Below are 144,179 nucleotides of genomic sequence, written 5' to 3' on the forward strand. Positions count from 1 at the left end.
TTTTTCGGATGCTGCTTTCTCTCTGCGTCCGCCAAAATAGTGGATTAAACTGGCCATGTATAATTTTCTAAATGCCGGTGTTACCAGAACCGGATACTGCACACCCATGCTAGGAGTTTGAAGCTGGAAAAATGAAGGAAATAGTGTATTCATCTGATATTATTGGTAATAAATTAAATTCGCTTACCTGGTTTTGTCACCAGAACATGATTCCGATCCCTTCGGTCGGCCATTTAGAAAAAATCACTTCTACTGTGCGCTTTTGAATTCTATGTGCCATTGATGATAATTATTAACTATGCATCGATGCACATAAAATTTATTGTTCGATTGAATAACTTCTAAATGAGTTTTCTTTATTTTATAAATGCTCAGCCATTAAATATCCATGTTAGCAAATAGTATTTAAAAGCTGCACATAAAATCAAGCTAAGGCCAGTTGAATCTTTTTTATATGATTCACGCACATAAAACATATTGGTAGTTTGACTTCGGTGTACCTGCAGTCGGATCCGAATCCAGAATGTAGTAAACAAAATGGTGACGCAGCGACGACGTCAATGACTGGTGATAAATATGCAAATTTGTCGAAGTTCCAAAAGAAATGCTCTCACGTCCAATTGTCTAGAAATTAGCGAAATCACAATCCAAAACATCATTCTTGCACCTTTGCTCACACCCCAAATAGCTCTTTCTTGCAGTGTAGACCAAGATGAATACACCACTGTGTATTCATCTTGGTGTAGACGTCATCCATATATGGAGAAACTGGTGCACACTTACTTTCGATTACCGAAGTCGGTAAAATTTTACTGAGTTTTTGAACAGCTGACTAAAGTCGGTAAAAATTTCAACTGCTGAAACTCGGTAAACCAAAATATTAATGAGTTGTCAAAAAGTACCGATCAAGTCAGTACTTATTATTACTGACTTGTTCGGTAAACTTTTTGTTTACTGAGTTTTTCAATGCAAAATACTTTCAGAATTTCGATCCAAAATTGGAAGACTAAGAATCAATTGAAAGGTGAAAAGTTCTAAATTGAGTTGATATTTGTACGGTTAAGAATATGGGTTCTTATGTAACAACATAATGTTTGCTTTTCTCGATTTTTCTTCCAAAACATGATATCAAACAACGTAATATTTATTTCCATATTCATTTATCCACACATTTAGAATATACATCTTTGCTATTCTTTTGTATTTTAAGAATGACTGATTTTTTATTTTGCAAAATTGTCCTCAGCACCTGGGTGGTGCGGATAGAATCGATTTGGTTGTCAAAGTGAAGCCAAACTTTTCTATTGTGCCGGAGCCAAACATTGAAGATTGTGATTATGTTCGTTTTAGATCTTATATTGATAAGTATTGTTATTATTTGGGGAAAAAATAAAAATAAACTTTGTTTGAGTTTTGCATTCTTTTTAACAAATATATTCACATTATATCTCGAGTGGAAAATGAGTAGGAATGTAACTAAAATGCACTCGTTACGAGATTTCACGAGATTCAGCAGCTGATTTGAGCAGGAATGTATGTAAACCATCGTAAAGTCATGTAGAGTCTCGCGCATTTGTGAGCCTTCATGCAGCATGGAAAGAGAAATTCGAAGAGCGGGAAATGTTTGACAGCAAAGTAACTGCAAAATAATTTTGCTTATGGAATTGATTTCAAAATATCCCGCTGCTCGCTTGAGAGCACAAAAGCGGCTCTATCCGCAGCACCCAGCTCAGCACTTGTAATTTTCATCGCTGAATCGTTGATTCTTTGGTGACAAATCTTGGCCCCAAACAGAAGACCTAATACAGCTCCTCCTAATATACATCTTTAGGAAGCAATTTGTTTGCACACAATTATCACAAGGTTCACCAGTCCATTTTTTATCAGGTTTTGTTGAAGAGGCATTAAGTCCAGACCGACCAAATTTGTTAGTTTCGGCAGTGGCAACGTTAAAAAAAAATGTGCAGCATGATGCCATTACGATGAACAAAAACACGCGCTGAGAAAAATGTTTCAGCTGTCATCTGTTATTGAAGAAAACTCAGTAAACAAGATTGACTACTGAGAGCCTATCAGAACTCGGTAATCGCTTTTACTGACTTCTTCTGCATTTCCCAGTAAACATCACATATTACTGAAAACTCGGTACTAGTCATTACCGTATACAGTAAAATGTGGCAAAATTATAAAAAAGATTACAGAAAATCGGTAATTTCTAATGGAATAGCTGATTTTCTCAGCAGTTTTCATAGTTTACCGACCGAAACCGTAGAAAAAATTGCCGAACAAGAGAATCGAGAATAAGTGTGTGGGAACATATTTTGGAGGGACAATATTTTTTTGCATGAGAGTCGAACACGGCGCAAAATTTGCAATATAGAAGAGCGCGACGATTAAAATAAATCCGCCAGACTATTACACCAAAGTGATTATAGTGTATACCGAGCTGAACACTTCCGTCATCATCAACATCGGAAAATAAACAAAACAGAAAGCAAAACATTGGTAATGGATCCCTCAGGTGATGGAATGCTCTACGCGATTGTTTATTCAAAAAATTGTTGTAAAATCCCTACAAGTTAAGTGAAATATATTTGTACCAGAGCAGTTCGAGCATTGCGTCATTATACAGTAGCCAGGTGAGTTGAAAATATGCCAATTTAATGTGTAAAAGATTATGAAAAGTTGATGCATTTTTGCTAGCCTTATTCAAAACGTATCAATATAAGCATTAGGGTGGGTCAGAAACATTCTAATCAACACTAATCAAATCAAAGATCAAAAGTTTAAATAATTCTACAGTTTAACCCTTTGTATAATGCGGGTTTTTAACATTGTACACTCTCTGTATAGCAGACCGATGTAACATTGACAAATAGTTTACTAACAGCTTTCGCCAAGCGATGGAACGGCAATAGGTCTTTTCGCGAGACGTGAAAAGATTGTTCGATTTATAATAACAAAATCATGCTGAAGGTTACTGGGTTCGATTCCCGGTCCAGTCTTTAAAAATTCCAGAGTTTATTATTTCCTCGATTTTCCTAAACGATAAGAGCTGTGATAAAATTCGAGAATCATCATGTTGATCACATGACTGAACATTTTAATTGGCACTTGGTCTGCTTTCCAGATTTGTGGATACGAATCTCGTCGAAGGATAGTGGTCACCTCAAAAACATTTTTTAAATTAAATATCTCTTTAGTGAAAAAAAAAAATCGGTATGTTTGAGTATTATGAACGAGAAAGGCCTCACTTTCATTATTTATAGCAGTTGAAATTACCCATTCCAGATTTCTTATGCATTGTTAAAACTGAACTGTTTATCTAAATTTCAGAGATGGATATTTGTCGCTTGTGTATGGAATGTAAAGAAAACAGTTTAGTTTCCATATTTTCAATCATTAATGATGTTAACATCGCAACAACAGTAATATTCAGCTGCTCCATACAGGTATGTATCTATTACTTTGAAGTGCAAAACAAAATGCAATTTGTGAAAAACTTTATGAACAATTAGTACAAAATATAGAAGTTTCAATAAATTCGAAGAGGATATCCAACAACGGGTTCAAAACGTCTGTATCTAAATGGTTGTCCATATATCACGTGGACAGGTTTCGATCAAGTTTTTTGACCAAACATTTAAATTTTTGCAAGTTTTCTGTAATGCCAAACATGTTCATAAGCATCAACCCAACTCATTGTCGTGGAAGAGTAATCTCTTTGCTGGTTTGAAACTTTCCCTTAAAATACACCCATCTTACATATTTAAATTCCAGATAGTTGAAGGTGATGGACTTCCAAGTAAAATATGCGAAACCTGCATAAAAGATGTTCAAATTGTACAAGCTTTCGTCGAAAAGGTGCGCAATGCTGATACAATACTTCGAAATGGCAAACACCAGAAGAAAGATAAGGTGGAGTTCGAAGTAATTGTTGTAAAAACCGAATTATCTGACGATGAAAATGGCGTCATTGTTGGTGGAGACAATGATTTAAACTACGTAGAACTAAAGTCTGAGTCAGATTCTGAAGATGAAAAGCTTAGTACGATTAAAGCGCGCATGAAAACGAGTAAAAGAAAAAACGTTGACACTCTTAAGAAGAAAGGCAAAAGATCTTCGAAACGCAAAACAGATAGTGACATTGATTCTGAAGCACCAGACGATCATGATTCTCTCGATGAAAAAGAACTGGAAGTGTTCGAGACTATCATCTTACCGAAAATTAACTTCGTATGCTGTGGGTGTTATCAATATTTCGGAACGCAAGAAGAGTTTGAAACGCATATTGAAGTGCATACAAAATCCGTGGTTAAAAAAACTGATACTATATATTGCGAAATATGTAAACGTAAGTTCAATAAGATGAAGGCTTTAGAAAAGCATAATAAACGGTTGAAAACATTAACAAAACTATTCGAGTGCCGTAAGTGTAGAATTCGGCTAATCAGCGCCGTTAGTAGGCGAAGACACGCTTACAGACATCCCAAAACTATCGAAGATAAGATGAAGCAGGAGTTTGGCGAAATACTTTGTTGTGTGACGAATTGTTCAAAATCATATCCATCCGAAGCTCAACTGATAAAACACAGTCAAGAAGATCATAAAGTCCACAAACGCGCTTATGTAGGGGATGATGATGCACAAAAGCCATCTGAATGCCCAGTTTGCTATAAAAGATTTGCCTCTGTACTGTTGCTTCGTCGGCATAGAAAACGAAACTCGCGACCGATGAGCCATCAGTGCGCAACGTGTGGGCTAAAGTTTCGGTCCAGGGACGTTTTGTTGCTTCATGAAACAAATCACGCGGGAAAAAAGCCATTCGAGTGCAGTATCTGCAAGAAAAGGTTTGGCAGTAGCAACGCTTTGAAAGCTCACCAGAGGTACCACTCTGACGAGAAACCGTTTGTATGTGCAACATGTGGGGCCGGATTTTACCAGAAGGCACAGCTCGTGATGCACGAGTATGATCACAGCAGCACGCCGTTTCCCTTTAAATGCGAGGTTTGCAGTAAGCCATTCAAGGTCAAAGCAGGACTTATCAACCATATGCGACTGCACACTGGTGAACGTCCTTTTCCGTGCCGACATTGTTCAATGTCCTTTTCAAACAATACAACACGATACAGACACGAAATGAATCACACAGGTGAGTGTTATTATGGTTATATGTTGTATTTCAGCTTCATGGGTTTCTTTTCATCTTTTTACAGGAGACAAACCTTTCAAATGTACTTTTTGTGATAAAAAATTTACGATAAAGCGTCTCCAAGTGGAACACGAGTGTAAACATACAGGTATGTAATTTATTTAAAACAGTGTAAACGTACGGTTTTGATATACTCCAGAGCATCACCGTATAGTAGCTCTCACTTCTGATGTTTTATGAATTCAATGTTGCTTTTCAACCTATTATTTTATTATTTTATCAGACTAAGGCCGAAGTGGCCTGTGCGGTATATAAGAGTCTTCTCCATTCGGCTCGGTCCATGGCTACACGTCGCCAACCACGCAGTCTACGGAGGGTCCGCAAGTCATCTTCCACCTGATCGATCCACCTTGCCCGCTGCGCACCTCGCCTTCTTGTGCCCGTCGGATCGTTGTCGAGAACCATTTTCACCGGGTTACTGTCCGACATTCTGGCTACGTGCCCGGCCCATCGCAGTCGTCCGATTTTCGCGGTGTGAACGATGGATGGTTCTCCCAACAGCTGATGCAATTCGTGGTTCATTCGCCTCCTCCACGTACCGCCCGCCATCTGCACCCCACCATAGATGGTACGCAGCACTTTCCTTTCGAAAACTCCAAGTGCGCGTTGGTCCTCCACGAGCATCGTCCAGGTCTCGTGTCCGTAGAGGACTACCGGTCTAATTAGCGTTTTGTAGATTGTCAGTTTGGTACGTCGGCGAACTCTATTCGATCGGAGCGTCTTGCGGAGTCAAAGTACGTACGATTTCCAGCCACTATGCGTCTCCGAATTTCTCTGCTGGTGTCATTTTCGGCAGTCACCAGTGAGCCCAAGTACACAAATTCTTCTACCACCTCGATTTCGTCACCACCGATGCAAACTCGCGGTGGGTGGCTCACATTGTCTTCTCTTGAACCTCTTCCTATCATGTACTTCGTCTTCGACGTGCTGATGACTAGTCCGATCCGCTTAGCTTCCCTCTTCAGTCTGATGTAGGCTTCCTCCATCTTCTCAAAGTTACGTGCCATAATATCTATGTCGTCGGCGAAACCAAATAGCTGGACGGACTTATTGAAAATTGTACCACTCGTGTTAATCCCTGCTCTTCGTATTACCCCTTCCAAAGCGATGTTGAATAGCAGACACGAAAGACCATCACCTTGCCGTAACCCTCTGCGGGTTTCGAAGGGACTCGAGAATGCCCCTGAAACTCGAACTACGCACATCACCCGATCGTCGCTTTGATCAACCGTGTCAGTTTATCCGGAAAACCGTGTTCGTGCATTAGCTGCCATAGCTGGTCCCGATCGATTGTATCATATGCGGCTTTGAAGTCGATGAATAGATGATGTGTGGGCACGTTGTATTCGCGGCATTTCTGCAGTACTTGGCGAATGGCGAACACCTGGTCCGTGGTGGAGCGTTCGCCCATAAAACCCGCCTGGTACTGCCCCACGAACTCCCTTGCAGTTGGTGCTAGTCGACGGCATAAAATTTGGGAGAGTACCTTGTAGGCGGCGTTCAGCAATGTGATTGCGCGGTAGTTGCTACAATCCAGCTTATCGCCCTTTTTGTAGATGGGACACACGACACCTTCCATCCACTCCTGCGGCAAAACTTCCTCCTCCCAAATCTTGGTAATGACCCAGTGCAGCGCTCTAGCCAGTGCCTCACCACCGTGTTTAAATAGCTCTCCTGGTAGTTGGTCAACCCTTTGTTGTTCTTCAGCCGGCCAATCTCCTCCTGGATTTCCTGGAGATCCGGAGCCGGTAGAATTATGTCCTGCGCGCGTTCTCCCAGGTCCATCACCATACCGCCATCTTCGTCTGCCACATCGCCATTCAGGTGTTCTTCGTAGTGCTGCCGCCACCTTTGGATCACCTCACGCTCGTTCGTAAGAAGGTTCCCGTTTATGTCCTTACACATATCAGGCTGTGGCACGTGGCCCTTACGTGAACGGTTTAACTTCTCATAGAACTTTCGTGTGTTATTAGCGCGGTACAGTTGCTCCGTTTCTTCACGGTCTCGATCTTCCTGCTGGCGCTTTTCCTCCGGAAAATCGAGTTTTGTCTGTTCCGCGCCTGTTTATATCGTGCCTCGTTCGCCCTCGTGCGGTGTTGCAGCAATCTCGCCCATGCTGCATTCTTCTCTTCCACTAACTGCTCACATTCGCCGTCATACCAGTCGTTTCTCTGATCCGGGGGCACCGTGCCAAGTGCAGCGGTTGCGGTGCTACCAATGGCGGATCGAATATCTCTCCAGCCATCTTCAAGAGACGCTGCGCCTAGCTGCTCTTCCGTTGGAAGTGCCACTTCCAGCTGCTGCGCGTATTCTTGGGCTAGTCTACCATCTTGTAGCCGCCCAATGTTAAGCCGCGGCGTCCGACTTCGACGCGTGTTGTACACCGTCGAGAGTTTTGAGCGCAGGCATACTGCAACGAGGTAGTGGTCGGATTCAATATTCGCACTGCGGTAAGTGCGGACATGCGTGATGTCGGAGAAGAATTTACCGTCGATTAGAACGTGGTCGATTTGGTTTTCCGTTTCTTGGTTAGGTGATCTCCATGTGGCCTTGTGGATATTTTTGCGGGGAAAGAAGGTGCTTCGGACTACCATTCCGCGGGAGGCTGCGAAGTTTATGCATCGTTGGCAGTTGTCATTCGATACGGTGTGCAGACTATCCGGTCCGATGACCGGTCTATACATTTCCTCCCTTCCTACCTGTGCGTTCATGTCACCGATGACGATTTTAACGTCCCGCAGTGGGCATCCATCGTATGTCTGCTCCAGCTGTGCGTAGAACGCTTCTTTCTCGTCGTCAGGGTCTCCCTTCGTGTGGGCAGTGCACGTTGATGATGCTATAGTTGAAGAAACGGCCTTTAATCCTCAGCTTGCACATCCTTGCGTTGATTGGCTGCCACCCAATCACGCGTTGGCGCATCTTACCCAGTACTATGAAGCCGGTTCCCAGCTCGTTGGTGGTGCCACAGCTTTGGTAGAAGGTAGCCGCTCGATGCCCGCTTTTCCACACTTTCTGTCCTGTCCAGCAAATCTCCTGCAGCGCCACGACGTCGAAGTTGCGGGGATGTAATTCATCGTAGATCATCCTGTCGCAACCTGCGAAACCTAGCGACTTGCAATTCCATGTTCCAAGCTTCCAATCGTGATCCTTTATTCGTCGCCCAGGTCTTTGCCGATTATGTTGAGTCGTATTATCTCTTATATTCCTCGTAATTATAGGTTTTCCATACGGCTTATTGGGCCTGCGCAAACCTCCTGTCTCGTCGGAGGGCCGTCGTGTCAGGGCTGTTAAGCGTCCCACCTAACACCAGGACTTGGGCTTGTGCGCTTTGAGCGGCACACGGTCGCTTTGGTGGGGCCTACTTGCGGATACATGCAGCTTTTTATAGAGGTTTAACAGGGCCCACTGTCAAACCCCACCACATCCTAGGCAAGCCCCACAACTCGCAGATGGCCTGGGGAGGGATCGTCAAGCCCTTGGACATAGTCCCTGCTGCCTGCTGCTTTTCAACCTGTCTAGTCCAATTTTGGAATTTTGGGCTCATTTCGTAGCTTAGTTGGTTAAAGCACCAGTCTAGCGTATTGAGGGTCGTGGATTCGAGATTACCTTCAATACATTTTTTAAGTCAAAATCTTCCACGTCATGTGAAAATTGGTGTTCTTTAGAGTCTACGGGCACTCTAGACAATTCTCTAACTGTTGTGAAAGAACTATGAAAAATGAAATATGTGCTACTTGTCTTAAATTTTACATATCCCCTTCTAATGTCGTTGCAGGTATCAAGCCGTACAAGTGTAGTTATTGTGATAAAACCTTCATTCGCAAACGGTTCCAGATAGATCACGAAAGTAGTCATACTGGTGAGTGTGGAAAAAATCACATTTATTGGAAAATAGCTATGCTCATTCATATTCTTCCGAACAATAACAGGTGTGAAACCATATGGGTGCGATTTATGTAATCGTAGCTTTAGCCATAAAACCGGCTTGCGTCGACATCGGTTGGAAGTTCATCATCTTGAAGGAAGGGAAAATAGGACAACCGTGGAAAGCCCTCATGTAGTAACAGTTTCCGTTTCCAATTCAACGTACGAGTCCACAGGACGAACAAACACTAGCCTCAACGAATATTCGAGACCAAACAGCAGTAGCGAGTGGTAAAGTTTAAAGTACAACAATAGTGTGATTGTAAGTAGTTTATTTTAATATGTGTTTATTGTCTAAGTCAACAATCATGAATGCACATATTTTTACCCAATTTATTCGCGAAGTCGAAGCAAATTCTGCTCTTCCCTCCTATGGGAAACCCCATTTCTATCTGTCAGAGTTTGAGTGAAACATGGCCGCCATCTCCTCCTCTCTGTTGCTCTACTGTAAAAATCCATAAAGAACTGTCATTGTTTGTGTGAGGAATTTTGCTTCGACTTCGCGAATAGAAACCTAGAGCTAGACTCACCAAGCATAGACAAAAAGCGTGTAATGTTACAATTTGTTCCTCGGAACAATCATTCTGACATACACATTCAGTCTCTCCAATTTTTGAGATTAGCGAAACTGGCGCAACGCTGTATAATTATGTCTATGGGATCGATACACAATTTTCTCTTTATAAAGATTGATTGTTTAATCTCATCTCAGGCAAGAAGTTTTTAGCCTTGCAACTCGGTCAATTTCGCTTCTCGACCGCGGACAGAATTCCTGAGGAGTGAGACTACTTTTACCATGGCCGCATTATCGTGTACAATACATTTTCCCTCTAGGTGTTGCTCTAGGTCTCGGTCTAGGTCTTGACATTATTTAGACAGACAAACAGACATAACACTTTTAACATTAAGCGGCAAGCCAGAGTGAACGCGACGTGCGATGCGACAGTGCAGTTTGACAGCCTGTTGATAATGATTGTTATACTTTTACGCGCGTCGCATCGCTCATCGCGTCTACTCTGGCTTGCCCCTAAGGGCCGATGTCCACGTAGCGGTTTTTCAAGCTGCGTTGACGCAGCGTTACTCGGCGTTGAATCAGGCTATGAATGCACACGACAAGCGGTAATTTGCCGCAAAACTTCTAACGTCAAACCAATCTGTCACGCCAAATGTCATCCGCCTGCCAGCTGTTGTCAGTTTGTCATTTTCCATTCTGTTCCAATATGAATCGAGTTATCGATTCACATAAAGACATCAAACGTGAAATATGTAAAGAATTACAAATTTAAAAGTTTGATTTTGATTTGTATGAAGCTCATTGCCCCCGAACAAGAATCAATGGGTAATGCTATTAAAAACATGTCATTAGCTTTTACCTACATATATGATGGCAGACTAGAGCAAGTATCTCAGTATTTTCCCAAAATAAAAAGTTCCATTGATACTATCTAGTAGAGAGTAGAAAAATCAATTCACTGTCGATTCAAAAGTCACCCAAAGTCACTTCTAAAATGAAAAGTTCGAACTTCCGAAATTAATTGTAGAGCTGTGAAATTGAAATCATGCCACACAATCCGAAAACACGTTTTCAATACAGAGAGGCAAAAATTTGGCATTGCTTTGCTTTATCCCAATGTATTTTCTACAATTATAATAAATAATTATTGTTATAATTTCATGTTCTTTATTCTTTATTTCCAACTTAAATTTATTACTTCATTGGGTTAGATTAATCTCGAATAATTGTGGATCCAGACATTTAATTGTTCTTATCTTGAATCCATCATATGTTGTCTATGGGGTACGATTCTTTAATCATTTAATATATCGGCTAGATAGGGACGAATCATTATTTTGTTCCGGAATAAAAATTCAATAAACATTTTGGTCAGTTACTGCAGCCGATTTTCACTCCACTGTAATACGGACCGACCGCAATAGCGTTGCCCCACAACACTAGAAGAGTCGCACAGATCCCGGAGTCTTACTGTGGCTCGCCACCATCTCATCATGTGGTCCCGTTTCTTTTTGCAATCGCAATCCACATTGTTTGACGACATCCTTCCGTCAACATTCCTAAAAACATGTTTATCTATCAGCAATAGAAAAGCTAACATATAGGAATCTCGGTATCGAACTTACATTTATTATTCTTCCCATGGAACTGGTATCGCCTGCCTTGGTGTAGGGTCCCGCGGAATACACTTTGTTGGTTGAATTTCGTCTGCTCCGTCATTCAGTCCAAAACTGTCACATCGCTGTCTGTTCGGAAATCAATTTATTCTGATAAAGTTGGTACAATCAACGTCACTATCGCACACATATTTCGGTTGACTTTAACACTATTCGCCAGCCTGGGATGTTTGCTTGTCACTTCTTTCCAAAGGTGTGTTGATCACGGCTGGTATTAACATAGGAGCGAAAGAAACATTTGCTGCTCCGAACTATTACTCGCACTATTCTTTAAAAAGTTAGATTTGAAACGTTTTGTTATTTGCAAACTAATTTGCGAAACCAAAATGAACTGATTTGCGAAGTATTTTTGTTTGTTTTGATTTCGCTCTGACAGATTCTTTCTGCAGATTTTCCCATTAGAAATCTTGTTGGAAAGAAAAAGAATAGAGAAATGTCAAAAACTACTCGCGTGCACGCTGCGTTCCTGTGGGGAAAAGCGGTGACTTTGCGGTAACTTTCGCCGCAAATGAGACGCGAGTCGACGCCGCGTTAACGCAAGTGCGTGTGCATGATTCTATGTGATGTTGGGTACTTCCTGCCGCAAATGCGTGGACGCCGCGTGCACGCAAGTTCAAAACCGCTACGTGGACATCGGCCCTAACTCATCAGATTCATCGTCGTACAAACACTAACGACATCTGTGGTTTTCACTATGTTAGGCAAATCACGAACCAGATGGCGGTTGTGAGCAAACGTGCGCCACGGGTGAATTGATGGGCCTACTAATGTTTATTCAAATGGACCAGTAAATCAGTGAATGATAAGAATTTCACGAGTGTTATGTTTGTTTGTCTGTGTTATTTACCTGATCACGAAAAAAAAATTCTTCACATCTTGATGTTTTTTAAGTTAAATAGAACAGAAAAGAATTCATAAAATTTGATTGTTGAGTTGAGATTTCGAAAAAATTTAAGGCTCGAACAATGATTTTTAGTCCGGTGTTGAACTTAATCTAAAATTAAAAACCCAAATTTATCCCCAAGTGGTGATTATGCCTTTCTCGATTCGATATGTTGGATTCGAATTAATGTTGTAAATGCTGTGCTAATTGCCTACATCTTGGCGGTTAAAATATTTGATGCAACTCTATCACGCTGCTTATAAATTACTCAATAATTGAGTAATTTTTAAGCAATTATTATGAGAGTAATGGATTGCGTCATGGCTAAATTGATTAATGACTTAAAGTGTGCATGTAAACAGCGTATTTGTTAAAAGAAAAATAGAAATATTATTCAAATCGAATGAGTTATTAGCAAACAAAAACAATAGTGTCCAACTAGGAAAGTTTCTCCGTCGAATGAAACTAGTTGCACTCGAATCGGTTAAGTCCTTCTATATAAAACGTGTTTAACAATAAAAAATTCCCGGGGCTACACACACACACAGTCAGACATGTGCTCAATTTTTCGAGCTGAGTCGATTGGTATATAACACTATGGGTCTCCGAGCCTTCTATCAAAATTTGGCTTTTGGAGTGAAATTATAGCCTTCTGGTACAACTTTGTTGTACGAGAAAGGCAAAAACACCTTAATAAAGAAAAAAAAGTGATTTTTAGTCTGTTATCTTAAATTGTGTAGAGTTTTTCAGCATATTCATTATCTCAATTTTTCTTGCTTTTTCAGCACCAGCAAGATTACTTGACTTGCATGACTTGCATTAGATATTGCTTTCACATAGCGTCATCTATAGATGACGTATGTGTATACGCATTTTGGTAGTGCTGTACGTTAGATTGCAACTCGTAAAATCTAAGGACATTAAAATAGTAGTTTGTGCAACTAGTTGCAAAAAGATGATTTTTTCAGCACTAGTTGTACGTTTATCCAACGAGGCTTGCCGAGTTGGATAAATACTACGAGTGCTGAAAAAATCGAGTTTTGCAACGAGTTGCACACGCTATTTTTTGCAATGACTAAATAGGCTTTGATATGATAAATCTGTACCAAAATGGTACAATTTTATTTACTTCACATGATCAATCTTGCCAAAAGATCATGCTGCTGCAGGAAACAAACATATTCCATGTTATTATGCCTCATTGTATGCTCGACAGACCATAAAACGATAGATAAACCCGCCTTTGGAAACCATGTCATCAAATTATTTCATTTATTGTGTGACACGGAGTATACACTATTTGAACACTCACCCAAGCTAATTGAGCTAAATATGGTCATGTAACTGCTGTTCTAATGCTGGTTTTTCATTTTAGCACCCAAATGAGTGCTTTAATGGATTTTATGCAACCCATTTGAGTTGCATAATGTTCATTAAAGCACCCATTTCATTTGTATGGAAAAGTAGGCCGTTTCAGGCCTGCAAGGAATTGCAAAAAATAACTTTAACTATTCAGAATTCTAGACCATTTCTCTAGTAATTTCACCTTTTCTAATGCTATATTTAAAAACGGACTTTTTATGTGAGGCCTAAACAGCTTGATTTGAACGCGAAATAAACGTTGAAACACATTTCTTTCAACTGATTTGAACGTGTTGGCCATAGGAAGGGAACCCCCTCACAAAGAACAAACAAAACTAGAGTTCCCTCTCTACACCACGGCAGGCTACTGACTGATACTTCTGCCAGCAGCTGCAGTTCTCTTTATTCAACAATAGGTATATACAATACATCCATAACAATATTTCTTAATCTATACCAAAGAGCAACTACAACTAACCGGCGCCCGCTTCTTATCCATCTTCGATCTACAGCAAAGCGTCGCACACTACCTGATATTCCAACATTCCTCCTTAGTGTGCACGCCTCGCAACTCTCCTAGCTCCTCGTAACACCGAGCCTCCCGTCCAGAGCTCCTCTTCGCTGAACAATTCCTCCTGGCCCAATCCGTTGCCCGTACAAATGGCCTCTATCCGACGTTTGCACAGCACCCTGTTGACCAGCTCCTGAATGTTCCGACGCTCCTCTCGGACTCCTGCTGACCAGCCAGCATCCTACCGAACGTTCCAACCTCCTGATGAATTCCGTCCGGCGCTACCCAAGACTTACGTGGCTGATCCATGATCCCACTGCGCCACGCGACTTATGCGGCCGATCCATGATCCCACTGCGATAACGTCGACGGCAATAACATCCCACTAAGATGGAGAACGGGAATCGTTCCTGGGCCCATAACCTGTTGGCCAGATAAGGGATGTTATTGCCGTCGACGTTATCGCAGTGCAGTGGGATCATGAACGATCAACAGAACGAACCCCAGCGACATTCTTTCTCTGTATGTTATAACCTCTTTTTGATTATTTTACTTTTCACACCCTATCGAAATATGATCAAGGCAGATTGAACAAGGTGAATGTTCGAAATGAATGTAAAGCGTATATAAATAACCGCTTTAAATAGTGTATAGGGGCGTTATGATACAATCAGAAACTGACTCTGATTTCTTTATTTCAGACCTTTCTCAGAAAGATGTATATTTCCCTTTTCTCTTTGAATATTTTTGAGTTGCAGACGGAAATAACAACAGAGAAAAGATATTTTAGTTACCAGATAAAGATTGTCGCTGGCGAGGATAGGGGAGCTAAATGTCAAAGAAGGAAAATCCATACGATTTGACAGCTTGGTTCCGGACAGCAGAACAAAGGGAACCGAAGCGACAATCTTTATCTAGTAACTAAAATATCTTTTCAACAGAGCAACAGCTGTTGTTATTCCCGCTCACAACAGTGCTGTTCGATGAGCAGCTCGAAGTTGTTCTCCTCCTGCTCGTTCTCGTTTGTCAACAAATGGACATGAGAGGGATGGGAACAACTTCAAGCTACTTTAAGCTGCTCTTTGGACAGCATTAACGTTTACTATTCGGGCGCATTGCCACCGAATTACTTGGTTTTGATTTTTTGACGTAAACTACGTCTAAGGGGAAGACTCGGATACAGGGTGTAAAATGGAAATTTCAAAATTGGGGACCGTCACGAAATCATGTAAGATTTGTAGCATTAATAGGTCCTTTATCTTCCAATGGATTTTAAAGATTTATATATCAATCGATTCGAAAACTCTCCACCAATTTGCCAGTAGTATTGGAACTTTTGATTATCAACGATAACTATTGATAATTTTAGTTTTTTCATGCATCATACAGAGCGTTCCAATCCTTGGTAATTGCCTACTTTTAGGGTATTATCAATTATTGAACTGGGGTGTATACATGGGGTCACTCGCTAGACAGTGAGGTCCCTAATCCCTCACAAAGTGGGAGATGCTGCTAAAGCTGGGTACCCGAGCAGCACAAGTCAGAAAAAAATGGTTCCACTAATTCAGTAACCAAAGACGATAAGTGCATAAACTGTGGTGGAAAACACCAAGCCGGAAACAAAATGTGCAAGGAGCGCAAACGGAGAGAGAACATCCTTAACACAATGAGGACAGAAAAGCTCACCTACGCCGAAGCGGAAGAACAGTTCCCGAAGTTGAGCAACCGATTCAACATCCTCGAAGTCGATTCAAATGAGGAGTTCCCGGAGCTGAACGATGTTGGAGGACAGGGCTCGAGAAGAGAAGCGAGAAGATCTGAAGGTACGACTAGCAGACAAGTGAAGAGAAAGACGCAGGGTAGCAGTAGAAACGACTGGGTAGGTTTACCTCCTGGTAACGTAGACCAGGGATTCGACGTAATTTTAGTGGAAACGGTTCTGGCAAGATTGCGAGAGGACCTGATCAAACAGCTGAGGTGGAAGGCTTGGCTGAAACCACTAGTGGAGCTGAGGAACCACATCGCCCAGCGGATGCAGCAAGAACATAACGAACTGGACACTGACCAGCCAATCGTTTACATCTTCAGTAAAATCAACGAGATAATCGACAACAACGCAGGAGCTCAACAAGAGGAAAGAATAGTACAAGAAAATAGAAATGGCGAATAAAGCAGTAATCCTTCAACATAGCGTACAAAGTCTAAGACCACCCGAAACCAAAGAAGAATTGTACACGTACCTAATGTCCAACAACTTCACCATCGCCTTACTCCAGGAAATCTAGCTCAAAGAGAGCATTTCAGGATGAAAAACTTTGAACTTGCATCGAAACGAAGACCAGAAGGATACGGAGGAGTGGGGATACTGATCCAACAAGGAATGGAGTTTAAAAACATCAGAATGCCAGATTTCATCATCCTTGAAGCCGTTGGAGTAAAAATCAGCAATGGAGGCGACCCTGTCAACCTAATCTCAGCGTACCTACCTGCAGGTCCAATCAACCAAGTTACAGATGATCACAGCATCTATTTCGGTGGCTGGAACAACTGGAAGGTGAAGTAGTATTAGGTGCAGACCTCAACGCCCACCATAACACCTGAAGCCCGTATTACCCGGAGTGCTCAAGAGGGAAACTAGTTAACCAGCTGATAGCAGATTCCAAATTGATCCTTTTAAACGATGGTAGCTCAACAATGTGCCTGGCCCCCGGCAATCGTGACTCGGCAATAGACTTGACTCTGGTTACAGAGGGAATGGCGAGAAAAGCAAGGTGGAAGGTGCTTGATGAAGAGTTCGGCAGCGCACATCTGTCGATCCGGATTGGAATTGGAGATGATATCCCAGTCATTCGGCAGATTTGCAAGAGAGTTAACCAAGACAAGGCAATCGACCTCCTGGACAAAATGAGACCCCAGTACTTTTACGACCCGGAAGAAATGCAGAATATCTTCGAAGAGGTGATAGAAGAAGCTTCGTACGTGGTGAAAAACAAGAAGGGAAATTACCTCAAAAAATGGTGGAATGAAAGCATCTCCGAACTCTACAAGGCTAAAAGGGAGGCTCTGAGAAACTACAATCACAACAAATCGGAGCGAAACTACCTAGAGCTGCAGAGGAGAAGAGCAGGGAGTTCCGCAAGGCTAGAAGGGTCTATATTAGAGAGCTCCCGGAGAAAATTGACGAAAACACACCCCCCAAACAAGTTTGGAACATTGTAAAAGAGATAGACACCTCACTTACTGGAGATCGACGAAAATCTGTAACACTTAACGACGAAGATGGAACCAAGTTTTATTTGCACGGCTTCTGTGGCATAGCCAGCCATGCTTGGTATCCGGAAGTTGCTAAGCATAATAAATAACCAACCGGAAATCATCAAGGCAATCCATTTGTTATAATAATATGTTAGATTCATTCCATTATCAACTCTCGAATAAAGTAGTTGCATGTTTGACGCCTTCCTTCATTCCTTCGATACTTTACATTTGGCGACGAGAGAAACCGAATCCAGAATGAATTTTGTCAAGCCTCCGGAATTTAATGTTGGAGATTCCTGGCCGTTGTATGAAGAGCGTTTGAAGAGATTTTTCGTTGCCTATCAAATCGATGATAAGGACGACAAAAGGAAATCTGCGTTTTTATTGACGGCTGTGTCTATGGAAGTCTACCAAATTGTTAAGAATTTAACGTTCCCGGCGCTACCTGAAAATAAGAAGTTTTCGGAGCTATGCGATTTATTGAAGCAGCGGTTTACCCCGACGCTGGTTGTTTTCCGGGAGAGAGCGAAGTTTTTTGAGGCAAGACAAGGTGAAGGCGAATCGATTGTGGAGTGGAGTACTCGCTTGAAGAAGTTAGCAGCCAACTGTGAGTTCGGCGACCAATTAAATCCGTTTTTGTTGAACATTTTTGTGACCGGCATGCGAAGAGGACCAATTTTCGAACGCTTATGCGAGGAGGAAGCAACTTCGACGTTGGAGAACCTTTTAAAGATTGCTATGAAGAGAGAATCTACTATGCAGCAACGAGAAGTTTTGGAAGTCCATAAAATTCAAGTACATGAGCAAAAGAAAAAGTACAAGAATGAAGCCAAGTGCTACGCGTGTGGTCAAGGAGATCATGATTTCAAGAAATGCCAATACAAAAGTTATATCTGCCGCAATTGTGACAACAAGGGCCATTTGGCGAAGGTTTGTCCATCAAGAGATAAGAAGCAATCAAGAGAGAAGCATAGTTTGAAAGTGAATCATTTGCGAATCAACAAACTCGATGTTCCTCCGCCGGTGGAAATTCAAGTTGTCGTGAATAAACATCCTGTCAATTTTGAAGTCGATACCGGAAGTCCTGTGAACGCTATTTCAAAGAGCATGTATGATCGATTGTTTCAAGACATCCCTTTGAAGACAAACTCTACTGAAGAATTTTTGTGCTACAATGGTTCTGGTTTCCGTGCTGTTGGGACGTTCAAAGCTATTATGAGGTACAAGGAGCATGAATCATTGGAAGAAGTATTTGTTTTGAAGGAACCCGTCAACCCTTATTCGGACGTCAAACAATGAGGAATTGGAGCTTGAAAATCGATTTTCACTTCTTATCAATAGACGAAAAGGATTGTAAGAAGTTATTGGATCAATTTTGAAAAAACATACTTCGGTATTTGAAGGTGAGTTGGGGTGATTCAAGCACAACAAGATCCATTTGGCTTTGAAGGATGACGCTGTTCCAAAATTTTGTAAACCGAGAAAAATTCCGTTGGCATTTAAAGAAAAGTTGAAGTAGAACTGAACAGACTGGAGAGCTCCGGTATTATTTCAAAAGCCCCTTCATCGGAAGCTGAATGGGGTACACCATTAGTACCAGTTTTAAAGAAAGATTCTTCATTACGTTTGTGCGCCGATTACCGTGTCACCGTGAATCCGTTTTGTTGGACGACCACCACCCGTTTCCTGTTATAGAAGATATTTTGCTGCTCTCCAAGGAGGAAGATATTTTGCCAAATTGGATTTGAAGAACGCTTATTATCAGCTCGAAGTGGATGATGAAACGAAGAGGATTTTGGCGTGGAGTACACATCGTGGAGTTTATTGGATGAATCGTCTACCATTTGGCACGAAGCCAGCATGTTCAATTTTTCAAGGTACGTTAGAACGAGTTCTTCAAGGATGTCGTGGTACCGTTATTTACCTAGATGACGTCCTGATTGCTGGAGCGACAGTGCAAGAGTTTTGGAGAACCTGGATAAAGTTTTAAACCGTTTGAAGGAAGCAGGGTTCCTGTTGAACAAAGACAAATGCGAATTTTTCAAGCGAATGGTAGCATACCTAGGACATGTTATTGATGAAGATGGACTACACAAAGATCCAGAGAAAGTGAGAGCCATATTAGACGTGAAACCGCCAGCTGATGTCAAGGATGTTCGAGCGTTTGTTGGACTAGCAAATTACTACGCAAAATTTTGTCCAAGTTTGGCGCAGTGTTTGAAGCCCCTGTATGAACTGTTGAAGGACGGTGTGAAATTCTCCTGGGCCAACAATCAACAAAAGGCGTTTGAGAAAGCGAAGAAGCTACTTTCCGAAGATACCGTTTTGGCTCACTATAATCCTAATCTTCTTGTTCGCCTGTCATAAGACGAGTTTAAACAATCCCATTGAATTCCACCACTTAATTGTATCCTGACAGATACGTATTTCGACCTCAACAGTAAGGCCGTCTTCAGTGTCTTGTACTTGACTCGACTACAACTCGACTACTTGACTCGGAGTACAAGACACTGAAGACGGCCTTACTGTTGAGGTCGAAATACGTATCTGTCAGGATACAATTAAGTGGTGGAATTCAATGGGATTGTTCAAACTCGTCTTATGACAGGTGAAAACATTCCACTAAAAAGCTCAAAATAATTTTCTTATCTTCTTGTTCGGTTATACTGTGACGCATCTAACGAAGGTATTGGGGCCGTGATTACTCATGTTTTCCCGGATAAATCTGAACGCCCGATTTCATTTGCATCTCGGATTTTCAAGAAACATGAGGCTGGATATTCCGTTATTGATCGAGAAGCATTAGCGATCTACTATGGTATCAACAAGTTCAGCAACTATCTGTTTGGCCGTCACTTTGAGCTGATGACCGACCATAAGCCGTTGACTGGGTTGTTCAATCCGGGTTCAAAGGGTATCCCAAGCATAGCTGCTGGACGGTTACAACGATGGGCGGCATTCCTGGCGAACTACGATTATGAGATCCGTCATGTGAAGGGTGTGCACAATGTCCCAGCTGATTTTCTCTCAAGATTTCCGTTACGCTGTGAAGATGACGAGAATGATGAAGATGCCGTAAGCTTCCTGAATTTCATTGAAGTTGAAACACGGTCTTTGGTGGAACGGAAACAGATTGTTGTTGAAAGCCGAAGGGACAAGCTTATCAGCCGAGTTGTCAATTACGTTCAGTCCGGATGGCCTAATATGATTCAGGAAGATGAATTGAAAACATTCTATCAAAAACGTGACGAATTGAGTGTAGAAGAAGGTGTTTTACTCTGGGGCTATCGTATAGTTGTTCCCACCAAGCTGAGAAAGATGTTGCTAGATGAACTTCACAAGGTACATTTGGGAATCGTGAAAATGAAAAGTATGGCCCGATCGTACTTCTGGTGACCTAATTTGGATAACGACATCGAGACCCTAGGAAAAAAATGTGAACTGTGTATTCAGCAACGACCAGAAAGAAGTGATCCTGTTTCGCCTTGGCGACTGACGTCTGCACCAGGAGACAGAGTTCACATGGATCATTTTTCGTTTCGTGGATCGGATTTCTTTGTTATGGTTGACAGCTACAGTAAATAGATTGAAGTTTTTCCAGTTCGCACATTGACGTCCAAAGAAACAATTGAGAAAACTTGTGAATATATTTCAAGATTTGGTGCAATTACCACTTTGGTGTCTGACAACGGAACAGCATTCACGTCGGAAGAATTTCAAGAATTTTGCAAATCAAGAGGAATTAATCATTTACGAACCGCGCCATACAGCCCGTGTTCAAATGGTGCCGCAGAAAATGCTGTGAAAACAGTGAAAACTGCTTTGAAGAAACTTAGCAGCGATGCAGTTTTCCAGAAGAAATCGATGTCCATGATGATCAACTCTTTTCTGGAAATGTATAGAGCTTCAAAACATGCGACGACCGCGGAAAGCCCATTTAAATTGATGTTCGGCAGAGAAATGAGATTAAGATTTGATTCATTGAAGTTTGATGCTGCAAAACGCCAGTGCGACACAATTGAAAAGGTAAATACTAAAAAGAAGCCACTAACATTCGTTGTTGGGGAAACTGTATACGTTCGAGACTACAGAAATCCAAAGAAAGCAACGTGGATGCGTGGAAAATTTTTGAAGAAGCTTGGAGCTGTACTCTTCGAATGCTCGTCGGACGAACTTGGTACAATCAAACGGAGAAGTAATCAAATACTAAAGTATCCATATGATGATTATGAAGAAGGAAAGCGAAACACCAATCACTGTGATTTCAACAACGACGACGCAGATTCGGATGCAAGCTACGTTTCGCTTGAAGATGATACGGAGGAGATTCGAACAAACCATCAATTGAGCGGAACATATGTTACGAGGTATAACCGAGTTGTTCGACCACCAAGACGCTAGGAGGAGTAGTTGTGGCATAGCCAGCCATGCTTGGTATCCGGAAGTTGCTAAGCATAATAAATAACCAACCGAAAATCATCAAGGCAATCCATTTGTTATAATAATATGTTAGATTCATTCCATTATCAACTCTCGAATAAAGTAGTTGCATGTTTGACGCCTTCCTTCATTCCTTCGATACTTTACAGCTTCTTATGGGAGCTCGTTCGAATGTAGTAGTGAAAGCTTTTTCGCCATACACGAAAGGCACGCACACAATATATGGATTTCCATACCTTAGGCTCTGTCTCAATTGGATAATTAAACTAAAATTAAACTCAAAAGTGACAGTTCAATAATTATCGAATAACCCTGCTGGATGAGCAGGATTACTTTTGACAGATATCGAATCATTCTTGATCGATGTCTTATTGGAATTGCTGGGTAGCACGCAGCCATTCTTATGGCCGGGTGATTTTTAAATTTTCGAACTGTCAGTTTTAAGTAAAATTAAATTTAATTCGGGAAATGAGACAGAGCCTTAGTATTTATTTCAGGGGTCTGCGAAGCGACCATGTTTCTGATGCCAACATCAAAATCATCGATTGATTTAATATGAAGGCGTAATCATAAACGTTGAAACCTGCCATTGAAAATGTATTTTGAACATCATGATATTTTGGCGAAGTAGAGCGCTTGGTGCCGATTCAAATATAAAAATTCATTAAAGACATCAATATTCTTGTTGAAATACACCTCGCATTCATACTTTCGCACAAGTTCTTGAAAAATGATGAAAAATAATTACGTCTATTTGGAAAAAATCACTTCAAAATAGTGGTTTGTTTACAAAATAGAATTGTCAGTGGGAAACCCAATTTCAATAGAACAATGGGAAACTCAAAGATGTTGGCTATTGTCAAACGTAGTGGGTAGGATTGGGGTTGCCAGATACCTGATTTATTTTCATTGCTGGCGACCCTTTCCAGTAAGTGCTCCAGCGACGCAGGCAAATTCAATGCGTCGCTACAGCACCAAACTGAAAAGCGCTCGCTGGTTGAGCGACGCGACGGTCCAGCGACGTTCCAGCGATGACCCGCATAGACAATAAATACCCAGCGTTAGAGTACTACGAACCACTAGAGAAAATCTTCAAGGAAGAAAGAGAATCAAGCATGAGCCAAATACTACACTCAGCGAACTAGACTATCGAAATTCATAACTGGCGCCTTATGAATCTTCGACTGATTATTCCACCAACAGTGCTTCTTATACGCAGTTACCTTCCCGAGTAATCAAGCGTCGATGGGCGTGTGGTCTACATACCGGCCTCCCGACCCCGACGTCCATGGTTCAAACCCAGTCTGCCGCACTTCACTTTTTTTCAAATGAAAATCATCATTCATAAGGCAACATATTGAAATTCATACCGATTCCTTGTGGCAAATTTTCATAATGCGTTTGATTGCAAATCATACGTCCATTTTCCTCAGTGTACAATTCCTAGCAGAAACAAAAATTCAACTTTGAAGCACATATTGCCTGATTTTCTCAAAATTGCACGCGGCGAACCTTTCATGAAAGGTACCGCCGCGCTTTCTGCACCCCGTTTACTTGATTCTTATGGATGAATAGCATTGCGGTGTATCGTTTGTCGCGGCCGTACCTTTCGACAGTCATTCGCCGCGTGAAGTTTTGTGCAAGTACCCATTTGGGAACATTACAAACGCCGCGCAGTGTATCATATCCAGAAAATCTGACAATAATCAAACATAGCATACATTATGCTACTGAAAACCGTTATAAACAAAACATTGAAAACAATTACAGTTAGGCGAGATGAGCCAGTCCTGGCTTTAGCCTGTCACAACTCAAGACAAAATTTTCAAAACGACTTATCTGCTTTTGTAAACAAAGATTCTAACGACGATTTGACGAATCTGATAGCTCTCCCATGCAAACCAATACCAATAGGTGAAAGTTTCCGCTACCTGTTGATGGTGTTGGGTTGCGTGGGAGAGCTATCAGATTCGTAAATTCGTCGTTAGAATCTTTGTTTACAAAAGCAGATAAGTCGTTTTGAAAATTTTGTCTTGAACTGTGACAAACGCAAAGGAAAAAAAACACGAGAAAAACAGCTTTTTCTATCTGTCTCATAAAATGCCTTGAATTGAATTCAAAAGTAGACCATCTTCTTTCTCTGTATCTTCGTACATCGACTTGTTTGGTGATCAACCGTGAGCTTATACTCTGACGTTTTAAACAACAAAAACAACAAAACTTTGTATTTCCATCACCCAGAAAAAGTTTTCTACGTAATTTTATAATTTTCGTTTGAAAACAGTGAAATATTGGTAAAAAATAAGTGCAAAATATTCGCACAACATGAATATATGTCGCGTGTGCATGGAGAATGAGGAGACATCCGGTGGTCACGATCTGATTCCGATTTTTTCAAAACTGGAGGATGCATTCATCGCCAACATCATCGTCGAGTGCACCTCTATACAGATTCTGGAGGACGACGGTCTTCCAACGACGATATGCCAGGTATGCGTCGACGTTCTGAAAAGTTTCATCGGATTTATCCGGAAGGCACGGGAATCCGACCGCAAGCTACGGAAGATGTTCAAGTCGGAGTCCAGTGGACGACCAAGGGTCGATGAAGTTGAAGCTGACGGAAGGGAGCAGGAGGAGGATAAGAATTGGAACCCGCCCTTAGAGCTGTCGGTTTTTACGGAAATGATGGAAGTGAAGGAAGAATTGGACTCGGAAGACGAGAAAGTTATTGAGGATGAGAGTCACAGAAACGATGTGGATGAAGCAACATATGATGCGGAATATTTGGACGATGCTAATGATAGCGATTGGAAAAATCCGAACTCAGATACAGAGGATAAGAAACCGGTCAGGAGGAGAGGACGTAGAAAAAAGTACAAAAATTCAGATGATAGCGATTCCGAAGGACTTACGACCCTTGCAGGTAAATAAATTGATGACTACACGTTCCTCGATATTTTGTATTAAATAATCTTTGTCAGAAATAGAAACAAAATGTATTAAATGTATTCGTATTAATTTGCGTTCAATAGAAGATTAATACTTTCCGACAATTGGTTGGATCGATCAGCTAAATTTAAAGAATGCTATGTATCGAAGAACGATTTAACCATGGAAAAAGCCAATCTGGAACTCGAAAATAACGATACATCAATCTATTAACAGAAATTCAGAAGCCCAGACGTGGCAGGAAACCGGGAAGAAAAGCTTCCACCAGGGTGGACGATGATTATGAAGACTACACCAGCGACAATGTGTTGGACGAGACAGAGCTAGCCACATACAATGTGATTACTATTGAGCAAAGTCAACTGGTGTGTTGCTCTTGTCTCCTAATTTTTGACTCTTCTGAAGCACTCGACTTGCACAGTGAGAAACATGCCAAAAAACGTCGAGTAAACATGACGAAGACGAATATTTGCCAGGTTTGTCATCGGAGATACTCAACGCCATATGCGCTGAAGCAGCACTACCGACGAAGAAAAGAAGCATCGAAAATTTACGAGTGCATAAAATGTCCAGCCAGATTCATCGACCAAAAACGTCGCTGGCAACATGCTCACAATCATCCTCGAGAAAAGGAAATAGTGCCATCGAAGGTGATCGTTGCGTCAATTCCAGCCGTTATTCAGGAAGAGTATGGAAAAATATGTTGTGCTCAAGCTTGCTATCAATCATTTGAAACGGAGGAATTGTTGCTCGCTCACGCTCACACAGCGCATAAAGTGAACAAGGTTGAACAATCATTGGACGAGAACAAAGACAAACCTATCGAATGTCTTGTTTGTTACAAGCGGTTCTACGACGAGTTATCACTTCAGCGCCATCAACAGCGCAACTACAAACCACTCAGCCATCAGTGTTCCGTGTGCGGTCTGAAGGTACGAGGCGGAGAAGCTCTGGCCACACACGAACGGTCCCACCGCAATGAAAAGCCATTCGAATGTGAATTGTGCCATAAGTACTTTTCCAGTAAAGGTAGCTTGAAGGCGCATATGATGGTCCACAGTGGCGAGAAACCGTTTGTATGTACTACGTGTGGGTGGAGTTTCCGTCGCAAACGAAATCTCCAGGTGCACATTTTGTCGCATTCGGATAATCAACCATTTCAGTGTGAAATCTGCCAGAAAACGTTCAAGTCCAAGGTACACCTGCAGTATCACATGCGAACGCATACGGGGGAGAAACCTTATCCCTGTCGGTAAGATGGAATAAAATTAACAATTTATAACGTACCTTTAGTAACGATGGTCCTAAAATGTATTTTTAGTTACTGTGACAAAGCTTTTGCCGATCATACGAATAGGCAACGACATGAAATGTCGCATACAGGTAAGTTTTTGCTGAAACTTTTAGAGCCTTCAAAGAAAATCAAAAACTATTAGGGTGTTGAAAATTTATTTTTTTCTTTGTAGGCATCAAACCTTACAAATGCACCTATTGCGATAAAACATTTATACGCAAACGATTTCAAGTCGACCATGAAAGTAGTCATACGGGTTAGTACTATACGGGGTTACGAGCAGCATTTCGAGTCACTATGGCGGTCAACGATTTTAACAATTATTAATATTCGTTATTTCCTGCAAATACTTCTAGGCATCAAACCATATCGCTGTGACATGTGCAATCGAAGCTTTAGCCACAAAACCGGCTTGCGACGTCACTTGGAAGCTCACCCTTTGGCTCCGGGGAATGCAGTAGCCTTAGCTGCCCCTTCGCCAATGCCAGCTCCGGCGTCTGCGTCATCGCACATGCTGAGTGCTGCTGATTCGTCGATGTCGCCACCTTCATCATCAATGGCCCCGAACGGTTCCATGAGCGATCATGGTGGTGGATATTTCCAGCACCCGTAAATGACGAGGATATTTATTTAGCCAGTATAGAGTGTTAAATAATAAAAATATAGATTGATCGTGGACAGTAGCATTGTTTAAGACATTCGAAATCATTTGCATAGACCAACGCAAAATGAACTCCCCTAAGAAATAGACTTATGCAGGGGTTCATCGAATTCACTCACCCGATGGATTTTGACATTTGAGCGGGTCGTTTTCTCGAACAAAAGTTCATTTTGCGTTCATTATGCGACCCGCTCAAACGTCATAATTTCTTGGGGGAGTTCATTTTGCGTTAGTCTATTGTGACCATGGTCCAATGCACCGAATGAACACATTGACGTTTGAGACCAAGATGAATACACAGCTAGGTGTTTCAATCTTCCCAATTTATGGACGAGAAGAAGGCGGGGGTGAAAAATTCATTTTCGGTGCAAAACATAAACAAACCGGCTGGCTCTCCCATACTAAAATCCAAGATGGCTGACTCGTGAATTTGGCAGATTGGAACACCTAGTGGTGTATTCATCTTGTTTGAGACGGGCGCTGTTTACTAAAAATGAACACTTGCATGAACTCGATGAATGAAAAAGTATTCATTCTAAGGCTGTGAACCATTCCACCAATTCGTTTAACTTTTAGTTAAAATTTGACAGTTCGATGGTTATTTCGCCGTGGTTAAAAATAACCCTGCTCCGGAGCATGGTTAGATTTGACAGTTCAATAGTTAAACTTTGTTCGCAAGAAAATTGGCGCCAAATCCATTTCGTTCCGAATAACTACTAATCTGTCAAAACTCAAATGGGTCGGCTTCGGAGTAAAATTTTAACCACGATGGGAAAATAACCATCGAAGTGTCAAATTTTAACTAAAAGTTAAACGAATCGGTGGAATGGTTCACAGCCTAAGTAAACAGCGCACCGCTCAAACGTCAATGATGAACTCGGTGCATTGGACCATTTGAGTGGGTCGTAAATGAACGCAAAATGAACTTTTGTTCGAATGAATCGCTTAAGTTTCAAAATCCACTGGGCTTTCTGCGATCGTGTATGTACACGCACATTTCATTCACGAGACGAGTTAGTGATTTTGATTAACTGAGCAGTCCATAGGTTGATTACTTGACGTTTGAGCGGTGCGGAAATTCGTTTAGAATGAACTCTCTGTTGTCGGATTTTCTCTCTATTTTTGGAGAGAGCTTAGCAGGCACTAGAAGGTCAATCTTGCATCAAAATCAGGAAATTCTCTACATAATTTTGCTCATTTCGTTCCCTACATGTTTTAACTCTGTACACAAGCAACAGCTGATCTTAGTTCGAGTGGTTCGAGTCTTAGTCATGCAGTCATGGAGACAGAGCTTACCAGGCTCTAGAAAGTCACCCTTGCATTGAAATCAGAAAAATGTATACATAACCTTATTTGAACATTTGTTCGCAAACATTAGCTATCGATTTTTTTTTTGTTTCGGCGTAGAACCACTGCGTCCATTGAGTTGAACTTTTGTGGTATACCCCTGATTACTCTTAACTATGTATTCGCATCTTGTAGGTTGATCACCATTTGTCAAGTAAACAACCTAAGACGCGTCTTTTCCCAGACCGGCCAATATTTTTCAAGTGATACCTGCTCGAGCAGTGTCCGGTAATTAGGCCAGTGAAGGTGCAAAGAGCTCTCTTGCTGAGCTCCAAGAGCTTTTCGGTTACTTTAACATTGGGAATTATAAATCTCTTTGATTGAGCACACTTTTTGGCAACCAACCAGTTGGTCATCAACCTTTGTGCTTCCCAGGATTTCAATTCCATTTTTATAGTACAGTATGATATACCGCTGAAAGGTTCTGGGCCAATAAACTGTGTGTTTGAACCTCGTTTTGCAAGCTCGTCTGCCTTTTCATTACCTTCAATGCCACAGTGTCCTGGAACCCAGTACAGATTTACGGAGTTCTCTTGGCACACTTTTCGCAATGAAAGAATGCAGTCCCAGACAAGTTTTGATGTACATTTAAAGCTACTCAATGCTTTGAGTGCTGCTTGACTATCTGTGAAGATACAAATATTTGCATATCTATATTTCTTCTCTACACAGATATTAGCACATTTCATTATAGCAAAAATCTCCGCTTGGAACACCGTTGGATAGTTTACCATTGCCACTGAGATCGATACCCCAGGGCCGAAGATTCCTGCTCCCTGTCGTGAATTCAGCTCGGACGATGTCCCAACCGAATTCATTTGGATCAAGCACATCAAAATTACCTACTGCTTCTCTACGAATCGATTATAAGACTGACTCAACGAAAACAAACATTTTGACATTTTAGAATCTATAATCAAATTCAAGTATTATGTACACTAAACAAGAGAGTTATATTTTTTTACCCGTTATTCTTATTCTCTAGGTACATTCACCTTCTCCTCTACTCTTCTAAACAATATCGCAGTTTGGTTTACATATTTTAAACCGCGGTCCGTATCACCACAGATAACAGATATTGAAGCTAGAACAAATTTTATTGAAAATCCTGTGTAAACTTTTGAATTGATATACGTTGGCCCACTACTGCCATCTACTCAACTGATTGCGGCAGTACCTAAGGATGCAGCTGAATTACAACCGTCGAACGCAGCCAATGCATTTGACAGCTGCAATCGGGCTGCGTTTTCAATAACAATGATCCTTGCGCCATCTCCAATCGGTTGCCAAACGCGGTTCCAATTTAAAATACATTTGAATTAACGGTTGCGGATGTTTACACACGTATGGGATGCCAGCCTCAATATCTGTTATCTGTGGTATCACTAACTGATTTTCTTATGCGCTCATGGGTTGAGCTTACCAGGCTTGAGAAATCATTCGAGCAGCAAAATCAGAAAATCTTCAAAAATACTCTTTCCACAGCTCATTTTACACATTCTAACCCTCAGTCCATATCACTAACTGATTTCTTTATGGTTTCATGGGTTGAGCTTACCAGGCTCAAGAAGTCATTCGAGCAATAAAATCAGAAAATCTTCAAAAATACTCTTTCCGCAGTTCAGTTCACACATTCTAATCCTCAGTCCATATCACTAATTGATTCCTTTTTGCTTTCATGGGTTGAGCTTACCAGGCTCAAGAAATCATTCGAGCAACAAAATCAGAAAATCTTCAAAAATACTCTTTCCGCAGTTCAGTTTACACATTCTAATCTTCAGTCCATATCACTAACTGATTTCTTTATGCTTTCATGGGTTGAGCTTATCAGGCTCAAGAAATCATTCGAGCAATAAAATCAGAAAATCTTCAAAAATACTCTTATCGCAGTTCAGTTCACACATTCTAATCCTCAGTCCATATCACTAACTGATTTCTTAATGCTTTCATGGGTTGAGCTTACCAGGCTCAAGAAATCATTCGAGCAACAAAACCAGAACATCTTCAAAAATACTCTTTCCGCAGTTCAGTTTACACATTCTAATCTTCAGTCCAATCACTAACTGATTTCTTTATGCTTTTATAGTTTGAGCTTACCAGGCTCGAAAAATCATTCGAGCAACAAAATCAGAAACTCTTCAAAAATACTCATTCCGCAGTTCGTTTTACACATTCTAACCCTCAATCCATATCACCTGATTCGCTAATGCTTTCATGGGTTGAGCTTGCCAGGCTCTAGAAATCAATCGAGCAACAAAATCAGAAAACCTTCAAAAATATTCTTTCCGCAGCTCATTTTACACATTCTAACCCTCAGTCCATATCACTAACTGATTCCTTAATGCTTTCATGGGTTGAGCTTACCAGGCTCAAGAAATCATTCGAGCAACAAAATCAGAAAATCTTCAAAAATACTCTTTCCGCATCTCATTTTACATATTCTAGCCCTCAGTCCATATCACTAACTGATTTCTTAATGCTTTCATGGGTTTTCATTATAATTTTTCTGAATTTTCACATTTGCTATGAATAACGTACAAGCCATACTGTTACGTTGCCGCATGGATCTAAAACCCAAGCGTTTTCTTACTTTCGCCTCTCTGCGTTTAATCCCTTGATTGAAGTATAGAAATACAATTTCAAGTTAGTAAAACCTATCTCTAACTCCAAACTTTAAGAAAAATTTAATAATCCACTAATCGAATCTTTGGCCGAAAGCTGTTTTTTAAGGTCAACACGTGTTGGTGTGAAGTGGTGATTGATCAGTGTTTTAACATATTCTGAACCTGTATGGAAAACTGGTTCAAACCCTAATTTTTCCGAAATTTTTGAGCACGGCAACTATTTTAATATGTATTTTAATATTATATGGAACTATGGATTTGCTCTTATGCTGTATGACAGTTAGCCATCATTGTATGAATGTTAGAATCAATCTATCGATTGAAATGGTTATTTGTTTAAAATTTAAAAATGTAAATAAAGGGTTTACGAATAAAATAAAAATATGTTGGAGATAAGAAGAACATGTTCTACATGTCAAACAAAAAAAAAAAACTCAATATTTTTCTTTGCTAAACAACCAAAATATGTTGATGGTAAGTTGGTTTTGCGTTTCAATTGTTACACAACAAATAAGCAAATAATATAAAAAAGTTGAAATAGAATTAACTCTTATGGCGGTAAGCACCAACGAGGATAATACTCGATTTAATACGGGTTTTCAATAGTCCGGTATTAAAGTTAATACCTCGAACGGTAAGCACCAAGTTCGTATTAAGTACGCAGCCATATTTTACTATGAAGGCTTTTGAGGTGGTGTGCGTATGAGAATGATGGAATCATAAAAAATGCGTGATGACTTCTGTTGTTTGTTTTTATTCATATTTCGCTTCAAAATTTATCAGAATTCCTAAATCATGGGGTAAAATCGATTAATTTTTCCGGAAAACTTTAAGTTATGGTAGTTCCCATTAGTTTTGGCATGGATTCCGCAAGTTTATCAAAACATCTTTCAGTAATTTACCTTGAAATTTCTTCAGGTAATTCCACCGGTAATTAATTTAGCAATTCCACCGATAATTATGTAACTCCAGCGCAAATTCTAACAGTGAATCTATCAGGCATTCCTCCAAGAATTCCAGCAATAATTATATATATCTCCACCAGTGATTTTCCTTTAAAAAAATACCACGAATTCCTCCCGGAACTTTATGAGACCTCCACAAGGAATACCTCCCGGATCTTCAAAAGCAGTTCCTCCAAGAACTTTTTTTTCAGGAACTCCACCAGGAATTCCTTCAACAATTTCTCAAGGAACTTCAACAAAAATTCTTCCAAAAACTCCACAAACAATTGATCCAGGATCTTCACAAGGCTTTATTTCAGCATTCCCAAGGATTCATCAAGGAACTTAACCAGGAATTCCCTCATGATTCATAATAAATTTCTCCTGGAACACCAGGCATTTCTCCAGCAACTCAACAAGCAGTTCTAGCAGCTGCACCAGCAATTTCCTCTGGAACTCTACCAGGACTTTATCCAGCAGCTTAAACACCAGGAACTTCTCTTGCAACTTTGCTACGAAATCCACCAGTAACTCTACCGGAAATTTCTCCGACAAATCAATTAAGGGTTCCTCCATTAGACAAGAACATCCTCCAGGATCACCATAAGCAACTCCTGCAGGAATAGCTTAATCAGCAATTTCTCTCGGAGCATCAGCAGGAATTCCTCCATAAACTCCTTCCCCGCCAGGAATTCCTTTTCCCAACAGGAACTTCGTCAGGAATTCCTCCAGTAGCTCTGGAAGCAATTTCTCCAGGAACTCCACCTGATAATCTCTCAGAAATTCCACCAGGAAATCTTCCAGGAACACCACCAGAAATTTATCCATGAACTCCACTAGAATTTCCTCCAGCCGCTCAAACAGCTATTCTTCCATGAACTCCACAAGGAATTCTTTCAGTATTCAATCAAGAAATTCTTCACTCACTCCATTAAGAATTATTTCATTAACTTCACCATCAACTCCTTCAAGAACTCCACAAGGACTTCCTCCACGGACTCCATCAGAAATTCCTACAAGAACACCACCAAGAATTCATGCAGGCACACTAACAGCCCCACGAGCAGATCCTTCAGCAGCTGGAGGATCTCCTGGAGGAACTTCCGAAGGAATTCCTGAAGGAACCTCCGAAAGAATTTTATGAGGAACTTCTGAAGAAATTCCTGGAGGAACTTCCGAATGAATTCCTGGAGGAGTTTCCGAAGGATTTCCCTCCAGGAATTCCTTCAGAAGTTCCTCCAGGAATTCCTTCAGAAGTTCCTCCAGGAATTCCTCCGGGAGTTCCTCCAGGAATTTCCCCGGAAGTTCCTCCAGGAGTTTCTCCAGGAATTCCTTTAGAAGTTCCTCTATTCTAATTCTACAGAAGTTCCTCCAGAAATTTCTACAGAAGTTCCTCCAGGAATTCCTCCGGGAGTTCCTCCAAGAATTCCTTCGGAAGTTCCTCCAGGTTTTACTCCTGAAGTCCCTCCAGGTTTTACTCCTGAAGTCCCTCCAGGAATCCCTCTGGAAGTTGCTCCAGGAATTCCTCCGGAAGTTCCTCCAGGATTTCCTCCGGAAGTTCCTCCAGGAATTCCTCCGGAAGTTCCTCCAGGAATTCCTCCGGAAGTTCCTCCAGGAATTCCTCCGGAAGTTCCTCCAGGAATTCCTCCGGAAGTTCCTCCAGGAATTCCTCCGTAAGTTCCTCCAGGAATTCCTCCGGAAGTTCTTCCAGGAATTTCTCCGGAAGTTCCTCCAGGAATTCCTCCGGAAGTTCCTCCAGGAATTCCTCTGGAAGTTCCTCCAGGAATTCCTCGGAAGTTCCTCCAGGAATTCCTCCGGAAGTTTCTCCAGGAATTCCTCCGGAAGTTCCTCCAAGAATTCCTCCGGAAGTTCCTCCAGGAATTCCTCCGGAAGTTCCTCCAGGAATTCCTCCGGAAGTTCCTCCAGGAATTCCTCCGGAAGTTCCTCCAGGAATTCCTCCGGAAGTTCCTCCAGGAATTCCTCCGGAAGTTCCTCCAGGAATTCCTCCGGAAGTTCCTCCAGGAATTCCTCCGGGAATTCCTCCAGGAATTCCTCCGGAAGTTCCTCCAGGAATTCCTCCGGAAGTTCCTCCAGGAATTCCTCCGGAAGTTCCTCCAGGAATTCCTCCGGAAGTTCCTCCGGAAGTTCCTCCAGGAATTCCTCCGGAAGTTCCTCCAGGAATTCCTCCGGAAGTTCCTCCAGGAATTCCTCCGGAAGTTCCTCCAGGAATTCCTCCGGAAGTTCCTCCAGGAATTCCTCCGGAAGTTCCTCCAGGAATTCCTCCGGAAGTTCCTCCAGGAATTCCTCCGGAAGTTCCTCCAGGAATTCCTCCGGAAGTTCCTCCAGGAATTCCTCCGGAAGTTCCTCCAGGAATTCCTCCGGAAGTTCCTCCAGGAATTCCTCCGGAAGTTCCTCCAGGAATTCCTCCGGAAGTTCCTCCAGGAATTCCTCCGGAAGTTCCTCCAGAAATTCCTCCGGAAGTTCCTCCAGAAATTCCTCCGGAAGTTCCTCCAGGAATTCCTCCGGAAGTTCCTCCAGGAATTCTTCCGGAAGTTCCTCAAGGAATTCCTCCGGAAGTTCCTCAAGGAAGTTCCTCCGGAAGTTCCTCAAGGAAGTTCCTCCGGAAGTTCCTCAAGGAAGTTCCTCCGGAAGTTCCTCAAGGAAGTTCCTCCGGAAGTTCCTCAAGGAAGTTCCTCCGGAAGTTCCTCAAGGAAGTTACACCGGGAGTTCCTCAAGGAAGTTCCTCCGAAGTTCCTCAAGGAAGTTCCTCCGAAGTTCCTCAAGGAAGTTCCTCCGGAAGTTCCTCAAGGAAGTTCCTCCGGAAGTTCCTCAAGGAAGTTCCTCCGGAAGTTCCTCAAGGAAGTTCCTCCGGAAGTTCCTCAAGGAAGTTCCTCCGGAAGTTCCTCAAGGAAGTTCCTCCGGAAGTTCCTCAAGGAAGTTCCTCCGGAAGTTCCTCAAGGAAGTTCCTCCGGAAGTTCCTCAAGGAAGTTCCTCCGGAAGTTCCTCAAGGAAGTTCCTCCGGAAGTTCCTCAAGGAAGTTCCTCCGGAAGTTCCTCAAGGAAGTTCCTCCGGAAGTTCCTCAAGGAAGTTCCTCCGGAAGTTCCTCAAGGAAGTTCCTCCGGAAGTTCCTCAACGAAGTTCCTCCGGAAGTTCCTCAAGGAAGTTCCCCAAGGAAGTTCCCCAAGGAAGTTCCTCCGGAAGTTCCCCAAGGAAGTTCCTCAAGTTCCTCAAGGAAGTTCCTCCAGAAATTCTTCCAGAAGTTCCTCCGAAAGTTCCTCCAGGAATTCCTCCGGAAGGAGGAATTCCTGGAGGAACTTCCGGAGCAATTCCTGGAGGAACTCCCGGAGGAACTTCCGTAGAAATTTCTGGAGGAACTTCCGTAGAAATTTCTGGAGGAACTTTCGAAGGAATTCATGGAGGAACTTCTGAAGGAATTCCTGAAGGGACTTCCGGAAGTATTCATGGAGGAACTTCCGAAGGAATTCCTGGAGGAACTTCCGAAGGAATTCCTGGAGAAACTTACGAAGGAATTCCTGGAGAAACTTCCGAAGGATTTCCTGGAGAAACTTTCCAAGGAATTCCTGGAGAAACTTCCCAAGGAATTCCTGGAGGAACTTCCGAAGGAATTCCCGGAGGAACTTCCGAAGGAATTCTCATAGGAACATCCAAAGAAATTCCCATACGAACTTCCGAAGGAATTCCCACAGGAACTTCCGAAGGAATTCCCATAGGAACTTCCGAAGGAATTCCCACAGGAACTTCCGAAGGAATTCCCATAGGCACTTCCGAAGGAATTCCCATAGGAACTTCCGAAGGAATTCCCATAGGAACTTCCGAAGGAATTCCCATAGGAACTTCCGAAGGAATTCCCATAGGAACTTCCGAAGGAACTCCCAGAGAATCTTCTGAAGGAATTCCCGAAGAATCTTCCAAAGGGATTCCCGGAGGAACTTCAGAAGGAATTCCCGGAGGAACTTCCGAAGGAATTCCCGGAGGAACTTTTCGGAGGAACTTCCGAAAGAATTGCCGGAGGAACTTCCGAAGGAATTCCCGGAGGAACTTTCGAAGGAATTACCGGAGGAACTTCCGAAGAAATACTGGAGGAACTTCTTGGAGAGAATCCTGGGTGAGCTTCTGGAAAAATTCCTGGAATAACGTCTGGAGGAATTTCTGGAGGAATCCCTAGAGGAACTCTAGAAGGAATTTCTGGAGGAACACCTGGTGGAATTCCTGAAGAAACTCTTGGACGACTTCCATTGGGAATGGAGAAATTTCTTTGAGGAACGCCAGAATGTGTTGGAGGAACTAATGGAAAAATTCTTGGATTTCCTGGTAGAACGCCAGGAAGAATGTCTGGAGAAACTATTGGAGGAGTTCCAGTAGGAACTTCTGAAGGAATTCTTAGAGGAACTCCTAAAGGAATTCCCGGAGAAATGTCAGATAAAATTCCAGAAGGAATGCACGATCTCTTAGTGAAATTCTTGGAGGAACTCCTCGGAAATTGCTGGAGGAATTCCATGAGGATCACCAAGAGAAAATCCTAAAGGAATAAATATAATATATAAATTATAATAGAACTCTTGGTGGACTTTTTGGAGGAACTCCTGAAGATTTTTTACAATATTTTTTAAGAATTATCTTAAGAATTCTTTTAAAAATTTGCTCATGAGTCCGGAATACTTCCATGGACATCCCAGAATTCTAAAACTTTCTTACGGGTTTACCTGGTTTACCAAAATTTGATTTTTTCATAATTCGCGCTCACTTTTGTCAGTTGCTTCATAGAAATCCCAAATGACTTCTACAAAATTATCAAATGAGTGTTCAGAGCTCCCTAGAATTCTTGAATTAATTTCCTTTTATGTGAAATTTCTCCCCGATGGAATTCCAGAATAAGTGCTCTAGAATTATACAGATCTACTGAAAGAATTTTCCAAAATTCCCACAGTAATTTTCCATAAATAATATGAGAATTTCAACAGGAATTCTCACTTGAGTTACCCAGAATTCCTTCACGGGCTCCGGCAATTCAACAGAACCTGGATTTTTTATAATTCCCAAAGGGTTTTCCCAGATCTCTATAACTCCCAAAAAGACTCCCATGAATTGGTGGAGGAATTTTCAATATATCTTGCTCTTTGAAAATCAGTAACTCCCAGTAAAAGTTTAGTTCGGATGTGTGATTATAATCCATTTCTATATTATAAATACTTTCTTCAAGATTTTTATTTTTTTATTTGAAAACTGTTTCATAAACACATCCCGGATCACTCTGTTTCTTTTCCCCCAAAGTAACATTAAATAATCCCATAAATAATGTACACGCCTTCAGTTGTGCTGTTTTCACGTCGTTCCGTTTTACCCGGGTTTGATCAAAGGGTAAAATGTTCTTGTAGCAATTCTTACCCTGGTTTTTGAGCGGCTGATCCTACCGCCACGAGATGTGTCGCCATTCCTGCCGCTGTGCCGATATGAACTCCTCCAAGAAATTGCTCTTGCCTACGGGTGCCATTTTCACGCTGCAGTTGCACGATCCGAGCGTTGAACGTTTGCCGCAAGTGCACCACGGTACCGCACGTCTCCACCATCGGGTTCTGCTTGTAGTACTCGATCAGGTTGCACAGGGTGTTGAATTTAAGACCGTCTCAAGCCACCAAATGATGACGCCGATCACTTTGTTCTCTGTTCGCACCGAAAGTATAAAGTCACCAGTTTTGCTCTTAGATACGTGGACCCACCTTTCAGCCGATGTTTGTGCTCGATTATTTGTCCGTTCATTTCCTTCCACTGGCCCCCGTTTTACATATGATAGTGGACCAACTCCGACAGAGTGGTGAACCCATCCGTATAGGTCGAAAAGGTTGCAATTGGACTGGATCTTGATGTAAGTCACCACTTTGCCTCCGCAGACGGACGCTATGAAGGCACTCGGACTCGATGACGGTAACGATAACGAAATTGATCCATCGAATCCACACTCCAGTTACGGCGTTTCCGCCTCGGCACTTGGTACTAATGGGTGAAACAACCTTCGGGAATTCATCTCCTCGGTCCAGGAAAGCAACAACGTCGGCGAATAGTTGTAAAAATTCCGGCAATAAATCACAAGAAACTTTTTAAAAATTGCGTTTAGTTGAGCGCGACGAAAACTCGTAAAACTCAAATTGAAAACAAAAGCAAAAACTGACATTTGCTCCACATACACATGTGTTAGTGAAAGCAAGTTAAGATTTGGCTGCGTACATACAGAAAATCTCGGATTATCTTAATACTCCAAAATCGGGGTATTAAGTGAAAATCCGAGATTAAATATGAGGATAATATGGCTTGAAGCTTACCGAAATCGAGGATAATACAAGATTTGCGTATTATCCTCGTTGGAGCTTACCACCATTAGAGTAAAATCAGCAGTGATTCAAATCGTTCGGGGCTGTCAGTTTGAATATGAATCTGAAACATTGAATTTCCCAGCAGCTGTTCTAGATTCAGTTTTTATACCAGTCAACTGTCAAAAAAATAAAACTGGTATAACGCTCCGTTCTATTTTCTGCACACGGATAAAAAATAAAAAGCTAAATTGATTAAATTTTAATCTAAAACCCTATTCGATCTATCCACTCATTGTAATGCTTAATATGATAATAAGCTGCGAATGATTAATTTAAGTTTAATCATTTGAAATGATTAATCAAAGTTTATCCAGTGAGGATTAAATTAAGTTTATTCAACCAATCGACTTTTCATAGCTATCAAAATAAACAAATTGAAACATCAGAAATGGGAAAATGTTGCACGAAACTAAGAATCTCGTTTTTATTTAATTAGCGGTCTGTATTTATTAAATTTTTATTGTTTGCATTACATATTAAGAGTATTCCGAGGAGCATTCTGCGGTAAAAGCATTCCGTAATGTCAATCGGTCACAGAATCTGTAATCTGCTTTACTTCTCCGATGTTCCAGTCAAGACTTCCAGTACCGGATGAACTTAGTGTTCGCCATGCTGTCACTTCTGGTGGCATGGAGGTGGCATGGCAGGAGAAAGATGTTCGTCGCTGTTCGTTGCGACTCATGTTGCTTAGGTAGAGCCGGAAGTTTTGCTTGCCAGCTCCGTCACTCCACCAAAATCTGGATGAGCTATAATCAACCTGTGAAAGGAATGAATTGAAATAAAAATGTAGCTTTACTTGGAAAGGGTCTGTTAAAAAAAATAGATTTACCTGTGCACACAGCGAAACATGTTCCTGCAGAAAAAATCGGCAATTCCTCATTGCTAGTCTGTCAATCGTTGACTTTATCGAAGAATGAGCAATTATCAGGGCAATTAAATATCTTTTATATTTCTAAACTAACGAAATCGAATGTGTAGCGTCACCTCGCAAAAATTAAGTGAAAATATTTTACCAAGTCTTCAGATTAGAAATTACTATTTCAAAATCAATTCAATGAATATATGATTGAAAAGCAATTCAGTGCTTATAAAAGGGCTTAATTTTTAATCTTTGATGGGAATAAAAATTGACAAATATTAATAATGAATAAATAATAAGCTAACTCGCTTATTCATTTTTATCCGTGCAGATTTGAACCACGATTGAATCACGAGATTCAAATATTTTTCAATTGTTTTGGTGTATGGATGCGTCATTTTATCTACGGATCAATCCACTTTGCAATTCCGACGCCTTTCTTGGCAGTAACATAATGATTTCAATTAATTTGAAAATTTGAAAAACATGAATAGAACACTGCTGGGGAAACCAGCGAGTTTGTTCTATTTTGCTCCAGATGCAAACTAGAATAGTGGTCGAAAATTTAGAATCAAACTGAATCACTCCTGATTTCACCTGATTTCAAATCAGCAGTGATTCAAATCGTTCGGGGCTGTCAGTTTGAATATGAATCTGAAACATTAATTTTCCCAGCAGCTGTTCTAGATTCAGTTTTTATACCAGTCAAATGTCAAAAAAATAAAACTGGTATAACGCTCCGTTCTATTTTCTGCAGATTTGAACCACGATTGAATCACGAGATTCAAATATTTTTCAATTGTTTTGGTGTATGGATGCGTCATTTTATCTACGGATCAATCCACTTTGCAATTCCGGCGGCTTTCTTGGCAGTAACATAATGATTTCAATTAATTGAAAATTTGAAAAACATGAATAGAACACTGCTGGGGAAACCAGCGAGTTTGTTCTATTTTGCTCCAGATTCAAACTAGAATAGTGGTCGAAAATTTAGAATGAAACTGAATCACTCCTGATTTAACCCTAACGTATACGAAAACACAACATTGACATGAATTGTGACCAGTGGCGTAGCCAGGGGGGTGGTTTTGGGTATAACCCCCCCCCCCCAGAGACATAATTTTTAGAAGAAATTTTTTTTTCGAAAAAATAAATGTTCAGAAAACCCCCCCCAGACCAATTTTCTGGCTACGCCACTGATTGTGACAATAAGGCATTTTATGAGACAGATCGAAACAGCTGTTTTTCTCGTGTTTATCTACTTTGACAATTAGTGGGAGCCCGTTTGTTTGGTAATTTCGCACCGAACATTCCGATGGATCCCATCATCAATTCTGCCTGTTTTACTTTTCGTCTACCAGGGTTTTAGAACATAGTTATTCATATGATTCTTAAAATGTATCATTAGATAATTCATACCATTGCATTCTAAGCATGAAATGTTGAAGAAAACACGAATGAAAAGTAAAACCACAGATAACAGATATTGAAGCTAGAACAAATTTTATTGAAAATCCTGTGTAAACTTTTGAATTGATATACGTTGGCCCACTACTGCCATCTATTCAACTGATTGCGGCAGTACCTAAGGATGCAGCTGAATTACAACCGTCGAACGCAGCCAATGCATTTGACAGCTGCAATCGGGCTGCGTTTTCAATAACAATGATCCTTGCGCCATCTCCAATCGGTTGCCAAACGCGGTTCCAATTTAAAATACATTTGAATTAACGGTTGCGGATGTTTACACACGTATGGGATGCCAGCCTCAATATCTGTTATCTGTGGTAAAACGTTACAAACATTATTTTGTGTTCGGACCAAACGAAATGTTCACGCAGAATCATACCAAAACAAAACATTAGAAGTAAATAAACGGACCACCGCGAAACGTCTCATAAAATGGCTTATATACTACTTTGCATTGTACACAGAAAAAATAAAGAACCTAAAAAAAAGTTTAAAGAACTCAACTTTGAGTACGAAGTTCAAATTTTTAACTCAATATTAGGTAGTTTTCTCACTCCCTCTCATGAATTAGGCTTTCTGCGAGCGTGTACGCACACGCACATTTCACTCACACTTTTACTCAGTTTGTTTGCAACCACGAGCAGCTGTCACGGCAAAATCAAATGGGATTGTTTGCAACCACGAACCGTGCGTTCGTGTTAGTGAGAAATGTCGGCGAGACCCTAATGTTATTATAAACAAAGAGAGCTGCATCGACCCAACGTGTGCTGTTCCGTGGAAGAAGCCAAATTTGAGTTGTTCTCACCATAGTCTCGAGTGAGTGAAAGTAACATAAATTTGAGTTGGTGAAACTTCATAGTGGGTGAAAATTCAACACGGGAGTAAAGGCAAAGTACTCATCGGATTTTTTCGCATTTTACTTATTTTTGGCTTCTTCCACGCAAGGTTGGATTTGAGTGAAAGGAACCGTCAAGTGAATTGTTTCGCGGTTCCGTGTACATATTATTTTTATTCTGACATCCAGAGATGCATCCTGAACTAGATCCTGAACAGAACATGAGCCAAGAGCGTGCTATGGTGTTCTTAGTTTTGAACTCTGAACACAGTTCAGTGTGCACTGGGTTGGTACGCAATCAAAACGATCGTGGTAACTAAGATTCCTTAGATTTGGAACTATGCAAAAACATACGAGCGTGCTTGATTTCTATCCGTTAGATGCCCACGTGTTTCGTTACTAGCCGAAAAATGTATATATGTATATGCTATAGCATGCCGTTGCTTGAATTTGTCTACCTAGGATACAAGTTGCAAGTTAGGTCAGTGCTCTTGAACAGTGTGCAGTGTTCAAAACGTTTTGAACACGAACACGCGTTCTCGTGTTCAGATGCATCTCTGCTGACAGCATAGTATTGCCGTATTGCGTTTGAAATATGTGTTATTTATAAAGAAAGTTAAAGCTAATTTTGTATGATTCAGATAGTTGAAGTACCACTGATGTTATACTAACTTTATTGATAAATTTACAGCAAGAAAATACCAGCAATATTTATCGCACTCTGAAAAATAATCCATACGAACCGCATTTCTCCTGATTGACTAGTTTTGTTCATGTGTAGGCTACGCTAGCTTTGTATTCCGTGTATAGTAGAAAATCGAAAATTTGTTTTCAATAAAATGAAATATCTGCAGTTATCAGACGTCGCAACTCATTTCTGATTAGTGCGCATGATAGTACATCCATTCGTTCATGATGCGCGCTACTAGTGAAATATTTCAAATTGTCGCGACTCGCGTCGCAGCGCGAGTGCTCAATCGCGCGGTCCGGTTTGGTGGCGGCCCGACAATATAACCTCTATATCTTCTGTGTAGGTCATTATAATCTTAAATAGATTACTTCGAAAGCGTGATAAGTATAAACTTCGTAAATATAAATAATGATTTGTTCTTATAGAAATATGGCTGAAATCGCCATAAGACATGCTTGGGTCTAGTAAATCCAACTCTGGAGTGGGTTGGTCGGTGGCTGGATAGGCCATCGGACCTAGTTGGGTCAAGAAAATCCAACTCTGGAGTGGGTTGGTCGGTGGCTGGATATGCCATCAAAAGATATTTTAGTTACTAGATAAAGATTGTCGCTTCGGTTCCCTTTGTTCTGCTGTCCGAAACATGTGTGGTACAGACCTGTCAAATCGTATGGATTTTCCTTCTTTGACATTTAGCTCCCCTATCCTCGCCAGCAAAAGATGTTCCGGACAGCGACGACAGCGACAATCTTTATCTAGTAACTAAAATATCTTTTATGCCATCGGACCTAGTTGGGTCAAGAAATTCCAACTCTGGAGTGGGTTGGTCGGTGGCTGGATATGCCATCGGACCTACACAGAAAGAAAAAATATTGTGATACTGAATATATCGTACTTTACATCTGAAAAGCGCCAAATTTTTGTTAAAATAAAAGTAATATTGATTATCGTGACTGTGGTAACTTTAATTTGAAAGTGCCTTTCGTTTTCCTTGAGTGTAGATTTAAAAGTTCTCCCTTTTACGATAAAAATTGTTGAACAGTCAAACCACCCACTGATGTCAAGTCTATCGAGTGGACTCAGTGACAGCAAAAGTGATCGAATTTTTATTGTATTTGTTACTTCAGTCGGTCGGGCACTCAGGATGGCTCCGAGCTTGAACAGGGACACTAACCTGCCGGGGGAGAAGGGCCAATGTTACTTCAGTCGGTCGGGCACTCAGGATGGCTCCGAGCTTGAACAGGGACACTAACCTGCCGGGGGAGAAGGGCCAATGTTACTTCAGTCGGTCGGGCACTCAGGATGGCTCCGAGCTTGAACAGGGACACTAACCTGCCGGGGGAGAAGGGCCAATGTTACTTCAGTCGGTCGGGCACTCAGGATGGCTCCGAGCTTGAACAGGGACACTGCCGGGGGAGAAGGTCCAATGCTACTTCAGTCGGTCGAGCACTCAGGATGGCTCCGACCTTGAACAGGGACACTAACCTGAAAATTCTTCTTTTCTTTTTTTTTTAAACTGAAACCCGACTTTTATACGGTGTGAAAATTTAACTAATTATTTATTGATCTGCTCTACACAATGGTTGTTAAGGTAATGAAAATTTTCGTCCAGACGCCCTCATAGCTTACTGATCTCCAACATTCTCCAGGGCACCAACGGAACTAGCCTGTAACAGTATTATTTTCGAAGTTGGTCTGACAAGGATGGCTCGGGATGTTCGTATTGTCGCTGTTCGTACTTTTCCATCTGGTCCATAATTTACCTTCTCTATAACACCTTTAGGCCAACATCCACGATGAAGATTTTCGTCCACAATCAAAACTAGATCACCTACTGCAAACTCGTAATATTTTCGGTTATCTTGCCATTTTGTCGCTTCATTAAATTTGGCCGGTAAGCCGACACCCATTTACGCCAGAAACGATCAGCAAATATTTGCGCATGCTTGTAAGCTGCTCTACAATCCAAATTGCTTTCATCGAAATCGTGATCATACTGCATGTGGTTATTTCTTCCAAGTAACAGCATGTTTGGAGATATTGGTTCAGGATCTTGAGGGTCATTTGAAATTTCTGTTAATGGTCGATTGTTGATGATATTCATAACTTCACATAAGGTAGTACGAAGAACTAAATCCGTAGGATGCCTTTCCTTCAACATAGCGCTTAGACCTGTTTTGACTGAACGTACTAATCGTTCCCAACATCCTCCGAAATGTGGCGATCCTGGTGGTATGAAACTCCACTCTACACCTCTCACGCTTAGAGTTTCTTCAATTTGCTGCTGGTCGAGTTCTTTAGTCAATTTCTTCAACTCTTGATTTGCACCCGTAAAGTTTGTACCGTTATCAGTAAGAAGTTTTTGAGGAACGCCGCGAACCGCCATGAAACACCTTATGGCCATTATACAACTGCTTGTATCCAAAGATGGAACCACTTCCAAATGTACTGCTCGGCTGGTCATACAAGTGAATAACACGACCCAACGTTTCTCAATACGCCGTCCAATCTTTACCAACAGTGGACCGAAATAATCAATCCCAGTGTGTGTGAAAGGAAAAACAAAAGGAATTGTTCGTTCTGATGGCAAATTACCCATTTGTGCTACATTCGGTTTTCCGCGTAGCTCCTTGCATTTAATACAGGAATTTCCGAATTTTTTGACTTGAGAACGAATCTTTAAGATACGATGACGGTGCATCAAATTATTTATAATTGTTTCCAATCCTTGATGAGCATTTGCATTATGAAACGTTTCAATCAACAAATTAGTAAAATTATGATTATCGGGTAATATGACGGGATTGTTAACAGCGAAAGGTTTGTTCTTATCTTGAATACGTCCTCTCATCCTGATGATTCCATCAATCATAAAAGGAGAATATGCATATAAACGGCTTGATTTTTCACAAATCCAGTTGTTCTCAGGCTGCTAACTTCATCGGAAAAGGATTCAATTTGAACTTGTTTATACCACATGTTTCTTGCTTCGTTCATATCGTGCACATTGATTGTAAACTTCTTTGGTTTTTCGTGTTTTGAAAGTGATAGGATTTTCTCATTTTCAAATAATAAGCGGTTGATCATATTAAACGGTTGTAGTCAGAGAATCGCCGAATATCGGGTAAATTTATAGTATTTTCGTACTCATGTACTTGATGGAAAACCAATTCTTCATCAGCTATGCTATCTCCACATGAAAATTTACAGTTTCATCAGACGACAAAGTAACACATTCCTGTTTTGGCCATTCACTCGAATGTTGGCTCAAAATCCCGGACCATGCAACCACACTGACATGTTCGCAAATTTAGACGATTTTGTCGCGAGATCTGCAACGTTCAAATTTGTTGGAACCCAGTTCCACATTCTAGTGTTATGTCCATTTTCTTTAATTTTGGAAACTCGTGATCCTACATAGGCTGCAAGTTTCTCTTTCGTACAAAGCCAAGCTAAACATATTTTAGAATCCGTCCAAAAGTAAGTTGAAGACACTTCGATTTCTAACTCAGTCTGTATTACTTTCATCATTTGACTGGACAGCACACATCCTTGCAATTCAAGTCTTGGAACAGTTTGTGACTTCAAAGGAGCTACACGTGACTTTGCCAGAACCAATGCAACGTGCGATTTATCCGAACATCGGTGTACCATGTAAATTACGCTGGCAAAGGCTTTATCGCTTGCATCCGAAAAAGCATGAAGCTCTATACTTTTAAACGACGAAATATTTGGAAAATAATATCTTGGTATTCTAACTTCCTTAAGCGTTGCTGTTTGTTGAAGCCATTCATTCCATTTCGCAATCAACCCATCGGGTAGTCTATCGTCCCAATCGATTTGTAGACGCCATAAATCTTGAAACAATATTTTCAAATGGATTGTGATAGGACATAGTATGTTTAGGGGATCGAAAATACCCATCATAAACTGCAATAACTGCCGCTTAGTGGGAAATGTCTGTTCCAGATCGGATACCGTTGTCAAGCTTTGGGAAATTCAAAGGAAAAACCAATTCATCGGTAGTAAGGTTCCACTGTAGACCGAGAACACGGACATCTTTACACGAGTCAGCTCTCAAAGAAACATCGTTAGAATTCAATACAGCTTTTGAATTGGATACAAATTTGACGAGCTTGAATCCGCCGTGTTCATGTGCCGCAATAACATTCTTCACTAAAGCAATTGCTTGTTCTTCTGTGTCAGTTGAATCAAAATAATCATCAACGTAATGTTGTTTGACAATTGGACGTAGTACTCCAGGAGACGATCTTCAAGTTCACTTGCGTTGAAATTCTTTATGAATTGTGCAATAGAAGGGATGATACTGCACCGAAAATCATAGCCATCATTACGTAGACTTCGGGGATTTGTACGATTCATGCCACGCCAGAAAAACCTTTGAGAATTTTGATCTTGATCTCTGATACGAACCTGGTGAAACATTTCCTTGATATCTGCCATGAAAGCTATTTTCTTTTGTCTTCCTCTCATCAGTACTGCTATCAACGGTGGAACGAAATCGGGTCCTTTCAGCAACAGATCATTTAACGAGAAACCGTGAGACTTTGCTTTAGCATCCATCACTAGACGGAATTTGTTTGCAGTTGTTACACTGAAATGCGGCAAATACCAGGTGTTAGATGTTTCATTCAATTCCTCGGGATTCAGTTTCCTAGCATAGCCTTTTTGAATATAACCCTCAATTTTCTCACAATATTGCTCAGCGAACTTTGGATCTGCATCCATCTTCTTCTCCATAATAGTTAGGCGTCGCAGTGCTTGCGGCTTGCTATCAGGAAATGCGAAATTGTTATACCGGTATATTTGTCCAACCTCAAAGCGATCCTTACATCGTTTCAGTGTACGATTCATAATGTCTAGAGCTCTTTCATCTTCTTCTGACATTTTGGGCCTTGATGACGGATGCCGAAATCTTCAATTTTGTACAATTCCTTTATCATTTCAGTTAGTTCTAAATCTCGATCACTTGAGCAAAGGAAAACGTGAAATTGATCAGATATTTCTACTCTATCAGGTTCTATTTCTCCGTGGATTGTCCAACCAAGATGGCACCGCGTTAGCTGTAGACCTCTTATTGAATATTGCACCGTTTTTAATGGAACGATAAGGCCAGCGTTATTCGATCCAATCAAAATTTTTGGAGTTACATTTTGAATTATCTCCAGTTTCTCCTCGTCAAGAAGTGGGTACAATCTTTTAATTTTGTCGATGTCAAGACTCACACGAGGAAGATTCATATTATTGATGGTACGCACATTTTTCAGTTCGTGCCACTTAGCTTGTTCGGAAGGCCCAGAAATTTGAAAAGACAGCATCATTGATTCAGAATCCTTGTGTGAAATCCCATTTGTCCAGCGGTAGGTTACCGGAGACACTGGGCCGTTCAGCTCCATTTGTTCTGCAAGCTCCGAATCAATCATCGATAAAGAAGATCCTTCGTCAAACAGGGCGAACACATTCTCCACTGCTCCTTGGTTACGAATTCTTACTTTACCAACACGGAGGATAGTGGTTACATTTTTACTGTTGACATGACATACATCCTCAGCACGTTTCTTCTCGAACTTGCGAAAAGGTTCCTTCCTTATTGCATCCGAGTGTACTAATTCATGGTGATTCTGATTACATACTGAACATGTTCTATCAGATCGACAATTACGACGGGAATGATCTTGCTTCAAACAAATATAACACACGTTACAGGATCTTGCAGCGGAACGACGTTGATCGATGGATAGTTTGGTAAATTGCTCACATTTGACTAAGCTCAGATGATCATTCGAATTGCAAAAAGGATATTTTCCTCGTTGGTCAGCTGTACGAGTGTTGACATTCAGAACTAGTGCCTTTGATCTGGAGAACAACGCATCCCTGCGATCTTTCTTGTTGAGGAAAACTGAATTCATGCTTGCCAGTTGATTCTCCATTTCATGCGCCAACCACCGCGTAAACTATTGGAAATCAAAGATCGTATTCTGTTCTATTAGTAACGCCTTGTGTCACACCCACATTCGCTTGTTGAACGCATGTAGCTTCTCGGCCAGGTGGGAAATCAGCTCAGGGTTCATTAGATACGCTTCAGCATTCACATTTTTTAGCGCCACCGCAGTTCCGATGACCGCATTGAAGAAATAACGGAAAGATTCAATATTGCCTTCCTTCACAGAATCCAGGTTTCGTAGAAGTTCAAGTCTGTTAGCTACTACCCACTCAGTACGTCCGAAATTAGATCTTAGCATCCGCATGATTAAGCTGACATTTTCAGCAGCAGAAAGTAGACACTCCACAGCTTTGCGTGCCTTACCTTGCAAGGCTTTGTTCAATCGCCTGATGTTCTCTCTATCGGATAACTTGCACTCCTCGGTGGATGTCTTGAATTCGTTCTCGAATATCGGCCAATCAGTGATGTTTCCTGAAAACTGCGGTAAATCTTTCGCATGATGACCTTGAAGCGCCTTGAAAGCATGACACAACACTTCGTTCACATCATTTTTGGCACCTACATCACGATGAACAGCATTCGTATGGACATTATTTTCTGCGTTTGTCATATTTGCATTCTTATCTACCCAGTCCTGTACACGTCGCATTGAATGGCAGCTCGATACACCAGAACAAGACCGCAGCTCGCTCATTTCAACTGCTCGTTCACGTTTCCTTTTGATGAAATCCGCTTTTTTCTGTTGCATCTTGAGTTCCAAATCTTTCTGAATCCTGAGAGTTTCCATTTGCTGCTCAGCTAAAATTCTATCCTGTTCTAAAGATACTCGTAGTTCCTCTTCTTCAAGTTCATTGACGAGCTCCAATGCTCTGATTTGACTTTGTGATTTGCTTACTACTGATATTCTTGCACTATGAGCACCCTGACTAGCAGCACGAACGGACGCGGAATTTCTTACCGATTTAGACGACGATTCATTGTTAATAGACTCTACTTGACCAACAGCCACGCTAACACCGGATTCTTTGGGTAAATTTGTTGCGACAGGAGTTCTTTGCATGATTGTTCGATCGAGTTTCGGAATTTGACAGAAATAATCAATTAGATTCTTTGGGACTATACCTGCGTTGCACCGTCTAGGTCGTTGCAGGTGATCTTCCATATAAACTGGAAGCTTGGCTTCGAAGGACCAATGTTACTTCAGTCGGTCGGGCACTCAGGATGGCTCCGAGCTTGAACAGGGACACTAACCTGCCGGGGGAGAAGGGCCAATGTTACTTCAGTCGGTCGGGCACTCAGGATGGCTCCGAGCTTGAACAGGGACACTAACCTGCCGGGGGAGAAGGGCCAATGTTACTTCAGTCGGTCGGGCACTCAGGATGGCTCCGACCTTGAACAGGGACACTAACCTGCCGGGGGAGAAGGGCCAATGTTACTTCAGTCGGTCGGGCACTCAGGATGGCTCCGAGCTTGAACAGGGACACTGCCGGGGGAGAAGGTCCAATGCTACTTCAGTCGGTCGAGCACTCAGGATGGCTCCGATCTTGAACAGGGACACTAACCTGAAAATTCTTCTTTTCTTTTTTTTTTAAACTGAAACCCGACTTTTATACGGTGTGAAAATTTAACTAATTATTTATTGATCTGCTCTACACAATGGTTGTTAAGGTAATGAAAATTTTCGTCCAGACGCCCTCATAGCTTACTGATCTCCAACAGTATTGTTTTTAAATTATCATCCGATCCCGCGTACGAATTCGATCCGAAACATTTTTTTAAAAAGTTCGGATTGCGACGTCTGCAGCGGCAAGGGTTGATATTCTGTAAGCCTCCTCGAGATAAAGGTAAGTACTCTATATTAACGACCAGCCTGCTGCTGATTACCGCACCGTCGACCTTCGGCTAACTAATAATTGATTTGCTTATTTCCCTTATTTCAGAATCAAGCCATGACCGTTTCCGCAAATTGTTTGGTACTGGAGCACTTTCATGCTGCCCGCTCCCCTTTTTTGTTATAACAAGTTTAAACTTTAGAACTGTCAAATCCAAATAATCACACTGTGGAAAATGAGAGTGGTTTATTTTTATTCCAAAATTAAATATTTGACCAAAAAAGAACCTCCCCATTCTTCAATTTTCCCTTTCCTTTCAAATTCATTTTAATGTAATGATTAGCTATGTTTGCGTTTTTATTACACAATTTTATTCAATTATTTTAAATAGTATTTTTGTTGTGGCAGAACGTTGCTTAGAAGACTTCTTCCTCGAATTTTTCAACGCTGCTGCTGTTACTCCATGAACGATTTAGGCCATGGGAAATCCCAGGTTCCGTCGCATCTTGTGATCGTATGGATATTCAACCAGGCGTTCCGACGATGTCCTGATTTGTTTGTCAAGGTCGAATCATTATATGCCCGCGGCTATCGAAATGGATGGTAAACAAAACATTAATATTCAATTAATCAGATCTTCTTTATGAAGGTAACTTACCATATGCATGTAAAAACACGAACCGGAAGCCATTTCTGGCTTTTAAATAGATACTATTTCTTATGTCGTCCGAATATGGCGTAAAATACGTAAAACTAAAATGAAAGCAAGTGTTCCTTTCCGGAAATTTGAAATGTAAACTTGCGGTAGCTATCGTAGCTTCATTTGACAGCCAGGTGATTTTTTGAAGCTCGCGTCATGTTGTCAAATTATATGAAAATAGATAACTGATTCAAATTGAAAAAAAAACTTTTAAAATTACACTCAGAAAAGATGGAAAATACTTTTAAATAAAACGCATAACTTTCGTTCAAAGTTATTTAACTTTTAGTTCAACAAAAATTTGATACTTTTCCGAATGAAAGTGCATAATTTTTGATAGCACAATTTTATTTTTTTCTGTGTAGTTGGGTCAAGAAAATCCAACTCTTGAGTGGGTTGGTCGGTGGCTGGATAAGCCACCGGATCTGGTTGGGTGATGCTGGAAGGATATTTTGAGCTTGGAACACTCAACCCAAGAAGGCAAGACCAAAATCGGCAACTGTTAGTCATCGAGAGTGAGAATGTGTAAATAAGAATGTAAAAAAAAAGTTCAATATTTTCTGATTTTGATGCTGGAAGGATATTTTGAGCTTGGAACACTCAACCCAAGAAGGCATGACTGAAATCGGCAACTGTTAGTCATCGAGAGTCAGAATGTTCAAATATAAAAGTTCAATAAAAGTTCAATATTTTCTGATTTTGATGCTGGAAGGATATGTTGACCTTGGAACACCCAACCCAACGCAACCGTTTCAAAACTGACTTCATTGCATACACGCTCAAGTACGAATACTTAGTTCAATCATTCAGACCTATCCAGATCAACTTTCGAAATGAGCTGCATAAATTTTTTACTCTACATCATACAATCTCTACATCGCGCTCTTCTCAAACGCTCAGATCTTCGCGGTGGTAACGCGCAAGCAAAGATTGCGCAGCAGCGCGCTCATAAGCTTTTTCACAGGGTGCAAGTCTGCTCATGAGCTGTTAGATTTGATATAAGCCGCCGAATGGGGCTGCCATAGCTAAACGCCGCCGTGTATAAAGTAAATGGGCGCGCTCCGGCGCGATTCAAGGGAGGCTGATTGAGAATGAGATGATCACGATTCGAGCTCGGATTCGAGTGTTTATCATGGGATGCGATATATAAATCACGCACATATAAATGATATATCTAAACCAACATTTGAAAAGGGCGTAACAGCCAAAATTTATTCCTTCTAATTCTTCCACATATATAGCTACATATCTAGACCAACATTTGAAAAGGGCGTAACAGCCAAAATTTATTCCTTCTGATTCCTCGCCTACATATGTAGCTATACATGTCGACAAAGAATCAGAAGGAATAATTTTTGGCTGGTACGCCCTTTTCAAATGTTGGTCTAGATATGTAGACGAAGAATCAGAAGGAATACATTTTGGCTGTTACGCCTTTTTCAAATGTTGGTCTAGAATGATCATATTATGCGTGATTTAAAACGTATAGCATTGACTTGTGGATTATTTTGAGTGTAATTCAGAAAATTGTGTAACCTGGACTGAACCAGAACAGGCAACAACAACAAAATACAAACAATCGTCAAAATAAACAAGTTTCTGATATTTGTATCATCTAAATCAAATAAATTCAAAATATACTTGCAAAATCTAGCAAAAATTCAGTAAGTTATCTACATATAGTTCCATTTTCAATACAGTACTAAATTTGGTAAGTTTATTATATCATTATTATTTATTAATATCAGAATATTTGTCGAGTCGAGTCAAGTACCAGACACTGAAGACGGCCTCACAGTTGAGGTCGAAATACGTATCTAAAAAGATAACAAAACGTCGTGGAATTGAATGGAAAGTACTAAACTCGTCTTCGAAAGTTATATGTTATAGAAAGTATATATGTTTTACTTGTAACTATTCCTAATAAAAATGGGCTTGTCGGTGTCAAAGCCTGCTAAGGGCCGCGAAGGATAGAAAACCGGACTTAATCGATTATGTGCATATTGTAATTGTAATTTTTTTGGTCAATGGTAGATCAACAGTTGTAAAACTTCAGAGATCAGATCATGGAAGAATTTATTTCTGTTCCAGAACTGATTTAAACACAAGCCGTATCGTAGTGAGGTTCTTTGGAACCTGTCTGATATTCTTTAAAGCATAATTCAATATTTTGGCCTGATAAGGGTGTCAATGTAAATTAAAAAAAACAAAGTTGTACAAGACTCAAAGGGATGCGGATGAAACGATGTGCTTGCATTGAATATCTTTCATTCAAGCGAGAATTTGTTTTGTACTATTTAGGTAATATTGGCAAGCAACTCTCCGTTCACAGATTTTCACCAATCTACTAAAAAATCAGTAGAAGAATACCTACTCTACTACGATTTGGAAGAGTTGTAGGATTCAGGAGAGCACATTTGGCGGCAGTAAACGCTTCGAGTGGAAGCTAACAGAACAAGCCGAAAGAACAAGCAAAAGAGCATGCAAAATTTGGCTTCTTTCGAAGGAATACTTGGTGACCAGTGCTGATGGAACTATCGCGGACGACTTTCACCAGTTCGCACTTTTCCAATACGGTCGTCGAAATTACACTTTGTATAAATTGAACGAAGAAAAGAGCAACATACTACAGAGTTGGAGAGGCAGGGATATTTTTCTGTTTCTTCAGACTTATTCACTTTCTTTTAGCAGTCGTTCAGCGTGGAACTTTGTCAATGACGTCTTGATTGATCCAGCAGAAAAGGACCTATTTGGTGCTGCAATGACTCATGCAGTATTTGAACTAGCAGACGAATTGGGAGCTTCTAACTGCAACAATATGGATGGACACGGAATGGCATGGTCATTTTGGGTCAATACTGCTATTCAAAACATGCCTATTTGAGGGAGACCATGAACGATCATCCTCCGTAGCACTTGGCTCATTTGTTTCGTGTCAAAGAAAAAACGCGTGTGGGAGCAAATCGTTGAGAATTACTCTCTGGTATGTATACGACAAGTGTATAATGTCCTCGAAGTCGGATGTCAAAGCATTCGCGCAACTAAGTAGATGTTAAAGCAGCGTATAGAGACATTAGAAATCCGCGATAAGCTGAGTGAATCTCCTATCAGTGCCATGAAAACTTCTGTGAATGTTCAAGAAGATGTCCAAGTCAGGTGGTTTAATACCCGCATCCGAAATTTGATTATTGAACATCACAAAACTGGCAAAAGCTACCGAGATATTGCCGGAATTGTTCAGCTTCACAAAGATACGGTCGCTAGGATTGTGCAGATGTACAAAAATCGTGGTTCTATCACGCCGGGTAAGCGATTGGGGCGTCCTTTGAAGACACTGGCCGAATTGACAGAACTATCGTGAAGAAGGAGGAGTTGGATAGGGGACTATTGGCATCAAGACAAGATGTAGAGTCTTGGTGTGGGCATCTATGGCTACATCCGTCGTTGAAGGACTTGGGCTCATCGATGGAAGCATGAGCAAGGAGGTTTATTTGAATATTTTGAAGCGCAACCTACCAGCGTCTGTCTGAAAGCTAAAGTTTAGGCGAAAGTGTACGTTCTAAAAATACGGAGATCCGAAGCACACCTCAAAGCTGGTTTCGCAGTGGTTCAAGAAAAAGTGTATCAAGATTATGGAGTGGCAATCGGTGTTGAACTTAATTAATTTAATAATTAAATAATTTCCATAATCCATCACATAAAATATCGAGAGAAGATATAAACGCCGTATTTTCAATAGCAATGTGTTAAATAAGCATAAATTGATAAATCATGGAGGAACACTTATCAAATTAAACTCAATTTCACCAGAAAAGCACTAACATTGTGATGTATACTGTAAATTTGATAACAAACATCTTTCCGTGTATTCAGCAGTTCAGCAAGCGCAGCGCGCAACACTGCTGTTATTTACTTAATAAATAAATCAGAGCCAGGAGCTCTCTTCTGTTTTACACCTCAAACGAACAACACGTATTTTTATACTCCCCTAGAAACAAACCCCCCAGTTGTAGTTTTCCCCAGCAGACTTATTAGTGGCGACGAGGAAAAAAACGAACCGACGGATTACCGCAGGTCGAGAAGCCGGAACGCATCAACCTTTGCCGACGGAAAAAAATCAACCGAGACAGCGGCTGTTGATTCAATTACCGGTAGGTAAAGTGATACCGTGATAGTGATAATTAATCACAATTGCATTCATTTGGTGGCATATATTTCGGAGGTGGCAAAGTGCACTTGCCCACCGAAACGCCATTTGCTTATACGGCGTCGGTTTCAAGCAAAACAAAAAGTGTTTTTAAAGAATACCTAGTATTTCAATACAATTGTTTTGAGTGACAAATCTATTATACATTATAATGAAAGTGATTTTTCTTTTATTTGAGACATAGGGGCATCTGCATAGTGGACCGTTTGTGCGGCGGTAGTGGTTTAATTTTGAACATTTCCCTTTCGCTCCGTTGGAAGGTTTTCTGGTTCCTTCACCTGGGAATCGTGGTGAAAGCGAAGGATTCATCGGGTGAGTAACGAAATCGGGTTTGATTGGCGTTTTTACGTTTAATTTTTTCGCATTTACCAGGAGTGTTCGCGCAATTTACATAAGTAATAAAAAGTGATAATTGGTTTTGCGCAGTGTGATATATTGGTTAAACTGAAACCAGAATTAATTTTGATTATTGGTGATTTTACTTTTCTCTATAGTGTGTCAGGAAAAGCCGCGCATTTTTTTTAAATACTATACAAAAGTGATTTTGCGCAAGTAACGTGATTTATTGCATGTTTTGTATTTCTATTGAACAAAAGCTGATATTTTTGGTAGCTTTTGGAATTGTTATTGACACAAAACAATGAAACAATAGATTTTTCCATTTGTTAATTATTGTTAGAGAATATTTACTAATTTCAATAGCTTTTTACAATTGTTGTTGTGAATCTGTTTCGAAATCAATTGTAAGAGTAATTTATTTTTGTTTAAATTTGATTTTGACAAATATGTCCTACATTATAGCTCCCAATATTGAACCATACAGTAAGCGACAATCATTTACTTCTTGGATTAAGCGATTGTCTTGCCATTTCCGAGTGAACAAAGTCAACGATAATGAGAGAAAATACCAGATGTTTTGTTTGGGAGGTGATTTTTTATTCGATATTGCAAGTGAGATTTTCCCTGCAGATAAATTGTTGGATGTGTCTTATGAAATATTAGTTCAAAAACTCAAGGAAAGGCTTGATAAAAACAATGTTGACTTTGTGGCTTCAATAAAAACCAAATATCCTTTTTTTGATTCGGCAAATAATGATTATCCACATAATACGCAAAGTTGTTTTCTTTCTCAACAATTTAGGTACCAAGACGCATCTGATTGTTCATCGCATCGACAATTGGGAATGGACAGCAACCAAAGGACGGTAGACCAGCGTACCTGTGACTACTGCGGACAACAAGGACACGTGCGAAAAAGGTGCCGTGAACAAAATCCTAAAAGGAGCGATGAAGTTGAACATGTCGACATGCAAGAATCTTCTGTGGCTCCGGATAACTTGGCCAAGCGTCTGGATAATTTAAAAGAAATTAGTTGTGAATTGGATAACAATGAGCCAAGTGATTCCGTATTGGAGTGTATGGATGTTTCTTCCATCGATAATTTCAGTAGTTTTTATTTGTTGAATGTCTCTATTGAGAATAATTTGACAAAATTGGGGATTGACAGTGGATTTAGGACAGCTGCTCCAAATTTCAACCAAACATTAAGTAAGAGGTTTAATAAATTATTTGAGATAAATAGTTCCAGGGTGACAATTTCTGGTCAACATGATGTTACGGTTGAATTGAATAGGACAAAAGCAATATTTAATCTGCTAGTGCTTGATTGCTATTATCACTTTATTCCATTACTAGGAAGAACGTGGTTGGATGAATTCTTTCCCAACTGGAGAATTTTTTTTGGCGTTTCTTTGCCAGGAAATAATATTCGCCAAAAACAACATAAAGCACTTACTGCAAATATTAAGATTAAATGTGCTGATGTATTTGTCAGAAATTCAAGTAATTCTATTACTAATTGTGAAGCAGATATGATTTTAAAAAGTAATTTACCAATTTCAAAACAAGATAATGACTCTCCTTATGATATGAGGCAGAATAATTTTAAAATTTTTGTATTCAATTTCAAAATTCCTAATATATTTTCGTCAAAATCTTTATTTGCGAGTTTTATTTCGCAGTTGGTTTTGAATGTGTCAGTTCCAATACAATGTGATAAATTTGTGAAAAGTAATATTATAACTGATGATTCTTTGGTAATTTCCATAGAGACTATAAATGATATATTTCAGAAAAACAGAATTTATTTTACACGCTATTTGTGGCCTAAGAAAACTGACAAACATGGTTTTAAAATGCTTAGAACTAAACCAGATTTCTATGATCTTGACGTGTGTTTATTATTCCAGGACAAAGTGAACATTACGCAGAAATTTCAAGGAGAAATGATTAAACTTGAACGTGTCATTCATGATGGCATCATTGATATGATAAAATCTGTAGAACAAGCGGTTCACTTGTTTGGTTTTGACACGAATTTTGTTGCTGTTTGTGGCGTCTGTTCCAATTTGGCAATCATTCCAAAACATAATATTAATTCAAAATTCTCAAGAAATTTTCCTCCTGAAAAATACTATACTCATACATCTAAGATGTTAATCTGTTTGATTAAAACGAAAAAGCATAACAAACCGCATATACGTGGAAAATGGATCAAAGCATCTTTTCTGAAACGTTTTTCTCAAAATGTATTACAGATCATGGTTGGAAACGAGGCGACAACAACGTCCCATCCCAATCAGATCAGAGTCCTTGAGGATGGACATGGAGTTACGGGTCTGTCGAAGCGGGTAATGCGAGTGGTCGAGACTGGTCGTCCGCTATCGACTGTCGAGATTCCCGAGAATGGTCGACCGTTGTGGACTGCAGCAGAACGCATGATGAAACCCGTACTGAACGAGAGCGATATCTGGCAATTACCAGGTCATAGCAGTGGAAGCGCCTCGAACCAACGCAAGTTATTGAAGAATAAGAATAGGAAAAGAAAATTTCCGTCAGAGCCGGTAGAGCTTTCTGGCCTACCTAGGCGTTCAATAAGAATTAGAAAGGTTAGATTTAAAAGTGAATATCGTTGTCATTGGATTCTTGAATTTTTGTTCAGTCTGAGTCTCTTTTCCTTCTGAAGGGGGAAGAGCTGATGTATACTGTAAATTTGATAACAAACATCTTTCCGTGTATTCAGCAGTTCAGCAAGCGCAGCGCGCAACACTGCTGTTATTTACTTAATAAATAAATCAGAGCCAGGAGCTCTCTTCTGTTTTACACCTCAAACGAACAACACGTATTTTTATACTCCCCTAGAAACAAACCCCCCAGTTGTAGTTTTCCCCAGCAGACTTATTACATTGTAAATTGGTAGGGGCACATAAGCTTTTTTTACATACTGTAAGTAGACTGTTGATGTAGACCTTAAATAAATAAACGATAAAGAATATCTTGATGTAAAAATTCACTCATCTTATTTTCATTTCACTTCTTATTTTCAATTATCACGTCAAATACATCGTAAATGCTCTGAATAGACTATAACTATGCTAGGAAGGGTATAATTTTAGGCTCTTGATTATTGGTTTCCTGATCATGTGCTTATATTTAATTTTTTTGTTTGCTAACTAGAAAATGCATTTGTTTCATCATAGGTTCGATATGAATATTTGTCGCATCTGCTTGAAAACGGGTGATGAACACTCAGTGCCCATATTTTCAAAAACTATCGAAATAAACATTCCAACCTTAATTGCAACGAGTTGCTCTGTACAAGTAAGTTTGTATATTTAATCTATTTACATTGAGCTGAGTATTACATAACACACTTCAATAAAGCTTTCAGAAAATGATGGACTGCCCAGTACAATTTGTAAAACATGTTTTGCCGATATTCAGTTTTTATACAATTTCATTAGAAACGTGCAAAGATCCGATACAAAGCTTCGAGATAATCGTATTTTAACAGACGAAAATCTATCGTTCGAGGTAGTGATTGTCAAAACACAAACTATTGATGAAGAAAAATACGTTCCAGATGAAGAGGCGGCCGATTTTTTCTCTAACCAACCTATCGCAGATACAAATACTGATGGCGATAAACTTAGCGTGATCAAAGAAAGAATAAAGAAAGAAAGTAAGGAAGATGATGAGGAGAACGGTAATAAATCCCTGGAAACGCAGCAAATTTTGCAAACAATAAAACTCGAGAGTGACTATGAATCAGAAGTCGATAATAATGATAACCTCGATAAGAAAGAGTTGGAAATGTTCAGAATTATTAATCTGCCTGAGGCCAATTTTGTATGCTGCCGATGCTACCAACATTTCACAACGCCAACAGATTATGAAGCGCATATTCAAGAGCATACGAAGTTTGCCGCCAAAAGAACGGACACGATTTATTGTGTAATATGTAAGCGAAAGTTTAGAAATCTCAAGGCATTGGATAACCATAAGACAACATTTAAACAATTATCGAAACTCTATGAATGCCTTCAATGTAAGTCGCGGTTTATCAGTGATGTAAGCAGGCGAAAACATGCTTACAAGCATCCGAAAACTATCGAAGACAAGATGAAAGAAGAATATGGCGAAATACTCTGCTGTGTACAAGGTTGTTCTGAACCCTTTCCGTCAGAAGAACTTCTCATAAAACACAGTCAGCAAAATCATAAATTGCATAAAAGGACACACCGTTTGGAAGATACTTCGCATAAATTAGTCGAATGTCCGGTCTGTTATAATAGATATGCGACAGAAGCTCTTCTTCGTAGGCATAGGAAACGTAATTCGAAACCATTGGCCCACCAATGTGCCACTTGTGGACTTAAATTCCGCACAAGGGACGTTTTGCTATTCCACGAAATGAACCACGAAGAACAAAAATCGTTCCAATGTGATGTCTGTAAAAAATATTTCTCAGGGAGGAATGCTTTGAAGGTTCATTTAAGGAGCCACTCCAACAAAAAACATTTTGTGTGCCCGACTTGCGGTATCGGATTCAACCAGAAAAGTCAACTTATTACGCATGGATATGATCATGGTGATGCACCACTTCCGTTCGAATGTGAAGTTTGCAAAAAGTCGTTCAAGCGAAAAACCAGCTTGATCAATCATACTCGGTCGCACACCGGGGAACGGCCGTTCGCGTGTCGACATTGCTCAGTTGCGTTCTCCAGTTACACTTCTCGACAATTACATGAAATGATCCATACTGGTAAACGATCCGTATTAAATCACGAAATTTCAAGAGTTAATACATACATTTTTAGGCAGTAAACCTTTTAAATGTACTTATTGTGATGAAACATTCACAATCAAAAGGCTTAGAATGGAGCACGAAAGTAAGCACACCGGTAAGTATAATAAAAATATAAACCTAAAGCAATTTTTTTTCCAATTTTGTTGCATCTATTATAGGAATAAAGCCATACAAATGTAGCTTTTGTGATAAGGGCTTCATGCGTAAACAATTCCTAAAGGACCATGAAACTATTCATAGTGGTTAGTATTTGAGAAAGTTTCACATTTTGTTAACTTGCAGTAATAAACTCTGTCGAAACATTTCCAGGTGTAAAACCATATCAATGCTCATTGTGCGACAGTAGCTTCAGACATCAGTCTAATCTGCGACGTCACTTGACAACTCACAAACGGACTCAGGAAATTGATGCCACACCCACAGTAACACCAGATGTACTGAGGATTCCACCTACCGGTACAATAGCTGTGAAGAATTCCAAGGAATGTTAGTAGTGAGTATTTTTTTTTCTAAAATTGTTTTATATTCAAATATGACAAGACAATAGATGATTATGCTGTATAACTACATCTATTAGTGTTTGACTTTTTTTATGAAGTAGGCTCTCGGCTTCTCTCTAACATAAACATCAATCGAATGACAGGGAATGGAGAACAAACTCACAAAATAATGCATAATAATTGATAACCTAGGATCAATTATATGTTTTGTAGTTACTTGGGTATCGGACGTGATTTAGGAGTTCCGCAAATGGCTTGGAGTTTTAGATGAAGTAGCAACATAAGCAGCATATCATTATATTTATTAATAGTTATTGTGCCTAATAGAATGGCAACTGTTGTAATCATTTTCCAAGCTACTCATAGATGAGCAAAATTTTTTCACAATACAAATAGCACGTGCTACACGCAGAGAAATGTTTTTTAAACTCAATGATATTATGTATAAAAACAACAAAAATAATTATTGTTCCCCGGCTAATAATTTTATTTGTTGAATTCAACAAAAAAACAGATTTGATTAGACAAAAAATATTTTTGTTTCTACAATGTTCCAAAACAGCACTCAAAATAAAAATTGTTGAATTTACAATATATTTTTTTGTTTGTACAAAAAATATTTTTAAACCAAAAAGAAAATTTTTTGCTTTTAACAATATTTTTCTTAAATTCAAAAAAACTAAAATATTGTAATCAAAAATTTATTTTGAATGCTATATTAAATTTCTTGTGATTATCAATTATTTTAATTTTTGATTAGGCGTCGTGTGGAAAATAAAACTACAATAATTATATTTGTAATTTTTTCGTATATTTACTTTACAAACTTGATTATAATATACTCTATTATTTATACTGGATTGTAGTAGAAACAACAATTAAAATTTTTGAATTAAAAATTTTTCAGTTTTGATTTTAAAGATAAAATATTTGAGTTTAAAAAATATTTCAATAATTTTATTTTTTAGTTTAAAAAGGTAGATTTTCTCTGCGTGTATCTGTAAGGATATATATGAAGCAGCATCTGTGGACCCCTTGCACTTTGTTTACTTGAGACTGTCAGTGTAGAGAAACAAGAAAGAACAGTTCTGTTGGGCAAATTATAAGAAAAGGAATACGAAATAAAACTATTATGTTATGTTTAACTAACAGCGTTTAACATTCATTACATTGGCGACGAGGATTTAAAAGGGTCATCATCATCTGGTCATGGCGCAAGGAACGCAGTTCCGATGTTTCGATGGAGAAACGGAAGAGTGGGAGCTGTACAAGGAACAGCTCGAACAGTATTTCGCAGTTAGTAAGGTGGAAGAAGACATGAAGAAGTCGGTGCTCATCAATCACTGTGATTCAAAGACCTACAAGCTGCTGCGGGATCTATGCACGCCAAAGACGCCAGCGGAAAAGACGTATAAGGAATTGTGCGATTTTTTGTCAAAACATTTCACACCGCCGGTGGTGGTGCATAAAGAGAGGCGCAACTTCATGAGAGCTACAAGACGGGAAGAGCCCCCGAGTGTGCGAAGAAGATGAAAGCCTTACATTCGAGAAGGCGTACGAAATTGCGGTCAAATATGAGACAGATGAAGTCAAACCATCGGCAGTTTTTCACATGGGAAGAGGAAGAAACGAGCGTGGACGAGCAAAGTTAGTGGCAAGAAACTCGTCGCGAGGAAATGAGCTGCGATGTTTAGCGTGTAATCAGCAAGGACATTTCAAGCGCGACTGTCGATTCAAGGAGTATGTTTGCCGGAAGTGTAACAAGCGAGGACATCTACAAGTCGCGTGCACCGCTAGGGGAAATTTCTTTGTAGAGGAGCAAGAAGAAGAGCGCCAAGATTCATCGAGCGATGCGAACTTGGAGCAACATTTCATTAGTAAGTTAGAATCATCCATTTTAACTATCGGGAAGCAAGGTTTTACGGATCCAATGGAAATTGAAGTGAAAATTGGAAATCGGATGCACAAGATGCAATTAGATACAGGGGCAGCAATATCAGTGATTTCTTTCGGATATTACAAAAGCAGTATGAGTTCATATGGGTTACAACTTACCAACTTGCGTTTGACGGGATATAGTGGAGAGCAATTAACGGTGAGAGGAGTTGTTGAGCCAAGAATTGTTTATGGTGGTGTATCGAAGTTGGTGACATTCGCAGTAGTTCAAAACGGAGGGCCTCCGTTATTGGGAAGAAACTTTGTTCGAGCTTTCAACTTAAAGTTCGCGAGTGTTAATATGGTACAGGACAAAGTGAATCATTCGTTGCAACAGTTGCTAGACAGACATAAACAATTGTTCAGTGAAGGTGTCGGCTTGTATACGCATAGTACGATTAAGATTGAGTTGGAGGATAACGCTCAACCAATTTTCCGGAAGGCGAGACCGGTGGCGTACAAGTTCGTTGACAAAGTGGAGTCCGAATTGGATGCATTGGAACGCGAGGGGGTGATTACAAAATGCGACAACTCGAAGTGGGGAACCCCGTTGGTACCTGTATTAAAAGGAGATGGTAATGTTCGTCTATGTGGTGACTACAAAAGCACAGTTAATCGCCAAGTAAAAGACGTTATTCACCCGCTGCCAACGGTGGATGAAGTGTTTAGCAAATTGAATGGCGGAAAAAAGTTCAGCAAATTAGACCTATCGAAGTGCTACAACCAGTTTGAGCTTGACGAGGAGTCACGTGAGATCTGCGCTATTTCAACGAATAAGGGAGTATACAAGATGAATCGCCTACCATTTGGAATACGTCCGGCATCGGGAATTGTTCAGCGTGAACTTGAAAAGCTGCTTTGCGGAATTCCGGGTGTGCAGAACTTTTTAGACGACGTTTTGGTTACGGGGGCTACGGATGAAGAGCATTTGAGAAATCTGGCCAAAGTGTTTGAAGTATTGGAGAAGGCAGGTCTGAAACTAAACCGATCAAAATGCCAGTTCTTCAAAGACAGAGTGACATACGTGGGACATGTTATCAGCGCAGAAGGGCTGAGGAAAACGAATGATACTATCAAATCTATTCAGCAAGCACCGCAGCCGAAGAACATTCAGGAAGTGAGAGCCTTCGCTGGTTTAGTAAACCATTACGCAAGGTTTGTTAAGAATATGGCAGATATAATGAGTCCGATATACATGTTGCTAAAAAAAGGAGCCAAATTCATCTGGTCTTCGGAGTGTCAGATGGCCTTCAATAGGGTTAAATCGAAGATATGTAGAGATGTGGTACTTACCCATTCCAACCCGAAAGCAAAGTTAATAATGGTTTGTGATGCATCGATGGAAGGAGTTTCGGCTGTCTTGGTGCAAGCAGAGGAAAATGGACACGAAAGGCCGGTGGCATACGCTTCTAGAGTGTTGCATGCTGCTGAGAGGAATTATAGTGTGATCGATCGAGAGGGACTAGCGATTGTGTACGGGCTGAACAAGTTTTTCCATTATCTCATCGGCAACAAATTTGTTATCCGTACCGATCATAAACCATTGTTGGCAATTTTCAATCCACATAAGGGCATACCGGTTATAGCAGCCAGCCGAATGCAAAGATGGGCTAATTTCCTGGCGGGGTTCAATTATCGTATTGAACACGTCAGTTCCAGAGAGAATATAGCGGATTATCCATCAAGGGTGCCACACGAATCATGGCAGCTTTGGAAGGAGGATGATAGTTACATAAATTTCCTTAACATGGACAGTACCGTCAAAGTTGATTGCGAAGTGCTACGGAGAGAGACCGATAAGGATCCAGAACTAAGTACAGTTAGGAATTGGTTAAAAACTGGAAGTAGTAAGGATGGTTCTATTCGCGAAGCGTTCAAAAGAATTTCATCGGAGCTATCGGTAGAAGGCGATTTTGTGATGCGTGGATTACGAGTGGTGATACCAAAAAGTCTACGGCGGATTGTTTTGGATCAAGTGCATCGTTCGCACCTAGGAATTGTCAAGAGCAAATCATTATTAAGGAGTTATGTGTGGTGGCCAAATATCGATGCTGAACTGGAACAGTTCATCAAAGACTGTTATCAATGTTTGACGAGCCACCCATCTCCGGAAAAAGCGAAGTTAATTCCTTGGGAACCTCCACAGAAGATATGGGAGAGAGTGCACCTTGATTTTGCTGGTCCGGTTCAGGGTACAAGTTATTTAATTGTTATCGATGCATTGTCGAAATGGGTAGAGGTGTTCTCAACACAAAAATGTGATACCGAGTTTGTGCTAAACAAAATGATAGAGTGCATTTCACGTTTTGGATTGATGAAGGAAGTCGTTTGTGACAATGGGTCGCAGTTCACAGCGGCAAAGTTCAGAAGTTTCTTGGCAGCAAATGGAGTACAATTAACGTTGACAAGTCCGGGACATCCTGCTACAAATGGCCAAGCAGAGAATGCGGTTAAAACTTTCAAGGCATCGCTGTTAAAATGTCTTGCAGGAAATAAACCTAATGTTCAACAGATAATTGTTAATTTTCTGCTCGGTTATCGCAATGCTGAACACTGTGTTACAAGAATGTCACCAGCCAGAATGATGATGGGTAGAGAACTGCGTACTTCGCTGGATTTAATGTTTCCTCGTTCGTGGAGAAAAACATTAGTGGAACAAGAAGCAAGGCAGGCTATATTGAATCAACAACAATCCCAGGTCAAAAACTATAAGGGCAATAGAGATATCGAGTTCGAAGTGGATGACAAAGTAATTGTACGTGACTACACCAACCCGAATAAAGCAAGCTGGACACCTGGGACAGTGATTAGCAAACAGGGAAGGCGTAATTGGGAGGTGAAGCTGTCCAAGAATGGTCGAGTAATCAAGCGCCATTTGAATCAAATGCTTCGAGATGAACGACAAGTCAATGCTGAAGGTGTTATTTTGGATGATAAGCAGCGTGATGAGTTTAAGAACATGAAGGATACACGGGTGGCGGAGAACATCTGGGATTTGGTACCGGTTAAACGATCATCAATAAAAGAGCAGGAAACACGTGCACAAGTGACATTACCGGTTGAACAAATTCAGTCAGAAGACGAGAATTCGCAGAGTGAAGACGACGAAGTGTTAGTAAATGATGAGGAGGAAAGATACTTTTCGGGTAGAGATTCAATAGGAGATGGCGATAGTGAGGAAGCACTAAGTGATGATAGTAATGAAGGTTTAGAATTAGCAGGTTTTGATAGGGGTAGATGGAAATATCGAGACGATAGAGGTAGAATGCTTAATAAGTGATAACTGGCTATGATTGTTTTCTTTCCAGCATCCACCAGCATCAAAACATGGATTATATGTATAAATATCTAAGTGTGGGGGTGTAAGGATATATATGAAGCAGCATCTGTGGACCCCTTGCACTTTGTTTACTTGAGACTGTCAGTGTAGAGAAACAAGAAAGAACAGTTCTGTCGGGCAAATTATAAGAAAAGGAATACGAAATAAAACTATTATGTTATGTTTAACTAACAGCGTTTAACATTCATTACACTATCAAAGCATTCATCGCCTCGCTCCACCACGTGGCGGCCACATTTTCTAGAATTATCAAAGTAGCTTTTCTATTCAGATTTGCTTAGGCTTATTTTGGGCTGCGATTGAAGTCACGGCTGTGTGAAGTGTGTGAACCCTGAGACGAGACCTGCAAAGACGGCTTTCTTTTTCCTTGTTTTGACACATGTTCTTCTTTTCATCACAGTTGATCATCAATTCTCAACTGTTTCCTTGAGTGTTTCACCTAAATCCCGGGTAGAATCTTCTGAGCACAATAAACGTGTTTGCAATTTACGAATTTGTAAACTTATTTTTATAAAGATTTTCCTATCGGAAATAAAACATGTATTTATAACTTTTCAATAATAATCTGTCCGGCTATTGTAGAATACTTTTCAAAGTAAAAAGTACTCGTAAAATAAAATCATTCGGCATACTTTTCGAGGGATACCAATACTTTCACACAAAAAGGTGCTGGTTGCATCTGACAATTAGTGACAGCGCTTGCTGGTTGCAGATGAAGTTACATTTTTTCCTCTTTGCAAGTCCCGTCCCAGGTCTCAGGGTATAATGTATCCATTGTACTTGCCATGCCACACAAGATACATACTCATGCAATGGTGGGCATAGAAAAAGCTTTCAATTATTAACTGAGGAAATGCCAATAGAATACTAAGTTGAAAAGATGGCCAAGTTCCAGTTGGAATGTAGAGTCATTGAAGGAGAAGAAGAAGAAGAAGAATGGCGCCTGTCACGTCCTTTAGGGGTCGTACACTCAATGTTTCTCCTTCAACTCGAACACCATGCACTAGGAACACTTATTTACAAATTTCTAGATTGCTTTGAGAATAGGTCGTATGTGCAAAAGAGAGTCTCTCTTTGCTTGCACTCTCTTTCGCTAATAGATAAGCTAATTTTGCATATTTTGCTACATTTTCACTCCAGCGCGATAGACAAAGCTATTGTCTTTGAATATCTGCCAAGAAATCCGAAGTAAACTTTAGTATAGTTCTATAATAATCGAAAGAGAATGAAAGTCAAGAGAGCCTCTCTTTTGCACATACGACCTATTCTCAAAGCAATCTAGATTTGTTATTTTTATATTATTGATTATTTCACCAAAAACACTAGATAATTACGCGCACTTTAATTTTTCTTCATTCACGTTTTAATTTATGGAACTGATATGTAATCATTAGCAGTGTAGAAACACCTCTAAGAAATTGAAAAAAACACCTTTGAAATTAATCCCTCTTTCTTATAAAGTGTTTTAATGAATTTAAACTATGTTCCCTTATTTCATTGCAGAGTAACAATCATGGATAAATGTCGCTTATGTATGGTGCAAGAAGAAGAGAACTTTATCAGCATATTTTCGATCATCAACAACATAAATATTGCCACAACTGTAGCCTCGGCATGCTCTGTAATGGTAAGTTGTTTTACGTTTTTAATAGTTTCACATATGTATATTGTTCGAGAGTGGACTGTATTTAAAAAACTCGACATAGGCGCACCGACGACTAAAACGTTAAAATCAAGTCCCTTTGCAGTATGATAACCGTATCGAAATTTAATGCTGAATTGAATATTCAATTATGTAGGGGAACGGTTCGCCACTTCATCTCATAGTTCCTATTTCCATCCCATCAAAAACAAAGCAATGGAAAGGAATTTGGTTTGTTTATTATTTTTGTGATTTTTTTCAGCAGTGAGCACGCGTATTGACAAAAAGAAGCGACGAATTTGGTGCCGTATTTCTTTGTTTTGCGATGAGATGGATATATGTACAGTGAGATGGAGATAGGAACAGTTCCCCTACAATGTTAGAAACCAGATCTAGCACTCACAATCTATTTTCCAAATCAACTTTTCTCCACGTATCGACTATATATTCTTAATTCAAGAAGTGCAACTAATATAATAGGGAACAGTATCTAAAATAACGTTGTCATTTTGTTTTTTACAGCTTTCTCAAAACGATGGTCTTCCCAATAAAGTTTGTAACATATGCGTACAAGATGTCCAGCGAGTAAGTAATTTCATCGAGAAGGTACGAAAAGCAGATGATGTTTTTCGAAATCAATTGGCAATAAAAGATGAAAATGTAAAAATTTTACAACTCGAAACGATCGTTATCAAACCAGAACAGCTAGATGAGGAAAATTGCGAATCAGTTAACACAAACTTTGTTCAGAGCTCCGATAAACTCGAAAATAGGTCCGACTCGGACGATGATACGCTGAGTACCATTAAATCAAGACATAAATTTAATTCGTGCAAAATACGGCTTACAGACGCATCAACAAATGATAATAAAATAAGTAAACTAAAAAAGATTACAAAATATAAACAACATTTTGAATTTAGAAGTTTAGTCGATGATGAACATGATGGCACTATGGATGAAAAAGAAGTTGAAATGTTCGACATTCTTACTCTACCAGTTGGTAGTTTTGTATGCTGTAACTGTCGTAAATATTTTGATGCTTCAATAAAACTTGATGAGCACATCGAGATCCATAAAAAAAAATTCATCAAGTATACTGACTCTGCACACTGCGAAGTATGCAAACGCAAATTCAACAATCCTAAGGCTTTGAACAAGCACAGACAAAAATGGAATTCGGTAACAAAACTCTACGAGTGCCGCAGGTGCAAATCGAGATTCTCAAGTACCATGAGCCGGCGACTACATGCGCATAATCACCCGAAAACTATCGAAGACAGAATGAAAGAGAAATACGGCGAAATTGTTTGCTGCGTTGTTGGATGTAGTGAATCGTTCGTTTCAGAAAAACTTCTTATAACTCACAGTTGTGAAAACCATAAACTCCAAAAGCAAGTATACAAAGTAGAAGATATTCAACAAAAGCCATCCGAATGTCCAGTTTGTTTTAAAAGATTTGCTTCTGACAAACTGCTGCGCAAACATAGAAATCGATCCTCAAAACCGTTAAATCACCAATGTGCAACGTGTGGGTTGAAGTACCGTACAAAAGAGGTTCTATTAGTTCACGAAATAAGTCATGCCGAGCAAAACCCATTCCAATGCGATACCTGTAGCAAACATTTTTCGAGCAAAAGTTCTTTGAAAGTGCACCAGAGATACCATTCCAAGGTAAAACAGTTCGTGTGTACTACTTGTGGCGCCGGCTTCTATCAAAAGTACCTGCTTAGATTGCATGAGTATGATCACGGAAATGCGCCACTTCCGTTTCAGTGCAATGTTTGCGAGAAATCTTTCAAGGTCAAGCACAGCCTCGTCAGTCACATGCGGACGCATACTGGCGAGAGACCATTCCCTTGTCGACACTGTTCCATGACGTTTGCAGGTACCTCAACAAGACGCACGCATGAGATGATTCACACCGGTAAGCGGAATTATGCCTAGCATCATGTAGGACATAAAACTGATTTCAATCAATGTTCTGTTCTTCCAGAAAGTAAACCTTTCAAATGCACATTCTGTGATAAAACGTTCACTCTCAAGCGGCTACAAGTTGAGCACGAAAGTAAACATACAGGTGAGAAATTTTTAATTTATATTTTTTTCTATTCTTCCTGTTAAACAGTCAATGCTTACACCTACAAGTTGTGTAATTTTATTTTGTAGGTATCAAACCATTCAAGTGCAACTATTGCGATAAAGGATTCATTCGCAAGCAATTCCAAATTGATCACGAGAAAACACACTCTGGTTAGTATAACTAAAATGTCCTTTTAGAATATTTCTTTTCTTTATCTGTTTACGTAATGCTGTTTAAAACATTCAGGCATTAAACCGTATCAATGCAACATGTGCAATTGTAGTTACAGTCATAAAACTAACTTGCGTCGTCACTTGGAAGCTCAACACGCTGTATAGAAAAATGTAATATCCACGACTTTTGCGCTGTCGGGACCACCTTGTTTGTTTGTAAGTACTGGTAATATAGCAGAAACTGGGTCTCCAGTTAGTCTTAGGTCCAGTCTAGGATGTTTCCGGGCGGGAAACATTCTCGACTCCCTGGACATAGTGTATCCATTGTACTTGTCACACAAGATACATACTCATGCAAATGGCGGGCGTTAGAAAAGCTTTCGATTAATAACTGAGGAAACGCTAATAGAACACTAACACCCTTATTCTTGTTTACGGACGAACGATACTTTCGAACGAATGCGATTCGTTCGAACAGTTTCTCCATTTGATTTTGCTGGCGTAAACTAGAATGCACTTCAACTTTCGTTCGAACGCGCGTTCATACGTAAACAAGAATAATGGGTGTAAGTTGGAAAGCAGACCAGTTCCAGTTGGAATTTAGAGCAATACAATAAGAAGAAGAATATAGCAGAATCAGGCTCAATTATAATTTGTTTGTTCAATCAATTGATTTTTGGAAATCTGTAGATTGTGAGTATCACATCCATGGGCGTGAAATAGTTGTTGCATCGTATTTTACATTTTAACCCTCATGAAGTCTGAAAAAAAATTAATTAAGATTACGATCTTTCATAAACTTGCAAAAGCAACCCCAGCTTTTTGATCCTTGTTTCTATTGTAAACTACATCTACACCGCTGACAAACACTTTAAATAATTTAGAAAGTGTTTGGCTTTCGTTGCCGAGGGCACTGCGAGTTTTGGGGCTTGCCTTTGTCTATAAAGTGGTGGAGTTTAGCAGTGGGTTGAGTTGAACTTCTATAAAAAATTGCATGTATCCGCAAATATATTCAGAAGTTGGACGAACAGATAGGAGGACGGATCTGGTGACGTCAACAGATTGTGGGAAAATATCCACAAAGCTGTCACTACAACAGCGCAGGAAGTGTTAGGCAACGCCAACGAAATGGTTAGTTTGATGAGTAGTGTCAGTGAGTCACGAACGAGAAAAATGCTGTGGTGCTGAGGGACATAAACGGGAGGTGACGGAAGCATTACGAAGACCATCTGAGCGGCCATGTGGCAGCCTGGAGAGCAACTTAAACACGGTGGTGAGACACTGGCTAGAACGCTGCACTGGGTAAACCAAGGTTTGAGAGGATAAGGTTCTGTCGCAGGAGTGGATGTGAAGGGTATTGTGTCCCATCTACAAAAAAGGCGATAAGCTGGATTGGTGTCAGGCAATTTGGCCGAAGGTTATTAGGTCGAATGAGAAAAAAGTGAAAAATGAGAAATTCTTCCTTCATCTTACCTTTTTTTCCTTTTCCCATCTTACATCTTCCTTCTTCTATCTGTCTTCTTTTTCCTTCTTCTTCCTTTTTGTTTTCTTCGCTCTTCCTTTTTTTCCTTCTTGTTTCTTCCTTCTACTTTCTCCCTTCTTTCTTCCTTTTACTTTCTTTCGTCTTCCTTTCTTCTTCTTTCTTCTTCCTTCTTTTTCCTTCATGCATCCTTCTTCTTTATTCCTTCCTCCTTCTTCCTTATTCTTTCTTTCTTCCTCCTTCTTTCTTGCTCCTTCCCTCAGCCTTCTTCCTACTTCCTTCCACATTCTTCCTGCTTTCTTTTTCCTTCTTCTTTCTCCTTTCATTCTTCTTTCTTTCTTCTTCCTTCTTCTTTTATTTTTCTTCCTTCTGTCTTCGTCCTCCTTCCCTCATCTTCCTTCCTTCTTCCTTCTTTCTTATTCCCTCTTCCTTCTACTTTCTTTGTTCTTCTTTTTTCCTTCTTCTTTTTTCCTTTTTCTTACTTCTTACTCTTCCTGACCGCATCCTTGTTCCTTCTCCTACTTACTTCTTCCTCCTTTTCCTTCTTTCTTCTTCCGTTCTACTTCTTCCTCACTTCGATCTACCCACTTCTCATTCCCACTTTTCATTCGGCCTAATGACCGTTCGGCCTAACAACCAGTCCTAATGACCTTCGGCATAATGACCCAGCATAGCTGGATTGTAGCAACTAACATTGCTGACCGTCGCCTACAAGGTATTCTCCAAGATTTTATGCCGTCAACTTGCACCAATTTCAAGAAAGTTTGTGAAGCAGTACCATGCGGGATTCAATTTTCGTCATCTTACGGCGACCGTACAAGGTTCCGTCGGAGTGTAAGCCGCGAATTTCGCCAAGATTGTAGAAATCCGTGTGTACCGTGAAGCCCCGTCTCAAGTAGGTAGTTAATCGGAGTAAGTGAATTCGCCCAAGCCCATTGTAGCCAAGAGCCTACCATCGGTGGTCCTTTGCCGAAGGTAAGGTCCCTTCGTCAATTTCTGAGGACCGCGGGAGACATCCGAGAGCGTGTGTCGTCCATTGCACGTTGTAAACTCGCTGTGGGGTTTCAACGATCTCCGTTCGGTCGATCCGTAAGGGCGACATAGCCGGCATTAGTGCTGTCCAATGAGCAACTCGAAGTAGCTCGAAGTTGTTCTCGTCCTGCTCGTTCTTTTTTGTCAACAAATGGGCATGAGCAGGACAGGGAGAAACTTCGAGCTACTTCAAGCTCTCATTGGACAGCACTATTGCTTACGCCGCCATCGCTTTCGCAGGACAACAACGGAAGCTTCCATTCCACCCTCCACTCCCTCCGCATCTATAATTCGACCAAAACACGCACGGGCCATCTTGTCGTTGCGCGTCAAATCGTAACGTGGACATCTCGATGGCAGCTGACATTTTCCAAGCAAGCCGCTGCTTATTCGTCGAAATTCATCGGACCCCATCGATCATCAAAAATCTGCGCAAGTACGTATAGAGCTAAATTACATGGCCATGTTTGCTCTTGTGTTTCCATTCGCATTGAAAATGTCGAGCACGAATAAACCATTCTACAAACGAGAGTGATTATGATTAGTACAATTACATTGAACGTCACTTTGCTTGAATAAACGACTAATTTCTGGAGCCAAATACATTATGCTTCTTGGTTGAGTAGAAACTTACTGTGGTCGGTAGGATTTTGCAGAGAATGAAGGGAAGGGTCTTTTCTATGCAGCGTGCACGTAGCGTTTGCACAGCATATATGACTCATCCGACCTGAAAGTGTTAAAAGAATGTAATACTAAGGACACGCCTGTGGTTGGTACTTGTACCATGGTACAAGAGGACAAGAAAATTATTCCAAGACTATCTTTGACAAAGACAATAATTGGTATGGTACTCATTTCAAGATTATTGTACCATGGTACTTATACCACCAATGACAGTATAAGTGTGCATCGGTAACGGTAAAGCGGTAACGCATCGTCCACCGCGCCGATGCACACCTGCCATTGTTCTAACGCTGCATGCAAGTGAAATTGTGCCAATTTTGCAAAATAACCGTTACAAGGTTTTCCCTGAGCCTAATACTTTCAGAAATCGGGCAAATAAAATGTGACTGGTGTTATTTCTTTGAGAGTAGTGCTAAAACCACCGATTTTAAGGCAAAGCACTTACCTTTTTTTGTATTTCACCGAGCATTTACTTACTACTCTGATAGCTTTTCTCACGCATTAAGGGGAAACTCAAAAGTGAGTTGATTTGCGGTTCCGTGTGTAGGTCCGAGCTGTGACAACAGCGACACTCTCCATCTGCAGTTTAATATCTTTTTCTGTTTACTGTCAGTCAGTGTAGATGAGGCTGAACTAACGAATCAAAACAAAATCGAGGATATTGAACTGCAAGCAAAATAGACCGGAGTATTTTATTTCATATTAATAATTCTGTAGTAAAAAAAGGAATACATATTCCTCATTTGCCATAATCATCTGTTATTTGAATTTTCATCCTGAAACAAGTTAACAGTAGGTACACTTGAAGCAAAAATGAACAAAACTTTTTTGTCGAGTCTCAGGCTAATGGAAAGTTATTCGAGTGTAGTGTATTATCAATATAAGACAAGTACGAGACACTGAATACGGCCTTACAGTTGAGGTCGAAATATGAATCTGTAAAGATTACAACGTGATGGAATTAAATAGACATTAATTCGTTCAATATAAGATAATTACTCCAGTGTTTGGGTCCAGCGTTAAACTCTGTGGATTCGGATTCATCGACCCACTAATAGCCGCCATAACGGAGAAGGAACCTCAGTTTTCTGAGTATTGTTGCGACGAACTGTTGAGCCTAGAAATTATTGTCCCGATTACGACACTACCACTTATGCATCTGTATAACCAGATTATTCCATGTTCAGGCATGACGAAAAAATCTCACCTGCGAATTTCCCAGGAAGAGATTTGAATTAAATAACCTTTAGTATGACTTGATTTGTAACTCAATGATAGACCCCGTTCATTTAGTATATTTATACAACAATCGAATGAGGAATTAAACTTACATTCATATTGTTCGTTTCAGGATATTCAACATGAGCATTTGCCGCATTTGTTTGCAATGTAAAGGGGAATCTTTAATATCTATATTCTCAAACGTCAATGATATTAATCTTGCATCCACAATCACCTCGAGTTGCTCGATAACGGTAAGAAAGTTCTTCTCAAAAAAAATCTTCAATTAAAACTATTTCATATGCTTATTGATTGCAGCTGTCAGAGAATGATGGACTTCCAAATTTAATATGCGAATCATGTGTTCGCGATGTTGAAGCTGTGGGTGCATTTGTCGGAAAAGTTCGGGATTCTGACGCAAAGCTACGCAGTGATAAACTTCTGAATGATGAAAAGTTATCATTCGAGATGATCATTGTCAAGCTGGAAGAAGATGAGGCACAACGTGTTATTAGCGATGATGGCCTGGAACATAATTCCGCTGCATCGATAAATGCAACGGATTCAGATGATGATAAGTTAAGTACCATCAAGGCCAGGGTTGAATTAACTAGGAAAAGTAATACTTCAAAAGTAACTAGCAAAAATGGGAAAAGAAACAAGATAGATGATAAAAAGTCAATCGCTAAGATAAAGTTCAAAAGAAAACGAAAAGTGAAACTTGAAAGTGGCGATGAATCGGAAGTGGCAGATAACAATGATACCTTAGATGAGAAGGAGCTTGAGATGTTTGATATTATTATACTACCAGAAGCAAATTTTGTGTGCTGTTGTTGTCGTCAGAATTTCAAAGCCCAAGAAGATCTTGATTCACATGTCGAAGTCCATAAAAAATTCTTAGTAAAGAGAACAGACACCATACATTGCGAAATATGCAAACGAAGATTTATCAAGCACAAAGCATTGGACAATCACAGAAGGATATGGAAGCATGTTACTAAGCTCTTCGAGTGTCGGAAGTGTAAATCTCGTTTCATAAGTGCTGTCAGTAGACGGAAACATGCCTATAAACATCCCAAAACGATCGAAGATAAAATGAAACAGGAGTACGGTGAGATAATATGCTGTGTTCAGCGTTGCTCCAAATCATTTCCCTCGGAAGAGCTGCTGATTAAGCATAGTCTCGAAACTCATAAGTTGGACAAGCAGTTGAGCAAACCGGAAGAAGATGATCAAAGACAGGCCGAATGTCCGGTATGCTTCAAGAGGTTTGCCTCCGAACGATTACTTAGAATTCATCGTAAAAGAAACTCGAAGCCCTTAAGCCACCAGTGCACAACGTGCGGACTCAAATTCCGTTCCAAGGATGTCTTGTTATTCCATGAATCGAATCACGCCGATCAAAAGCCTTTTCAATGCGATGTCTGCAATAAGTATTTTTCAAGTAGAAGTGCTTTAAAGGTTCACCAACGGCACCATTCCAACGAGAAACCATTCGTGTGTGGTACGTGCGGTGCGGGATTCTACCAAAAGGTTCAGCTCACCTCGCACGAGTACGACCATGGGAATGTGCCGTTACCGTTCAAGTGTGAAGTATGCGGCAAATCATTCAAGATCAAGAAAGGACTAATCACGCACATGCGATCGCACACTGGCGAACGGCCATACCCGTGTCGGCACTGTTCGATGTCATTCGCCAGCTACCCCATTCGGCGGATGCATGAAATGACACACAGTGGTAGGTTATCGCTGATGATCTGGCACAAATTGTTGTATAACTGAAAAGGTTCTTTTGCAGATATCAAACCATTTAAATGCTCTTACTGTGATAGAACATTCACTCTCAAACGATTACAATTGGAGCATGAATGCAAACATACTGGTGAGTTCTATGAGATGTATGGTCGCTAGCAAAAATAAGATTCGAGCTTCAACTCATTTTAGTAATTGGTTCGAATGTTATAAGACTATTTCTTATCGACTTTTTTTTTGTTACTTGTAAATATTAATACCCTAATCCTCTCCATTTTAGGGATAAAACCATTCAAGTGCAACTTTTGCGATAAATCGTTCATACGTAAGCAGTTCCAGGTCGATCACGAAAGCACTCATACCGGTAAGTGTGAAACAATTAATCAGTATCAGACACAATCCTGCGATCAATTTTATTTAATATTTTCGTTTTTTTTGTGAAATTTGCAGGTGTTAAACCTTATCGCTGTGATAAGTGCAATTGTAGTTATAGCCACAAGAGCAATCTTAATCGCCATATGGAGACGCATCAATCGGCATCAGACAGTGCAGACGTTGCATCAGTAATGCCTACGGTGTTACCTCTATTACCTGACAACGCGGTTGGCATAAGCTCAGAAATATCCTCAACTCCTACCGCCCCAACGGGTAATGTTGGTGAATTTGGACAGTAGGATTCTCGAATATACTTAATGTAAGTATCTGAATATTAGCAACAATGTGTTTAGGTTTGTTCTTAGAAAAGAAAGCCATTCTACTCTCCACACACTTAAAATAAATCGCCGAATTCGGTAAAATTTTACCGAAATCTCAACAGCAGAACTGTTCGGTAAATAATTTAACTGATTTTCGGTGATTTTGACAGTTGAGCAATGGAAAAAATTACAAAAAATCTGTAAAATAAATTACCGAACAGTTCGGCTGTTGAGATTTCGGTAAAATTTACCGAATGCGGTGAAATGAGTTAAGTGTGCATGATGTAATGGAGAGTTTTTAGTTCTATCTCTATGACGTTTAAAGTACTATTATGCAGTGGTTGAAGTCACGAATTTCACGTCTTCAACGCATCGAAGCAGAGTATCATGAATATGTTCCCACTACATTCTTTAAATACATTCACCGTGTCCATGATGAAGTTCAATTGAACCCCTTGAAATCTATCTGGAGGTTCATTAAAACTAAGAAAAGCTCGCAGCAGGTTCCATCGGAAATGACATTTGGCGACGTTACATCCAGCGACACCTACGAAACAGCTGAACTTTTTGCCAACTTTTTCAAGTCTGTATATGTAATACCGTATCTCTCATACAACATCAACTTCCCACGTCCGATATTCTCAACTAACTACAGAAATACTAGCAAACGCCTTGAGTTCTATTGATTCATCAAAGGGCCCTGGATCAGAAAACTGCCGCCAATTTTTATCCAAAAATGTTCTGACGTTTGCCTGTTGTTCAATTTATCGCTCACGCATGGTGTCTTCCCTGACGCCTGGAAATTACCCGCAGTCACTCCAATACACAAATCGGGTAGCATTCATAATTTTGAAAACTACCACCCTATTTAAATACTGTGATGCCTTACCAAGACACTTGAGCCCCTAGTTCACGATAGACTGTACTCGTCGGCCGAGCCTATCATATTCGAATATCAACATGGCTTCGTTAAAAGACGATCTATGGTGACAAATCTTATGGCATACATCAGTTGTTGAACTCTAGTCTTGAAAAACGATGCCAAGTAGACACCATTTACATAAACTTTTCCAAAGCTATCGACAAAATGCCGCACTCCTTAGCGCTAAGCAAATTATGTTGACCGGAGAAAGGAACCCCCTCACAAAGAATAACAACTAGAGTTCCCTCTCATTCCACGACTGATACTTCTGCAAGCAGCTGCAGTTCTCTTTATTCAACATTAGGTATATACAATAAATCCATAACAATATTTCTTAACCAAGAGCAACAACAACCAACTGGCGCCTGCTTCATAACCATCTGCGATCTATAGCGAAGCGTTGCACACTACCCGATATTCCAACACTCCTCCTTAGTGTGCACGCCTAGCAACTCTCCTGGCTCCTCCTAACATTGAGCCTCTAGTTCTGAGCTCCTCCTCGCCGAACAATTCCTCACTATACAAATGGCCTCCACTCCGACAACCTCTCCAGCACATGCGTCTGCACAAGTGGCCCGACTCCGAAGCTTGCACAGCGCCTCTCGATGATCTGCCGACCAGCTCTGCCTTGACTCAACCTAACCGAACGTTCCAACCTCCTGATGAATTCCGTTCGGCGCTACCCAAGACTTACGTGGCTGATCCATGATCCCACTGCGCCACGCGACTTATGCGGCAGATCCATGATCCCACTGGGATGACGTCGACGGCCATAACATCCCACTAAAATGGATAACGGTATCATTCCTGGGCCCATAACCTGTTGACCGGAGAAGGGAACCCCCTCACAAAGAATAACAACTAGAGTTCCCCCTCACTCCACGGCAGGCTACTGACTGATACTTCTGCCAGCAGCTGCAGTTCTCTTTATTCAACATTAGGTATATACAATAAATCCATAACAATATTTCTTAACTACCCAAGAGCAACTACAACCAACTGGCGCCTGCTTTCTAACCATCTGCGATCTACAGCGAAGCGTTGCACACTACCCGATATTCTAACAAATTAGACCGCCTCGGACCGCCTCCGAAACCAGTGGGAACAGTTCTGTTCGATGACAGTTCCCTGATCAAATCGGAAGCTAGGCCTACTAATCCCATTAGTAGTGCCACTTGGTTACAATAACCACCGTGCTTGGTTTCATTCGTCGCAATGGCACGGAATTCAACACTGTGTATGCCTTTTAAAGTTTGTACAGCTTTCTTGTTCGTAGCATACTTCTATATGCCGTACCGGTTTGGGCCCCGTTTCATGAGGTTCTTCAGTCGTCTCGTATCGAACGTGTTCAACGTAGTTTTGTGCGGTTCGCTTTTAGGAGATTGCCATGGATTGGTCCTTGGTGGTTACCGCAGTACGAGCACCCGAGAACCGTTGTCAGCTAATTAGTTTAGAAAATCTCCGCCAAAGACGTGAATATCTGCAGAGAATGTTTGCTTTCGATCTGCTAAGCCGCCGCCTGAACTGTCCTGAGCTACTGGAATGTGGAACTGAATTCGGGAACAGAACTGGGGCTAAGTTCCTATCTCACGCTTCCACGGGTCGTCCGATGACAAAAGACCGACAGCTAAGGGTTATGTACTTAGCTGGTAGTGCAGCCTGGGCACTGTTGTCCTTCTGACATCACCAGGAGGTGTGGTTCAAACAGCGTCTGCCTAGTACCCAGCGGCTGATTAACGAAATGCTCTATCGCGTCAGTTATACCTAAGGTGGCAGCCCCACCCGCGCGATGTAGGTATAACGTGAGCCCGGTAAGGTAGATTACTGAAGCCTCTCAAATACCACGAAAAATGGAGAACGTTATTTTTGGCAACTGACCTGCAACGCAATAAGGACTATGATTGGAAACTCGGTACCTGGAATGTCAGGACCCTAAATGAACCTGGACGAGTGAGCCTTCTGGCTCCCGAACTGCAGAAGGTTGGAGTGAACGTGGCCGCTATTCAAGAAGTCCGATGGCCCAGATCCGGAGAATGTGAATTCCGAGCCGTGGACCCCACGTCCAACACTGCATTCAAGTATAACATCTATCTCAGCGGCGGCGTAAAAGCAGTGCATGTAGTTGGTTTCGTAGTGATGGGCAAGCAGATGAAGCGAGTGATGCGCACGAATAGCGAGCGAATCTGTGTGTTGATGATACGGGGCAAATTCTTCAATTACAGCACCGACAAACGATAAATCCGACGACGTGAAGGACACGTTTTATGAATGTCTTGATAAAGCCTATGCTGCCGCTAACCGCAAGTCGAGCACATCTGTATATGGAGCCCCATAAAATGTGCTCGACTTGACGCATGACGTTAAAAATTGTTATCGGAGACGCTAACGCTCAGGTCGCCAGTCGGTAGAGAGGACTTTTTCCGTCCTATAATCGGTAGGGAGAGCCTTCACTCCGCTACTAATTACAACGGCCTACGGCTAGTAAATTTCGCTGCTGCCAGAGGGATGACCATCTGTAGGACGGGTTGCACGAAAGAAACCAGATAGACCATGTTCTGGTGGATAAGCGCCATTTCTCGGATGTTATCGATGTGCGGACATTCAGAGGTCCGAACATTGACTCAGATCACTAACGCTTTGTCAGTAAAATTCGATCACCGTTGTCAACTGTATCGAACGAAAGATCTCAGCGAACAATGCGTTACAATATCCAGCGATTGTCGGCGGAAGGAGTATCGGCTGAGTATCGCCAGAAGCTCGACGAACGGATAAGTGCAATCAACGTTAGCGACAACATCAACGATCTATGGGAGTCGATCCATGGAGCGGTGAGCACAACAGCACGAGAAGTGGTAGGCACTGCACAGAGGCGACCCAGCAGGACGGGTTGGTTCGATGTGGAGTGCCAGAGAGTGACAGGCGAAAATAATGTTGCCAGAAGCCGGATGTTGGTGTCGGGTACCCGATCGAATAGAGATCGGTACAAGGAAGCAAGAGTAGCCGAAAAACGAACTCACCGCAGGAAGAAGTAAGAATATGAAGAACAAGTGATTAGCGAGGCGCAGGGAAAAAAGGAGCAGAACGATATGCGGAGGTTTTACGGTCTGTTCACAAATTACGTAACGCAAAAATCCGAGTCCCCCTCGTAACAAAAAGCAACATTTTTAATATAACGCGTAACTATGCAAATTTCAAAGGCAGATTTTTTCCTTCTCTGAAACATGTGAGTTTTGGTATTTTTTGAACACTGTTAAAATACACATGATCAAAAACCAAGGATATTAAAAATGCAGCTAGTAAAAACGAAAATAGAATTTGCGACCATGGCCATTCAAATATTTTAGCGAGTAATACAATATTCGATTGGCGTTTTTACCTATATCAACCCCACTACGTGCTTGATTCCGGTAATGACTAATGCAATGACGATAGACATATTATTTTTAAATTGAACTGTTAACGTGGTTGAAGTGATTGAGCTAAAATGCAATTGCTTAGAATGAAAACTCTCTGGATTGTCTCTAATAACTTTGGCTTGGTTTGGAGAATCTCTTGGAAGATTAAACAATACCAATAAAAGCGTCGTTTCCGATGACGTTCTATAAAATAATATAATCTGTAGAAATCGTGAATTTTTATCGTCGACAAAAATGCCACGACATTTAGCAACAATTTTTCGAACAAAACTCGGTATATTTAGAAAATCAAAAAATCCACCGCATTGAGATAAAAAGTAAAAAAAAAACCAAAGCCTAACATTGCACAATTATGGGTAGTATGGTAGTGAAGGTAGTGTTTACCCTGAGACAAATCCTTGATAAATTCCGGGAGTACAACTTGCAGACACATTATCTGTTTATTGATTTCAAGGCGGCGTACGATTCAGTGAAACGGAATGAATTATGGCAAATTAAGCTTAAACATGGTTTTCCGGCGAAACTGATACGGCTGATTCGTATAACGTTGGACGGATCGAAATCAAGTGTAAGGGTTGCGGATGAAATATCGACGTCATTTGTTTACTGTAAATGTTCTTGAATATTTTGTAAGAATTGGTTTTCGGGAGATATGTTGGTGAATCAAAAAACACGCGTCTTAACTGGTCGACAAATTTATTCAAACTGTACCTTCTTATTCTATTACATTTTCTCTCTCCTTCTTTTCGCGCCTAGAAGAAGCGGCGAACATGGGCGAACATCCTTTCGCGCCAAGAGCAAGCGGCGATCGATCCTGACTGGGGGTCGCACGATGTAAATGCGTTTTTATCATCATACTCCCCCCGTTGAGTCCATCGGATCAACATTTGGAAGGAAGCAAACCTTTGCTACCGCTCGTCGAAACTCCTTTGAGTCAGCACGGACTGTAACGACTCGCACAATGCCATCCTGTCCAGGGTGTGTAGCCACGATGCGTCCCAATCGCCACTGGTGCGGTGGTGCATTATCGTCCTTCAGTACGACTACGGCGCCAATATCGATTTTCGAAACTTCACTATTCCACTTCGGTCTGGATTGCAAATAATGCAAATACTCAGCTGACCAGCGCTTCCAGAAATGCTGCTTCATTAACTGAATATGTTGCCAACGTCCCAATCGACCAACCTTCACATCCTCATATGACGGTTCCGGAATGCTCAAAGCTGATCGTCCGATAAGGAAGTGTGATGGGGTCAAAACCTCGATGTCGTTCGGGTCATCCGATACAGGAATCAATGGACGACTGTTCAAGATGGCCTCACACTGCGCTAGAAATGTTGTCATTTCTTCGTACGTTAGTTTGGTCTCACCGACGACACGCTTCAAATGATGTTTGACGGATTTTACCCTCGCCTCCCATATACCACTGAAATGCGGACTACGTGGCGGAATAAAGTTCCATACAATTTCTTTGGATGTACAGAAATCGTTCAATTTTGTTGAAGTGCCTGATCCTCGAACATTCTGCGCAGCTCGGCTAGCTCATGATTCGCACCAACAAATGTAGTTCCATTGTCGGAATACATATTACTCACCATACCACGTCGGCTGATAAACCGTTGTAGAGCAGCGATGAAGTTTTCTCCGGTCAAGTTTGATACTACCTCAATATGAATGGCCTTGGTGGCCAAACAAATAAACACTGCGATATAAGCCTTGTACAGCGTTTTCTTCCTACCAGCTTCCTTGAGATATACTGGGCCGGCATAATCGACTCCAGTATTCGAAAAAACGGGTGAAGGTGTAATCCTGTAGTCTGGGAGGTCGCCCATGAACTGGTTCACCGGCGATGGATTGTGCCGAAAACAGACATAGCATTTGGAGACAATGCGTTTTATTAGCAACCTTGCTTTGATGGGCCAATAGCGTTCACGTAGAATAGCCAACAATCCTCGTTGTCCAACATGAAAATTATCGATGTGTAGTTGACGAACCAGAATTTCAGTCACGTGATGCTTTTCTGGCAACAATATTTGATGCTTGCCGTCATAGGGTATCGATGAATATTTCAGGCGACCACCAACCCTGATGATCCCATCCTTATCGACGAAAAGAGCTAAACCTCGGTACTGCTTCAACTGCTTACCCTTTACCATAGCGTCGGAAATCTCATCAAACGCCTCCTTTACACGAGCTTCAGTATATAGTTTGTGTTGCTTCAGCGATTTCACACACTTGCAAGTCGGAAGTGTTACGAACCTTCGTACGCACATTTTTGATAAAACGCAACACATACGCCCACGCACGTTGTAGGCGGCGAAAACTGCTCATCCTTGTCAGGTCCAATGACATTGGTCGTTGTACGGCAGTTGCAACTAACGCCGGCTTAAGTTCTGGCAGCTCATTGTCATCCAAATAAATTCTTTCAACGTTGTCAGAAGAGTCTTGCAGCCACAGAGTTGGTGCACCTTTGAACCACTGTTCCATCTCGAATAGTTCTGCCGGTAGTACACCACGGGAAATTATGTCGGCAGGATTGTCATACGTTCGCACATAACACCACTTGTAGTCCTGCGTTAGCTCGTGTATTGTAGCAACACGATTTGCAACAAACTGATTCAAAGCAAGCGGTGACTTTGCAAACCAACTCAAACATACTTGTGAGTCAGTGTGGAGTGTCACTTTCGAGAAAGGTATTTTCATCGCCGAAATCGTTTTCTCCACCAAACGTGCCAGAAGCAGTGTTCCGCATAATTCCAGACGGGGAATAGTCATTGGCTTCAAGGGAGCCACTCTCGATTTGCTGCAAACTAGCTCGACGCTCACAGTTCCATTAGGGGAGATGCACCTAGTGTACAAGACTGCCCCGTATGCACGCTGCGAAGCGTCCGAAAATCCGTGAAGCTCCAGTATTGTTGCCTCACTTGTGATTACACACCGTTTCTTTCGTAGGGCGTTAACCAATGGAAGCTGTTCTCGGAATGTGGTCCACAGTTCGTTTTGTTCGTTAGGAAGCTCGTCGTCCCAATTCAATTTCAGCCTCCATAAGTCCTGCATCAGCAGTTTCGCTGTCGTCGTCACAGGACCGAGGTATCCACACGGATCGAATAGGTGTCCAATCGCAGAAAGTACGCTTCGTTTGGTTGGCCTCGTGTTTCCTACTCTGCCATCCAATAAGGTAACATTGAATGTGAAGTAGTCTTCGTTGGGATTCCAAATAAGGCCAAGAGTCCTAATCACGTTGTTGATATCGGCTTCTTCGAAGTTGAAAAGAGTCTCTTGGAGATCGTGGTATGATATCTCGCACAGCTTTGCTGTTGAGCAAAACTTGTGCACTCCAAATCCTCCTCGTCGTAGAAGCTCAGTTAGTTGCTTGTAGATTTCTATTACTTCTTGTTCGTTCCTACCACCGGTGAGAAAATCGTCGATGTAGCTGTTGTCCTCAATGACTTTTGATGCAAGTGGTAGGTCGGTTGCTTCATCCTTTGCCAATTGCAATAATGTACGCGTTGCCAGATAGGGTGCACTGGCGCAACCGTACGTCACGGTCGTTAGCCTGAATGTTGCCATCTCGTTGTTCGTGTTGAGCCACAATATGCGCTGGTATTTCCTGTCGTCTTTGTGTACTTGTACCTGCCTGTACATTTTAGGAATGTCCGCTGTCAGTACCACAGGGTAGCAGCAGAATCGTAATAATATCGTGATGAGATCGTTTTGCACTGTTGGTCCAACTCCTAAAGCGTCGTTCAATGATAGACCAGATGTTGTCTTAGCCGAAGCGTCGAAAACTACACGAATCTTTGTCGAAGAGCTTGACTCCTTATAGACAGCATGGTGGGGTAAGAAGTAGCAATCCTCGGGTTTGTCATGCACTTCCACCATATGGCCTAATTCTAGGTACTCATCCATGAATTCGGTGTAGCGTTTTTATCTTCTCGTCGTTTGCGAAAGATCGTAGTAGTCGGTGAAATCGTGCTCGTGCCGTTTCCAAAGAGTCACCAAGTTGGCTCTTGTTTAGGTTAAACGGCAGTTTTACAATGTACCGACCACTTTCGTCACGTGAAGTCGTTCGCTCGTAGTGTTCCACGATGGCTTGTTCCGCTGGCGTATATGGAGATGCTTCTATGCAGGTTTCGAGTTCCTAAAACTTCATAAGGGTGCGATTTAGTTGGTCATCGATGTGGTTCAATCGGCAAACTGCATGTATGGGACCGATTTGTATCGTCTTCACCGGACCGCTAACAATCCAACCCAGCTGTGTTTCGATTAACGTAGGCTTTCCTTCAGCAAGTTTCATGCGGCCGGTCTTGATCAGGTCGAAAAATAGTTCAGCACCGATAATCATTTGGATTTCGTCGGGAGTATGGAACGATGAGTCTGCCAACGCAAGATTAGCAGGAATGATCCAAGAACGCACGTCCACCTTGGTGATGGGCAGATTCGCAGTTATCGTCGGTACGACAAGGAAATCCAAATCAACGACGAATGGATTGACACGTGAGCTAATCGTGGTATGAAGCTTGTGCTTAACTCGTGTCGCAGCATTATTCACTCCGCTGATTGGAATGTTAACGCGCTCCATTGGTATATTCAACTTCCTCGCGAATGCTTCACTGATGAGATGCGAGTCAGATCCGGAATCCAACAAAGCTCTGCATGCTATGCGGCTATTCCCGGAACCATATACTTCTACCTCTGCCGTCGAAAGAAGCACTTGCTTTGTCGTTGCCGCTCGAGCACAGTTGACACTTCCTGGTGCTTGTCCAGCGACTTCACAATGTTCTTCTGGAACTGATGATGTTACTGCGGATTGTGGAGCTCTGTTCTTGTTCTCATGGAGCAAACTATGATGCTTTCGTTTGCATGTTTTACACGTTCTATCCGAGTTGCATTCTCCAGTACGATGACCTCGTCGTAGGCAATTAAAGCAAAGGCCAGTCTGCTTCACTTTGGAGTATCGCTCGCTTATCGTCATGTCCTTGAACACGTCGCACTTGTAGATTAGGTGTTCATTTCCACAGCATGCACACGATTCCTTGGACTGATTCGACGTTTGCACAAAATTCCTGCTTTGGACGGGCTTGATGTCGGATGGTTTACCTTTCTGTCTCGTGGAAACTGATGGACGTAGTTCGTTGTAGCCTTTCATCTTCTGGAGTATACGGCTTCGTTCTCGAAGGAAGTCGATCGTCTCGGTGTAGGTGGGCAGTTCATCTGACGGGATTTGCGATTCCCATAGTTTTCGTGTTTCCTTGTCAAGGCGTTTGGCAATGACATTGAGCAGGATCATCTCGGCAAGACCTTCGACTGGTAACGATCGGTTCTTCAATGCATCGACGTGTTTCGTGCAGATATCAAGCTAAATTCCGCAATTCATTACCGTTCTCACTATTCATCTTTGGTAGTGCGAGCAAAGCGTCTATGTGTGTGTCGATGATGAGTCGCTCGTCTTCGTAGGTGTCCTCGAGCATCTTCCACGCTGATTCGTAATCGTTATTGTTGATCACGTCTTGATCGATTTTCCCTGCTGCACCTCCGACGAGAGAATTTTTCAAGTGGTACAGCTTTATGGCTGGTGACTCGTTGGGGTACCTGCTCATGATGGTTTTGAACATGCATTTGAACGAGTACCAGTTCTCGAGACTACCATCGAATGTTGGCAGCGGCACATGCAGATGAGGTGTGGAGCTATTTACTACCACCGGTTGCTGCGGAACAAATGCCGGAGCTAAGGCACTCATATTCCCTCGCTTTTTCTCCTCTTCAGCTGCATTCCACTTTGCAATTTCCGATTGGATGTTCACAAAAAGCTCAGCGTGCAGCTCTTCGTCCTGGAAATGGCTTTGTTTGTGTCCTTCACGCTGATCCCTTGGAACAAGGTCACAAATATCAAGATACGTTTTCTGCAGTTCATCGTTACACTGACGAAGTGTTTCGAGTTGTAGTCGCAGCCAATGAATGCTGATGTTAGCCACAGCCAATCCCTCACGGATCCGGAGCATTCTTTCCTTCGCCAAATCACGATGATCGAGAATCTTCTCGAGCTTCTTCGACATTTCCTTGCGTTTTTGTTCCTGTTTCTGTTGTTGCACCGAAAGATTATTCACCGGCGGCTCACTTGCAGTTTCCAGAAGGATCCTTGGGATAATACTCCGTTGGATTTGAGGAGTTTCTTCGGTCATTAGACCCACAATTTACTAATCTTCAGATTCACAGTTTCAGTTTTGTTCTAGAATTTTCCACTTTTCACTCGACCGTGTGTCGAACACGATCGAACATGTTTCGCGCACGCACTAACACCAACACGCAATACGCGTCAATCGGCCGGTTTGCCGATAGCTTTTTCCAACCGGTGGAAATCCAAAGTTCTCGCGATTTTATCCGGAATTTCACCACAAATCAACCAAAGACCATCACGGAATGGTTATCCGGTTCGAAGGACCAAAATGTTCTTGAATATTTCATAAGAATTGGTTTTCGGGAGATATGTTGGTGAATCAAAAAACACGCGTCTTAACTGGTCGACAAATTTATTCAAACTGTACCTTCTTATTCTATTACATTTTCTCTCTCCTTCTTTTCGCGCCTAGAAGAAGCGGCGAACATGGGCGAACATCCTTTCGCGCCAAGAGCAAGCGGCGATCGATCCTGACTGGGGGTCGCACGATGTAAATGCGTTTTTATCATCAGTTACCTTAGATGGATTAAAGCAGGGTGATGCCCTCTTGAATCTACTGTTCAATATAGCGCTCGAGGGAGTGATTAGGAGAGCTGGTGTGCAAAGAAGGGGTATCATTATCATAAGATCGCATATGCTCCTGGGGTTTGCCGACGATATCAATATTATCGGTATGAACGCCGAGCCGTGGAAGAGGCTTTTGTGCCTTTTAAGAGGGGAACAGCGAGGATTGGACTCACGATCAACACCAGCAAAACGAAGTACATGGTCGCTGATAATCAACGTGTGTTCATTAGTGGTGGTACTAGCGAAATGGTGCTGGATGGTGAAAAATTAAAAGAATTTGTGTATTTTGGAACATTAGTGACGTGCAATAATGATGTTACCCGCGAGGTGAAAAGGCGTATTGCAGCTGCAAATAGGGCTTATTACGGACTTCGTAACCAGCTTAAGTCCCGCAGTCTGCAAACGAAAACAAAACTTGCGCTGTATACAACTCTGATTTTTCCGGTGACTTTATACGGCATTGAAACATGGACGTTAAAGGAGGCTGATCGGAGAGCTTTCGGAGTGTTTAAGCGTAGGGTGATGCGGACAATACTCGGCGGTAAACAGGAGAACGGTATCTGGCGACGTCGCATGAATCACGAATTGTCCCAGGTGTATAAAGGGCTGGATATTATTAAGCTTATACAACACGGCAGACTACGGTGGGCTGGTCACGTTGTTCGTAAGCCGGAAGAACGTCAAGCGAAGATAATATTTAGTAGAGAACCCGGAAGAGACCGCAGGCTTCGTGGATGGCCGCGTTCATGATGGCTTTTTGCAGTTGAGAGGACCTGAGAGCGCTCAATGTTCAGGGCAACTGGAAGCGATTGGTCAAGGATCGAGTCCAGCGGAGAAGGATGCTCCACTCGGCGTCGGTTCATCGAAGAGCTGTACTGCCGTCATACGCATATTTGTCCCATGTTTGCTGGGATTCCCTATATACATGGGACAGTTATGCGTATAACGCCAGTGTAGCAGGACCCTAATTAGACCCTGAAGGACACTCTTTCGGATACTCATTGATAGCAGAGAGCGAGTATAGAAAATTTCCACCTTTGCCGTACCTCGTTAGGATTATCATTACATGGCAACGTAAAACTCCTGCCACTGCAATTGCTTTGTACTTGCATCATTGCTTGCTTACATCAGATTTACCAGAGTGGTAGGAGATTCAGAATTGTGTAAAAAGGACCAAATGAATTCCAAAAGATTCGCAGACATTTAAGGTGGTTATACAACAAAGCCACAAATCGGCCATCTTGGAAACCACGTGCTTTTTCTAGTGATTTTTCAAGAACATGAATTGAGAGAACCACAACGCCCATGGGGATGAAACATCCGTAAATCGTTTGCTCACTTATTCTGAATAATCGACTTTAATTTCAGCATTGTAGGAACATTATTACGCTAGATTTGAACTTTTAACAATAGGAGTAAAAAACCGTGTGGTGAATTCAAAATTCACCACATGGCTTGATTGTATAATCACCTTAAGTGATACAATACGATATATTCACTAGAATTTAAATTAAATAAAATTAACATATTTCAATATCTCAGAAACGAAGCATATGTCTGTTGTACGTTACGGTGGCCCTCAGTTACAATCAACAACATACATGCTTCTTCAGCAGTGGGGCATCAATGAATCCCTTTCCGCATTGGTCGCATGCAAACGGTCGCTCCCCGGTGTGCTTCCGCTCGTGTATGGTAAGCTGACGTTTCCGTACAAAGGACGCAGCGCAGTAGGAACACTGATGCGGCCTCTCGCCGGTATGGCTGGCCATCTCATGCCGCCGCCGATCCGTGATGCTAGAGTAACGTTTGCTGCACCCATCCGTTCGGCACTCAAATGGCTTTTCGCCTGTGTGCGACCGTTCGTGTAGGATCTGTGCTTCGCGCGTTTTCAGCATCCGTGGACAGAAGGTACAGCTGTAAGTGGCCTCTGAATGGCGATGGCGGATGTGGCGTTTGAGATTTTCTCCTCGAGCAAACTTCTCGCCGCAGTCTGGACATTGGTGTTGCTTAGGAAAGTGACACTTCATGTGTGAGTTCAGTATGGTCTTTGATGTGAAGCGCTACAAAGGAAAAAATTAGTTAAATAGTTTGCATATAAGCCTATAATCTTATCCATGATAAATGTTACTTTGGTCATATGTTAATTGACCTTGAAGCGTGAACGATTTATTCGAAAGTACGCATAGAACATATTCTTGCAGACCTCCACCTACCTTGTTGCATATATTACAAGCATGAGGCCGTTCACCGGTGTGCTTCATCTCGTGTACCGTGAGAGCCGTTTTGCTTGGTTTAGCCTCCCCGCAGATGGAACATACAAATGTCTTTGGCACTCGGTGGGCGAACTGATGCTGTCGGAGAATTGCTCCCGTCCGAAATAGTTGGCAGCAACAATCGCACTGCCATCGGTTGGTGCTGGATTCGCCTTCAACTACTGCCGCCGCTTTATTTGCTTCGCGTTTCGATTGGTGTGTCTGCAGGACGTGCTGTAGGAGTTTGCCGAAGTTATGGAACGGAAGAGCACATTCATCGAAGCAGCAGTATCGCACGGAACCTACTCTACGAGCGCCTACTTCAACCTTCTGGACTTCAATCGCTGGTAGCGATTCATTGTGAATTGAGCTGTACAAATGTTTGAGCATTCGTGCTTCGCTCAGGGATTCAAAATCACAAAGCTTACAGTAATACCGTATCGTGGAGTCTCTCCTTTTCTGGTGGTTAGTCATTTCCATTGTGGTGTTGAACTGCCTGTCACAAATTACGCATACTGGTCTACGCTTGTCTGCGTCCTTCTTCGAATCGGTACGATGTTCCTTCCGGGAATGCTCGGTGAGAGCTGACTCGTCTTCAAAATAACACTCACAACCACAGCATCGGAACCCAGGAAGCTTAACGGCGTCGTATCGATCGCTGACGTCTTCTCGTATAATGTTGAAGAACCTCGCGTGCTGCTCATTGTACAGCATATGATTTTTCAATCGCGACTCTGAATCGATAACAAAATCGCACAATCTGCACTGATAGAACTGTTTCTGTTCGCGTATGCGTTTATGAACAACAAAGATCATTGCGATATCAAACTTTTTCAAACAGTATTCACATTCGTAGCTTATCCGATTCTTCGACGGTGGGGGTTGTTCGGAAAGGGACTTGGTTTGATGCTCTTTTGAATGTTCATTCAATTGTTCAAGAGAATCGAAAAACTTCAGGCAAAAACAGCAACGTTCTTTGGTTATTTCAACAATATTGTATCCTTCGTACTCGGCTACAATTTGGACAAAATTACCTGGTATCAAAGCCATCTGCTTCCGCTGACGAGTGGTAATGTATTTACTATCTTGTCTGATTTGAATAGTTTCTTGCTTTTCTTCATCATCGTTGGGGGTAGGTTTTGCTTCATCATCCTCGAATTCCTGCTCATCAGTTTGATCTTCTTCTATGTATTCAATCTCTTGAATACTATAAGCATCACTCTTGCAATCATCCGTTTGCATGTCACATTCATCCACTTCCATTATTTCAGCTCCAACGTCGTCGTTCATGTGCGGTGTAATGCTATGGTATTTAATCAAATGCCTTCGCCAGGAGGTTTCCCCCTTGAAAATTTCTTCACACAGACGACACACTACACGCCGTTTGTTTGGCTTGTTGCGATGGAATGTTAGCGAAGATTTCTTGGCAAACCGCTCATAGCATATACTGCATTCATATGGGTTCTGTTCGTCGTGTTCTACTCGTTCCGGCAGATGTCGCTCCTTGGAATGGGTTTCAAATTGCTCCCGATATTCGAATAAACTTTCGCATCCACAACATCGCAGGCACATGAATTCCACCAAATCATATTCCTTGTCCGTAGCAATTAATCGGTATTGATTTTTGTTGAAACTCGATAAAGTTGCACCAGAAACCTGATCGCTCGTAATGATTTCCTCGACCTCTTCCTCGCTGTGATCTTGGTCTGTATCAAAACTGTCAATCAGTATCGAATGAGTAGTATCCAGATGATAGAATAGTTGCTCGCGACTATCCATTAGCATATCACATTCTCGACAATGAAAACGATCAGTGTCGATGTGGCTACGATGAAGCGTGAGATCATCTACGGTGGAAAATGTTTCGAAGCATATTGGGCATTCCTGAAGATCATTTTCACGAAAATCTGTTGATAAAATGAAAATAATTTTAAAGCTCTTAAATGTTTGGAAAGTCACGTGTCCTAAGACAAGTTAGTATTTTAGCCTTTCTCATAAAACAAAATTGTAGGAACTAGAAGGCTATATTTTTACTCCGAACAAAATAATTAATAAATAATAGTATGCCAATGATAACATATCGCCTCCACTTACTGGTTATGTTCAGTTGATTTTAACATTCCCCAGAAAAACGTTCCACGTTCAACGTGATTCATATAAAAAGTGTGACAAAGGGGAAGGGGGTGGGGGAGTGTTAAAATGACCAATTTTTGCGTTACGTAATTAATGGATCTTCCCTAAGGGGCTTGACAATGATATTTCCAGTGTCAAAATGAAAACTAAAAATTTAAATATGTAGTGATTTATTATTTTAGATATCGCGTTTAGAAGAATGACGTTATCATAATGTTTTGAAAATAAACTCCGTAGAGAAACTTTTATCACATCTCACTTAAATAATGGCAACAGTTATACCAGACACTTCGCATGATCTAACAACTGCCTATTGTTAAGAAAATTATTTTGAGCATTTGAGCTTGAACTGCCTATTAATTAATTTGGAGTCTAACTAACATAACTCTAATACTTACAAGCAGAGTGTAAAATAATCGAAATTATTTGATGAAGTCAGGGGGAGGAGGCGGAGCACTGAATCCCTACCCCGACAAGTGCTGGTTCTAAAATGTAAACAACAGTGTTAATTCTCTACCACCTTTTTGTCATGGCGAGGGAATTTTTATGCACACTTTTGTTTTCGATATTTTATCAAAATTAAACACTCAATCATGTAGCAATATAACGATGTGGTATGCTTGAGATACCTGCTTGATTAAAGGGACACGAAAAAGAATTTATTTGCAGTAACTAACCGAATATAAAAATGTTCGCATTAACGATTGCGCCCTAACAGTGGTTCTATAAGCTTCGATGCAGAGTACACGAGCTTTGTTCGCCAGTAACAGGCGTATGAGGTCCTTGGATGAAGTCCATTTTTCTTCACTTGTTAGCTTACTTCCAGACACATTCATAGTCGGCTCTGTACTGCCAATATTCGGTTGAATATTGGTCATTGAATATTTATCAGGCTTCAGAATTCTCACTCATATGAATAAAAACCTACGATTAATCCATTAAGCGGAGTGTGATTTTTCATGGTCCCCCTGTGAGGAAGTATTCTCACACAACATTTTTATCCGGATAGAATGGCGGGTGATAAATTCGTGAGCGCCGGATAATTTAATTTTAATCCACAAATTTTCCTTCTCGTCGCCTCACCAGATAAATTTTACAAGCATATTTACAAAAATTTAGGACCGCAACGGGTTTCGGACCCAAAACAATTTTAAAATGTTCAGAGCGCCCACTAAAACCATTCCACCACATGAATAATTGATTGAAAGCGAGGGGAAAAACTGCTGTATTGAACCTTCTGCTTATCGTGGCGCACCGTCAGATTCAATCAGCTTGGAGAGGCAAAGTAAGCAGCATTTGATTTTCGCGAAACATGGGAAGAAGGATAACAATTTTTCGCACCATCGCTTGTGCCGGAGTTTATCGCCTTGTAATTTATCCGGATAAAATGCATGGTGGAGTGATCAGTTGTCGCTTGAGTGAGTGAGAAATCCGAACCCTGATACTTATGCATATTCTACAAATTGTTAAATCATTTCAAATCTAAACACTTTTTTAGCGAGTTAGACTATGTATCACACAGAAATGAGCGATTTTTGTCCGTGAGACAATTTCAGAGGAAGTGTGTTTCGCATAAGAAACATAGCTGAAAAATAGTTTACCTTGTCATACCAAAATAAAATTTATTCTCAAATCGAATGACAATAGTGCAGAACCAAATTATTCTTCTAGCAAAGGCATAATCTCTGCATTAAAATATGTACATACGATGCTCAAAAACGGTACTGACCATTCTTGCCCCACTTTACCCTTAATATTGGTAATTATTTCGAATTTGTTGTTTTGGGTTCAGGTACACCAAACTCAGCTCAAAATAGAAATTCATCTAATGGGAACCTCCAATATTTAACGAAAAGAAATAATCTTAAAAATAATCAGCCTCTAAAAATACACAAGTTGAATCTTTTCACATCATTCATCGACTCATTCAATGAACCTATAGCCAGAGCTCATATGGGCACACTTCAAAATGTACTGGTCGGTCGCATCCGATTGGGTTGGCGGCAGTTAATTTGGGTTTGACCGGCATTCGACAACCTCTTCAAGTGCCGAAGATTCCTTCCACCGAGGCATGTTGAGTCAATGTTCTGGCTTTGGCTGACGCTATCTTGACGCGCTTAGGCGATGGTTTGGCTTTTGATGATGGCAGAGACTGCTCACTGCGTTTGTTTGATCGTTTGTCTGATGTTGTTGCCTTGGCCGCCTTGATTGCCATTTTTTTCAGCTCACGCTCAGCCGCTTTCTTCTTTAAATCCGCAAGGATCTCCGGAGATGTCTGGTGATCGAAAAACAATTCCACGTTTTGTTTGCAGATAGCTTTAGCGCCATCTAACGAGGACTTCGCTGAGATTCGCAAAGCTAGTTCAGGATGGCGAAGCATAAATTTATTGTACCAGTATTTGCCGGCTTTTTTGTCCGCATACCAGTTATCCGGGACCTCAATGTTAAGCTTCACGGCGAACTGGTAAGCCAACCCGCGCAATTCTTCGACGCTTGTACCATAGTGATGCATCGCGTATTTCAAAATGTTCTCGACTAAATAGTTCTCCTGGGCTATTGAGAAAACCTAAAATGAATGAAAAAATCAAATAATTACTCATTATTCACGTAGAAGGTGGAAGAACACAATTTACCTGATTCGATGGCACACGCTGGTTACATTCACGCACGAAAGTCAACAGTTGACCATCATCAACTTTCTCAACATCAGCGAAATTTGCTTCTACTTTTTTCAAGTAGCCCTGAAGAGTAGTCCGAGGAATCGAATACGCCTTAGCAATCGAATTTGTCGTCCTCTTATCCACCGAACATCTTTTAATGGCTTCCACCAACGCATTGAAATCCATTTTGGACGATTTTTTCGGTTTAGACATGACTAAACGAAAGAATCCAAAAAAATGCATAAAACAATTAAAAATAATGATGTTGGCAACTTTCTTGGAAACTTGGCAACTTTCTCATGACCTCCTCATAGCATCCAAATAACAGTGGTTCTTGGACCTTACAGCATCGTTAAAAGATTCCTGTACCACCATAACTAAAGCATCCCGTGTAAACGCTATTATAGGATTTTATCACAAAATTTGAGAATGAGATCCAGAAAGGCTAATCCCCTCTAGCATTAAAATTTGCCAGGATAGCTGAAAATTCCCAGTATTTTATTAAGGAAGTGCCAAAACTCTATAATAATAATAATAAAGATTACTCTGGCGGGATTTCTAAAGAATCCTCCAAATTCCCAGAGTTTTTTTTTTCCGGCATAATTCCGAAAACATCATCCAGGATTTCCAAGTTATTGTCCAAAAATTCCTAAGAATCTTCCAAGAATTTTCTCGGATTCTTAAGAATCCCTCGAGGTTTCCAAAGTTTTAGCAAAATTTTGAGAGCAGGTAATAGAAGGTAGTTCTTCTAACAACAGAATGTTTTCAGATTCAACGGAATTCATTGTCATTCGCGAGAGTCAAGAATTTCAGGACATTAATTTAAATTGACACCTAATAAAATACCCTCTCAGTGTTGGTAGAATCACTCAAAAATCTCAATCATTGTTTCCTCACGCGCGAGCAAACACGTTTACGATTTTTAAGGAAAACGTCGCTTCTGTGTTTTTCATGCACAGTGCATAAAGTGATTTACACTTCATTTCACTCATTTGAAGAAAGATCATTTCTGAGATCAAGATCCTGAACTCCTCCTGGCGAAGTAAGCATTTTCTAAAAAAGGGAATGTATCCAACAGGATAATGTTATCAATCAAATAAGGCCTACAGTTTAATAAAACAACGCTTTCAAAATCGATAATAACATTGCATCTCTTTCTTCATTGGCATTTAATTTACATCCCCCACTGGGCATTGCCGCCTTGCAGCTTAGTGTTCATAAAGCACTTCCACAGTTATTAAATGCGAGATTTCTAAGCCAAGCTACCATTTCTGGATTTGTGTATAATGAGGCTAACAGGATGATACCACCCTCAACATGAGCTTGCTTAGTAGCCATGCATCTTACCGCACGAGGGTCCGGAAAATTATGAGCCTGCTTAGTAGCCGTGGATCTTACCGCACGAGGGTCGAGGAAATTTTATCGTTCTTCCCTGGGCATAAAAGTATCATCGTTATTATTATTATTATTTATTCAGACTAAGGCCCAAGTGGCCTGTGCGGTATATAAGAGTCTTCTCCATTCGGCTCGGTCCATGGCTACACGTCGCCAACCACGCAGTCTACGGAGGGTCCGCAAGTCATCTTCCACCTGATCGATCCACCTTGCCCGCTGCGCACCTCGCCTTCTTGAGCCCATCGGATCGTTGTCGAGAACCATTTTCACCGGGTTATTGTCCGACATTCTGGCTACGTGTCCGGCCCACCGTAGTCGTCCGATTTTCGCGGTATGAACGATGGATGGTTCTCCTAACAGCTGATGCAACTCGTGGTTCATTCGCCTCCTCCACGTACCGTCCGCCATCTCCACCCCACCATAGATGGTACGCAGCACTTTCCTTTCGAAAACTCCGAGTGCACGTTGGTCCTCCACGAGCATCGTCCAGGTCTCGTGTCCGTAGAGGACTATCGGTCTAATGAGCGTTTTGTAGATTGTCAGTTTGGTACGGCGACGAACTCTATTCGATCGGAGCGTTATGCGGAGTCCAAAGTATGTACGATTTCCAGCCACTATGCGTCTCCGAATTTCTCTGCTGGTATCATTTTCGGCAGTAACCAGTGAGCCCAAGTACACAAATTCTTCTACCACCTCGATTTCGTCACCACTGATGCAAACTCGCGGTGGGTGGCTCACATTGTCTTCTCTTGAACCTCTTCCTATCATGTACTTCGTCTTCGACGTGTTGATGACTAGTCCGATCCGCTTGGCTTCCCTCTTCAGTCTGATGTAGGCTTCATCCATCTTCTCAAAGTCACGTACCATAATATCTATGTCGTCGGCGAAGCCAAACAGCTGGACGGTCTTATTGAAAATTGTACCACTCGTGTTAATCCCTGCTCTTCGTATTACCCCTTCCAAAGCAAACTACGCACATCACCCGATCCATCGTCGCTTTGATCAACCGTGTCAGTTTATTAGTTAGTTATTTAGTTAATAGAGCACATTGTACATTGGGCACATTGTATTCGCGGCATTTCTGCAGTACTTGGCGAATGGCGAACACCTGGTCCGTGGTGGAGCGTTCGCCCATAAACCCGCCTGGTACTGCCCCACGAACTCTCGTGCAATTGGTGCTAGTCGACGGTATAAAATTTGGGAGAGTACCTTGTAGGCGGCGTTCAGCAATGTGATTGCGCGGTAGTTGCTACAATCCAGCTTATCGCCCTTTTTGTAGATGGGATACACGACACCTTCCATCCACTCCTGCGGCAAAACTTCCTCCTCCCAAATCTTGCTTAGCCAGTGCCTCACCACCGTGTTTAAATAGCTCTCCTGGTAGTTGGTCAACCCCAGGGGCTTTGTTGTTCTTCAGCCGGCCAATCTCCTCCTGGATTTCCTGGAGATCCGGAGCCGGTAGAATTATGTCCTGCGCGCGTTCCCCCAGGTCCATCACCATACCGCCATCTTCGTCTGCAAGTATCATCGTGCTAGCTTTATAACAGGGAAAAATACGGCTTCGGCAGGTTTTGTTCTATTATTGTCAGGGGGATTTTAATCGACCAAATTTTATGAAATTTGGCCACAATATTCTTTGATATGCAAAGAATGTTTAGGCCGAATTCGAGCATAATCAGTCATAAAAAAACCCCTGCATAATGTATGAACATTAATTTGCGAGGTGACAATGCCCCATTATTGAGGGATGTAATGCCAATGAGAAAAGAAGAAAATTGGTGTCTACCGTGCACGTTTGGTGACAACTGATTACACATGAATCCAATTATTATAATATTGTTAAAGCCATCTCATGAGAATTTGGTTTGTCATTTACACTGGATTCTGTTTTACACGATTTACATTTTCTCAATTTTTATATATACTTCATCGGAAATGGGTTTGCACAAAGAAGAACTTTTGTTAGCTGTGGTCAATGTACATAAATAAGGCTGTACATACACCAACAGACGTGAAAACATACTAAGTATGTCGAATTATAAGAAAATAATGCTGGGCATCCTAATTTTCTCAAATATGCTCATATATACCTACAAATGGAATGAGCATGATTTGTAAAAGTAGTACCTATTAGTTGAAAAAATAAAATTTGGATGAAAAAATGTATGATAGACACTTGCTCCGTGTTAGAAAATTTCCAAGTTATGTGCGCAAAGTTAGGCATATAATAAGGGGTCTGCTTTGAAGTTCAATTTACTATTTATTACAATTTTTTGAATAAAATTTTTAGTTCTCAAACTCACTGTTGTTTTTTTTTGTATTCTTTTGTGAAACTGTTTCGGTAATTGAAAGTCGAACGTCGTAAATCGTAAGTTTGTGTAGCAAATTGAAAATAATTTCGCCAAAATCGATCCCCTCTTCAGCTAGAGTACCTAATTAGATATGTAATTCCGCAAAAACCATAAAATAATAAAATTGTTTGGTTCAATCAAAGTTAAATGCCTATTTCCGGGGATTAAACCACCCGACTTTGACATTAATTTACAATGTTGTGAAAACTCATATGTGAATATGTACGTTATGTGGAAGATATTGATTTGGAAAATGTATTGGAGGTAACCACTTTTCCTTCGATAGGACTCGAACCCATGACCCTACAGTACGCTAGACTGGTGCTTTAACCAACTAAGCTACGAAGGACCTCCGTCGGCCTTCGCAACCTAGCGGCTACTGAACGAGCTATAGATTCCCAAATTGGACGCATAGTCAAATCACTCGCAATCCATTTCTCAAGCCAACACTTCCATATGTGTATAGTACACTTTCACATTAGAGGAGCGTGATTTATTGTTTTTGCTTGTTTTTGAAACAACATTTTTTTTTAATTTGGGGGGGGGGGAGGCGGTGTGTTCTTGACTTGCAACAGGTGATACACGATAGAAAAATATATTAAGCTCTTTTAGTGGAATGTATTCAACCGTCTAAGACGAATTAAGTAAGGTACAGTGGGGTAAGTGGGTAAATGGGGTAAGTGAAAAAAACGCAAGTATTTCATTGATGAAGCACAGAATTATTCAATTTCACTTCGCAATCATACAAGGCCATTCAAATCAATGCTTTGAATAAGTGAAACATGAAATAATGAACCATCTCAACATGCGAGAGTAAAAGTTTATTAACCTTTCAAGTTTATCTTTTGCGCAAGTTGTTTTGCGTGTCAATTCTTGTTATATTCTTGTTATACTCGTTATACTCAACGTATCCCCGGGCCGTGGCCAATCTACGTTGTATGACATTAGGCAATACGTTTACACTGCTGGCTTAAATTTTCAACGTGACGATTAATTTATAGAACTCATGAAATCAATGTGAACTCGACTCGTGGAAAACTTATTCCAGGTTATCCGAGGCTTGTGATAGACCCTTTATCACAACGGACCTTTCCATCCACTGACTGGTAGGCTCGAGTGTCCCGTCCTCTGCTTCAAACCCATAAGGGGTCCGAAACAGTTCAGTTTCAGGGTAGTAAAATTGTGAGATAATAGAAGACAGAGGAGGAGAGTATGGAGCGGCTTGTTGACCGCTTCCGGCTCTAGCGACTGCTATGGAACCTTTTATTAGAGAAATGTTTGTAGAGATAGAAACGGTTGTGTTTATGTTTATAATAGACTGTGTTAAGATGCTTAGACAGTTCGGAATCGCTACGATAGAGTTTATTATAGCTTAGATGATTTATACTTATGGTAAAAGGGAAATGATTGAAATCCGTTTTCTGGTGATTGTCGCTTCTTGTATGTAGATTCGTATGTAGATTGATATGATAGAGGTACGTGCAGTTTGGGATTAGTGTGATCACGTTGGTTTAAGTTTGGAAACATAAAATAGAAAAGGAGAGAGCAGAAGGGGTGGGGGAACAAATACCTAACCATTTGACGCAGAAAGATTAAAATAATTAAACTGAATTAAAATAAATCAATTAAATTTTACAATTTTGGTCGAACTTGAGTTAAAAATGTGTTCCAAGCGTGCCCACCGAATTAAGTATATTACGAGTACTGATAACCTATGCTACTAAATAAAGCTCGTGATTAAAAATGGAGGTTGGCTCATCAAAATATAATATTATTCTAGATATTCTCTTAAGTATGAAAACTGAATCCTAACTATCCTGAAACTGCTTTCACCATGCTGCCGCCCAGAGCACAGCCGTCTCTGCCACTCATAGGCAATGTCCCTCCACCGCCTTGACAGCCTCCAGAGTATCTACCAAAATATTTGAGAACTAGAATGAATTATTAACATGTCCCGCCATTACATAAAATGATTTGTTCAAGCAAAGGCGTCATAGATGCGGGAACGACATCGCCATAAACGACACGGGACAACCATGCCCCAACCATACCCTCTCTTGCGTTATGTGATGTTGAAAATAAGCTCCTAATCATTTGATGGTAAAAATAAAAATAAAATAAAAATAATCAAGCAAAATTAAAATATTCTAGCTAAATTTTACTATTTTGGTCGAGCATGGGTCAGCCGCCTGACACCCGCGTTGAAAAATATGTTCCATGCGTGCCCCCACATAAAATAATAACGCGTGATAATCACTAATAATACTAAAAGATTTAAATGGAATTAGGTATTGTTCCCGCTTATCATTTTAGCACCGCCAGGGGGAACTTGGCCGATACCCACTGCACTTTTCTCCCTTTTTTAGCACAAACAATTAACCATCATTTGTGATATTTAAACGGAATATTATTGGGAATTCTGAAAAGGCAGACAATCAATGCAGTTAGATTGCCAGGTAATACGTGCACATCGTAGCACTGGTGATGCATCACAATCGTATATATACAGGAGTATATGCACTATATGATGACATTGACCGGAAGATTAGATAAGCATTTCCCCCCAAGTTGTTTTGCGTGTCAATAAATACAAATATTTTTTTATGTTGGTTTCCATAACACATTCAATTAGTGCATTGATAAGTTGGTTTTCTTTGTAGTTTTGAATTCCAGCCACAAAAATATTGATATGAACATTGTTAAGATGAGTTGGTAGGTTCAGTGAAACTAGCAACACTGTCATGCTGAGGGAATCAGATTGGATTGTAGTTGCGGTGGATACGGTGGTTTGTAAATTGAATTGGAACTAGATTGTAAGTTATTTTTTATATATATGGTTTAATAATTATTAATGAAAAATAAATTTCAGCTTTGAAGCTGTTGGTAATGGACACTGCTGTCAGAAGAGTTTCAATCAAGCCAAGGAAAACCGCCGCAACATTCTTCAAAGAATCTAACTCTCAACTTGAAAGGAGTCGCCATGGACGAACTGAGAAGGAAGCTCGAGCTGCTGGAGGAGCAAAACAAAGCATGGCGGACTCAACAGTCCGAAAATGAAAAAAGAATCCAGTTGGATTACGAGCGCAAAGTAAAGGAATTAGATGAGTATTACAAGGCTGCTGCAGAGAAAATTGATTTAGAATTTAGTGAACGAAGGGAAGCAATAATAATCAAATATAGTGAGCAAAACATCTGTGAAAAATCGGTGAAGAAAGAACAGCATGTCGGCGATCAAACTAAATCACACGGCGATAATGCATTACGTTTGCGTGTATCGGAAGAGAAAAACAACGAATCTGAATCGGTAGGACAAGCGCTGCAAAGCAGTAGTGATGCGGCGACGACAATTGTGCGCCGTTCCGATCATCGAACGAGCTCGGATGAATACATCTGTTTGTGCACCACCGCACAGAGTAAGGGTAAAACAGAATTCGTTTACGCAGAAGCTAAGAACGATTTGGCGTGCAATTCGAAGCAAAGCGGTTTGTTTTGCGCACATAAAGTTATGAAAGAAATTGTGAATCGTTTTGTGAAAGGAATACTTTTCGATCCAGGCGGGACTGATAGGGGAATAATTTGTAGGAGAAGTTTAGAAACAATAGTCAAAATGTTTTTTTATTATGGTAAATAGAAAGTTTTGAATTGTATAATAGACCAGTTTGTTACTAGCTTCACGGGTGGGAGTGTTAAGATGAGTTGGTAGGTTCAGTGAAACTAGCAACACTGTCATGCTGAGGGAATCAGATTGGATTGTAGTTGCGGTGGATACGGTGGTTTGTAAATTGAATTGGAACTAGATTGTAAGTTACTTTATATATATATGATTTAATAATTATGAATGAAAAATAAATTTCAGCTTTGAAGCTGTTGGTAATGGACACTGCTGTCAGAAGAGTTTCAATCAAGCCAAGGAAAACCGCCGCAACAAACATCAAAAATTTTGAAAAAAAATGTATTGCTTTGCCTGTTTTTTGCCATGGGTGGGGCAAGTGAAAATTTTCCGACACTGAATGCATTTCTCTATTTTTCCAAATACAAATAATTTCTATTAAGCGTATATAAACAAATAAAACCAATTCGAACTCATTCGAAGGCTTTTGGTTATTACAGTGATACGTCGTAATACTAAATCAGGAATCCAAAGTGCCAAGCGTGTCAGTGTTTTAAATAATCCATGTTTGATAAATAATTCGTGAAACATTGTTATTTATACAGCTTAAATACAAGAATCACTACTATTTCAAATATATCAACAATTATGATTTATTTTAAATTTATAAAATTTATTTATTTGTTCATTTAGACTCTTCTACTGAAATCATAAGTGGATTGTTGATGAAACACAATATGATTCCATGTTTGATGAATATTTCAAAGATAATTTCTCTGCATTATCGCCAAAGTTTATTATCTTAATATAAACCTGAAATAGAAAGTAGTGTTAGACACAAATCGAGATGAGATATTAGATCAAAATTAGATCAAAAAATTCAAGTAAAGAAAATATAAAAACATAAAAATCATTTAATGTAGGCACTCTAGTGCCCTTTGACTTTTATGAGATGTCAAAAAGCATCACAACAGATCACAGTTATGCTCTATTCAGCATAATTATCATTTACATGCAATATATGAACAGAAAATGTGTTCTTATATTGAAAAATTCCTTTGTAAAATCATTTTTTCACTTACCCCACATGTGGAGCAAGTGAAAAATTGAAACCGATTTTTTTGTTTTCCAAATATTTTGTATCCTAAAAATATTTTTCAAAGATCTTGTTCGCAGGCATATAAAGATTGGATAGATGATTCGTTATGTCATAAATATGATCAATTTCAATATTATATTCAACTTTTATGACTTGATGAACATGAAATATACGATTTCCTTTACCCACTTGCCCCAATGTACCTTACTCTCCATTTAAATCCACTAATTATTTATGGAGAGTACTTAATTCGTCTTAGACGGTTGATACACAATAGTTTATTTTTCAAAAACTGCTGATTCAGCTTTTAAACATTTTTTTTTCAACCTAGCATTGATTTTATGTTACAGAATTCCTTTATCGTGCCGCGAAACTACAAGAAAAGAAACCTTCAGAAAGTCGCATGTGTGCTAATCTTTCAAAAAAACTTTGATGTAGGCAGCGGTAGAAGTTAAAAAACAAATTATTTATCCGGGAAGCCGCTTGGCGGTACGATTTGTCCCTAACACAAGCCCTAACAACAATTTTACATTATCCTAATACAGAAAACAGTAAAACTAAGACTTACGGTGGTCAAACATCAAAACTCCCCAATACTAACATATAAATTAAGTAGCAAATCATGAAATTGTACAAACAATTCAGCCAAATCATGGCTCCGTTATACTTCCTGGCGCCTGAGCCTTCAAATAAATGACAATATAAAAAAAGTTGTTCTCAAACATGTTATGATTGAATTCGATGAAGTGTTGCATGTGACCCGCAGTAGGGGTGGCTTGCAACACCCATCATTTTGATATTATGTTCATACTTTTATTATTGTTATATGTCTAATCACTAATATTAGGACACATTAAAAGTATCATGTAACAGTGGAATGAATAAATCCGTTTAATTCAGAATTATTGAGAGAGAAACTTGAAAAGTGTCACCCCGTTTGACGATATGAGCAAATTAAAACAGCATAAGTAGGTACCAAAGAAAGGTATTTATTTATCCAGCCACTATAAGCATAAGTTATGCTTTTATGAACGTACCGTGCACGCACCATACTTTGCGCAGTTAAGGAAATACAAAATTGAATCAACTCGTACAACTTACAGAAAGTAGCTATCTGCCTGAAATAGTTTCCATGCTGTAGTATTATTATTATATTATTGTTTGAGAACTAAATTTGGTACACAAATTTAAAATAAATAGTAAATTAAACTTCAAAGCAGACCCCTTATTATATGCCTAACTTTGCGCACATAACTTGGAAAATTTCTAACACGAAGCAAGCGTCTATCATACAATTTTTCATCCAAATTTTATTTTTTCAGCTAATACTACTATTACAATTTATGTTCATTCCATTTGTAGGCATATTTGAGCATATTTGAGAATATAAGGATGCCCGACATTATTTTCTTATGATTCAACATACTTAGTATGTTTTCACGTCTGTTGGTGTATGTACAGCCTCATTTATGTACATTGGCCACAGCTAACAAAAGTACTTTTTTGCGTAAACCCTATTCCGACGAAGTATATCATAAATGTTGAAAATATCGAAGCAATACAAGTTGTGCGCAAAATTAGGTACACTGTATTGAAAAATTGTTCCTAACATTGCGCATCATATATTTTAAAGAAAAATGTAAATAACTAACCAAATTCTCATGAGATGGCTTCTACAATATTATAATTATTGGGTCCATGTGTAATCAGTTGTCAGCGAATGTAAAAATTTACAAAAAATACAGTTTTTCGGGTAAACCGTCACTTGTCATTTGTGCTAAGAACACGCCATTTTGGTCATTTTCACTGTTTTCAGTACAAGTTTCGACTATTAAAATGAAAAATATGTCATTTAACAGCGAAAAAATGCATACACTGTTATGATAACATGTATATTGTGCTGACAAGTAATAATTATATTTCGAAATTCAATTTAAACGCATTATATTACAAAAATCACCGCAAAATGCGCAAAGTTAGGAGCTGCGCAAAGTTGGGTGCGTGCACGGTATCGCATGTTTAAATGCAACTTGTTGCGAAACAAAAATGATCAAAGATAAGTGCCTAAAAGACGAATGAGTTTTTGTGCACATACTCATCACATTATCATCTCAATTCATCGGTTTCCTAACTAATCAACAATTTATCTTTATAATCTAATTATACAATGCCGAATCAATAGCCAATGAATGAAAAAAATATGAAAATGAAAATTTGTTTTTGGAGTGATTACAGTTTGGTGTACGAGAAAGGCAAATATACCTCTCACCAATTCAAACTTACCTTTCGTGAGCCTGCGATGTTCAATCAAACCATGCTGTACCAGATCTGTCTTGTCCTTGAACCGTTCCGAACAGCCACAACAACTAGCAGACATAAACCTTACGTGATCGTAATGATCGCTCTCGATAAGCACTTCGTAATCCTTTTCCTGATAATGACTCAAATACATCAAACTGGATTTTCTATTGTTGTCCTCTTCAGGGGCCAGAATATCTATCAGCTGCTGAGCAGCTGTCAATTTGCTATCCTCAGTTTCCACTATTGATTCTTCTACCAAAAAGCTTTCTTCGGTCTCTTCTGCTATAATCTTCAGATCAACCTTCTCATTCAATTCTTCAGGCACTATTGATAGACTGTGTTCATCTGGATCCGTTGTGAAAATTTCTTGAACGCCTTCACATTCATCCTCCTGCTCAATTTCTTTGTCCAAAGCCTCAATTTCCAACTTGATCATGTCTTTGGACTCATCGTGGCTTAATTTCAGTACATCTTTCACCGAATAGATTTCGTTCCTAAACTGCTTATCCGATTCTATACACTGCAGCCGAAGTTGATAGGCGCTCCTGACTCGTTCCAAACATTGCAAGCAAATATTTTGGGGAAGGTTTTTGTCTAGCGTCACCTGTAAAAGATTGCCCATTTACCGCGTTTTGCTAATGCAATAATTAATCTTTATCTGAAAACTCACCTGAATATCGGTCAGAACCTCGACCATCCTGGCGATGCTGATGCTATCCTGGATCAATCGCACGGATATGAGATCGTCATTGTCAGGTGCCCGACAAATTCGGCAAATTTTCGGGCGATGGAAATTCATTATCTAACAAACTCTAATTGTACTCTTATAAATCCACTTTTGGCTACCAAAATTTACGATTTAATTTAACTTTTTGTTTTATTTATTTTATTTTTTTAGGAAGTAGAAGACGAGTGAAATTTCAAGATCTCAAAAGAGCTTTTGCAGACCGCGGAATAAAGATTGGGGTGTCCAAAATGTAATTATCAAATTTTTCGATATAAATTTTATACACACGGTAACCGAAAAACACCGGGATTATTTTTAAAAAAAATATGATTATTAGGCTTTCAGCGATCGTACGTCAATCAAGACAAATTTTTCAAAACGACTTATCTGCTTTTGTAAACAAAGATTCAAACGACGATTTGACGAATCTGATAGCTCTCCCACGCAAACCAACACCATCAACAGGTAGCGAAAACCTTCACCTACACACTTACCTCATTTCACCGTATTCGGTAAATTTTACCGAAATCTCAACAGCAGAACTGTTCGGTAATTTATTTTACAGATTTTTTGTAATTTTTTCCATTGCTCAACTGTCAAAATCACCGAAAATCAGTTAAATTATTTACCGAACAGTTCTGCTGTTGAGATTTCGGTAAAATTTTACCGAATTCGGCGATTTATTTTAAATGTGTACCTAATGGTGCACGTAAAAAAAAATGTTCACATTAACGATTGCGCCCTAACACCGGTTCTAAGCTTCGATGCAGAGTACACGAGCTTTGCTCGCCAGTGACAGGCGTATGAGGCCCTTGGTTTGGACATCGTGCAAATTAAAAAAAAGGTCAAACGTCATTCAGCACGCGTGGAATCCAGAAAAGAAAATTGGAACATCGTGAAACGGAACGCAGAATCAAAACAAACCAGCAAAGAGAGCAGCCAGAAACAGGATGTTACTTATTTATCGCTTGCCATCAAATTATCGCCGAAATTTGTCTCGACGGACTCTGCTCTGGATATGTGAATACCGCAGCGCTTCCAGCGAATTACACCACGACGCTATTCGGACATATTTGTAAGGAGCAGAGACCTTGGTGGACGGCCACTAATGGATCGGGGGTGGGTTCCTTGCCTCAAACCAAACATCAGTTGCTCCTCGTTTAGGGAGCGGAAACCTTGGCGGACGACCACTCAAGGATCTGGTTCTGTGCAGCTCACCTCAAGCCAGATGCTCCGCGTATTTACAGGGAGCAGAAACCTTGGCGAACCACAACTCATGGATCTGAGCCAGAGCGGCATACTTCAAACGAAACATGGGTGACTCCACCTTGCATCACGCTCATCTTTAATGTAGAAAAGTGCTAGATGTTTGCTTTATATTTTATTTTACAGATCTAAATACATTGAATTGTGCTAATTCACAAGAATAAATGTTTTTATTACATACAAATTCAAAGAAAATCAAGAATCCAAATTTTCCTTCGCCGTAATGCTAAAATGGGTATTGTTTACTCCTTTTCTCAAATTAAAAATTTCCAATAGAGAGTAAAATTTACCCTTGATTTTGACGTACAGGCGTTAACCCATTAATGAGTAAACGCTGTTTACTCTTTTAATGAGTTGAACTATTTAACTTCATAATGGGTACTTTTTTACACATTAAAGAATACTTTGCTGGCACAGTGTACACTGCTAAAAATAACTGTATAAAGTAGGGGAAACCTTGTCGCTTCTTTTTGCTAACATGCGTGCTCACTGCTGAAAAAAATCACAAAAATATAAAACAAACCAAATTATTTTTTATTGTTTTGTTTTTGATGGGATGGATGGGAGATAGGAGCTATGAGATGAAGTGCCGAACCGTTCCCCTATGTGTCGCGATTATAAATTTTTGCAATAGCGCCACCCTAATATAATCGATACGCTACTAGAAATCCACACATATTTATTGGCAAAAATTCATAGATTTAACTCATGGTGTATATCAGCGCACACATAACCATTCTCCACGCAAACTACTAATAAAAAATATATCCAGGTAAACTTTATGTGTGGTATCGAATAGAGACCTTGATAAGAGAAACGCGGATAGGAAATGTAGCTCTGCCAACACTGCAGCCAATCTTCTTCATCAAAGAACAACATATGAAAAGGAAGAAATGATTTATCCAGGTAAAATTTTATATATTGCTATTTAATGTGCTCACATCACATGACAATCGAATCCAACAAATAAAACAATTGCATTTCGTAATCTATCATTGATTTGCAAAACAAATTAAAAATGCATTTAAAATTGGTTCATTCATAAATGGTGTTAAATCGAATTTAGCCGTTTTCAGTATTTGAGCCGATGTTTTGGCTGCTTGACAGGTCTCTTGCTCGATTGGCTGCTGTTTTTTGACGGTTCGATTGGCGGCACATGTCAATCCGCGTTTCTCTTATTCAGGTCTCTATGTCAAATAATGCTTACTTTTAGGGTGTACTTTTTACGCTTTTCTGGGTATGCAGATGAAAGTAAAAAATGCGTGAAAAAAAAGGCTACGACTAGAAAAGAAAATTTTCACGCTCGCAACCCAGTTTTCCACGCTCGGTTATGGCGGCTTGTTGGAGTGTAGAAATCAGTCGGTCTCTGTACTGTTTGACACTAGCTGGAAGAAAACTCACTCAAAACTGAAAACGGCTAAATTCGATTTTATACCATTTTTGAATAAATTTTTTTTAATGAATTTAACATTAGTTTGCAATAAAATATGAAAGTTATTTATAGATCATGAAATAAAATTCCATTGTTTATTGGATTCTATTGTTATGTGATGTGGACACATTAAATAGCGGATTGTGAGATTTTATCTATATAAACCTATATAAACCATTTCTTCCTTTCGTCTTCGATGAAGAAGATTGACTGCAGTGTTGGCAGAATCATATTTTCTATCCGCGTTTCTCTTATACTAAAGACACACTGATGGTACAAGTACCACGGTTATATACCCTAGTACATATTGTACCATGGTTTTCCACGTTGTACCAGCATGGTACAAGGTGACACACTAGTGGTACAACTTGTACCATGGTACGAATACCACCAGTGTGTCATTAGTATTATTCAGGCCTCTAATTTGACGTATAAGCAATATTCTCAAAAGTGATTAAAAAGTACTCCTAAAATGAGTATTTCAATATAACCGTGCATGTTACCGTGAAAACGCATTATTCAGAATCTTTGAACATCCCTAAGTGCATTATTTTCACTCATAATATTCACCGGCAACACTTCCGTAACAAAATACAAATCAAACGTCAATTCTGTCAACAGAAATATACTCAATTCCGAAGTTTGTGATTTTTGCACTTATTAATACCATTCTAATATTATAATTAAAATATTTATTGTATTATCACCCTTATTCTTGTTTACGTCCGTATCTGACATTCGAACGAACGTATCGATTCGAATGACTTCGAAAACGGTATTCCCGTTTTCGATCGAACGCCAATCGAATGCGATACGTATTCGAAAAAGTGTTGCCCTATCGACAAACACATTCGAAGCATTTCTAAGCTGTCAAAATGCAAGTAATCAAAACAAAGATAAAAAAATATTCGGTTGAGATATTTTACTCGTCGTTTATAAAATATCAGTTTTTAAATAATTCTTTGTGATATCGCGATAACGGAATCGGAAAAAACTGAAAATCCCACGGATAGTTAGACGGCTGAGCAGAAAGATTAAAAACACCGGGAGATGCTATCAGCAGCATCGATGCATAGGACAAAATTTCACGGGAATGTAGCGGACGCAGACACTTCGCGGGAAAATGTGGCCATTATTCCAATTATTTGTCATCGTGAATCTGCATTGGTTATCCAACATTTTGCCATTCCGTGGAACAGCTGGTTCAAGAGTCCGCAGCTGGAGATGAAAACGGTGCGCTGAAGGATGTAGTTGTCCGTCGCAGGGATTCGTTTCTATTTAGTTGCATGTTAGTTCTGTATGGTACAAAGAATTTCTAAAGACGAGTTCCGAACTGATTACAAATAAATGTTAATGGTGTTAATAAATAAAATATAAATTAAACCCACTTTATGAATTGATTGAAATGCGCTTATTTTTATAGTCATAAATGAATTATTTGGGAACAGCGACCGAGTTTTGCGCTAACAGCTACACAATTATCTCAAGAGACAAGATTTTCCGGAAAGCAATTTTCAAATTTTTACATTCATTCAAGGGGAATTTCTTTTGATTTTCCCCAGGATGTGTTTTTGATGATATCCACGGGCAATCAATATGTGCACCTGTCAGCGGGTTTACGCCGGGAGACATTTTAGCCGGCGGTTGCGACGTGAAAACTCTCGGAATCTTCATCGGAAAAAACATTCGAAATACTCGCGATATTCTACATAATTCCTTGAAGGAATTCCTCAGAAGTTCTACAGTGAAAACGTTAAAATATCCTTTGAAATTCTTCGGAAAAGTCTTCAAGATTTCCTCTGTAAATTCTTTTCAAATTCTCTGAGTTTTCCCGGCTAATTGTTCAAAAATTCCTCATAAAATTGTTCTTCAACAATTCCTCGGCAAATATTCAATGGAATTCTTCTAAATTTCTACAGAGAATTCTTTAGAATTATTACGAAAATGAATTTCTAGAAAAATCATCTTAATTTCCATAGAGAATATCTTCTAAATTTTCATGGGAAATTCTTCAGAAAATATACGGAAAACCGTGAAACTCTTCTGCATTATACTTCTCACTTGAAAATTTTTGATTTATTTTTTTTAGATTTCTGATTTTTCATATTTTTTTCTAAGCTACCTCTAGATTTTTTTTCCTTTGATTCCCCCAAGAATTCCTTCTGGAGTTCTCTCAGGAATTTCTACTGAAGTTTCTTCAGAATTTATCCAGTAGAAACTTCAAAAGGAATGCCTAGACGAACTCCAGGAGCAGTTCCTGAAGAAACTTCAAAAATTCCTGGAGGAACTTCTCCAGGAATTCAAGGATAAATTTCTAAAGGAGTTTTGAGAGGAATTCCTGGGAACACCTCAGAAGCAATTCTTGGAGAAACTTTATAGAGAATAGCTGGAGAATTCCCACTGGGAATACCTAGTAGAAATTCTAGTAGAAATTCCTGGATTTTTTTTTTTTAAACTTTATTAAAGTGATTTTTCAAAATTAGAGTTCATCACTAAGAAATTCCTGGACAAACTCCAGTAGAAATTCCTAGAGAAACTCCAGTAGGAATTTCTGGAAAAACTTCAGCTGAAATTCTCGAGGGACTCCTGCAGAAACTTCATGAGAAATATCTGCGAAACTCCAGGAGGATTTTCTGAAAGAATCTTGGAGGAACTTCTGAAAAATTCTTGGAGAAACTCCAGGAAGCATTATTGGGGAAACTCCAAGAGGCATTATTAGATGAACTACAGGAGGAGTTTCTGGAGCAACTCCATGAGGAATTTCTGGAAGCACTCCTGAAGGAGCTTCTGGGAGAACCCCTGTAGAAACTTCTAGTGGAACTCTTGGAGGAACATCTGAGGGAAGCTTGGTTAAACTCTAATAGGAATTCCAGTAGAAATTCTGGAAGAAATTCTAGAGATATTCTGGATGAACTTCAGGAGAAATTTCAGATGTAAATTCTGGAGAAATTTCATAAGGAATTATTGGAGGAACTCCAGTAGGAATTCCTGGAGAAACTCCAGTAGGAATTCCTGGAGAAACTCCAGAGGAAATTCCTGAGGAAACCCTAGGAGAAACTCCAGTTGAAATTCTTGCAGAAACTCCAGGAGAAATTTCTGGTAAAGCTCCTACAGGAACTCCAAGAGAAATTTGTTGTGGAGCTTCTGATGGAATTCCTGGAGAAACTTCAGGAGAAATTTGAAGGAACTCCTGGAGGAACCTCTGAATAAACTTTTGGAGGAACTCCATGAGAAAAGCGATTCCTGGAGAAACGCAAGTAGACATTCCTGAGAAAACTCCAGTAGGAATTCCTGGAGAAACTTTAGTAGGAGCTCCAGTAGAAATTTCTGAAGAAAGCCCAGGGGAAACTCCAGTTGAATTCCCAGGGATTTTTTTGAAGGATTTCCAAAAATTCCCTGATCAACTTCAGGAAAAGTTCTCGGAGGAACTCTACGCAATTCTCTAGAAATCGTAGGAACTCGTAGAGAAATTTCCTGGAGTAACTTGCGGTGAAATCCCTGGAGAAATTCCTATAGCAACTTCCGGGGAAACTAATGGAGGAACTTCCGGGGGAATTCCTTGATGAACTTCCGGAGGAATACGTTGAAGAGCTTCCGGAGGATTTCCTGGAGAAACTTCCAGAGGAATTTTTTAAGGAACTTCCGGAAGAATTCCTTGGAGGAATTTTTGGGGCATATTTTTAAAAAAACTTTCGGAGGAACTGAGGGTACTTCCGGAGAAATGCCTGAGGAAACTTCCGGAGCAATTCCTTGGGGAACTTCTGGAGGAATTCCTTGGGGAACTTCTGGAGGCATTCGTTGAAGAACTTCCGGAGGATTTTTTTGAGGAACTTCCGGAGGAATTCCTTGAGGAACTTCCGGTGGAATTCCTTGAGGAACTTCCGGTGGAATTCCTTGAGGAACTTTCGGAGGAACTCCGGAGGAATTCCTTGAGAAACTTCCGAGGAATTCATGAAGAACTTCGGGAGGAATTCCTTGAGGAACTTCCGGAGAATTCCTTGAAAAACTTCCGGAGGAATTCCTTGAGGAACTTCCGGAGAGATGCCTTGAGGAATTTCCGGAGAAACTCCTGAAGGAAATTCTGAAAGAGCTTTCGAGGAAATATTTTAAAGAACTTCCGGAGGAATTCCTTGAGAAACTTCCGGAGGAATTCCTTGAGGAACTTCCGGAGGAATTCCTTGAGGAACTTCCGGAGGAATTCCTTGAGGAACTTCCGGAGGAATTCCTTGAAGAACTTCCGGAAGAATTCCTTGAGGAACTTCCGGAAGAATTCCTTGAGGAACTTCCGGAAGAATTCCTTGAGGAACTTCCGGAAGAATTCCTTGAGGAACTTCCGAAAGGATACCTTTGGGAACTTCCGGAGGGATGCCTTGAAGAATTTCTGAAGAAACTCCTGAAGGAAATTCTGAAAGAGCTTTTGAGGAAATATTTTAAAGAACTTCCGGAGGAATTGCTTTGAGGAACTTCCGGAGGAATTTCTTTGAGGAACTTCCGGAGGAGTTTCTTTGAGGAACTTCCGGAAAAATTTCTTTGAGGAACTTCCGGAGGAATTTCTTGAGGAACTTCCGGAGGAATTCCTTTGATGAACTTCCGGAGGAATTCATTGAGGAGCTTCCAGAGAAACTTCCGGAGGAACTCCTTCAGGAACTTCCGGAGGAATTCCTTGAGAAACTTCCGAAGGAAAGGAAAACTTCCCGAGGAATCCCATGAAAAACTTCCGGAAGAATGCCTTGTGTAACTTCCGGAGGGATTTCTTGGGGAACTTCCGGAGGGATGCCTTGAGGAATTTCTGGAGAAACTCCTGAAGGATATTCTGAAAGAGCTTTCGTGGGAATATTTTGAAGAACTTCCGGAGGAATTACTGAATGCACCTTCGGAGGATTTTTAAGGAACTTCCGGAACAATTCCTGAAGTAACATCCGGAGCAACTTCTGGAGGAATTCCTTGAGGAACTTTTGGAGGAATTCCTTGAAGAATTTTTGGAGGAATTCTTTGAAAACTTCCGGAGGAAATCCTGAAGGAACTTTCGAAGGCATTACTGAAGGAACTTCTGGGGGAGTTCCTGAAGGAACTTCCGGAGGAATTCCTGAAGGCACTTCTGGAATAATTCCTGAAGGAACTTCCGGAGGAATTCCTGAAGGAACTTCTGAAGGAATTTCTGAAGGAACTTCCGGAGGAACTCCTAAAGGAACTTCCGTGGGAAATTCCTGAAGAAAAAAGAAAAACTTCCGGAGGAATTGCTGGAGGAACTGTTAGCATTAGTTAGTAATGAACTTAAAATTATGTTGAAAAATCATTTTAATAAAGTTCATAAAAAAAGATAAATCGCTTAATAAAGATTTGCTTCCAGGAGGAACTCAAGTACGAATCGCTTGAGGAACTCAAGGACGAATTCCTGAAGAAATTTTAGGAGGAATTTCTTAAGGAATTCTCGGGAGAATTATTTGAAGAAAGTCCGAAAGAATTCCTGGAGGAGTTCTTGGAGGAATTGCTTGAGGAACTCCCGGAAGAATTTCGGAAGGAATTTCTGGATGTACTTCCGGAGTAATTTCTCAAGAAATTTCAGGAGGAATTCCTAAAGGGATTTCCGGAGGAATTTTCTGGAGGAGTTTTTGTAGAAATTTCCGGGGAAATTCCTGGATGAATGTTCACATGAATTCCTAAAGAAATTCGTGGAGTAAATCCTATACAAATTTTAGGAGGAACTCATAGAAGAAAAATTCCTCCAGGAATTCTTCCAAAAAATCCTCCAGAGATACCTGCGAAAGCTCGTCAAGAAAAGTTTGCAGAACTTCCATTGAAAGCTTCTCCAGGAATTCGTCCAAGAGTTTCTTCAGGAATTTCATCGTACAATCCTCCAGGAATTCCATCGGTAGATCCTCCAGGAGTTCCATCAGAAGTGCCTCCAGGAATTCGTCCGGGAAATTTCCTAAAGGAATTCTTCCGGTAGTTCTCCAAGGAATTTCTCCGGAAGATCCACCACCGAAATTCCTCCGGTAGCTCTTCCAAGAATTCCTTTTGAAGATCTTTTAGGAATTCTTTCGGAAGTTTCTCCCGAAATTCCTCGAGGGATTTCTCCGGAAGTTCCACCAGAATTTTTTTCCGGAAGTTCCTTCAGGAATTTTTCCATGCATTTCTCTGAAAGTTCATCCAGAAACTTATTTGGAAGATTCTTCAGGCATTTTTCCGGAAGGTCCTACAGAATCTCCTCGGAAGTTCATCCAAGAATTTCGTCGGAAGTTCTTCCGGGAGTTCCTCCAGAAGTTACTCTAGGAATTCCTGAGAAAATCGCTAAAGTATTACTTTAGAAATTCGCTCGGGAATTTCTAAAAAAATTAATGTTTAATCATTTATGCTGCTTTACAAAGCCATTGCAGCATTCAAAATTTCAATTTATTTATGCAGCATTCAAAAGTTCATAAAAAAATCATTCAAAAAATTCAAACGCATCATTCAAATTCACTCAAAATGACTCTGAAAACGCCCTTATTGTTGAGGTCATAATGTGTATCTGTAAAGTTGCAATCAGGTAGTGAAATTTTATGATAAATGAAAAACATGTTTTATTTAGGTAAGATGTACAAAATTTCGTCGCCAGAACATTCATTTGAACCATTTCAACCGACATGGAAAAGTTGAAACAGAATCGTAATGATTCGTTTCGTGTCAATTCGCGAGGTCAGAGCGTCGAATTGAAAGTAGTCAAAAATGTCCATTCGAACGAAAACGGGAATAGGGCAAACACTCGAACGAATGATGTTCGAAAAATCGAATGGTTAGAATTGATCCGAACGAAAACGAGAATGCGAACTGTTGATACGTTCTAACGTATCCGATACGAACGTAAACAAGAATGAGGGTGTATATTTCTATTTTTCACCATTCGATAGAACAATGAATGTAATAACTTCTGGAAATAGTATCTGCCGCGTGTGTCGAAAGCATAAAAATGATTCCAAGGATTTCGTATCGCTGTTCCTGAAACAGGAAACCGGCATTCCAGAATTATCTTTGGCTTCAATGTTGGAGTTTGTGGGGAGCATCTCGGTGAGTAAATTTTGATTGACAATGCGAGTTACTGGCTTATCTTTTTTATGGAATTTTCGTTTTTTCGTATTTTAATCTTTATTGCCTAAACCGTAGATATCGCCTGAGGAAGTTCACATGCCCCAAGAAATATGTGCCCAGTGCTTGGATCAGTTGAAAGCTGCTTATAGCTTCCGGAAGCTGTGTATGGAGTCTGATGATTTATTGAGAAAAGCATATACACCTGAAGTTGTTCAACAATTGCCGATAAGCGGTCACAAAAGCAATTTGGTTTACCTCCAAAACTATGATCCCTCATTTTACGAACTGACACTGGATAGATTTTATTACATGGAACTGAATTTTATTGTACCGAGATGTTGCGGTTGCCGTCTGGCATTCCCAGCTTCTGCAGAGCTTCAAGCTCATTCCTTTGACGAGCACAGAAAAAATCAGGGATCTGTTGTGGCTAATCAATGCTCAATTTGCTATTCCCGTTTTCCGTACGCAGATGCTCTACAGCATCATCGCCAATCTATGCAGAGTAACGTGTTTTGCTGCCGAGAGTGCTATTTAGTTCTCGAGAAGAAACATACTTTATTCAGCCATCTGCGAACGGAGCACGGTCGGACAGACTATGAAATGGAAAGGGAAATTTATGTTGAAGAGAATCAACAGTTGGGACACAGTATCTTCGATCCTGATCCGGAACCGAATCTCCTTGTGAGCAATGTGCAGTCTCTGGCGGATCCAAATGCCGATCCGTATCAGATGGGTTACTGTGAGATTACACCCGATCTTAAACTCAGCGATTTACGGACTACCCAATATAGGTTTGCTGAACGTACCGATGGCTTCAGTATAATAGAATTCACGTGGCATCGATGCTGCGCTTGCAATCACATGTTCATGAACCAAAGTGATTTGGACATTCATTGCACGGAGGAGCATCGGCTGCGATACAATCAGCATCAATCATCGGCCATACAGAATAAGCCATTTCTATGCGAGCTTTGCTGGCGGCGTTTCAAGAAAAAGTCTCCTGGCACTGCATCAAAAGTTCAACAGGAAGAAAGTTTATTCCTGTAACGCTTGTTTGCATATTTTCTTCGGCGGTCCGGCGTACGAAAAGCATTTGCCCGGATGTAACCTTCTGGATTGAAACCGGTCCAGTTGACTTCTGTTGACGAAGCGGCCTACGTTGGACATCCCATGATGAAAGAAGAGCCCACGGACGATGATGATGACGACGTTTATATTTTAAATGATTAATAGCGAGTTATGCCTTTAGTTTTGAGTTGGTATATCAGAACCTTGAGCAGGAATAATTATTATTTGAAAACCCGTAATACCAGAGTAATAAATCTTTGCACATTTTATGTAAGTGGTGTTTAAAATTATTCTGTATATCGTTTTGTAGCACTGTGAACGTCCCAATTATAGCCTATTCAAATTACAGATTTTCGTAGAATATTCTTCAAGCACGGTTCAGTTTTCTCCTATATTTGAACTTCATAAATAACTAAATTCGTGCCCTCCGCTTGCTTTCAAATCGACTTCTATAAAAACATTCTTCATGCCTGCCGTATCCTAACGGAACTATCAATTCTATACTTTCGCCTCTAATTCTATCATGAACATGTACGTCCAAGTTTGGAAGATGATATTAGCATTTCCATATCATTAATTTAGTATTTTTTCTATTATGTGCTATATAAAATATATACACAGTTCATTCAAAGTTAATTACCTATGTTCCGGGTATTAAGCCACCCAGAGTGGAAATTAATTACCTGACACTCGATTTATGCATATGCACAACATGTGATAGATTTAATTCGGAAAAGGTATTGGAGGGTGACCCCTCCGTTCGGTGGGGTTTGATCCCACGAAACCAGTACGCTAGACAGGTGCTTTCCCTACTAAGCTACGAAGGACCTCCGTCGTCCTCCGCAGCATAGGCAATTAACTTTGAATGAACTGAACTCGAGTAGCGATCTCTCTTCGCTTATGTGGTCGGGTTGGGATCTGACGACCAACTGGCACAACCTCACACAACCCTACTTCATCGCGCGCAATTGCTGATGAAGCAAGTGTGTAGGAGCCAGACAATACTAAATACGTATCCTACTTGGTTGGCATTGTTCAAAAATACATATGAGAGTTAGTTCTGAAAATGAATTGCGAAAGTTCGGCTACGTGCCTGGTGCGCCACCTGTCTAGCATACTGGTTCCGTGGTATCAAACCTCACCGAAGGGAGTGGTTACCCGCCAGTACGTTTTCCGAACTAAATCTATCACATGTTGTGCATATACATAAATCGAGTTTCAGACAATAAATACACAGCTAAAATTATTAATTTATATGTAGACATTCACATTGAAGAATATTAATTAATACCACAAGGATAACATGACTTCAATAATTTCTTATATATATATATGGTCGGGGTTCAGCCAAACCGCACCAAGCGGCTTTTCGACTGACTTGTGATATTTTGGTAGTAAAAAGACAACGGAAATAGTTTCATATCAATTCAAGTGTACATTTGCAGTAGGATATCCTCAGTTATGGGGTTGATGGATATCCTATACGATTTGCGATCAACTAAATCTGCTAAACAAAAATTTGGGCAGAAAAATCGGTAATTTTTCGTTGGCGCTTGGTGTGTTTTGGCTGAACCCCGACCATATATAGAAATGAAATAAAACATTTTGATAACTGCGTTACGTTCGCCATGATGAGTTTATTTTAGAAAAGATCATGTGGTAATGTATTGTTTGATTATAACCTTGTTTAACTATGTCTGCATGGAATAGTATAAATTAAGCTCAGAAGACAAAACAAAAAGATCAGCATACGGATCGTTTATTCACGACAAGTAAACGATGTGAAATCATGCTTCTCATAAATAGTACCCGCAAAACGACACATTTTAACTAATCAACAGCCATTTTCTCAGCCGAACCTGCCTCCGTCGTCGCGGTGGCATCTCCTCCGGCAGCATCGGTAGCAGTCTTTTCCTCCTCGACCGGTATCTCCAACAGTTTTGGTCCGTACACCAAGACGTAAGCACAGTGCCAATCACCACCTCCGGACAGCTTCAGAATCGCATCCGTGTCCACAGGCGACACATAATCGTCATCGAACTTGATCCACTGATCACCCTTCTGACGGACCCATCCCACATAGTGACCCGAAGAGCTCGACCTTCCCTGGTGAGTCAACACTGCTTGCAACGTATAATAACCGCTGTTGTTGCTACCCAAGTCTGCGAAATAAAACTCATTAGCTATTGCTCGCGGAATCTACAACACACAGCAACAAACCATCTTCAAAGCAGTACGGCTGGGCAACGGTCTTTGGCTTCTCACTTTCAGCTGCGCCTTACTTTATTCTTGCCCTTGAGGTTTCGTTCGAGTTCTGCATCTTCAGCTTCCTTGAATTTAGCGCGCATCGGGGACAATTTGCCCTGCAGTTCCGGAGTGCATAGCTCGAATGCGTCAAAGTCTATCGGGAATTTAATATCCTTCAGCACCTTGGCGTTGATTCCTTCCTTTCCCTTGTACTGAAACCGGACGAACTGCACTGTCAGGTATGCCGGAAGGCGACTGATGAGGGACTGGTAAAAATGACACAAAGAGTTCGACATTTAGTAGATTTAAGTTAAGACTAGAATACAATCTGTAAAACTCGTATAGCAGAAATGAGATGAGGTCACATTATTACCATTTTTCACGGTTATTATTGGAACATAGCTAACTCACCAATGTACTATCAGACCTACAACAGTGCTCATTATTTTCCGGGCAATAAAACTGTTTGCTTTATGAGTTTTAAACCATAAATTTTGTTTTTCTTTTTCAATGTTTTTTCACTAAAGAAACCTACATAGTGCTTCATCTGTCCATGCAGTTTAACGGTGTCAGGCCATTTGGCCGAACGAGTCGTTTGGCAGAATGCCGTTTGGCCGAATAGCTAAAAAAAATGACCTCAGGTTACAAGTAGTGAAGAGTAAGAAATGAGAAGGGAATAATGAGAAGACGGAAGTGATAAGTGAGAAGTCAAAAGTGAGAAGAAAAAAGTGAACTGAGAACAGAGAAATTCTTCCTTCGTTTTTCTTCCTTCTGCCTTCTTTTTTCTTCCTTCTTTCTTCTTATTCCTTCTTTCTTCTCCCTTCTTTCTGTTTTTCTTCTCCATTCTTCTTTTTTCTTTCTTCTTTCTTCCTTCTTTCTTCTTTCTTATTACATCTTCCTTCTTCCTGCTTTCTTCTTCCTTTTTCCGTCTTCTTTCTTCCTTCTTCCTCCTTCCTTCTTGCTTATTTATTCTTCCTTCTTCCTCATTCTTTCTTCCTTCTTCTTTCCCTTCTTCCTTCTACCTTCTTCCTTTATCCTTCTTCTTTATTCTTTCTTCCTCCTTCCCTTCTTTCGTCTTCCCTTCTTCCTTTTTCCTTATCCTTTCTTCCTTTCTCCTTATCCCTTCCATCTTTTCCTTTCCTCCTTCCTTCTTCTTCGTTCTCCATTCTTTCTTCTTAATTATCCCTTCTTCCTTCTTCCTTTTTTTTTCTCCTTATTCCTTGTTCCTTCTTCCTTCTTCTTGCTTCCTCTTCCTTTTGCCTTCTTCTTTCTTCTTTCTTCCTTCTTCCATCTCCCCTATTCCTTCTTCTTCTTTCTTTCTTCCTTCTTCCTTCTTCATTCTTCTTTCTTTTTTCTTCATTCGTCCTGCTTTTTTCTTCTTTCTTCCTTTTTCTTTTTTCCTTTTTCATTCTTCCTCTTCCTTCTGCCTTCTTCCTTATTCCATCTTCCATCTTCCTTTTTCCTCTTTCTTTCTACCTTCTTCCTTTTTCATTCTTCCCTCTTCTTTCTTCATTCGTCCTTTTTCCTTCATCCTTCTTTATTCGTCCTGATTCCTTCTTCATTTGTCTTTCTTCCGTTTTCATTCTTCCTTCTTCAATCCTCCTTCTTCATTATTTCTTTTTCCTTCTTCCTTCTTCTTTATTCGTTCTTCCTTCTTCTTTCATCCTTCTTCCTTCTTCTTTCTTTCTTCTTCATTCTTTCTTCTCCCATCATACTTCTTTCTCCTCCCTTCTTCCTTCCTCCATCTGCCTTCTTTTCTCCTTCTTTACCTTCTTTTCTATTATTTTCCCTTCTTCCTTCTTTCTTTATTCTTTTTCTTCTTCCTTCTTCCTTCGGAAACGTATTTCAACTATTCGGCCAAACGGTATTCTGTCCAAATGGCCTTCGGCCAAATGACCCTTTCGGCCTAATGGCATTCAGCCAAATGACCCTAAACCATTTTAGCACAGTGCAGTACATTTAATATTTACAACATTTCATATGTATCCATGATAAATAATGGATAGATGACAGAACAAGATGAAAAAATATTTGTTGGGATGTATTTATTTACTAGGTCAACCAAACTGTCCTCGAGTTCAGAATTTGCGATCTACAGCCACGTTACTGTAAATATCTAACAAGACTAAGGAATCACCTCGACATGGGGTGCTGAATCTGTCATCATCGTTAGAGCCCTATAATTAGAGTAACGTCAAGTGTTACGTTTGACAGGTCTCCTGCTTCGTTTTGGAATGCGCATTTGTATGAAAACTTGACAGGCGATTCGTTCCAATTCTGACACTTGGACGACACCGTTATTATAGTCACTGTAATCATCGTCATTATCAATCATGCGCGAGGGTAAGAAGGCATGACAGTATGAGCTCTTGCATGCACCCTCACAGTTACTAATCTCTTTTTTCGTCAGTCAAAGCCAGTGTTATCCTACACTCAGTGCAAAAAATCTGCTCTTTTGATTGACTAAGACTAAGACTTTGACTAAGTAAGTTCAATTAATAGAGGGATATTTGAATTTTTAAAATTTCACGCCAAACTGTCAAAAAAATGCACGCTCTAAGCCACAGGAGCGCGCGCTCTAAAAAATAGCCTGAGTGTAGGACAACACTGCTCAAAGCCTCGATAGGCATTCAACCATACCCATTACATTTCCTGGAACATCAATAGAAATTACAGGTGATTTAAGATATCTGGGTCATCCAAACTGTTCTTGAGTTTAGAATCTACATCCACGACACTAGCTTTTTTCAACCCTCAAAGATTAAGTATGTATTATACAATATCTCTTACGTCTCCCTGGTAAATTAACAGGCTTTGTTAGTTTCGGGATGTCTTTGAGTTATCCAAACTAATCGTGGAAGTTCAGAACGTGCAATTCATAGTCGCCACAGCGAATTTTGTCGTTACTCAATATTTCGACATATATTGTTGCTTCCCATTACACTATCTTAGATGGTACTCTCAGGCACTCCCTAATTGTTCTTGACTTCCAACCAGCCTACATAGTACCCGTTATTAAAGATGTGAGAAATCTTGTAGCCAAATTACCATTTTGGTATCATTCGAGATATCGTGGAGAGTCAAAACGGCTGTAAGAATTGGTACTTCGATTCCGGTATCACTTCGATCATTTTACAAAAAAAAAACGGAAGTATTACTGGAAAATTCAATCAAGCGTGGTGGAAAAGTAATCGCGGCAAATAAAGGTGCTATGTCCATCATTGCAAAGGGAACTATCAAGATTTACCCTGAGTGCTGCCCAGATGAGAAACACATCGAAATGCATAAAGTCCAGGGAGGTAATACCGGAGCTATCCGTTAATTTCACATCTAACAATCACATCTAAGCAACACGGTTTCTTTAAAGGTCGTTCGACAGCCACAAATCTAACAGAATTCGTTAATTATTCTTTGGATGCAATGGATAGTGGTCACCATGTAGAAGCCTTGTACACAGATTTTAGCAAAGCTTTGATCGCGTTGATTTACCCATGCTTCTAGAAGAACTGAGGTGAAACGGCGTTCTTGGATGCCAGTTTGGGAAGGAGAACGCAAAGTGAGAGAAAAACGTAGCACTGAAACTAAAAAGAAAATACGAAGTTTTTTTGGGAATTAGAATTTGGGATATCAAAAAAATGCCCATTGATGAAAAGTTTGTGAAGCAAGAAAAGAACAGAAGCAAAGAGGAAAGTCAGCGATGGTGGCTGGACAACTGAATGTCGAGAAGGCAAGTTTGAAACAGTCGACCTAACACTAGCAACAGATCATATGGTCAACGATGAATCGCTGTTAGATGATGTTACACCATTGGACAATGTTACACCATATCACACGGCAAAATTCTGAAACTCTTCGCTGGCTCGAAGAAAGGAAATATGAGATTACGGTCGGGGTAGTTGGAAATACGAAATAAAAGATTGAAATTGTAAGCATGTTCTTTTGATTCCTTTCTAAGAGAATTTATTTCGCAAGAAAAGCTAGTAATGGGTAAAAGGGTTAGCCAGAACAATAAAGAGGTTATCTTTGAGTCCAATGATGAAGTGATTAGTAGAAACTGCTCAGATTGGTGTTGTTCTACTTGAACATTTGGGAAGAAAATTGTCTGAAGATTCAGAACAACGCGTACACGAGCAAGCTGTAAATCTTAAAATCTTGGATGAAAGGCTTGAAAGTATTGGTTATGTCCAGGGTCTATAGAGAAGCTTATTAGGAAAAAAGGGTTGAGGGAATCAAATCTTGATCCTAAGACTTCCATAAAGCCATATGTGATGTGGTGTTTAGCGGAAACAGCAAACCCAGAAAGTTCAGACAAACGGAACTGTTGTCAGACTCAGAGACCTTTAGAAATAGTGTATCTGGATGATGCGTGGAAGCATGGAACAAAGAGACATATGATGGCTATCGTTACTTCCGTAAAATTCACTGAGATTTCACCACTTTGTGGTTGTTTACATAATGAAACACAAGTCTGAAGTATTTGAAAATTGGAACTATATAGTTAAATGCATCAGCGATATTTTTGGACAAAAGTGTCAATGTTAGGTGCTTGTGATAACGGCGGAGATATTGAGTAATGATTGCCATTACTGCAACGAAATGGCATTCAGATTAAATATTGAGTGCCATATACACTCAGCAGAATGGTAGTGAAAGGTTAAATAGGAACCCTTAATGGAAAAGTGTTAGTAGCCCTTTATACGTAAGTGGGACTATCTTGAAGAAATACCAGAGGATATCGTGTTAGCTTTAGGCTCAAAATCGTTCCCCACAAATGCACTTCTGTAGAAGATAAACCCGTATGAAATGTGGTTCAAAACTTGCAGCCAAAAATTGACTATTTAAAATATTTGATGCAGAGCTTAACAAATTCCTTAAAGAAGTGCTCGAAAGTTAGATCCAAAACAAAATATTATTTTTGTGGGATACGTAAATAATGGTTTCAGGTTGAGGAACACTGAAAATATAACTTGAGTCAGTAAATTATATCTTGATGCAAATTATGATGGCTAATCTAATAAAAGTATTAGAACAAGAGGAAAGTTCTCTTTGTGTCAAGATGTGATCTGTATCTGAAACAATAAGCAAGCAAAAACTTAGAATCAAAACTTGAAAGAAGAACCGTTCTTGAATTAAAGAATCGATAGCGAAGATATATCAATTTAGAAGGAAAGGAAGGAGAAAAGGGAATGTTAAATTATAGAAGAGAAACCGACTATGAAAAGCACGTATGAAGAAGATGGATGAAGAAGGTGAGGTTAGGCACAACCTACCATTAAGAAGAATAGTAGGAAAGAAATGGTATCTGAATGGTTTTCCGAATAAGTGTTGAAAGTTGAATTAGCATACAATGAAATACCACGAATACTTGATGAGCCATAATAGCTAAAATGATTTGGAGAATGACCTGGAAGAATGCATCGACGAAGAAACATCATCATTGCATCAAAATAAAGCATGGACAGAAGCAACTGGGATCCTGATGGGTTCAAAGCAATTCAGTCAAAATGATTTTCTCGCGAAAGAAGATGGGCGATATAAAGCGCGATTAGTGCAAAGGGATGCCTCAATGCCGGGATTCGACTCACAAAACTTTGCCCAGTAGCAAAACTAGAAAGTGTTCGTACTCATTTTGGCACACGTAAATCGAACACTAAACATGAATTCATCAGATGGATAGATGGAAACATTTCTATGGAAATGACATGAGAAAATATACATGAAATTCCACCAAATCAAAAGCTATATGTCAAATTGTTCATCCCGCAAAGCATATAATTTTGAAGAAGAGCGATCATGGAACAAAAAGATTTTATGACTGAAATCAAAAGTTGGGTTTTGTTCCATTGAAAAGCTGACTGTCGTATTTTCATGAAAAATCAAAAGAAATTGTATTCTCATATTTAATGTAGACGACATACCTTTAAAATTACAAAAAGATGTCAGAAATAATTTGGATTAAAGTTGAACTTGAAGGTGTATCTAAATGAAAGATTAAGAGAAAGCACAACACTTTTGGTACTGGAAATCAACGCGACTTCTGACAACCAAACCTGCAAAACATCGCAATCAACATGAAAAAAACCTTAATAAGATTTGGTAATGCTTCTGATTGCAATCTAGTGGGGACACCATTGTGAATTCAAATACGAATATTTAAATCTAAGCGGTGAATTAACTAAAGCATCCTTACAGAGAATTAGGCTGTTTATAATATCTTCACTGACGTCCAGAGCGGAATATATGCACTGCAGTTAGCAAATTTAGCAGATATACTAACGTGTGCAAGAAGACTCGTATTTGGTTAGGGCTAAGGATATTACGACATTTGAAGCGTAATATGATACAAAAATATCATACATAACGGAGGATTACTCACCTGTAGGATACGCTGACGCTGATTTCTGCAAATGATACTGAACAGAAAATCAATATCTGATTTGCTTTTCAATACGGCAATTTAGTTTCGTGGGTCACACTGACAGCTCAAGCAAAACAATAACCGTACAACGACAGAAGTCAGAAACTAATTGATTATGAAGCGCAACGGAAGGATTGTGTAGTAAAACTACTGAAAGAACTAGGTAGTCCATTACTTACATGTCATCATGGATGACACAATCCTTGCTATCCACACTAGCATCAGAACCGTAGTCACATCAGAGGATGAAACATCCGGATAAAAATATCTTTTCATCAGGAGCTTGATCAAAGATGGAGAATTCAGTGCAAATACTACATCTTGTGATCACAGCCAGTTGATGCATTCACAAAGGTCACCTAATGAGATTCTGCAAAAAATATTAAAATCAACGTTGAATTGAGCTGTAAACATAAAACCTGGACTGTCACTACATGGAAATTGCAGGAATAACGCTATTCAATCATACCAACGTCATATCGTATAGCAGAGTTGGTATCAGCATCGGTTAAGTGATGAGAGGAATTCATATGACAATACATCGTCACCAGAATGAACGGTCTACAGCGGAAGATGACGAAAGGAATGACGATCGTTGACTTGTTATAGTTCTTTATGGAATATTTATGAGAATAACTTATATATCGATAATCAGACAATTAATGAATTATGCCATCTGACCAAATTAGTCCTGAATGAAATTACCTCAAAATCATAAATAAAAAGAAAGAGGCTTATTTTTTTTATCAGGCATAAACAAATGTCCCTCCACAGTTTCCCTGGGCAACTTGGTCCCTGGAAGCGGTCAGAGCCAATGATCCTAATTTATTTTCATACTTCGCCTTATCGAAACCAGGAAAAGCCGTCGACGACTGGTTTTGAGTGGTAACCAAAATGTCTCCCTTCACAGGTTCCCCGGAAATAATCCAGATCCTGAAAAGCGTCAGATACATGGTACCATTTTATATTCATACTGCTTCCTGATCAAAACCATGAAAAAGATGAACGTAAATTCATGGTTTGGTGGAAAATAAAAGTCCCATTCACAGGTTCCCCGCCAATCCGTAGATCCCGGAAGCGTCAGAGCCGAACACCATTTATATTCATACTCGCTTCCTGATCAAAAACATGAAAAAGAGCCGTCGTAAAACCGGTTTTGGTGGAAACTAAATGTCCCTCCACAGGTTCCCTGGGGCAACTTTGGGTCCTGGAAGGTCAGAGCAGTCAACATTGATTATTTACTCGCTTCCTGATGAAAACCATGAAAAAAGCCTCGAACGATCGTTTTGTGGTAAACTAAATGTCCCTTCCATGTTCCTGGGCAATCTGAGTTCCGGAAGCGGTACAGAGCTCAATGTCCATTTTTTTCTACTGCTCGATATGAAACCATGAAAAGAGCCGTCGAATGACTGAATTTGGTGTTAAACTAAATGTCCCTTCCAGGGTTCCTTGCCAATCCGTAGGTCCGAAGCGGTCAGAACCGTAATTGACCATTTTATTTACTACTTTTTCCTGATGAAAACCATGAAAAAGACCGTCGAAGACTGTTTTGGTGAAACTGGAATGTCCCTTCTACAGGTTCCTGGGCAATCGCAGTCCTGAAGCGGTCAAAGCCGTCAATGGACCATTTATATTCACATCATTCCCTGATAGAAAACCATGAAAAAGACCCGAATGTCTGTTTGTAGCAAACTTAAGTGTCCCCATCTACGGGTTCCTGGGACTCCCAGCGACTCAGATCCGTTTTTTTGGTTTTTCATTCTGGACACTTAAGCTTTCTGTAGTAATAAAATGGTGATCGATCAAAAAGCTGGATTCAAAATGAATTCACCCCTTTGTAATACTGACTCGACTGAAAGAAATGGCTATCTCACTGATTCTGGTCCGATTTAATTTCAATATATGGTTCCAATCAGAATGAGCCCTACTTTTTGTGGTTACTAATATTATTCTTTTCAACCACAACTATCCTAATACTCCACAAATTTACGGTTTTGAACTCACCTCCGAAAAAACCCGGAATATCTCCGGTAATGGCAGCGGTCGGTACCATACATACTGTAACACATTAATTTCTAGTTCAGGCATCCTAATTGTCAAATCGGATATAACTTGGATGCCAAAACACATCTATCTACTCTAAATTTGGCTATCCTAATTTATTTGTTCCATCTCCTGATAATCGTCAAACCATAGGTCTTATATTCTTAACTCACCACAACGAGCACCTAAACTAACTGGCACCGCTTTCAACCATCCGCGATTCTAACAGCGCAACGCACACTCACCCGAATTCCAACAACATAGACCGCCTCGGACTCGCCTCCGAAAACCAGTGGGAATCAGTTCTGTTCGGATCAGTTCCGATCAATCTGGAAGTTAGTTCCATTAATCGGTCTAATAGTAGCCCTTGGTTACAATAGACCATAAGCTGCTCTATTGTCAGCAATGGCACGGAATTAAACTGTAAGCATGCTTTTAACCCCTTTAAGTGCAAGTGTTTTAAAACAACAAACGAAAATACGTTTAATGTTAGAGTAGAGGCTAAGAGTGCGGTGTAAGAGTGACGTTTCGATTTTCCTGGAGCTAATAAAAAGATAAACCAAAATGCAACACTGCATCGTCTTGACAGGGTATCTCTGCAACTATTATCATGTAATTGTAAACATGATTTGAATAAAACAAAAGAGATATGAGTTAGATAGTTTTAGTCATTTTACATAAAATAATGGGTTCCAACTAGTATTTCATTGACTATAGGTTACTGTTCAATCAGGTGAACATTATACCATTTCATAACTCGAGCGGTAGAGTAATCTTTCGGTAAAGAACACCAATCCGTTGGTTTCCAAGTGTCAAAACCATTACTTGAATAATTTTTGACAATGTGGAAAAGACGAGGAAACTGGTGCAAAGAGACGCTATGAATCTCAGTAGTATGATAGTCAAAACCCTGTATCTCCGCTTCGAAATAAGACTTCTTCCAAAGTGTAAAAATCCACAACCAAGAAAAAAGGACACTAATTGGAAATCTATCAGCGTTTTAGGATAACGGTGCAATGCAAGGTTAGAAAGGACTTAGCTGAACAAAGCAATCTGGAAGGAAAAATGAACATTGTATTTGGACTGTGTAACCTAAAATAGTATTAAAACACAGATTGATCTAATCGATATCTATTTCAACTGTAAGAAACATTAAAAATTATCGCAACGTTGCAGCTGGGAGGGGTTTGGATGTGATGATCCATATAATTTTCAGAGGATTCATAATAAAAATTAAAGATAGGGGGAGGGTGATGAAAGAGCCAAATTTTACGTTACGTGATTGCATCTCTTAAGGAAATGTCTTTGTATATACCTATCGAAACCTGATCTATATATTTACCTCTGTGTTTTTTGTATATATAAAAAACAATGGTTTTCGTATGAAGGCTATTTTAGGACCTCTCTCCTTTAGAGAGTTACGATAATTTTGAATCATTCCCTAATATATGCTTTGGTAAAACATCAATTAAATGGTTAGTAACTCTTTATTTGTGTTACATACATACTTGAAAGCACATGATCGACAAATCGTACACTTCACTCCTCAATCTTGCCGCACTTTTCATCCACCGGTGGGAAGAGTGCCTTTTTCACCTTGTCTTGAATAAGGGTTCTACTAAAACGAATTTCTAATCAATATTTTCCACTGGCAACATATAAAGAAGAGATATAAAACCATCGACACTCGATTTGATATCTGGTAGTCTTGCTCTTCATAGGACATGATCAATTGAAAAACTAATCGTACTTCTTGTCCAATTTCACTTCAATCATTTTAATGGTTTATGTTAAAAATATTTTCGACGATTTCTAAAAAATCACTCTTGCAGCCTTAAGGGTTAAAGTTTGTACATTTTCTTGTTCGCATATTTCTCCAAATATCGTACCGGTTTGAGCCCCGCTTATGAGGTTTTTCAGTCGTCGTGTGGTTCAACGTAGTTTTGTGCGGTTCGCTTAGAGATCCTACGTGATGGTCTTGGGTTACCGCAGTACGAGCACCCGAGAACCGTGTCAGCCTAATTAGTTTAGAAACCCGCCAAAGACGGAAATTCCAAGAGTCGTTTGCTTGATCTGCCATGCCGCCGCCATGGACTGTCCGAGTACCTGAATGTGGAACTGGAATTGGGAACAAAACTGGGGTTAAGTTCCTATCTTGACGCTTCCACGGTGGTCTTCCGATGACAAAAGACCGACAGCTGCGGTTTGTACTTTAGCTGCGAGGCAGCCTGGGCACTGTTGTCCTTCTGACATCACCAGGAGTGTGGTTCAAACGCGTCTGCCTCAGTACCAAGCGACTGATTAACGAAATGCTTATCGCGTCAGTTATACCTGTGCAAGCAGCCCCACCCTGCCGATGGTGGTATAACCAACATAATAACAATACAGTCCACTTCGGCGAAAAACGGCGAACGAGTGACGCCAGCGTCAACGGATGGCGGTCGAATAGTCACCGTACAGTAACGCGTCGACGCGCGTTCACACGCAGATGCTGCTCCAAGCAACGTGATATCACACTTCAAACGCGTTGATGCGCTTCAGATTGCCGGTATACTACCAAACACAAACAAAATTCAAACGTCAAAACAAGTGGTGTTAAATCGATAGAATCAAATTATTTAAGAGTAAACTGCTTGATTTCAGGTCTTCAGCAGATTCGAATAGCACCAGACAAAAATAATGAACAACATTCTCAGATTTGTTAAATTGAATGCTTTAAAACTTGTATGGCGGATAGAAAAAGCTAGATATTACTACATATTACCTATCATACTTCGCGTGAACATTCAACCTGCTAATAGGTACAAAAAGTCAAATATAGAGATCATACTTGCGTTCATAAACAGTAATCTTTCAACTTTCAGCTTCTATCAAGGATATTGATAGTAATGAATAAACAGTTTTATATTATTTTATTTTACAAATAATTCATTCATCAGGGGACAATTCAAGGATTACCAATTTCCCAAAATAACCATCAAGATGCCCGCCTTGAAACATCTCGTCGGGTGCGCTCATGTATCTGTAGCAGGCTATGGATGAATGAAGCGAATGATGAGGACGATGCTTCAGCACCAGATAGTTACCCTTGAGGAAGGCAGTTCTGAGAGAACAGTTTCAAAGCGCTTAGTGAAGAATGCTTCTCGTTCCATATATAAGACTGTTGTACGAAACAGTTGGAGAGAAATGAACACCTGCCTAGTGCAGAGAATATTTGACTCTCTTTGCCTCCCCTTTAATGAGTTGTTACCATTGTTGGAAGTCGAATGTAAAGAGAGATCATGATGCATCCTTTCTTCTCCAATATGGTTTTTGGTATTTAGCACATAACGCTCACCTCATCTGAAACACCGTGCAGATGAACGAAGAAAAGATCCTCATTTACCGCCGCGCTTATTGAACGAAGTCGCCTCGGTCACTACCGCTGAAGATGCCACGTTCAAAACTCCCCACTTTCTAATGTATAAAACGAGTGTTTGTATTTGCCTTCTTCCCTTGTTCGTGCAGCCAGCAGCACGTAATCGAGCGCCATCAATGTTGCACCGAAATTAAAACCTCACGTGCGGCTAAAAACGAGCTACTCGTCGCCTGTTTTTGAAACGAATTTTCCAAGCTCTGATCTGTAGCAAATTTCGCCTATGGATTTGATGATTTTCAACGAAATTTCGCCATGACGAATTCGACCAGATTTCCTTTAAAGAAGAAAATACAAATTATTTTTCCCAATACTCGCTGTTTGCCCTCAATTTCAAACAGTAAAATCAACGTTGGAGAACCTTTATTTATAAGGGTATCGTTGCTTCGGAATTACTCTGAATTCTGAAATTGGTAATGGTATATTCTATGAATTACATACCTTGTGGTTTCAGGAGAAGATAGCGAGTGCCCAGATTATTTCTCTGATATATGAATGCTGCTGGATTCCCGTATCCAAGTGGCATCATACAAACCAAAGAGTGCTCGAAGTTGAAATTTGAGACACGGATTGTGTTTTCATGATTTCTTTCAAACTTATAGCATGCTGGAAAATTGATGTTTCAAATAATTGTTGATCCAGCAAACAATGAAAAGTTGTGCATGTTGATAATTTTTCAAAAGTAGGTTTGACTTTGAATCGTAATGTGTTGCTGTACACAGCCTGTTCTCCAAAAGGTAGTATGGGACTGAGGAGTGGACATCTTGCATCTAAATATCTTTGGTATAACGTGAGTCCGGAAGGTAGATTGAAGCTTCTCAAACCACGAAAACGGAGGAACGTTATTTTGGCAACCTGACCTGCAACGGACAAGGACTATGATGTAAACCCGGTACTGACAATGTCAGGACCCAATTGAACTGTTGACGAAGGAGCCCTGGCTCCGGAACTGCAAGAAGGTTGAGTGAACGTGGCTCTATTCTTCCAGTCTGATGGCCCAGATCCGAGAATGTGAATTTGGCCGTGACCATTCGTCCCAACACTCGCATTCAAGCATATACCATCTATCTCAGCGGACGGGGTAAAAGCATTGCTATGGCTGGTCCTTGAGTGATGGGCAAGCAGACGAAGGAGGTGGCGCACCCACAGCACCGACAAACGATAAAGTCCGGACTTGACGTGAACGACACGTTGTTAGAATGGCTTGGATAAAGCTTCCATGGAGTGCCCAGCCACTGACGGAAATATTGTTATCGGAGACGCTAACGCTCAGGTCGCGGTCGGTAGAGAGGACTTCTTCTCGTCCATAATCGGTAGGGAGAGCCTTACACTGCCACTATAATTGCAACGGCCATGAGGTAGTAAATTTTGCTGCTGCCAGAGGGATGACCATCGCAGGACGGGTTGTCATCGAGTATATCTAAGCACACCTGAGAAATCCTAAATGGAGAAAAACTTGCAAATGGTGATGAGCGCCATTTTGATGTTATCGATGTGCGTACAAGAGTGTCCGAATATTAAGCTCGACGAATCCTTTTGTCCAAAAAGTCTGATCATCGGTATCAACCGTAATGAACGAAAGATTTAAGTGAACGATGTGTTCAATATCCAGCGATTGTCGAGTGGAAGAGACGCTGAGTATCGCAAAAAATAGCAAAATAAAAAATACCTACAGTAGCCTGACATTGAGATGCAGCAAAAACCCAAATTTAGTCCCTAAGGGGTGATTATGCCTTCGATCGCATATGTGCTGATTGAATTACTGTGTAAATGCGTCCAAGTCTGCTATCTTTGTGCGGTTAAATATTTGATGCAACTTTATTATTGTCTAAAAGGTTACTTGCCCAATAATATAGATTACCAGCAACACAGTTTACAGTTCCAGTCGTGTTGGTTTGTTTCTGGGATCGGCGAAAATTGCGGACGCGTTTGAAATTTTGGTTTTGTATTGGCGGTCCGGTATAAGTTAATTAGTGTCAGTGTGTTGGCTTTTATTTAGATCGGGGAAGATTCGGTCGAAGTTTGCCGAAATTTTGTGTTTGCATTGCGCGGTCGGTAAATAAAGTTAATTAGTGCAGTGCGAGTTGGTCTCTTGTTTTCGGACGGCGGAAATGATCGGCGATTTGCTGGAAATTTTGAGTTTTGCATTGCGCGGCCGGAATAACACGTTAATTAGCTAGGGAGCTGGCCTCTTGTTTCGGATTTGGCGGAACGATCGCGGTCTGCTGAAATTTCTTGTCGTTTTGCATTGGCGTGCCGTATAACAAGTTAATTAGTTCAGATGCGGTGGCTTTCCTTGTTTCGACGGCGTAGTCGATCAGCCGATTTCGCCGAAATTCGTAGTGTTTGGTATCATGCGCTCGGAATAAGCGACAGCAGTCGAGTTGGTTTGTTTCGGACGTCGGAACGATCGCGGATTTGCCGAAATTGGTTTTGTTCTTTGTTTTTCTTCAGACGGTTCGATAAATTGATGAATATATTTTTGGTATTTTTACAGCATATACTGTTATTGACAAACGCTCTATATTGTCGAATAGGAGCTCCTTATTATTCACTCTTTTCCCTACAACACAAATTTCCTTCCTGAGATATCTATGAAGTTAGTATGGGTTCCTTTGCATCTTCACTAGTGGATGTTGAATTGCAACATTCCTTCCCTCCTTCCAGGATTGTAAGGACGTAGTGATAACAACGCATATGTATAGGAAAGGTACAACATCCGAAGTACAATTTAGGACAATATAAGTAGATTGCCCAATCTGAGCAATTGTATAGCCACCCTACGATTTGTACAACACATATGCTATGCTATGCTGTGCTAATTTTTGCCAATTATTAGAGAGTATGGATTGCGCTGCATGCTAAATGATTAATGACTTAAAGTGACATAAACAGGTATTCGTTAAAAGAAAACTAGAAACATATCTCAAATCGAACGAGTTATTACAAACAAAACAATAGTGTCTAATAGGTGAAAGTTCCTCCGTCGAATGAAACTAGTTGCATGAAACGTGTTTAACAATAAAAATTCTGCAGCTACACACACACACACACACACACAGTCAGACAGCAAAGCATCAGTTTTCGAGCTGAGTCGATTGGTATATAACACTATGGGTCTCTGAGCCTTCATCAAAATTTGGCTTTGAGTGAAATTATAGCCTTCTGGTACAACTTTAACGAGAGAAAGGCAAAACCAAAGCCTAACATTGCACATTATGGTGATAGGTAGTGAATGTAGTTTACCCTGAGACAAATCTGATAAATTCCGGATTAAACTTCAGACACATTATCTATTTTATTGATTTCAAGGCGGCCTACGATTCTAGTGAAACGGAATGAATTATGGCAAATTATGCTTGAACATGGTTTTCCGGCGAAACTGATACGGCTGATTGTATAACGTTGGCGGATCGAAATCAAGTGAGGGTTGTGATGAAATATCGACGTCATTTGTTACCTTAGATGGATTAAAGCAGGGTGATGCACTCTGAACCATGTTCAATATAGCGCCTGGAGGAGTGATTAGAAGCTGTGTGCAAAGAAGGGTACATTATCACAAAATCGATATGCCCTGGACTGACGATATCATATTATCGGATGAACGCCGTGCTGAAGAGGCTTTTGGCCTTTTAAGAGGAGACAGCGAGGATTGACTCACGATCAACACCAGCAAAACGAAGTACATGGTCGCTGATAATCAAGTGGGTTCATTAGTGGTGGTGCAGCGAAATGTGCTGGATGGTGAAAAATTAGAAGAATTTGTGTATTTGGAACATTAGTGACGTGCATAATGATGTTACCCGCGAGGTGAAAAGGCGTATTGCAGCTGCAATAGGGCTTATTACGGACTTCGTAACCAGCTTAAGTCCCGAGTCTGCAAACGAAAAACAAACTTGCGCATGACAACTCTGATTTTTCCGGTGACTTTATACGGTTGAAACATGGACGTTAAAGGAGGCTGATCGAGAGCTTCGGAGTGTTTAAGCGAGGGTGATGCGGACAATACTCGGCGGTAAACAGGAGAACGGTATCAGGCGACGTTTGAATCACGAATTGTCCCAGGTGTATAAAGGGCTGATTATTGGCTTATACAACAGGCAGACTACGGTGGCTGGTCACGTTGTTCGTAAGCCGGAAGAACGTCCAGCGAAGATAATATTTAGTAGAGAACTCCGGAAGAGACGCAGGTTCGTGGATGGCCGTTCATGATGGCTTTTTGCAGTTGAGAGACCTGAGAGCGCCCAATGTCAGGGCAACGAAGCGATTGGTCAAGGATCGAGTCCAGCGGAGAAGGATGCCCACTCTGGCGTAGATTCATCGAGATTAGATTGCCGTCAGCATATTTGTCCATGTTTGCTGGGATTCCTATATACATGGGAAAGCAGCGTATAACGCCAGTGTAGCAGGACCCTAATTAGACCCTCAAGGACACTCTTCGGATACCATTGATAGCAGAGAGCGAGTATAAAATTTCCACCTTGCCGTACTCGTTAGGATTATCATTACAGGCAACGTAAAACTCCTGCCACTGCAATTTGCTGTATCACTGCTTGCTTACATCAGATTTACCAGAGTGGTAGGAGATTCAGAATTGTGTAAAAGGACCAAATGAATCTAAAAGATTCGCAGACACTTTAGTGATAACATGATATATTCACTAGAATTTAAATTAAAAATTAACATTCAAATCTTCAGAAACGAAGCATATGTCTGTTGTACGTTACGGCCCTCAGTTACAATCAACAACATACATGCTTTTCAGCAGTGGGGCATCAATGAACCTTTCCGCATTGGTCGCATGCAAACGGTCGCTTCTCGTGTGCTTCCGCTCGTGTATGGTAAGCTGACGTTTCCGTACAAAGGACGCAGCGCAGAGAACACTGATGCGGCCCTCGCCGGTATGGCTGGCCATCTCATGCCGCCGCCGATCCGTGATGCTAGAGTAACGTTTTGTGCACTCCATCCGTTCGGCACTCGAAATGGCTTTTCCCTGTGTGCGACCGTTCGTGTAGGATCTGTGCTTCGCGCTCAGCATCCTGGGAAGGTACAGCTGTAAGTGGCCTCTGAATGGCGATGGGGATGGCGTTTGAGATTTTCTCCTCGAGCAAACTTCGCCAGTCTGGACAATTGGTGTGTTAGGAAAGTGACACTTCATGTGGGAGTTCAGTGGTCTTTGATGAAGCGCTACAAAGGAAAAATTAGTTAAATAGTTTGCATATAAGTCATAATCTTATCCATGATAAATGTTACTTTCATATGTTAATTGACCTTGAACGTGAACGATTTATCTGAAAGTACGATAGAACATATTCTTGCAGACCTCCACCTACCTTGTTGCATATATATATACGATTCACCTGGTGTGCTTCATCTCGTGTACCGTGAGAGCCGTTTTGCTTGGTTTAGCCTCCCGCAGATAGAAATAAAATGTTCATTGGTATGAACTGATGCTGTCGGAGAATTGTCCCGTCCGAAAGAAGCAGCAAAAATCGCACTGCCATCGGTTGGTGCTGGATCTGCCTTCAACCTTGCCGCGCTTTATTTGCTTCGCGTTTCGATTGGTGTGTCTGCAGGACGTGCTGTAGGAGTTCCGAAGTTATGGAACGGAAGAGCACATTCATCAAGCAGCAGTATCGCACGGACCACTCTACGAGCGCCTACTTCAACCTTCTGACTTCAATCGCTGGTAGCGATTCATTGTGAATTGAGCTGTACAAATGTTTGAGCATTCGTGCTTCGCTCAGGGATTCAAAATCACAAAGCTTACAGTATACCGTATCGTGAGTCTTCCTTTCTGGTGGTAGTCATTTCCATTGTGGTGTTGAACTGCTCGTCACAAATTACGCATACTGTCTACGCTTGTCTGCGTCCTTCTTCGAATCGGTACGATGTTCCTTCCGGGAATGCTCGGTGAGAGCTGACTCGTCTTCTAACACTCACAACCACAGCATCGGAACCCAGGAAGCTTAACGCGCTATCGATCGCTGACGTCTTCTCGTATAATGTTGAAGAACCTCGCGGCTGCTCATTGTACAGCATATGATTTTTCAATCGCGACTCTGAATCGATAACAAAATCGCACAATCTGCACTGATAGAACTGTTTTTCCGCGTATGCGTTATGAACAACAAAGATCATTGCGATATCAAACTTTTTCAAACAGTATTCACATTCGTAGCTTATCCATTCTTCGACGGTGGGGGTTGTTCGAAAGGGACTTGGTTTGATGCTCTTTTAATGTTCATTCAATTGTTCAAGAGAATCGAAAACTTGGCAAAACACAAAGTTCTTGTTGGTTTTCCAATATTGTATCCTTCGTACTCGGCTACAATTTGACAAAATTACTGGTATCAAAGCCATTCTGCTTCCGCTGACGAGTGATCGTATTTATTATCTTGTTCGATTTGAATAGTTCTTGCTTTTCTTCATCATCGTTGGGGTAGGTTTTGCTTCATCATCCTCGAATTCCTGCTCATCAGTTTGATCTTCTTCTATGATTCAATCTCTTGAATACTATAAACATCACTCTTGCAATCATCCGTTTGCATGTCAATTCATCCACTTCCATTATTTCAGCCCAACGTCGTCGTTCATGTGCGGTGTAATGCTATGGTATTTAATCAAATGCCTTCGCCAGGAGGTTTCTTGAAAATTTCTTCACACAACGACACATACACGCCGTTTGTTTGGCTTGTTGCGATGGAATGTTAGCGAAGATTTCTTGGCAAACCGCTCATAGTATACTGCATTCTATATGGGTTCTGTTCGTCGTGTTCTACTCGTTCCGGCAGATGTCGCCCTGAATGGGTTTCAAATTGCTCCTGATATCGAATAACTTCGATCCACAACATCGCAGTGCATGAATTCCACCAAATCATATTCCTTGTCCGTAGCAATTAATCGGATTGATTTCTGTTGAAACTCGATAAAGTTGCACCAGAAACCTGATCGCTCGTAATGATTTCGAACTCTTCCTCGCTGTGATCTGGTCTGTATCAAAACTGTCAATCAATATCGAATGAGTAGTATCCAGATGATAGATAGTTGCTCGCGACTATCCATTAGATATCACATTCTCGACAATGAAACGATCAGTGTCGATGGTGGCGATGAAGCGTGAGATTATCTACGGTGGAAAATGTTTGAAGCATATTGGGTATTCTGAAGATCATTTTCACGAAAATCTGTTGATAAAATGAAAATATTTTGAAGTCTAAATGTTTGAAAAGTCACTTGGGCAAGTTAGTATTTGCCTTCTCATAAAACAAAATTAGAACTAGAAGGCTATATTTTACTCCTGAACAAAATAATTAATAAATAATAGTATGCCAATGAAATCGCCCAATGTTGTTCAGTTGATCAAATTCAGAAATTCCACGTTCAGTACCTTTATCATAAAAAGTGTGACAAAGGAAGGTAGCAAATGACATCTTGCGTTACGAATTAATACATCTTCCCTAAGGGGCTTGACAATGATATTTCAGTGTCACAATGAAAACTAAAATTTAAATATGTGTTATATTATTTTAGATTATGTTTAGAAGAAATGACGTTATCATGATGTTTTGAAAATAAACTCCGTGAGAAACTTTATCACATTCATTTAAATATTGGCAACAGTTATACCAGACACTTGCATGATTAACAACTGCCTATCGTTAAGAAAATTATTTTGAGCATTTGAGCTTGAACCTATTAATTAATGGTCTAACAAAGAGTAAAATAACGGAATTATTTGATGAAGTCTAGAGGAGGCGGAGCAATTGAACTCTACCCTTGACAAATGTTGGAGTTCTAAATGTAAACAACAGTGTTAATTTTCTACCACCTGTCACATGGCGAGGAATTCTGCACACTTTGTTTGATAATGATAAAATTAAACACCAATCATGTAGCAATATAACATGTGGATGCTTTTGAGATACCTGTTTGATTAAAGGACACGAAAAAGAATCATTTGCAGTAACTAATAATATATGTCGCATTAACGATTGCGCCCTAACAGGGGCTTCTATAAGCTGATGCAGAGTATTACGAGCCACGCAACAGGCGTATGAGGTCCTGGACAAGTCCATTTTTCTTCACTTGTTAGCTTACTTCCAGCACATATTCATAGTTTGGTTTCTGTACTGCCATATCGGTTAATATGTCATGAATATTAAATATCAGGCTTCAGAATTCTCACCATGAATAAAAACCTACGATTAATCCATTGCGGAGTGTGTTTTTTATGGCCCCTGCGAGGAAGTTTCTCACACAACATTTTATCTGGATAGAATGAGGGTGATAAATTGTGAGCGCTTGATAATTTAATTTTAATCCACAAATTTTCCTTGTCACCACCGATAAATGCTTATTTACGTATGAATGCAACGGGTTTTCGACCCAAAGCATTTTAAAATGTTCAGAGCGCGCACTAAACCATTCCACCCATGAAATGATTGAGCAGGAAAACTGCTGTATTGAACCTTCTGCTTATCGTATACCGTCAGATTCTAATCAGCTGTGAGGCAAAGTAAGCAGATTTGATTTTTCGCGAAACATGGAAAAGGATAACAATTTTTCGCATCTACATCACTAGCTGGAGTTTATCGCCTGTAATTTATCCGATAAAATGCATGTGGAGTGATCAGTTGTCGCTTGAGTGAGTGAGAAACTGGTTTCCTGATACTTAAGTATATCTCTACAAATTGTTATCAACATTTCAAACACATTTTTTAGTGAGTTAGACTAGTACACACAGAATGAGCGATTTTGTCCGTGAGACAAATTTCAGAGGAAGGTGTTTTATAAGAAACATAGCTGAAAATATTTACCTTGCTTCACCAAAATAAAATTTACTCAAATCGAATGACAAGTAGGCAGAATAACATTATTCTTTACAAAGCAACATCTCTGCATTAAAATATAAAGATGCTCAAAACGGTACTGACCCATCTTGCCCTACTTTACCCTTAATATTGGCAAATATTTAGGATTTTTTCTTTTTGGTTCATGTACACCAAACTCAGCTCAAAATAGAAATTCATCTAATGGGAACTCCAATATTTAACGAAAAGAATAATTTAAAATAATCAGCCTCTAAAAATACACAGTTGAATTTTTCACATCATTCATCGACTCATTCAATGAACCCATACCAGAGCTCATATGGGCACAATTCAAATGTACTAGTCGATCGCATCCGATTGGGTTGGCGGTAAGGGTTTGACTGGCATTCGACAACCTCTTCATGCCGAAGATTCCTTCCACCGAGGCATGTTGAGTCAATTTCTGGCTTTTGCTGACATATCTTGACGCGCTTAGGCGATGGTTTGGCTTTGATGATGGCAGAGACTGCTCACTGCGTTTGTTTGATCGTTTGTCTGATGTTGTTGCCTGCCGCCTTGATTGCCATTTTTTCAGCTCACGCTCAGCCGCTTCTTCTTTAAATCGCAAGGATCTCCGAGATGTTGATCGAAAACAATTCCACGTTTGTTTGCAGATAGCTTTAGCGCCATCTAACGAGGACTTCGAGATTCAAAGCTAGTTCAGGATGGAAGCATAAATTTATGTACCAGTATTTGCTTTTTTGTCCGCATACCAGTTATCCGGGACCTCAATGTTAAGCTTCACGGCGAACTGGTAAGCCAACCGCGCAATTCTTCGACGCTTGTACCATAGTGATGCATCGCGTACTTCAAAATGTTCTCGACTAAATAGTTCTCCTGGGCTATTGAGAAAACCTAAAATGAATCAAATAATTATTCATTATTCACGTAGAAGGTGGTAGAACACAATTTACCTGATTCGATGGGCACGTTGGTTACATTCACGCACGAAAGTCAATAGTTGACCATCATCAACTTTCTCAACGTCAGCGAAATTTGCTTCTACTTTTTCAAGTAGCCCTGAAGAGTAGTCCGAGGAATCGAATACGCCTTAGCAATCGAATTTGTCGTCCTCTTATCCACGAACATCTTTTAATGGCTTCCACCAACGCATTGAAACTATATTTGGCGATTTTTCGGTTTAGACATGACTAAACGAAAGAATCCAAAAAATGCAAAACAATTAAAATAGATGTTGAACTTGAACTGATTTCTCATGACCTCTCATAGCATCCAAATAACAGTGGTTCTTGGACCACAGATCGTTAAAAGATTCCTGAACCACCTAATAAAGCATCCCAAACGCTATTATAGATTTTATCACAAAATATTGAGAAGAGATCCAGAAAGGCAATCCCCTAGCATTCAAATTTAGGATAGCTGAAAATTCGTATTTTACTAAGGAAGTGCCAAAACTCTATAATAATAATATAAAGATTACCCTGGCGGATTTCCAAAGAATCCTTCAAATTCAGAGTTTTTTCCGATAATTCCGAAAGCATCTCCGGGATTTCAAGTTATGTCCAAAATTCAAGAATCTTCCAAGAATTGTCTCGTTCTTAGAATCCTCGAGGTTTCAAAGTTTTAGCAAAAATTTGAGAGCAGGTAATAGAAGGTGTTCTTCTAACAACGAATGTTTTCAGATTCAACGGAATTCATTGCATTCGAGAGTCAAGAATTCAGGACATTAATTTAAATTCTCTACACTATAAAATAACTCTCAGTGTTGTAGAATTACTCTAAAAATCTTAATCATTGGCCCGTATGAATAAAAAGTAGTAAAATATGTATGCAATATGTAGTAACTACTTTGTAGTAAGGTCCACATGGTAAAGTTGATTTGGTATGATAATAAACTTTTCGAACATAGTAGTAAATACTAATTTCGAAAATAAAGAGTAGTATTTGCTACAAATCATCTTCAAAATTTTGATTTGTTTTATGTTTTGTTGTTCATGTTGCAGTTGTTCCTACCATATTTATTGAAAGTTCAAATTCAAATTAAAAAAGCTTAGCCTGGAGGGAAATTTTGATTCTGGGCAAGAATTTGATATTTTTCATCGCGTATGCTTTGAGTTCGGGAATTAAATCCAACGGTTTTTTCGGCAATTTTCCGACACGCAGACGCTGTTTGGTATATATGTATTAAAATCACGTTTGTTTTAACGTAATTCATTTTTTACGGAACTATTTTAAATTTAGATCTTTGTGGGTTCTCACGCGATTTTTTGTTATTTTACGCGGTTTTTTTTATTATAGTCAGGGTACGTAAAATAAATATTCAAGTTTATAGTTGACCGTGGTTATAATCGTTGATATTTTGATCTGGTTTTGAATCTGCTGTTTTGTTACACGATGTTAGGTACATCGCATTTGCTGTTCAAGCCGCTTCTCCTCGTGATTCGATTCACTCAAATCCTCTTGAAGTCGCCTCGAGGAATCAAGTCATGAAATTAAACTTGAATATTCGACATTGGTGTTGTGTAGCAACATATCTCACTAACACCAATAAAAATTTCATGTTCTGATTGCTTTGACATTTCGCAGCTTCGTTATTTCATCCGAATCAAAGATGTCCGCCACGATTTTTCAGTTTGGTCATGAAAATTTAAGAACATCATCGGCAAATCGAATAAAAAACGATGTAAATAATCACCTAATTCAGTGCATATAAAGTAGCCAACGCAAAGTGTAATGGAAATTTTCTTCGTTCAACAACAGCTATTTTTGCTAAGAAAGTCTATTGACTGCCTGTCTTGATTGGACTACAGGTGGGAAGGATCAACCCACTGGAACTTGTCCCCTGAATGGAAAATCGTGGTACTTTGGTGAGGTGAGGTTTGCTGATATAGAGTCAACTTGACGCATTTTTTTGTAACTTTACAGAATTCTTCCACATTGTCGATACTATTATACGGATTCTAAAGCAGACGAATTCCGAATATTGAAGGCACTACAACGGTCTGAGCTGGAGGTATGCGGAGTGAATGTGTCACATTTCGATGAGTTGATTTATTCGATGGTATCACGACGTATATGCTGGATTGCGACTTTGCAATATGTATGCTCTGATGGGATCTATAGCTTTGGGAAAACCAGAGCTCCAGTCTCCTGATCCTCCCCTACATGGACCTGAATAATTTCTACGACGTATGGCGAAAAACAAGCTGAAAGGTGGAGCTCGGATAGTGATGATACAAACTTCTAATCGAGGTATCTTTTCCGTCGCTATCCATCCGTCTATTCAGTCCTCATTTGATCATGGATACTGTGGATTATAGATAGGAATATAAGCAGATGAGTAAAGATAAATCCTATGTCTCCAAACGAATCGTCAAACGTTCCAAACGAGCATACGACGTCACGATTTAATGGAAACGCGTTAAGGGCTGTGATGTCTACGCGTGTGCATCGGCAAAAAAATTTGACTGCAGCCATGCTTGCTCATCTATAGATTCTACTATCTATACCGCGGATACAACAGCCCAAGAAGGGCAAATTTTCCAACAAGGTGGTTCGTAGATCTGTCGTCGGGGTAGCTAGATACCAAGATAAGTATTGAGTTTCTTGTACATTAGTAGGTAGGTATGGTTCGGAAATTCCTCAGATTCTTTTCTGGAATGCTGATCGCATTGCTTGACTAGTTGAGATGCTTTGATAAAATGAGTTGCTTGATTGATAGGACTGCAGAGGCTTAGAATGAATGATCGGTTCGACTGCTTTGATAAGTTGAACTGCCTGATTGTTTCATTTGATTGCTAGTTTATAACCCTGATTGCTAGAATGATCTGAAGTGATTGGATTGGTGTTTTCGATTGAATGGTATTTCTAAGAATTGGATCTGAATTCGTCGTGCAGATATTCTACTAGAATTTCTGCGTGGGATTTTACATTTGCTATTTTATTTATGGAACTTTTTACGAATTCTTCTGAAATATATATATCCTTCCTACACTAAACCAAACTGTTGATATATATTCTAGCAAAAGCGCATAGTTTATAAAATGGGGCAAGAATTTTCATTCTATGTGCGACTAATAAAATATATGAGTTGTAATTATAAAGATATTATGCCTAAAATAGATTTGAAGTATGAGGAAAGTAAACAATGTTTAAGGGAGCGACAGTCTTGAAGAACATAAATTCAGTACAATTGGAATTATGGACGTACGGGGAGAAACTACTCGTGTATTATATTTTACTATTATATCCATTACTCAGCTTTCCGTCATTGTACTACAGGCAACACCTGCATCGGAATACATGTCATCAATTGGGCTTCGCGAGAATTCGGAATCAGCAGTTCTATCTCGCGATTCTGGAGGAAGTAATCGTAAGTTAAAGATAACTATTTTGTGAGCCAAAACACTTTAAATTCTTATATTACAGAACAGAAAGATAGCTCAAATCAACCTGGTCAAATATGAAAAACTAAAAAAGAGGAACTAGGACGAGAATCCGGACTTAGATACATCGAGCGACATACAATATTTCATGAAATCATCCGA

At 40.3% G+C, this 144,179-nt stretch overlaps 5 protein-coding genes and 2 pseudogenes across 5 annotated transcripts in view; 3 read left to right on the forward strand and 4 right to left on the reverse strand.

The window, feature by feature from the left end:
• Window positions 1–2,484: 2,484 nt before the first annotated feature.
• LOC134210451 (uncharacterized) lies at window positions 2,485–76,229 on the forward strand. The gene is made up of 34 exons (XM_062686496.1): window positions 2,485–2,639; window positions 3,337–3,452; window positions 3,781–5,152; window positions 5,217–5,300; window positions 8,988–9,071; window positions 9,142–9,367; window positions 15,601–16,244; window positions 16,359–16,641; window positions 16,770–17,222; window positions 17,526–18,588; window positions 20,104–20,682; window positions 21,349–21,707; window positions 24,081–24,703; window positions 24,946–25,981; window positions 26,051–26,112; window positions 26,196–26,279; window positions 26,380–26,632; window positions 38,561–38,654; window positions 53,127–53,320; window positions 58,084–58,204; window positions 58,268–59,648; window positions 59,704–59,787; window positions 59,852–59,935; window positions 60,003–60,179; window positions 60,407–60,423; window positions 61,385–61,654; window positions 61,701–65,239; window positions 66,972–67,095; window positions 73,333–73,358; window positions 73,914–74,037; window positions 74,102–75,521; window positions 75,582–75,665; window positions 75,816–75,899; window positions 75,986–76,229. Exons 2-34 carry the CDS (start codon window positions 3,339–3,341, stop codon window positions 76,207–76,209), a joined length of 15,366 nt encoding a protein of 5,121 aa, XP_062542480.1. The 5' UTR covers window positions 2,485–2,639; window positions 3,337–3,338; the 3' UTR covers window positions 76,210–76,229.
• Window positions 16,388–18,400, forward strand: LOC134213748 (uncharacterized; annotated as a pseudogene).
• Window positions 76,230–82,058: 5,829 nt separating the features above from the next.
• LOC134210452 (uncharacterized) lies at window positions 82,059–84,450 on the reverse strand. The gene is made up of 2 exons (XM_062686497.1): window positions 82,949–84,450; window positions 82,059–82,827 (listed from the first exon to the last, which is right to left on the reverse strand). The coding sequence occupies exons 1-2, from the start codon at window positions 84,448–84,450 to the stop codon at window positions 82,059–82,061; spliced, it is 2,271 nt and encodes a 756-aa protein (XP_062542481.1).
• Window positions 84,451–88,785: 4,335 nt separating this feature from the next.
• Window positions 88,786–106,073, reverse strand: LOC134213743 (zinc finger protein 420-like). Its single transcript, XM_062693064.1, has 4 exons — window positions 105,785–106,073; window positions 105,097–105,718; window positions 89,527–91,472; window positions 88,786–89,373 (listed from the first exon to the last, which is right to left on the reverse strand). Exons 1-4 carry the CDS (start codon window positions 105,911–105,913, stop codon window positions 88,903–88,905), a joined length of 3,168 nt encoding a protein of 1,055 aa, XP_062549048.1. The 5' UTR covers window positions 105,914–106,073; the 3' UTR covers window positions 88,786–88,902.
• A 9,279-nt stretch (window positions 106,074–115,352) lies between these two features.
• Window positions 115,353–116,949, forward strand: LOC134213746 (oocyte zinc finger protein XlCOF7.1-like; annotated as a pseudogene).
• A 1,556-nt stretch (window positions 116,950–118,505) lies between these two features.
• Window positions 118,506–136,939, reverse strand: LOC134210453 (ubiquitin carboxyl-terminal hydrolase 14-like). Its single transcript, XM_062686498.1, has 3 exons — window positions 136,742–136,939; window positions 118,958–119,188; window positions 118,506–118,874 (listed from the first exon to the last, which is right to left on the reverse strand). The coding sequence occupies exons 1-3, from the start codon at window positions 136,937–136,939 to the stop codon at window positions 118,506–118,508; spliced, it is 798 nt and encodes a 265-aa protein (XP_062542482.1).
• Window positions 136,940–140,790: 3,851 nt separating this feature from the next.
• LOC134210454 (uncharacterized) overlaps window positions 140,791–144,179 on the reverse strand; it is an 18,686-nt gene continuing 15,297 nt past the window's right edge. The window contains exon 3 of the mRNA XM_062686499.1: window positions 140,791–140,822. Within this exon, the coding sequence (XP_062542483.1) occupies window positions 140,791–140,822 (32 nt within the window). The remainder of the gene's footprint in view (window positions 140,823–144,179) is intronic.

Source organism: Armigeres subalbatus, chromosome 2, assembly GCF_024139115.2.
Source record: "Armigeres subalbatus isolate Guangzhou_Male chromosome 2, GZ_Asu_2, whole genome shotgun sequence".
Lineage (NCBI taxonomy): Eukaryota > Metazoa > Arthropoda > Insecta > Diptera > Culicidae > Armigeres > Armigeres subalbatus.

What these genes read in the sequence shown, in the direction of transcription:
- LOC134210451 (XM_062686496.1), top strand. Translation starts at nt 3,339, where the DNA reads ATGGATATTTGTCGCTTGTGTATGGAATGTAAAGAAAACAGTTTAGTT. An exon ending in GAGAAACCTTATCCCTGTCG is followed by an intron (nt 25,982 to 26,050) that starts GTAAGATGGAAT and finishes ATGTATTTTTAG; the next exon opens with TTACTGTGACAAAGCTTTTG. An exon ending in ACATGAAATGATCCATACTG is followed by an intron (nt 59,649 to 59,703) that starts GTAAACGATCCG and finishes ATACATTTTTAG; the next exon opens with GCAGTAAACCTTTTAAATGT.
- LOC134210452 (XM_062686497.1), bottom strand. Translation starts at nt 84,450, where the DNA reads ATGGTGGAAGTGCATGACAAACCCGAGGATTGCTACTTCTTACCCCAC. An exon ending in CTGCCAGAACTTAAGCCGGC is followed by an intron (nt 82,828 to 82,948) that starts GTTAGTTGCAAC and finishes GTGCGTACGAAG; the next exon opens with GTTCGTAACACTTCCGACTT.
- LOC134213743 (XM_062693064.1), bottom strand. Translation starts at nt 105,913, where the DNA reads ATGAATTTCCATCGCCCGAAAATTTGCCGAATTTGTCGGGCACCTGAC. An exon ending in AGGTTCTGACCGATATTCAG is followed by an intron (nt 105,719 to 105,784) that starts GTGAGTTTTCAG and finishes AATCTTTTACAG; the next exon opens with GTGACGCTAGACAAAAACCT. An exon ending in ACATCGCAGGCTCACGAAAG is followed by an intron (nt 91,473 to 105,096) that starts GTAAGTTTGAAT and finishes TTTTATCAACAG; the next exon opens with ATTTTCGTGAAAATGATCTT.
- LOC134210453 (XM_062686498.1), bottom strand. Translation starts at nt 136,939, where the DNA reads ATGATCTTTGTTGTTCATAACGCATACGCGGAAAAACAGTTCTATCAG. An exon ending in TGGGTTCCGATGCTGTGGTT is followed by an intron (nt 119,189 to 136,741) that starts GTGAGTGTTAGA and finishes CATTTTTACCAG; the next exon opens with TCCCTCATCAGTCGCCTTCC. An exon ending in ACCTCAAGGGCAAGAATAAA is followed by an intron (nt 118,875 to 118,957) that starts GTAAGGCGCAGC and finishes TGTGTGTTGTAG; the next exon opens with ATTCCGCGAGCAATAGCTAA.